Genomic DNA, 144179 nt, shown 5'->3' with positions numbered 1-144179 from the left:
AGTGACTAGTAAGGACAAAAACATAACAATATTTTGTTCCGTTTTTGTATTGACAAAACTTGTTTTCGTTTTTGAGTTTTAGAATATCTTTAAAAAATTTCAGATGTTCTTTGCAATTTGCTACAATTTTATTACTGCTAACTGAAAGTGGACAATATGATACTAGAGCATCATTTGTCACTTTAAACACATTTGTATAATAAGTTTAGCTTCTTTTTGTTCAAATAATTATAACTTGCACATATTTCTACGAGTCACTGGCTTTCACATACTAAGGTTTATGCGTATTTAATGGTGGTCAATCAAGAAAAGATATAAACACGAAATCAGTATTTAAACATTGTTGATTTCTCTTTAGATATTGAACAGGAATTATTTTCCCTAATTCCTTAAATTTCCCATCGATGTCTTGAACTCATCAATATTCTTGTGGGGGTTTGCAAATAATGAGAGCAAATGAGACTATATAAAAAACAAGTAATATCACACGAATACCAACCGTCGATGGAAATTCAAAAACGGACAGTCCCTATCCAAATGGCAAAACAGATAAACAAATTTACAGACAGGTTTAATTGTTTAGATCCTCATAAAAGCAAAAACATAAAAATATGAACCACATAAGACTCGGATTTGAAAATAGTTCATATTTGTATCATTCATTACAGGCATGATAACAAATACTATTTGCGCAATAATTATGAACAATTATAGTGATGATGGTCTAGTTTATTAAAAAACAACAATAACATGTTCTCGTTCAGTTAAATTAGTTTAGTTGTTGTAACAGGTTTTCTTTTACTTGGTCAAGGCATTCGTCATAAATCGAAGTGACTCTTAATTTCTTAATCCAAACTTACACTAAAGTTGAAAAAAAACCTCTTTAATGTTGTTAATAAAGTCTTTTTTTTTTAAACGTACAACATTTATGATCACAATCAAAACGTTGCAGTATAAAAATAAAATTGAGAAAGGAAATGGTGAATATGTCAAAGCGACAACCACCCGACCATAGAGCAAACAACAGCCGAAGGCAACCAATGGGTCTTCAATGTAGCGAGAATTCCCGCACCCGTAGGTGTCCTTCAGCTGGCCCCTAAAATATGCATAATAGTACAGTGATAATGGACGTCATACTAAACTCCGAATTATACACAAGAAACTAAAATTTAAAATCATACAAGACTAACAAAGGCCAAAGGCTCCTGACTTGGGACAGGCGCAAAATTGCGGCGGGGTTAAACATGTTTATGAGATCTCAACCCTCCCCCTATACCTCTAGCCAATGTAGAAAAGTAAAGGAATAACAATACGCACATTAACATTCAGTTCAAGAGAAGTCCGAGTCCGATGTCAAAAGATTAACAAAAGAAAATAAATAAAATGACAATAATACATAAATAACAACAGACTACTAGCAGTTAACTGACATGCCAGCTCCAGACCTCAATTAAACTGATTGAAAGAGTATGTCTTCATCATATGAATATCAGATACAATCCCTTCCGTTAGAGGTTTAGTATCATACTATCATAAAATATATGAGAAGAACATAACCCGTGTCATGCCAACAACTGTTTTTTTAGAAATAAATGTGTTTAGTTCCGATGCAAAGACCCTATTAGTGAATCAATGTTAAAGCCAAAATATGCAATCTTTAATGACCTGACAACAGTATCGTAACTATATCCCCTTTTAATAAGTCTATTTAAAGGTTTTGTTAGTTTCTGAGGAGAATACTGACATTTTTGTGCTTTATAAAGAATATTTCCATAAAATTTTGGATGTGAAATACCTGAACGTATAAGATGTCTGCATGTTGAGTTATATTTACGAATTATTTCCTTATACCGGTGATAAAATTTAGTAAATGTTTTGACCAGTTTGTGATATCGAAAACCCTGGTGTAATAATTTTTCAGTAATACATAAATTTCTCTCGCTAAAATCTAATACGTTGTTACATACACGAGCGAATCGTACAAGTTGAGATATATAAACACCATAAGATGGTGACAAGGGAACGTCACCATCTAAAAATGGATAATTAACAATAGGAAATGAAAAATCATCTCTTTTATCATAAATTTTTGTATTTAGCTTCCCGTTTATGATATAGATATCAAGATCGAGGAAAGGGCAGTGGTTATTGTTATCATTAGCTTTATTTAAAGTAAGTTCTACAGGATAAATGTCTTTAGTATACATACTGAAGTCGTCATTATTGAGAGCCAATATATCATCCAAATATCTAAAAGTATTGTTAAATTTTTGTATCAAAGGCAGTATGTTTGTTTTGGAAAACCTTTTTCAGATATTAAGTATTAAAAGTACCTTTTCTTTCATGATTACAGATTGTATGTTTTTTTTCTGCTATTTGGACTGGTAGCGTGCATCTTTACTCCAGACGACCAACAAGAAAGAACAGAATTATTTGCAAATGACGATAGATTACAGTCTTCTTCATTTAGTAAGTGTTTTTTTTATAAATTGTTAGCGTCATATTAAATTAATACTCAAACACAGCAAACCAGTTGATAACAACTGTTATATTTCTGACTTGGTACAGGCACTTTCTTTAAATGGTGGTCTCATTCTGGTTTAATAACTAAACCTCGCACTTGTACAACAGTCGTATACAATTTCATTTTATTGACAACGTTTACAATGTGTAAACAAAACAAACAGACATTTTATGTAAAAAATGATAACAATTGAAGTACATATTAAGTCATTATTATGTTATAATCTTAATTATAATAAAAACATCTAAATATGTATCTAGGAAAAACATAAAGGCATAGAGACAAAACACATTGGTAAAAATGAAAAACAAGAAAACAAAAAGTTGCCATAGCAAATGTATTATAAATTTGATAAAAGGTTACAATACACATAATCGCTATTCCGGCTGACCCAGGAATCTGTACCGCTTGATCTATTAATGTTATACAACAGTCATGTTTCCATTGTGGCGTCAGATATTGTGTATTATGACGTCAACATATTACGGAAACCTATGTGACGTCCAGTAATTGCGGACAAAAAGCGATATTATGTTAGTGCAGTTTATTGTTCCATTGGAACACTTTATAATCGGGAATGAAAAGCTCATATGCATTTCTTTTTTCAAAGGCAAAAATTGTGGGCTGTGTGGAATTTTTCAACATGTAAATGTTCCGAATTTTATAGAGTGTAAACTAATACTAAAATTATCTTCAATCCCTTCTTTCACTTTTTGGTCTTCCACAAATGTCAGATTGGTTGCTATTTATGTGTATTTTTACTGGTGACGTCCTAAGGTTTTATTCTCTAAAAGAAGAATCATAGAGATCATGTCTAGGAAACAGTATAAAAAAGAAAAATTCTATTTATATCTCATGAAAAGGATGCTGTTTGTGAAATAGCCGAATTTTCAAAGGGCAACCTTAACACCAGAACATTTGTTCTTTCAAAAATTATGAAAACACCTAAGATTTTACGATAATTGATATACATAAAGTTTCTTCTTTCATTTTGAATTTTGAATTACCATAAAACAATAGGTCAAAACAATTCATGTGTAAGAATTTCCATTTAAATTATATTTTTTAAGTTTTTCATTAATTAACACCAACCTTTAGTTTTGTTTTCATAAAGTTTATTTTTTTTTGTTTTAGTAAAATTAGTCCATGTTTTCTTTAGTATATTAAAAGTGTTATTTGTTTAAAACTAATTGAATGACATTAAATAGCCCTAAAATGGTAAATATTGATTGTCATCAAACATAAGGTACTTGCAAATAGCCATAGCGAAAAACAAAGTGCACACTGTCAGATGATTTGTTTCTGAAAGTCATTTCAACACAAAAATCAAGTAAAGAAAAATGTTTATTTTCTAGAAATAATGGGCTACTCTTAAGTATAACTAACCTAAATTTATATTTGCATGACTGTAAAAAGTATCTACCTGTTTAATTATCATCAACCGTTTTTTATTAAGCATTCCTTCTTTTTGCTTTTTCATCGCATCTCGTATAGGTCAATTCGACAGAGTTGACGTCGCTAATAGTATAGTTACTTTTAACGACGTGAATTTTGTCTGATGACCACAAGAAGATGTGGTGACAAAATTTAAATATTATGAATGTATTTCAAATATGAAATGACATTAATGCGTATAAACTGATTACATATCGTATGACCTTGATGCTGACGTTTATAGAAATAAGAACATTTTTGAACATATATAAACACAACATGCTCAATGTCAAGAATCTTTTGAGCTAAATCCTAATGTAGAGAAAATATTTAAACCAATTATGGATGATGACAAAACGTATACTGATAATGATGATGGATAAAGAAACTAAATACATGTAACAATTGGTAATAGTTAAAGCATTAATTTTGTTTCTCGATAGACCCGTTCTTCGGAGAACTAGTGTCCAGTGTGACTATGATTGAAACGCTAACATTGGCTGCTGTTGCAGGTAAACATGATTACTTTACGATTTAAGTATTCATATAAACCAAAAAAAAATATCCTTTTAAACACAACCGAAACAATCAAATTCATAGAATAAAAACAAAAATGATTGTTTACAATATTTGACCTTCTGAAACACTGCGGTAGGCAGAGTTCAATTCAGACATATCATGACTATGAAACCTCCATTTTGTTTTAAATACAAAATATCATAACACAGTGCGATTGTGTACAAAGTCCATTTTATGTAACTTTACTTGACCCCACAAGAAGCTTTCTTGAGATGGAAATATTTATGGGTTTTCTAATTTGCATGCTATGTTCGTAACAAATGTAAGCTGCATTGTTGATCTATTTCAAATTAATTTCAGTCGAAAGATCAACATTGTCTTTATTAACCAGGAAACTACCGTGTAGCTTTTGGCCATATGTCACACTGCCTTTAGTCATCTGAAGCCTACAAAATCACAAAATCATTATTTAGAGTCTACGTTTGTAAAACTTGTATGCTTTTTGATGTTTCTTGTGTATATTTTGGAGTATAGTATAACGTCCGTTATCACTGAATTTGTATACATTTTTGTTGAGGGGGCCATCTTAAGCAAGCCTCTCGGTGCGGGAATTTCTCTCTGCATTGCAGACCCATTGGTGGCCTCCGGCTGTTATCTGCTTTTTGGTCGCTTTTTTGTCTCTCTGACACATTCTCCAATTCAATTCTCAATTTTATAACATGTCTAAGGTCAAAATATTTCCAAAGAATTATGTCGTCTAGATTCAAGAATTATATTGTCTTCTCATTATATTATTGACGTGTTGTTAAATGTACATGTATCATGTGATGCAGTAACGCTCATTAAAGTATGAATTAACGTTTAAAAAGCATGACAAAATACATATGATTTAATAATCTTTAATTTTTCAATAATCACACGCCTGCCTATTATTAGTATAAACATATTAATGAGCAGTGTAAAAATATGCAGTTTGAGGACGAGTTTCATTTTTGAATAGAATGCGCTGGAAATAAAAAAAAAAGAATAAGATTTTATTCCTTATGTAGCAGTCATTCAATGTAAATACCTCCCTTATATAACAAAGTATGAACAATGTATTTGGCTGATGTCGTATGAATCTAAAAACGTTAACACGTCAGTGTCAAGATTAATAAGTACTCGTTTTGAAATAAGAGAAAATCTACATTCCAAAAACTCAATATACATGGTGGTGATATAGTATATTTTTAATTTTGATTTTGTTTGTGTATAATATAATTATAGAGACTGAATATTCTTTTTTTAAATTCATTTATTTTCAAACACCATCATGTAGTATGGATTATAGTTAATTAATCAGTTATGATTAATGTAATATATCTGCAAAATGACTGTCAAACAAAAATAACCACGATCGCATTTTACATCGTTATCGGTAGTCAAAGCTAAAAAATAACGTACGGCAAACCGATACGTTGTCACGTTGAAATTGATTTCTTTTTAGTAAAACGTTAGCATGTTAGCATACGTATCGAATATTATATTCTTATGACATTGTTTCTGTAAACAAGGATTCAAAATCTATACATAGAATGATTTCAATTTTGCGATAAAATTCTATAAAAACCTTTTAATTTCTTGTTTTAGAAATAAACGGTATATTTTTTCTGCCTTTTGTTAAAAGTAAAAAAAAAATATATTCATATATATATATATATATAGGCGTAAAAAATAATTTTCACATGTGCAGATATATATATTCATGAAATAAAATAGTAAAATACATAAATACATCAGTTATCCTGTAGAGTCCCAATGGAAGGATGAAATCGATAGAATGGAACTGTTAACTGTTTACTTATTTTACTATTTAATGAACATATATGCAACTCGTCTAAACATCAATCCAACAACGTTAGATCTGTAAATTTGCTTTCACTAATTTTTTGTTCCTCCCTCGCCGAGATTCGAACCCATGCTTATATGTAATGAAATGTTATGTGAAACTTTTTCTATAGAACTGGACAGGATAAAATTTTACTCATGCCAAGTATTTCTTTATTTGAAACAAAGATAAATTCTGCACAATTTTTTGAAAAGTGCAAATTTAACAAAGACTAATAGGGGAAAATCAATGGTGGTATTACACCTATATATATATGGCCTTCCAAATACCTTTTCGATCCCTAACATCACTGAAGAGACATTTATTTTCGAAATCCGGATCTGGTGTACTAAAAACATATTGACACCGTATGTTTGTAGCATAACATTGTCGCCACAAGTTAATAATTATCTGTTTAGTATTAAATTGATATCAAGATCCATTTTGTTACATCTTGTAATCAATTTTATTTGGCAATCGCCAATGGCAGCAGCAGGGTTAAAGAACATCTGTTGTTCGACCTGTTAGTCAAATGCGTTTTGTTTAAATATATTTTTTCACTTTTTTGGTCCTTTGGAAAATGTTGTTTGTGCTGTTTTTAGACTCCCTACAACGAAATTTGTTTTACATGCACACGTATAAAAATTGCGGTTTTTATCCAACGCAATCATAGGTTTGAACGTAGTTTTCAATTTAGACTCGTTTATATATAGATATATACATATATACTGTATGTTTGTGGCATAACATCGTCGCCACAAGTTAAAAAAAATATCTGTTTAGTATTAAATTTATATTAAGATCAATTTTGTTACATCTTGTGATCAATTTTATTTGACAATTGCCAATGGCAGGCAGTAGGGTTAAAGAACATCAGTTGTTCGACCTGTAAGTCAAAAGCGTTTTGTTTAAATATACTTTTTCACTTTTTTGTCTTTTGGAAAATGTTGTTTGTGCTGTTTTTAGACCCTTCTGCAACGAAATTTGTTTTACATGCAGACGTATAAAAATCGCGGTTTTTATCCAACGCAATCATAGGTTTGAATGTAGTTTTCAATTTAGACTCGTTTCTATTATATTTTTTTTGGTTTGGGCTTGTATCATATTTTCCCTCCGGTTTATATGATCCGTTCATCCTATATTGACTCTTAAAATTCAGGTGTTTATCTAAAAATGAGGGTACTTTTTCTAAAAATATGGGTACTTTTCTAAAAATGAGGGTACTTTTTATATGGCCTTCCAAATACCGTTTCGATACCTAACATCACTGAAGAGACATTTATTGTAGAAATCCGGATTAAGTGTACTAAAAACATATTGACACCGTATGTTTGTAGCATAACATCGTCGCCATAAGTTAACAAAAAATCTGTTTTGTATTAAATTCATATAAAAATCCATTTTGTTTCATCTTGTGATCAATTTTGCTTGGCAATCGCCAATGGCAGTCAGAAGGGTTAAATAACATCAGTTGTTCGACCTGTTAGTCAAATGCGTTTTGTTTAAATATTCTTTTTCACTTTTTTGGTCTTTTGAAAAATGTTGTTTGTGCTGTTTCTAGACCCTTCTACAACGACATTTGTTTTACATGCACACGTATAATAATTGCGGTTTTTATCCAACGCAATTATAGGTTTGAACGTAGTTTTCAATTTAGTCTCGTTTATATTATATCGAAAAACTGATGCTCTTTAACCCTGCTGACTGCAATTGGCGATTGCCATATACATGTATATATATATATATACAACTCGTCTTAACATCAACCCGACAATGTTAGATCTGTAAATGTATATATATATATATATTATGTGTTTAAACAAATTGTATCAATCGAATGTACACAGTCATATATCACCATCGCCATAAGATAGGACATTTTGTTTTGTTATTATCTTTTAAAACAACAAAGCTGAAAAAACTTTTTTTTATTTCATGATTAGGAGTTATTTATTGACAGGGAAGTCTCTGATTAAGTAATCACCAATCAATCGCTAGTTGTTCATTCAATAAGGCATTATTAAGTTTTTTATTAACCAATCTGAAACAACATGTTTTTTAGCGAGAAAAAAATATTGAAACTTTAGGGTACATTGATAAAGAAAATATTTAAAGAGATTTAAAAGAAAATCATACTGGACAGTTTAGATATATGTACACTACATGCCTTAATATCAGAATATTCAGAATTAAGTGGATTCTCTAGTTTCGTTGGTACCAATTTTCGTTGATTGAGAAGAACTTGCATTTTCTTGTAATTTGATTTCGTGGTTTTGTAAAAATTCTGCATATATTCCAAAATTTCCGGGCATCGAACGAATAATAATGAATCCACAATATATGTTTTGTCCTTCCAGCATTAACAATAGTCGCAGTTGCAACGTTGATTAACACTGCATCCATGACAACAACAAGGACAGCGTCAACAACCACAACAATAACGACAACAACCCCTGCAACCACGGCACCAGCGATTACAGCGAATGTCCTTATAAAAACTACGACAAGTACTAAATTAAGTCTGAATGTAGTTTCAACACTATCGTTTTTTTGCTACTTTTTCAAAATTATATAATCTTATATATAAACATCTTAACTGGTTTTCCTTAAAGAAAGCAAACGGAAAAAGTCTGGCAACATTTCAAGGGATTTTCACTGTACCGAAAAACTGAAGCAGGCGTACCTTCAGTTTCCCTGACAATTGTGTGTAGATATGTTTAATTTTTTTTCACATTTTCTGCTCTAATTAATATTGTCTTTTGCGTAAGCAAAGTTCGAAAAATATGCTTAAAAAGGGGGAGAGTATGGCTCTAAATAATTTATGTTATAAAGAACCAAAAGAAAAAAAAAGAAAAAAAGAAGACAATATCACGAACAATAAAAGTAAGTGTTGCCACAGATATACATACATATATCTAACCATGGTTATACATGTAGAAATATTCTCGTTTATAACTTTTTCAATTCCTACGGTATAAAGTTACAAGGATTAAAATTTAATATGCCAGACGCGCGTTTCGTCTACATAAAACTCATCAGTGACGCTCAGATGAAAAAAAATTATAAAGCCAAACAAGTACAAAGTTGAAGAGCATTGAGGACCCAAAATTTCAAAATCTTGTGCCAAATACGGCTAAGGTAATCTATTTTTGGGATCAGAAAATCCTTAGTTTTTCGAAAATTCAAAGTCTTGTAAACAGGAAACTTGTTAAAATGACCATATCATTGATATTCAGGTCAACACCAAAGTGCTGACTACTGGGTGATACTCTCGGGGACGAAATGTCCACCAGCAGTGGCATCGACACAGTGGTGTAAAACGTTATCAGAGATACCGGATTATAATTGAATACGTCAGACGCGCGTCTATATAACACTAATCAGTGACGCTCAGACCATAAAAGTTATTAAGCCAAATAAGTAGAAAATTGTTTCAGGCTTTTGCCTCCTTTATGAGAAGGGTTCTTAAAAACATCCATACATACTGAAAACCCAATAGCACCAATTGAATACCGCCAAAAAAACAAACACATAGAAATATGAAGACTAAGTGATCACAGGTGCTATGGAACTGTGACCAGACCCAGATTTACTCATGTTTATTGTGTGCTATAAACGTCAACATGGGTAAGATACCAAACAACAAAGCTATAATTAATTTTTAATTTCAGATCCATGTGCATCAGATCCTTGTCTGAATGCCGGTATTTGCCAACCAATGGGAGAAGATTTCATGTGCATCTGTCAACAAAGATTTGATGGTATCAGGTGCGAAATAGATTTAGGTAGGAAATATAAGACTGCTAAATTTAGAAAAAAAATCAGGCGAATTTGATTGATTGATTTAGGTGGGGTACGTTGGATTGTTGATATTTATATATATATCATGTATACCATAGATCAGATATTGGTGTTTGTGGGGTTTTAATTCTCAATAGTGTATTTATGTGTGTTTTCGAATTACAGTGTGTTGCCCTTTTTTATATTTTTTTGTTATAATTATTTTGAAATATGACATAGAAAAATAGAAAATATTATGTTTATCTATGTGTTTCATTTAATCATATATTCTTTTTTTAGTCTAAGCCTTGGTAATTGTTTTTGTTTGTTAGAGACGATGAAGTTTTCTATAATTTTGATATAATTTGTCCCAAAAGTATTTTAACACACTGTAAAAATTTCATTGAGAAAGCGCAGATGGGATTTTTTTTATTGTCATTTATGTTCTAAAAGAAATGCACTACGAATTTATTGTGGTCTCGGACCTAAGAGGTGAAGTCTGTAAATATAGGATCTGTACTTTGGCAACTTCCCTAAATGATTTGGTGGTGTCAATTTGTCGAATAGCAGGAAACTAAAGGATTTAAAATTTTATTTTATAGAATTTCTGCAAAAATGACTAATTTTGGCATTTTATGGTCAAAATAGGCATTTTAAGGCTTTTTCAATATTGATGCATACATGACATCCTGACTTTCTATTTGACAGGTTTTCATGTGTCAATACTCGTGTTTCTATGCCTTTGTCTAGTTCTTTTACTTGTTTATGAACTCAGAATCTACAGAAAAGAAGATGATCTCAGACAATATGTGCAAATGTGTTGTATAAATGACCCTTGTCTAACGCCCTGTTTGAATGAAGTCAAAAGTAGGGTTCTTGGTACATAACATTTGAAGTCCACAATTAAGACCTCACTAAAGGAGTATGGCCACGAAGTGCCGATATTGGCCCTGTGAGGTGACAAAAAATAAAAGTCAAATTAGGTGGATCCTTTATAGCTAAAAAATATCTATGAATATTGTTATTTTTTATTATAATTTGAAATCACATTTTTGTGACGTCATTAACGTGACGTAATACCCGGAATCGAACCGGAACGCTCAAAATGTCCATTTTTTTATGAATTTCACACTTCTTGGTTGAAATTCGCATTGGCCACAGGCCTCGACCAAAGTAATTTTTCACTCATTTTAATTGTTTGACATTTTGACGCAGTTTGCCAGAATATTTAGCGCGGTCGAGGCCTGTGGCCACATCGAAAATCTTACTTTTGCTAACAATCAAAACCTTATTCAACGCCGCCATTTCCGAGGTACGATACATTCTCTGACGAAACTGTACCAAATAACTTGTATAATATTGCTATCCGTAAACGTGATACATAAAAAAAAATCTAATTGGTTAATATAGATATATCTAAATATAATTGGGAATTTGTTAATTATTTTAACGACCATTTTCACGTTATTTGAAATAACTAGCCCTATACTATGCATAGTTGAAACAAAAAAAGTACAGTTTTAAATTAGAGCAGTATTTTCCCCCCGTAACATTCTACAGTCAGCAGATCGATATGGTGCACATTAGAATTTAATTCAAATAATAATCTTTTTTATAGATAGATCAAACACAATTAGAAAAATATTATTTTATAAAGTCGAAATCGTTGAAATATAAACTTCATGGAATGTTATCTCATGTTGACGTTTTGAAGAAGTGCCTTCTTTCACGTCCGCATTTTTTATCGAGTATGGCATGCCAAGTTAACATTTTTTTTAATACATACTACGAAAGGTGGAAACAAATACCACACAACATCATGTACAAGAATATACATTGAAAATCGTAGGACAAAATACGTTAGAAAATACGTGAGAGTTTTTTTTATCATATTGTGCAGTGGTTGAAATTTTTTTCATAAAAATAAAAAAAATAATAAACGACGCCTTATTTAGAGGAGGGCATGGTGTAAACTATCCGTGATATTCAGCAAGAATAATATTTGTTTAATATTGAAAACTGAAATACAGATGAAATGAAAGTATGATATAGCTTGTGTAACATCAAAGACAGATCTGACAGTCACGCAGGATAGCACGTATATAAATGGTCAAAATACATATACAAAGATAACTTTTTTATTTTGGTCCCTTTTTGGAGGTCTCTTTTAAATTTGGGTGAGACTGCTTCAAGTGACAAACAAAAATAGCTGCTGACTATATATCTTTATATATCCGGTTTTTGTGGAGGCCCAAGCTTCTTGCTGAATATGTAGTTACCTGTTTTTATCTTATAATTTGTTACTGTTGTTTTTCCCTTTTGTCGCTTCTATATGTTCATGTTGTTTTATGATTTTATTGGTCTTATTATGCTTTATTTCGCCCCCTCCTTTTCTCTTATTATCAATGATAACACATTCAATTTCTTGTTTCCTGCGTGAAATAAATTCTCTAACTGATTGGTCTCCGTCATAAATATGCATGAAGTATTTGCTACTAGACTTTCGCAAAACAACTATGAATCATATATCAGCTGAATCTAAAAGCACTAAAATGAATTAAGTATAATAAAATAAATAATTCACTGTTTTGGGTAAAAAAATAAAGGAATATTGAATATCAAAGAAAACAACCATTTTATTAAAATATATTGTTTGTTTCATGATTATGGATGACTATTTAACGTCCAGCGCAAGTTAAATGCATATTCTGGAAGAGAACAAAAGTCATATTAATTTGCGCACATTGGCTATTTTGTATACTCTAGAATTAAGGGAATACAGGACATAATCTGGACATCACACACGGAGCACAACATTAAGGAGCTTCTCTTGACGATGCAGCATACCGTAGACAAAAGTGAAAAATGGCACGAGTGTATTGAAGAATACTACATGTATATTAATTTTATCATTGTTAGGTTACTGTCACATTGGCGTGTATCTGAGAAATAGTTCACAGTATTTTAATTATAGTTATAGATAATGTATTACTTGAATGAACGCAACTTAGTTACATACACTTATGTTGTTACAATCAACGCCAAATAAAAAAAATACTCTGATATTCGTGGATTTCTATTAGTTTTTAAATAATTTAATGCATGTCATATGGTATCTTGTCAGTGAAAGTTGTCTTTTTTGCAATAATATCACTTCTTCTAATTTTCATACGGATTGAGGCTTGAATTTGTTGAATTTAACCAAATGATATTAGGAATAATTATAACAAACTACATTCGAACTTTTTCGAAATAAGAAATATAGTTGCATGTGAAATACTGGAATATTTTCATCACGAGTAAAACGAGTAAGGATTACAAGATAAGAACTAAGTAAGAATGAATTGACAATGTTGAAAATCTTGAATCAGTATTTCAGTCTGAAGCTTAAAGGGGTCATTAGCTGTCGATCATGCTCACCGATTTGACTCAAATTCTCATATTCGACTTAAACATATATACTAAAAAGTACATCCAAATTAAAAAAAAAAACATCAATTGCATCAGCCTGTCTATGTGTCCACTCGTCTGTCTCGTCAGTTTTTTTTAAATAGTCCTCTAGTCGGTTTACATTCTCAAAAGGATATGTGTTCTATTTCTAAAAGTCCGTTTACATTTTCATCAGTCTGTCTGTGTGTCTACTTGTCTGTCTGCATGTTTAACAGTCTTGAGTACATATTCACCGGTCATTCTATGTCTACTATAATGTCTACAGGACCACCCATCTGTCTTCGTGTTGACTAATCTATCTACATGTTTACAAGTCAGTGTAAGTTTGCACACAAGTTCTACATTTACATGTATTCTTTTTACCTGGCAACTTACAACTTACTTTTATTATTTTAATTTTTCACAAGGTGTATACTCCATACTAATACCATAATCCTTTGAACTGTCAGAAAGTTTCCATGCCACATCTTCTTATATCTGTTACATGTATCATTCACGGGGAGATGAGTTGGGGGTGAGGGAGGGGTAGGAAGGGTCCTGATTCAGAAAACCCTGGCTTAAAAACACGAAATTCCGCGTTCCCGAATTTAAAAAAAAAAGCATCCTGACACCCCGAAATTCGAAAAAGAAAATTCCCGGATCCCGAAAGGGTTAATCCTGAAAACACGAGCTTAAGAACACCCGGAATATATATCAAATAAATATTGATATGGTGAAGGTTTGGTAAACTAATAAAAACAGTTACTTTTCTTTTTTTTTGTTGATAAATATTTATAAAATAACGTTATATTTCAAGGGAGAGAAAATTAGCTTCTCGTCCTATAAGGGGGAAAAACTGGCCTGATCCTGGTTTTCCTGCAATCTCACTGAGGGGGGAAGTTGGATCATGCCAATTTTTTTTTTCCGGAGGGGGTGAAATTGGCACGGGGAAAGCATGGCTATAGGACACCAGTACTTTGTAAAGAGAGTGAATGTTAACTTTGGAAAAATACTACGAACATATGCATTGTCATAAAAGAATTTTTTTTTTTCGACATTTAGTTGAAGAAGATAAGTGTAACAATATTTGAGATACATATAATCGTGTAAATACATTTATGAGTCCAAGTGAAAGTAAAAATATGTAAAAAAAATAAAGGAATAAAAATAAAAACTATTGTCGATCTATTTATAGGGATGAACTTATATAAAAAAATGTATATGAAATTATTTTGAAAATCATTCTAATGATTCATGTATGTGCATAAGAATAAAATATCAAAACTATGCTGAAAAAACGAATAAAGATAAAATTCTTAGAGCATACAGATTTGGAATAATAGCCACTGCCTTTGAATTATTACTTTGTCTAGCAAAAACTTTTGCCGGAAAATGTTAAAAAGGGATTCGTTGAACCATTTGAATGAACTAATTTAATTTTCACAGGTGACTATATATTTCATGCACTTTAGGTACAAATAACACAGAAATTAACAACTACAGATCACCGTACGGCCTTCAACAGTGAGTAAAGTCTATACCGCAGAGTCGGCTATGAAAAGCCACGAAATGAAAACTGCAAAACAATTCAAACGAGGAAAATAACGGTCTAATTCATGTATAAAACTATGAATGAAAAGCAAATACGCAACACAGCAATCATGTCTTATAGATCTTCCGGAATGAAAATGATATTTATGAGTGCATGTTTGGTTCTTGTGTCTGATGACTTTAATACAAATATAATGTGTTCTATGATTATGAAGCACATGTTTTTATACACATTGTTTGTTCTTTATTGTATTTTTATCTTTTACTTCTTTAATAGGAAATGCATTTTTTTCTGTGTAAGTAAATCACTGGTTTTCTTTCCATATAAAATAAGATGATGTATTGATCAACTATCCTCATACATCTTTTCGACTGCACATTGCTCGCCAAGATATTTTACAGCTTTCAATCTTAATTCCTTCTGACCAAAAAAATTATGTATAACTATACTATAGAATTATGTTTGTTTACGTAGTCTGTCGATTTATATTTTGTGAATATCAATGCAGAAAACGAGAACACTTATAAATGAAGCGCTTATGTGCAGCTTAACTCTTAATATAAGTAAGTTTCTGTTATAAAAGTTGAAAAACAAAACAATAGATATGGACGAGATGCAAGGACTATTTTGTAAAAAAAAATCTTGTGAAATTAGTTTAAAATTGCTAGAACGTTAACGTTATAGAAAACAATTTTAACGTTACGTGCAAATGGCTAAAATACCATTGTACCTTAGTCTTTTCTGACGCCCTGGAAAATCCTACAAGCAGAGTTATAAGTCTAATGGTTATCATTCTATGAACTACACTAGTAAGGGATAATTATACAGTAATATCGTAAATTTCTGAGACAGGGCCATTTTTAACCCTTCGTGGCCATACTCCTTTGTATCAAAAGCACTTTACAATGTCTATTGTACCTGTTCCATTTTCACATTATATCTTTCTTTTCTTCTGAAGGATAGCAAGTGGTTTAAATATAAGCCTGTTGACACTAAAAAGGCAAAAATATTTGTATCAGACCATATTGTCTGCAAGAAAAGTTAATTGCAAGAGTCTTTTTGTGCTCAGATTTGTTGCATCAGGTCACATGAGTGTACAAGTGATAAAAAAGACACAATTTTTTTTATTTCTTATAGTCTCAATATGCATTTTTTATTGTGAATATGTGGCACGGCGTAATTGACCCTTGCTTTTTTCCAGTCTAACCTGGCCTAAGACCCTTTTAAACTAAAATGAAATGTTATTTGTAACTTTTCCGTCCATTTAAAGTACATTCAATACATATGTACGGATTATCTATAACCAAAAAGCTTCACACATTTAAAATTGCTGGAAAATATTACATCTTCATGTAAGGCCCTCTTTCATTGAAACACCTCAATTGTTAAGCCCAGGCTGATATGAATTTGACTTTTGAAAAATTATGCTCAGTCTGATAAATCAAATGAGTACTCTTATGCTTTCAGTACATAATGAATGATATATCAAGGCATTCAACAATTATTGTTTTGCAATATTTGAATTTTTAAAGCCCAAAATGTTGATAGTTGAAATTTTTCAATGTTAACGTCAAAACTTTACACGCAAAGATGATTATAGAATTTAACATATTGTCTATAATATATATCCTATAGTTATGAAACTTTGCAAGCTGTCTTATAATTTATACAGCTTTGGTCATACCAAGTTTGTTTAAGATTTGTCAACTCTTTCTATCCTATTAGGTCCGAGACCACAGTTGTTACGAATATAGTCCCCTGTGTTAACAGTGGGTTACTTGCTATTAATTTTTATAACCCTTCCAAATTTATTTCTCCATGTTTAATGCCTCAAATTGTAAGTAGGGGATGAAATTACACTGTACAAAAATTTGGGTCCAGGAAAGTAGTGATTTGGTCCAGCTGAAAAAAGGTTAAAAATTAGCACTTCGGAAGCTGTCAAAAGATTTTAAGACACCCTAAACACAAATTTGTCCATATTTTGAGTTAGAGACAATGAAGTTTTCTATAATTTTGATATAATTTGTACCAAAAGTAGTTAAACACACTGTAAAAATTTCATTCAGAAAGCGCAGGTGGGAATTTTATAATTTTCATTTATGTTCCAAAAGAAATGCACTACGAATTAATTGTGATATCGGACCACCTGGCGTAATATAAATGTAATGAATAAAGAAATGCATGCATCATATTGTGTTATAGTCATACACTATAGTAATAACCTAACGATAATGTGACGTTGATTTTTAGACAAATCTTAACAGGTATATGTGATAACATTAAACAAACTGACTCTGATAAAATAAATAAATAATGTCAAAATGTTCATGTGTAATTGAATGAAAGCATACCATTTGGTACGTCTTACACTGTAAGAACCATATAATATTTAACAATCGTATTGTCATAATGTGCTAACATGTTAATCATGAAATATAAACGTCAAAATACCAGACAACGTAAACTACAATTTATTTGTAATTTCAGAGCCATGTGCATCCGATCCTTGTCTGAATGGCGGTACTTGCCGAGCGATGGATGGGGGTTTCAAGCGTGACTGTTGGTCAAGATATACTGGTGTCAGATGCAAAACAGATACATGTAAGAAATATGCAATAACCAAATCACTCAAAAGACAGGCGAATTTGATTGATTGATTTAGGTTAGGCACATTGGATTGTTGATATATATGTTCCAGACCGTATGAGTATTTGGGCCGTACACGTACGGTCTGGACCGTATGCGTACTTTTGCAAAATACTTATACGGTCGGAATAATGTCATACAGAAGTTGCTTAAGTTTATAGCTTACAAATGCATGTAACATATCAATATATCTTAACTCTCAAATTAATATGGATAAGTTCATTTGTAATTGAAATAAAAACTTTATTTTTTAACTACATGTATTTAAATAAATCACGCTAATTAAATCTGTTAATATCTTGTTTTTATCATGTCGATCAGTAAAATTAAAAACATTAATTGAAATACATGAAATACGATCATTGAAATTGACTATATCGGAAGAAAACATAACGTGGGAGGACAATTGTTCAGAATATTTGAAACTTTACAAAAAACTACAAATGCAAAGTAACATGAATGAATAGCAAACATTTAAATGTACAAAAATATAGCATAACTTGTGGTAGCAAGTTTTAACTTTGGCGAGAGTACCAAAATAGAATTCAGATAAACAATTAAACAAATATTTAATTTCAATTGTTCATGTGTTCATTTTATCCATCCAATTATAATAATTACAATTTATAAAAATATAGAAAAAGATTGTAATAAATGTTTGTTTAAATATAACCCATATGATCCAATAACATGTATGGTATTCTCGTACTGGAACATACGCGTATGCGCATACGGTCCGGCCAAACGCGTACGGTCGGACCGTACGATTATACGTATACGGTCCGGACCGTTCGCGTACGGTCCAAAAACTCATACGGTCTGGAACATATATAAACCATGTATGCCATAAATCGTTAATGGTGTGCATGGTGGCAGTCTTTATTTTAGATTTGATTTCATTTTTGGTCAACACGACTATCAATTAAACGTTTTTTTTTATCTTACTATATTGTATTATTAAATAAGTTTTGAAATGCAGATCTTTTTTACTGATATTGGTGCGGGGTTTTATTTTTTCACTAGTAAATGTTATGTGTTGTTTCGAATTAAAGTTTGTTGCTCTTCTTTTATACATATTTTTTTAAATCATTTTACATTGTTACCTGTAAAATATAAAATATTGTGTTTATTTAGATTTTTCATTCAGTCATATATTATTTAGGCTAGGCCTTGGTAACGGTTTTCGTTGACCACGTGTTACAGACAAATGTAATGAAAAAAGAAATGTATTCATCAAATTGAGTTATAGTCATACACTATAGTATTAACCTAAAGATATTGTGACGTTCATTTTTAGACGAATCTTAACTGGAATATTTGAGAACATTAAAACACAGACTCTGATAAAATCAGATAAATCATGTCAAAATGTTCAGGTGTCATTTGATAAAGCATACCATCTTGTATGTCTTACACTGTAAGAGCCATCAAATATTTAACAACTTTATTGTTATAATGTGTTAACATATTGATTTTGAGTTATAAACGTCAAAATGCAAGACAACATAACAACAATTGATTTTTAATTTCAGCTGCTTGTGTATCATATCCTTGTCAGAATGGTGGTACTTGCGTACCGTCGGGTCAGGCTTTTTTTTGCAAATGTCGACAAGGATTTACTGGTTTCTTGTGCGAATCAGAATTAGGTAATTTGCAATAACATAAGCAACACGACAGGTCCCACATGTGGAGCAGGATCTATTTTTACTTTCGAAGCACCTGATATCATCTAAATAGTTTTCTATGCTGTGTTTTCTGTACTATTTTTTGTCTGTATGTCTTTTTATTTTAAGCCATGGCGATGTCAGTATTTTCAATCTATGAATGTAACAACCGCATTGTAATAATGTATTTAAATGTTTTAAAATTATGAGCTATAAACGTCAAGAATTTGGTGAATTTTCCCCATGGCAAGTAGTTTTAATAAGATTTCAAAGGAATATTCTTTACCGTGGTTTATCATTCATTAGCTGCCATTAATCTATAGATTTCGAACTGTGGATTATATTGATAATTACGGATTTTCATTGAAGCTGGCACACGAAAGTTGAATGAATTAATTCGTTAAATGTGTCATTTGTACGCAAGAGTGACATCCTGATATAAATGTTCCAATTTCAAACAAGTCTATTGAATCAATATCTGTATCGTCTCCCTTGAAGGTTGCACTTTGTAAATACAGCTGTTTCTCAAAACACGCCTCTTTTGGGGAGTAATTGAATATTCATAGAAAATAAATTTTGTTTACATACTGGTTCCCAGTTATGCTCTCTGTGTTCCATATCGCAGAGACAGAACTTGGGAATGTTACCAGTAAATAAACACGTGCATATTGTTTACATTGAAATCTGTGGTAACCTTTCATTCGAGGTAGGGGTAGTTAAGAAAATTAGTGTAAGTTTAAACTCTGAGAAGTTCAAGGCATATAAACGTTGAAAATATGCCGCACAGCCCTATATTTTGACCTTTGAAAAAAATGTGGTGCATATGAACTTTCAATTCTAGGATAAGATTTTTTTCAAAACTTCATAGTAAAGGGGGTACAGTTTTAGCCGTAAAAGGAGTTCCTATGGGAAATTGCATTGTCAATATTTACAGAAATGCAACCTATATAGGGTGAAAAAGGGGAACATTCAGAATTTAACCAAATTTGCTTAATTTCACAGATTTTAAAGAAATTAACTCAAATAAAAAGTTTTATAAACATTTAATGAAGATTGATAGAATCCTGGGCCTTAAATATGATGACTCAGCATAAATTAACAGTTTACAGTATGCATAGTTTACTTAAAGTCCTGGATACAAAATTAAATCATAATATTTGCATATTTGTAAGTTAAATTGTTAAGAAGTGCCTATATTTACTCTTCGCAGTCAATGAAACTCATAGATCCTTCCAGGGATATGTCAAAGAACGTCTCGTCCTTTTTCTAAAAAAGTTCATCGGAAGATACCCAGAACTTGTTGATAAATATTCCGTATCAACTTCACAAATAATACAAGATGGTCTTGAAGTATAGATTTTGCGTACTGAAGTTTGTTATCATCTTAATTACGTATTATAGTATTCTTTTATATGTCTTTTTTAGATATTCATTTGAAGTGACTCTGTGGTTATGTAAAACCATATACTTTGAACGGCAAAATTATTTCATTTATTGATATTACTTTTACTTAAGGATCTTGACATACTATGAATGACAAAACTATTTTATTCAATAAGACTACTTTTTCTGTTTAGTCTGTTTTTTATGATATACATTTGACGTGAAACTGTACTTATGTATCCCGTCATACTTTGAACCACACCATTGTTTTATTTATTAATATTACTTTTACTGTTAAATCTGGTTTTTGTTATATCTACTTTACGTGAGTCTGCATTTATGTATGCCGTCATACGACAAAATTATTTTTATGTCTACCTGTGCGAATTTCAAACGCGCAATTTTACACCAGTAATGAAAACCTTCTATCATTTATGGGAAGACTTTACATAGATAAATTCAGCCGTATTTGACGTGAAACTGTACTTATGTATCCCGTCATACTTTGAACCACACCATTGTTTTATTTATTAATATTACTTTTACTGTTAAATCTGGTTTTTGTTATATCTACTTTACGTGAGTCTGCATTTATGTATGCCGTCATACGACAAAATTATTTTTATGTCTACCTGTGCGAATTTCAAACGCGCAATTTTACACCAGTAATGAAAACCTTCTTTCATTTATGGGTAGACTTTACATAGATAAATTCAGCCGTATAGGAAAAGCAAATTGAGAATGTTGAATTTGATGTATGCCTTTCTGTGCTACTTTGTTACATTTGTTGTTTATGTAGTGATATTAAGATGATAACACAATATTGACTGTTGTACCCCTATTTTTGACATTTTTACTCTTTGAGTATGTTTGTTTTGTTCATGCATCGTTGACAATGTAATGGAATTTGATGCGACTGTCATACAAGTGAGAGGTTTAGCTAGCTATAAAACCAGGTTCAATCCACCATTTTCTACATTAGAAAATGCCTGTACCAAGTCAGGAATATGACAGTTGTTATCCATTCGTTTGATGTGCTTGGACTTTTGATTTTGCCTTTTGATTTTTGATTTTCCTTTTTGAATTTTCCTCGGAGTTCAGTATTTTTGTGTTTTTACTTTTTATTTATGGGGTATTCGTGTCCTTTCGATAACCCAAAAGTAAGCCGCAACACCTAAATCTGCTTTTTTGTCACCACGGCATAATAAATACAAGCTAGAAAAACAAAAATATCTCAAGAAAACTTACAATAGTGTGTTCTATCCTGAATATGTACTAAATATTCAAAATTGCTAGAAACAGCAGAATGATTTAGGAAATTTGAGGCCCCAGGGGCAAAAAACATAGAAAATTGCCTACCCCCTTGGTCATAAAACAAATAATTTAACTTGTAAATGCTATGATTTTATGATTTTAAAGTTCTTGATATAGAAAACAATAACTATGCTTAGAAGTTATGCAAAAATCAGATGTTAGCAGTCATCTCGACAACATTTTAAGTGAATTTATATCTCAGACTGGTATCTGCATACATACAACTATTGCAAATATGGCTTTCTTTGAACACTTCTAGTATATATAGTAGCTAAATTGTGTCAGATATATGGTTACAGATGATACTGTTGTGACAAGAATTCTAAATTGACCATTTGAGGCAGAAAATGTGTTCTTTAATTGACAAATAGGCATACATTAAGATGTGGACTGGAGATAGAGGCTGGATTGGATACTTTATATAATCTTGAATGTTGTAATGCTTGACTGCTAAACATTACATTTATGATATTCTGATATGCTTTCAATATGTTATCAAAACAGTTTTTAACAGGTTCTAGGCATTTTTTATCAGAAAATATGCAAATATGGTAAGCTAGCAATAATTAAAGTCTTGTTTTCAAATTCTTTAAAAAATTGAAACAGGGGAGGGGGTATAAAATGTATAGTAAAGAAAAAATTAGAGCATACACAGTGATTTCTTTAAGACTTTAATTCTGATAAATGAGTATTGATGTGAGAAAAACTGATTTTAGAGAGTTTTCTATTTGAATAAATGTCTGTATAGGTTGCACTTTGTAAATACAGCTGTTTCTCAAAACACGCCTCTTTTGGGGAGTAATTGAATATTCATAGAAAATAAATTTTGTTTACATACTGGTTCCCAGTTATGCTCTCTGTGTTCCATATCGCAGAGACAGAACTTGGGAATGTTACCAGTAAATAAACACGTGCATATTGTTTACATTGAAATCTGTGGTAACCTTTCATTCGAGGTAGGGGTAGTTAAGAAAATTAGTGTAAGTTTAAACTCTGAGAAGTTCAAGGCATATAAACGTTGAAAATATGCCGCACAGCCCTATATTTTGACCTTTGAAAAAAATTGTGGTGCATATGAACTTTCAATTCTAGGATAAGATTTTTTTCAAAACTTCATAGTAAAAGTGGTACAGTTTTAGCCGTAAAAGGAGTTTCTATGGGAAATTGCATTGTCAATATTTACAGAAAGGCAACCTGAACGGGTTCACAATTTCATCTTCACATAAAGTTATTTGACTTAATTTCAAATAATTACAACATTTGTAATAGATAGGGCTGACAATGCTTTATTAAAGACATTGAATACACCTATATTTTCATTTATTTGCTATGAAACCTTTTTAAATTTTCATATTCCAAAATAAAAATTCTTCCTCCAAAATACTAAACTAGTTGACGCAATTTACGTGCAAGGACTGTATAGCGAGTCAAGTTCTTTAAAAACTTCCATTATCATCACTAAGACTAGATATAGTGCATCTTTTCGAATAGGGTGAATATAATAATGTCATAATCTAAATAAAGAATGAAACAACTCAACATTCAATTCACCTTAGCATGCTTAGGTCAAAGGACGATCTCTAACACAGAGCATATGCTCACACCAAAAAGCAATCTATAAAGGTCACCAAAAATTACAAGGTAGGTGTAAAACCATTCAAACAGAAAAATCAACGGTCAAATCTGTATGAAAAAAACACCCTGAAACAAACACTTAGGAACCACATCAACACAAAACAACCACTGAACGTCAGGTTCCTGACTTAGAACAGGTGCTAACAAATACAGCAGGTTTTAACTTTTTGATAGCAACCATCCTTACTTGAAACAAAGGTGTAAAATCATAACATAGAAAGACACCCTACAAAATATCAATTGAAAGGAAATCAAAAAGCCCTATCTATTAAATTCTTTGACGTCTGAAAATAATGTTCAACTTCTCAATACATCAAAGTGTATTGTTTGCACAAAATTATCTCATAAAAACGTATTGATATTACATACTTATGCATCAATAATGCAGTTTATCATGCGGCATGTTTGATCACATACTTAGAATATAGACCAACATTTGCTAATACATCTGCGTATGATTTTGCATGTGAAAGAGGAGTTAAGGCTAAAGGAAAAGATATTATTCTTAACAAAAAATAATTTTGTGATGTCATTAGTTTTGACAATGTACCAGTCCTTTTTATCAGTTAAAATCAGCGAAAAGTAAAATCACAAAAATACTGAATTCAGAAGAAAATCTAATCGGAAAGTCCATAATCACATGGCAAAATTAAACGACAAAACACATCAAAACTAATAAACAAGAACTGTCATATTCCTGATTTGATACCGGCATTTTCAAATGTAGACAATGGTGGATTAAGCCTGGTTTTATAGCGCCAAACCTCTCACTTTGTTGACAGTCTCAACAGATTCTGTTATATTAACAATGATGCTTGAACTAAACAGACATAGTAAATAAAATAGTCAAAAAAAGAGGGAAGAAAGATACCAAAGGGACAGTCAAACTCGTAAATCTAAAACAAACTGACAACGCCATGGCTAAAAATGAAAGACAAACAGAAAAACAATAGTACACATGACACAACATAGAAAACTAAAGAATAAACAACACGAACCCCACCAAAAACTAGGGGTGATCTCAGGTGCTCCGGAAGGGTAAGCAGATCCTGCTCCACATGCGGCACCCGTCGTGTTGTGATTACAAATTCGGTAAATATTCTAATTCGGTAGGTCAAATTCATGAAAGGGAAGGGGATTGTGATACGACGTAAGGAACATATCCTATATCATTTGTGAAACGGTTATTCCATAACGGTCAACCAACTCGTGATGGCGTCCGTAAAATTTACGGTAAAAATCAGTATTAAAACTCTTCAGGACAAAACCGAGCCGCTCCATAAATCTTGTAGCGTTAACACAGATTGATTTTGAAAAGTGCTGTAGTTGCTGCTAAGCTTACGCTACTGGTATCATCTGAGAAATGTTCATGTACTATATATCTGTCCTGAATGTTCTTGCATTTAATTGTACCTTATTTCTGTCATGTAATGTTGTCATTTTTGGGATAAATGTAACATTGACATCAATGTGCTAGGTTTGGCTAGCCACAAAACCAGGTTGAACCTACAATGTTTTTCTTAAATGTCCTGTACCAAGTCAGGAAATTGGCAGTTGTTGTTAAATAGTTTGTTTTTGTGTGTGTTAAATTGTCGTTCGTTTTTCTGTTGCACTTCAGTTTTTCTTTTGGTTAAGTTGTTTTTCTCTTATAGTTGATGTGTTTCCCTCATTTTTAGTTTGTTACCTGGATTTGTTTTCTCTCAATCGATTTATGACTTTTGAACAGCGGTATACTACTGTTGCCTTTATTTATTGAGACAGTAAAAAAATAAAAGGCTTTGTCGATGTGTTGTTATTCAAATTATGGACTACCTGTTTACTGTTTTCAAACCAATATCTGTTATCTATTCTTTTAAAATGTTCGATGATTGTAACTGTTTTATATGAAATTGGATTTTTGCTATCTTTTACTTGACACCTTTTATCAAATGCTACAACCTGACAGTTGTTTGAAGTGAGTTTGAAAAAATCCAATTACCACCCTCTACATGGTCCTTAAGAAGAACTGTACCTAAAAGTGTTCACAGTTTTTTTCTTAATTTATCTCTGCTTACTGTTATTTACAAGAAGGTTCAAGATTCACACTATTCGCATTACTTTCTGTTAATCTCTTTCTTAACAGTGCCCCCTCTAAGCATATATGACAATGCCATTAAAGATCTTATCGAAACGGTAACAAAATGTCAAAGAAATAACAAACCAACCATACAGTAGAAAACAGCTAACAAACAAAGGAGTCTCAAAACAGTGAGAAAATGACGCATCTAAAGGCGGGTTTCAGCAGACTCGTAAGGGAGCAACAATTTAACTTCAAGGTAAGGGAGTCTATGTGTATGTTTCTGCTTTTAGTTGTTGATCCTATCAATCAAATATTTGTTTTATATTAGGTATGGGGAAAATCTGGATTTATAAGTTTTTGTCATCCACTTGACCACAATATTTTTTTTTTATCAAATTGGGTATCAGAATATTTTTATAAGGGAAACTGAAAACTAGACATGTACCCCCAGTCTTTGAGGTGAAATGGTCCTTCCCGACAACAAAAATTATAGTGTACTAAAATTCATATAAAATGAATGTCACATTAACCTCCGAAAAATATAGTTGGACTGAAATGTAATGCCCAGAGGTTCTTGACTTTGGACAGCCGAAACAAATACAGCGGGGTAAAAAAAATAAAGGGCCCGAAATGACAAATGTAAACCAATTCGAACGAGGAAAATAACGGCCTTATTTATGTACAAAAATCAACTGAAAAACAAAAATGTTACACATCAAAAAACAACAAACACTAAAGAACAGGCTCCGAACTTTGGACGGTCACATACATACAACATGTTTACGGACACCCTATTGTCGCATCCATCATACGTTTGCATTCAATTGTTATCTCTCCTTCAAATCATTGGGTTTTGAATTACAAATGTATGCACTAATCTACGTAAATTGAGCAAATTGTGATAATTTGAGTTTTTTTGTTGTTGCGTTTAAAGGCCTTATACATCATTAGCTTTCAATTGCAATAATACTTACATAATCAAAGACCACGACTAAGGGGACATATATAATCAATATGTACGATAAGACAACTACATTCCAGATATGACAAACCAACCAATAGTAGTTCTTTTTAAACCGTCATAGGCAGAATTTCTTTTTTTTTACATTTGAATACGGATAAGTTTCATCATCTGGCGCAAATTTATATTTCAATCCTGGTATATGAGATGAGTTTATTTTTCACAGTTAAAAGACTATATTTCAGTTGTAGGACCAACTTCTCTGCATAGTACGTGTCAACCATAATACAACTCCATGAAATATAGTATTAACCTTCCGCTAGTGGTGTATTGTAAAATGACATAGTCACAAGTTAAAACATTGATGAAAGTGTGGCTGCAAATACCATATAATACATATGATTGTTTGGCAGTGATTAAGATTATGCATAATGTTAACTGCTGACATCTATTTTTGACATTATACCTATAATGTATGTTTTTTTTTTGTTCACATATAATTGTCAAACAAGTAAAATATTTTTCTAGCTATTAACACCAGGTTAAATCCATCATTTTCTACATAGAAAATGCTTGTGTCAAGTGACTTGATGACAGTTGTTATTCATTAGTTTGATATGCAATTTGCTAACTTTTTAAAATTTCCGTTTAGAATTTTCCTCGGAGTTTGGTGTTTTTTTTTTAATGTTTTTTTAACTTATATCCATCAAACTTGAAATGCCTTCTACATATGTATTGTGGTATGATAGTTGTTTTACTATTTCAATGTCAAATGGAAAATTGATTAAGAAAGCATTGATATAATCAATTGATAATTGTCAAAATAAAACTAAACAAATATTCAAATTTTACATCCATTTGGATATTTTTTTTTGTTTGCATGAAAATAATGTATACATGGTAAAGGTATATAGACAGATATACAAGGGCTTTCTTACATATCTTGATTTATCATATAAAACATCTGTGTTAACAACTATTTGTGGTTTTGATTATTTTCAACTTTTAACACAATCATGACAATGTCATGCATGATTTTACAGAAATCTACTTCCTTTTAAAGGTTACAATATCATTGCTTATGTTTTCACAAGCCTCAACCAAATGATACATTAATTTTGATAAAAACTATCATGTCTAACGTTATCTTCTATATAATCATCCACAATAGAAAGTTGACTTCGAATTTTATTAAGTTTGTATAGTAAGTCAGGGGTTCTACTGATACAATTGATTTCAGGATCACTTTTTGTTATTTTCTACCTTTCAAAACATTATTTTTTTTTCACAAATATTGACATTCTGTAGGGTCGGGAAAAACAAAACAGAACATATCTAAGCTTCCTCTTAACATGTATAGGTCCCGGTTACAATATTCGAGACTTTTGCAAAAACATAGCTATGTAATAAAGCGGAAACATGTATAATAAGGGTAAACTTGGTTTGGGATCAGTTGTTTAGTCAGGGCAACCCCTAGTCAAACATTGATAATGAACTTTATATTATTATTGCAAGAAATCTTACTAACAAAAGTTATATATACAAAAAATTAAAAATATTGTCATATGACCGGGACGTCATCAACGTTTTTTTATGTTTTTCTACGGTTTAAAATACAATTTAGAATTAAATTAAAATTAATGTATGTAAAATTAGCTTTGGTTATTCGAAATATCATCCAACATGTTGTGCACACTGTTAACGTACACGTTACGCTGGTTATGCAGTGTGCACCTTATTGTTTTTCAGTTGTTTTACGAAACTCTTTTTTAAATACAAAGGTAAAACACATTGTTATGGAATCGACAGAGAAGTGTTGATACATACAAAACCACAATCGTATTGTTAACAAATATATTTATTTGCTATTAAATATAAGAAAACATTTCGATATTAATCCGCAAATAGTAGAGTTTAGGCTGAAAAATACACGTGGTATCGTTAACAACTGTTTTTAAAATACAATTGAAAACTTTATTCGGTTTATTTACACAAATATACCATACTTAGAAATTGACAAAAAATGATCTACAAAAGGAAATTAGAAAGAGATCACACAGATAAGTCGTCGATGGCATGTCTTATGCATAAGGTGTTATTATCATTCGATATAATGTAAGGTACTCGATTCGCACGCATTGATATAATGGTCAGTTCCTTTTTATATTTTCAAAGGTGAAGTTCCGGTAAACACTTATTATTTCGGCTTAACATTCGATATTTGATGAAATATTTTTGCCATTTTATTAACACTCCTACCTTATTTGATTCAAATGGCAATTCTTGACGATTTTGACTGACATTGAGCATTTAACGCGGATAGATTGAAGCTCTAAATCAGAAAAATATTTAAAGATGGAAGTTAACGGCATTTTCCCGATGATTTTAGTCTTAAATTGTTATTGCCGTATTAGTGTTAATTCTCAACATGTATAGGTATTATGCTTTCTAATGTACTACAGCATACATTTACCGATTAAGAATGACTACGTGCAGCACTACCACTTTAGACAAAACCTTTTTTTAAATTAGCACAAACGTTAAAACTATGAAGATATATTGTTTTTAAATGAAATAAAAAATGTTTAAAACTGATGCATGTCCATTGTATCTTAAAAAATAAGCACTTGTTTATGTAATAAAAGTAAAGTACTTTAAAAAATAACTAAAATAATATTGGGGCTAATGGAGGTAACCGGGGCTATTCCATTGATTAACTCAGTATAAAGGATTTGATACACTAACTTTTTATAACATTACTACAATAATCTTTGTTACATATATAGTCATCACAGCATGCTTCACAAATGACTTTGTCTCCGTTGTCTCCTCTCTTGCCAATGGTTATAGTGTGAGTACTTTTGTAATCCTTTAGGATGAGGTCGCAGGTCTAAAACATATCACAAACTGATAGAATGTTTTTTTTTCTCTTTGTCATAAAATAGATCATTTTTACATAAATTATACCGTTAGTTTTCTCCTTTGAATATTTTAAATTACGTTGTTTTTGTTTTTTTAGTTAACACTTAATACGAATGATCCACATACAAAAACCAGTGTTGTCAAATGAAATCTGGAACAAATGTTGATAACAATGAAGGAAATGTCAATACAGTTCGAAATCTATAACCTTAGTTCTTCATCAACTCTATTATGTCTCATATAGTACGACCAATAGCGATTACAAACGTTACGCACAAACACAGTTAAAACTCAACATGATCAATTCAATCAAACGAAAGGCAGATAAAAATGAGAAACGATGTATATTTTTCATATGTCGTTTTAAAGGACAAAGTTATTTTGAATATATTGCTACCACCGTAAAGTTAATTGTCTTGCTATCTTCAAGGTTTCAAAAATATATACTATAGCGTCGACCAGAAATCGCAAATTAATAATAAACAGCTGCGCCATGAGCGCAGGATACGCCCGACGTCTTGTGTGGCAGTTTTATGCAATAATCATCAATAGTTTCGGAGAAAGTTTTAAGCAATAACCATATATTGTTTTTGAGACACGGCGGGACATGTGAAACCCCCAACCCTGGTTTTTTTTTTACAAAAAACTAAATATCACTAAAATAAAATTTCGAATCAAAACCAGAAAGTATACAGATCTTAAGATTAATATAACAAAGAAGTGTGTAAAGTTTTAAGCAATAATCATAAATTATTTTTGAGATACGGCGCGACATGTAAAACAAACCTCCCCTATTTAAAAAAATACTCAATAACTCCAAAATAAAGTTTTGAATCATCACCAAAAAGTATACAGATCTTTAGATTATTATAACAAAGTGTGTAAAGTTTTAAGCAATAATCATAAATTGTTTTTGAGATACGGCACAACATGTAAAAAAAACCTCCCCCTTTTTTACAAAATAATCAATAACTCTGAAATGAAATTTTGAATCATCACCAAAAAGTATGCAGATCTTAAGATTATTATAACAAAGAAGTGTGTAAAGTTTTAAGCAATAATCATAAATTATTTTTGAGATACGGCGCGACATGTAAAAAAAACCTCCCCTGTTTAACAAAATACTCAATATCACTAAAATAAAATTTCGAATCAAAACCAAACAAGTATACATATCTTGAGATTAATATAACAAAGAAGTGTGTAAAGTTTTAAGCCATAATCATAAATTATTTTTGAGATACGGCGCGACATGTAAAAAAAACTTCCCCTGTTTAATAAAATACTCAATAACTCCAAAATAAAGTTTTGAATCATCACCAAAAAGTATACAGATCTTTAGATTAATATAACAAAGTGTGTAAAGTTTTAAGCAATAATCATAAATTGTTTTTGAGATACGGCACAACATGTAAAAAAACCCTCCCCCTTTTTTACAAAATAATCAATAACTCTGAAATGAAATTTTGAATCATCACCAAAAAGTATGCAGATCTTAAGATTATTATAACAAAGAAGTGTGTAAAGTTTTAAGCAATAATCATAAATTATTTTTGAGATACGGCGCGACATGTAAAAAAAACCTCCCCTGTTTAACAAAATACTCAATATCACTAAAATAAAATTTCGAATCAAAACCAAACAAGTATACATATCTTGAGATTAATATAACAAAGAAGTGTGTAAAGTTTTAAGCCATAATCATAAATTATTTTTGAGATACGGCGCGACATGTAAAAAAAACTTCCCCTGTTTAATAAAATACTCAATAACTCCAAAATAAAGTTTTGAATCATCACCAAAAAGTATACAGATCTTTAGATTAATATAACAAAGTGTGTAAAGTTTTAAGCAATAATCATATTTTTTTTTGAGATACGGCACAACATGTAAAAAAACCCTCCCCCTTTTTTACAAAATACTCAATAACTCTGAAATGATTTTTTTTTTTTTTAATTTTTTTTAATTTATCATATTTTATTGAAATCTGTACATTTGTTAGTTTTCAAACATCAAGTACCGGTACCTCATCCCGGCCTCGTTAACATTAGTAAATAACATATATATACAACTGTTAGTTTTTGTTAGTATTATACATATAATTTTCCATATTTGAAAATATTATATACCATATCAGTAATATCAAAAAATGAAGTTTACCATTAAGATAATCAACCAGAATTATCTAATATAACAAATGCACAGGTTATGAAAAAAATATATAATGTGAGTAGTTGAAGTAATAAAAAATGAATATATATAAGCTATATATTTTTAGGTATGTCTAGATTATTTTGAATTCAAAATTATGAAGAAAAATAAAAAGAAAGTTTAAATAAAAAAAATAAAAAAAAAAAATAAGTAAATAGATAATTGAAAGATAAAATTCAATTTCAAGGAAATTATAAGTTTTTTGTTTGTTTTCAGTTATTTGCAGAGATGAATAATGTAGTTCTTTCTCATGTTAGAAACAATATATCATATGACAATTCTATTTCTACTAATTTATGTACACATACAATGTAAAACAAAATATCTGATCATTCATCAAAAAGAATGGCAAAAGCATTCCAACTTTTGTCAAAAATTTCTACTCTTTTATTATTAACAGCAATTAATTTTTCAGTGTTGTATAAAGATTTTATTTTACTTTGCACTGCCTGCATTGATAGAGATTTCTTAAAATATTTGCAGTTGAAAATATATTGTTTTATCTGCATATAAATCAAATTTGCAGCATTCCCCCTAAATGATTTTGTAGTATCCCCAAATAAAAAATATTTTAAGGTAAATGGAACGCTTATACCATTTGACAATAACCATGAGTCAATTTCATCAATGAATGTTTGAACAATCTCACAATTCCAAAATAAATGTATAATAGTTTCTACTTCTTCTTGGCAAAAAGTACAATTTGGGTTGTCAGTGACCTTAATTTTATTCAAAAATTTATTTGTACCTAAAATATGTTGATTTATTCTGTATTGTAACCACTGCAGTTTGGTATTTTTTGTTACTTTAAAAGGTAACTTGAAAATTAATTTCCATTCCTCTTCATCTACCTTCACAATTTGATCCCATTTTTTCTGGCCTGTTGAAACTATATTATTTTTAATTAATAGTGAATACATGTCTTTAGTTCCCCTTGAGCTTTTAAAAAAAATCTTGGCAAATGAAGGAATAAAAGGTGTGACTAGTTTATAATTATCAAAAACATATCCTTTTCTTGCATTCTTTACAGCAGCAATTATGCTGTTATATTTCATAACATTTCTATCAACTTTAAATGTTTCTACTAAATGTTCTAAACTGAAAAAATTTCCAGCATCTGATACAATGTCATTAATGAAAAATATACCTTTATTAAACCAGTTTTTATAAAATACAGGTTTATTTTCTATTTTTATACAATTATTCATCCACAGTGGACTTGACAAAAAATATTCCCACATATTCTTTTCTTCTTTATCAACAATACTGTCCCATGAATGGAATACATCCTGCCAACATTTATTTTTCATCTTTACTTTAATGTTTGACAGATAACCATTTCCAAACTTAAATAATTTTTCTTGATTTATTATGGAAAATAAAATATTTTTCCATTTATTGTTATATTGAAAAAGTTTTCTAACCCATGTGGATTTGAGTGCTATGATGAAGGAATTAAGATTGATCATTTTCAATCCACCTTCACTGTAATCCTTTTGTAACAGATCTTTCTTGACTCTATGAACAGGTGAATTCCAAATAAATGTAAAAATAAGCTCGTTAATCTTTTTCACAAGTTCTTGATTTGGGTTTGGCAATGTAATTATAAGGTGATTAAGGACAGGTAAAATCAGAGTTTTCACAACTGTAATTTTACCAATTACTGTAAGATTTCTTTTAGACCATATTTTGATTAGATTTTTTATTTGCAAAACTCTCTCACTATAATTGATGTTAATATTTTTATCAAGATCTACGTCAAAATTAATACCCAATAACTTAAAAGATGTTGCACCCCAGGATAAATTTCTGTTTGGACAAAGTTTGTCACTACAGTATCTTTTACTCCCAATCCAAACTACCTGTGTTTTAGAAAAGTTTATATTTAGCCCTGAGAGATTTGCATACCAATCTAATTCATTTAAAGTTTGATTTAAGGAGTGTTCACTTCCATCTAAAATAAGTGAAGTATCATCTGCAAACTGTGATAACTTATGTTCTATCCTAGCCACAGTTATGCCAGTAATATTTTTATTCCCTCGTATTCTAATTGCCAAAATTTCTGCACAAAGTATAAAAAGGTAGGGTGATAAGGGATCCCCTTGTCTACAGCCACGTCCTATTTGAAAGAAGTCTGAAAGATTTCCTCCCTGAATGACTGCAGATGAGATATTATTATAAAATACTTTAACCCAGTTAATAATAGATTCACCAAAATTAAATAATTGCAACACTGACAACAAAAAGTCCCAAGATAAAGAATCAAATGCTTTTTCAAAATCAATTAAAAGCAATAAACCTGGAATATCATGTTCTTCTGTATATTGTAAAAGATCATAAATCAATCTGATGTTATCCCCAATAAAACGCCCACTTATAAAGCCAGTTTGATCTAAATCAATCAGTTTGTCTAAAACTTTTTAAAATCTACTAGCAATAACCCCTGAACCAATTTTGTATACAGTATTAAGTAAGGAGATTGGTCTTCAATTTTTGAGTAAATGCCTTGGTTTATTGTCTTTTGGTAAGCATGTAATGATTCCCTGCCTTTGAGTCACTGATAAATGTCCCAAGTTTGACCCATAATTTAAAGATTTCACAACAAAAGCTTTCAAATCCTTCCAGAAAAACTTAAAAAAATCTGTTGAAAAACCATCTGACCCTGGTGATTTATTATTATTCATTTTCTGTAAAGTAGTGCTAGCTTCATTAATAGTTATCTCCCCTTCTAAATCCAACTGTTCATCCACAGATAATTTATTAAAATTTAAATCTTTCAAATCTCTTTCTAAATCACTCAGTTTACACCCATTGCCAATAGTATCCTTATTTTTGTATAAATTTTCATAAAAGTATTTTGTCTCCTTTAAAATATCAAATTGGTTTGTAATAATTTTCCCATCATCCTTTTCGACTTTGGGAATTATTTTGCTTGTAAAATTTTTTGATTCAAGACCACAAAAATACTTTGTAGGTTTTTCACCTTCTTCAATCCACTGCACTCTAGAGCGTATAAATTTACCCCTAATCTTTTCCTTTCTTATACTTTCTAATTCTTGTTTTTTGATTTCTAAGCTATGTAATAAATTGTCTTCCAGTTTAGCTTCTAATATTTCAATATCACATAATAAATCTTTTTCCTTTTTATCCCTTTGTTTTTTCTTATAGCTTGAATAAGATATGGTTTTACCTCTAATTTCTAACAACAAAGTTTCAAGAAACAACTGACTATTTACTGTAAAATGGAGATCATCGTTACTAATCTCATGTATATTATCAAAATTATAAACCAATGCACCATACTGCTTTTTAACATCTAAAATCTCATCTTTAACTACATTTATGTATTCAATATCATAAAGTAATGAATTATTGAATTTCCATAGACCTTTACCTCGAACAAAAGGATTAAATTCAAATTCCAACACTACCATGGAATGATCTGAACGATAACTAAGTTCAATTTTACAGTTTCTTAAATTGATCAACATACAGTCTGGAATAAGAAAAAAATCAAGACGTGCTTGTTTGAATGGTGATTTTTTTCTCCAAGTGTATCTGTGTAGATCAGGAAAGAGTTCTCTGAAGGGGTCTACAAGGGACCAGTGATCTATAATTTCTAAAACTTTATCTCTGGCATTGGGATTGTTAACATGTAAATAATTACAGTAATCAATACATGGATCCAATACTAAATTAAAGTCACCACAAAGTGTGTAACTTTCATTTCCAAAATCTTCAATAACATTCATAATCTGCTCATAAAAACCAGGACTGTCTACATTAGGTCCATATAATGACACAAGTGTAAGTTTCTGTTTATCTATTATAACATCTAATGCTAAGTAATTGCCATTCAAGTCTTTTTTTTTCTTTAAGCACTTTAAATTCAAAATTATTATTAAACATGATTGATACTCCTCGTGAATTCGAGGAAAAAGAAGAGAAAAAACAGTCAAAACCCCACATGGATCTGACAGCATTCTCAATTTCAGTAGTAAAATGCGTATCTTGTAAGCAGTAAATATTATAATTTTTTGTTTTCAGTAAATTAAACACATCTTTTCTTTTTGCACTATCTCGCAAACCCTGGCAATTTACTGTTAAAAGTTTCAGAGATCCCATAATGAGGTAAATACATTTACACTATACATGTACATACATATATCGATATTCACATAATATTGAGAACACATATTCATCAGGCAAACAAACAAATGTTTTTGAAAACTATTTCTATAAGTAATTGTTGAAATACTGAATAAAAACATAAATATAAAATTAAGATAACTTGCATCGTTTTAAACTTGAAGTATAGTACAATTTTTGCAAATTCTCGAGTTCTTATTTCCTTTTTTTGTTAAATTTATACATGTATAAAAAGATTTCTAAATAATGAAACTTTTTTTCAAATTTTTTCCCAAATTTACAACTTCAGAAATATTTTTTCCACAAATGTTAACGCCCAGACCTAAATTGTCTGAGTCTAAAGTTAATGTCATCATACATCCCAAACTTTATCTGTTCTCCACATTCTGTTCTACCATACACACCACAATTAAAATACCAAACCTGTTCAAAATGATTGCTCTTCTCCAGCCTATGAATTAGCTCCATATTTCTTTGTGTGACATCATCAACAAATTTCACTTTCCCATTCAATTGCTTCCTAACACGCATGACACTTCTCTTCACATCACTATTAAAGAAGCGCACAATAAGTGGACTTGGCTCATGTACAGCTGGTAACCTATGTATTGCCACAACATCCCTTTCTTCTAAACTAACATTCAGATCCTTTTTTACTATTTCAATGAAATCCTTGCGAAGGTTTTGTCTATCTCTCCTTGGGAAGTTAAACACTTTGATATTATTTTTCCTGGAATATTGTTCGTTATAGTTGCTGCTTAAATTGGCTATCTTGGCAACTTTAGCTGTTTCTGCCAGGTCTGTCTTAATAGGTGTTATATGAGAGGACATTGCATCAAGTCGTTTTTTCAGGTTCTCATTTTCAATAGATAACGCCTCTGCTTTCTCTTCCATCTCTTTTTCAATTTTAGTAATTTTGTCATTTAACTTTTTTTCCAGTGATGACTCAAACTTACTGAACAATTTCTTTACAATTCCAGTAACAAGATTTTCTAAGTCTGAAGTCTTGACAAGGTCTTTTGTAACGTCAATCAAATGCTCTTTTGTGGTTACATCCCTCAAGCTAAATTTTATTTCATCAAGGTCTTTTTGAAAGTTAATAAGTCCTGATAAATCCAGACTAGTGTTTGAGTCATTAGAAACTTCAGAGTGAGTTCTTTTTGCCTTAGGTTCTTTTTCATCTTTGTTGTCCTTTTTAGCTGCCAATAAAGTCTGAACACTCCTTACAGTTTTACTATGTGAAGGTTTAGTAGAAGTTTTATTTAAAGTATTACTGCCTCCAGGCAAAATGACCAATAGGTGTGAGTATTAATCTAAAGTTGAAACTATTTTCCTTATATTTATATATAATAAAGTCTTTAAGGAAAAAGTCATTAATTTCACAATTTTCACATGAATAAATCCATTTTCAGGTAAATCATTCCAATATGAAATGAAATTTTTAATCACCACCAAAAAGTATACAGATCTTAAGATTAATATAACAAAGACATGTTGGAAGTTTAAAGCAATAATCATAAAAAGTTTTTGAGATATGGTGCGACATGTAAAAAAACCCTCCATCTTTTTTACAAAATACTCAATAACTCAAAAATAAAATTTTGAATCATCACCAAAACGTATACAGATATTAAGATTAATATAACTAAAAAGTGTTTAAAGCTTTAAGCCATAATCAAGAATCGTTTTTGAGATACGGTGCGACATGTGAACCCCCCCGTTTTAGTTACTAAGTGCCGTAACTCAAAAAGTTTAAATCTTATTTTCACCAAAAAGTGTACAGATCATTTGATCATCATAAGAAACAACTATGTAAAGTTTCATGAAATTTGGATAAGTCGTTTTCAAGTTACGGTGCGACATGTTTACGCCGGAAAGACAGACGGACAGACAGACAGACGGACAGACAGACGAACGAACGGACGGACGGATGGACACCGGACATTTGTACACTATAATACCTCCCGTCAAAAATTTGACGGGCGTATAAAATCAGGCTCGTTGCATTGAAGACCTGTTTTGTAGTTCACTTACGTGTGTTACAAATTCATTGTAAAGCATAGATATATGGGTTCTTTGATGTACTTTCACGATGTTTTTTTTTAATTCATGGTTTCATGAACTAAGCCATGCCAGTGTCTGTAGTGAAGTTTTGGAAATCGATGATGGTTTTTAGGTATAACTTTTACATGAATTTCATAACTTCAAATTATTTAAAATGTTACTCTATTCTTCCAAAAAAACAAAGGTTTGGTTTAGTACTTTTGCTGTAACTTTACACACTCTTTTTTTTAAAGGATAGTGCAACAGAGATTTTGTATACAGTACCCAGAAACTGAGATACGATCAAAGTAAACTTATTGATCCTTTAAAAAAAAACTAAATATCCAGTGTTATTTTTCAATAAAATATAAAGAGATCTTTGAACCTTGTTTATTGGTATACTTGAAATTAAAAATGTTGTTATAAGAAAAATAAAATCTAAATGTTTTTATTGTTAAGGTGTATTACCTGTACTTCCAAATCATGCTACATCGCATCCGGTTGTATACGAAAATAGGTAAAAGCAAATATTCCTTTGAATTTGATAGTTTTAGGTAAAAAGTAAAATCACAAAAATATCGAACTCTGAGGAAAGTTCAATCGGAAAGTCCCTTATCAAATGGCAAAGTCAAATAACAAAATACATCAAACGAATTGACATCAACTGTCATATCCTTGACTTAGAACAGGCATTTTCAAAATTAGAAAATGGTGGATTAAAACTTGTTTTACAGCGCTAAATCTCTCACTTGTACAACCATCTCATCAAATCAGTTATATCTACAACGATGTGAACAAAACATACATTATAAATAAATTAGTCAAAATAACACACCAGTCATCACCGTGTTACAATCTTAAAAAAAAAAAAAAAATGTGTATTTTTTTTCTTATTGATGGTATTAAACCTGATATGAGAAGCTGTACTTTGACCTTATAAGTACTCTCGTGTGTTTAAATTTCTTGCTTTTTAAGTGAACTATTACAGAAAATGAAATATTTTGAGTGGATTGAGTCTCCAAAACTAATTTTATTAGACAATTGTTTTGAAATAGGACTTTTCCATGAATATTCAGTTGACAGAATATGCCATACTTAGTGTTTTTAGGGAGATTTTTATCCTTATTTCTTATATTCCGCTATGATAGAATATTTTCCTGAGAAATACTTAATATATATAATTAATATATAGTAATAAGCAAATGAGTTTTTAAATGCTGTAACAACAAATTATTCACTAAAAGAAAAGCTTGTTATGTCCCTCTCTGGAACGCGGCGTAAATTTAATTTTTACTTAAGGACTTAATGAAACCTCCTTGGAGATAGTAAACTTCGAAAACTGGTAAAAAAAAACTGAGTAAAAATGTAAACGTAATCATTGTCTTGATGTACATTCAATTCATTGTCCTTTAAATTATGGATTTTTGATTTGTCTGATCGGGATAACATTCAAAACATTGTCACCCGCTCAGCCATGTGATAAAATAAATTGACACCCACGTATCAGCCAATCAAAATATGTCATTTTAACGTGAATTGTAAAATATCAGTTGTTATTTGTCAACCTCTAAATGTAATGAGGAAAATCCAATCATTTTAAAATAATAAAAAATACATCTGTAAAATAAACATAGCAGACATACAAACAAGTCAGAGAATTTTAAAAGAAATGTGTAAATAGCCTATGCAGCATCAGTTTTCTATAGTGGTTAACTAACTTTTTGAGGAGATTGCACGAACCTAACAATACATATAGGTTTATCATTTTGTTATATTCACTAAATAAAATGAGACATTTCAAAATTTATTTTTATACATAGATCTATCAAATTCTATGTATTTAACGGTCAAAGTATCTCAAAATAACAGAAACAGTTTATAAAAATAAAGTATGACTCTTATACATATTTTTTTAAATACAATGGTTTCTATTTGTATTCACAATAAATAATAATAGATCAAAACAATACATTTTCCGGACATTTTGCTATTTTAAATTCAACATGAACATTGCAAACCAAAGTCTACATATTGACTACAGACAGGATGTTAATTTCAATAGCTGAATGACCTAATATATTGTTTAACTTTTTTCATAGTGGGGTTACTTTATGCCCATCTACAAAACGTTAGTGTCGAAGGAAAATTTACATAATTAAAACAACACATTACATAGTTTAATGCCTCCGATAAGCTTTTTGTGATTTATCTAAGTAGTCAGGAAAGTTTAGAACTGAATAATTGAAAGTCAGACACAAAGTTAAACTACCAGCGGATGAACTTTAGAAGTCATATTCTTCTTAATTGATACTATAATACAATTAAACAATGTAAACGTTGTAGTTCAAAATAAATTCCTTCATATATTCTCTAATAAAGTAAGTCGAAATATCTGCACCGAATTTATATGCAAAGTTGTTTGACAAATGTTTAGTTTCTTACTATCAACATTGTTAATGGTATGAAAACTCTTCCACCATTAACAGTAATTCAATTGTATCTAAATACAACATTTTTTGTTGTTTTTTATTTCGTTAGTAATTGAAAATCAGAATGGAATTGTTGTGATAACAAAAAAGGCAGTTTTCTCAGAATATGTATAGCTGATGTTAAATAGATAAAGGCAACAGTAGTATACCGCTGTTCAAACCCCGTAAATCTATGGACAAAAAACAAAATCGGGGTAACAAACTAAAACTGAGGGAAACGCATTAAATAAAAGAGGAGAACAACGACACAACATTAAAATGTAACACACACAGACACGGACTAAGCATTAGACAAAATCCGATGAGAATAACAAATACAACATTAAAACCAAGTACTTGAATTTGTGATAGAAAAATACCGTGACACTGTCTTCACACTCAAATATAAGAGAAAATAAACGACACAACGGAAACACAACGTTACAATGTAACACACAAAGAAACGAACTATAATATAACAATGGCCATATTCCTGACTTGGAACATGACATTTTTAAAGAAAAATGGTCGGTTGATACTGTTTTTTTCGCATGCCAAACCTCGCACTTTAATGACAATGTTAAAATAACATTAAAATGACAACATAATATTATAGGACTACAAAATAAATAAATAGGATAACATATTAGACAAAGAAACACATGAATAATAGCTAACAGAAGGAATCAGGTTTGTAATTCAATACGCCAGAAACGCGCCTCGTCCATAAAAGACTCACCAGTGACGCCCAGATATAAAAGTTCGAAAGTCAAAAAAGATAAAATGTTTGGTTCAAATTTTTTAAAATTTTTATATTATTGTCAAAGGTTCAAAGTAAATATTTTGTCAAAATTTTATGAAAATTAAACGAGCCAAATTTATTTAAGTGGAGGTGTTGGGTACCACCTTAAGATATTCAATGGACTTACAATAACAAAATGACAATAATTATGATGCCCGAACAATTGTTCATGTTGACAAAAGAAAACTAATATGCAATAAACGTTAATTCAACTCGTAAAACCATTACGTTATATGACATATTGAATAACACAAGTGTTTCACTCAAGAAAGTTTGAAGTATATTTTGTTTTTTATACTTCAAATATACGGCAGTACGTTTTGATCGAACTTTCGTGAATGACGTTTTTAAGTTGTACACATACTTTTTGTATCTGTCAACAGATTTGTGTGTTTGATCGTAAAACCTATTTATACATATATAGAGTGTTTTTTTTTCTCTCATTATTGTATCGGAACAAGGTATGTTTCACTGATTATGATGTCCGTTTAGAATAAACATGCATTTTAATTTATTAATTGAGATATGTAAGCGTCAAAAGATATAACAGGGTGTATAGTATTGCTTAGCGATAAACAAGTTCACTATTAGAAAGTTGAAATTATTAAGTATGTCAGAGATTCTAGAATAAAGTTGTTCCTATCTGTTGATATTGACGAACAATACATTGTTTGAATGTCGCCTTTGAGGTTTTGCAGCGTTCTTTACACTACAAACCATTAAAGTCTGAAATGGCCTATATCTGTACTCGACTGTACTGATTTTTACTCGACCAGTCTGAATTGGTCTGACTTTTACTTGACATTACTCAACCCCAGTCTGAACCGTACTTGACTGTACTGAATCGTACTTGACCCTTATCGTTGCCGTTGAAAATAGTCTGAACTATTACTCGACCAGTCTGAAACAGTCTGAACCCATTCTCGACATGTACTCGACCTATTTTTCCAGTCTCAAACCATACTTAACCAAAGGTCTGAACAATACTCGACCATTCTGAACCATACTAGACCAAAAAACCTCTACTTTTTTAACTGTTAAAATAAATTACTTTTTAACTGACATATATAACAACAGCCAACAAAATTTATAAAAAATTTAACCTTATAAAATAAATATATCTCTGATTATATTTAGGATAAAAAAAATATATTATATATAAGTTCTATCAAAAAGGGATAACATTAAATAAATGAATAAAATTGTTTTTCTGATAAGTGGTGAAATATAAAGTATAACCTCTGCTTGGGGGCAAACTCATAAATAAGATCACACCTGGTCAGAAGTATTAAATTCTAAATAACATTGATTCAAAATTGCAACATCCTGTTTAAATTAAATAACAAGGCCTTTCGAATGTACATGTATGTACTAGATAAGTAATACATGAATTTAAGAAAATCGGGCTTTATTTTTACCTGTAAAACACACATGTACTGAGGTAATTAGAATATATTAAAGTGCTTTATGTATGCCATGTTAATTTGACAAAAAAGTACTTAAATTAATTGAATTTTTTTTTACTGTTACTTTGGAAAACATTTCCTTTTTTAAAAAGGTTATCAAGGATTGCTATGGAAATTATATTATCATGATTATATTAAATTCTTGGTTTAATAAAACAAAACAATTAAGCTCTCATTTTTTTTTAAATTTATTAAGTTGTTTTATATACTATTTTATATATATTTTAATAAAAAAAACATTCACTCCATTATTACCTGAACTCAACTGACACCATAAATCTATACTAGGCTTAAGTTAATGGTGAAAATAATCCATAAAATACTGATGAAATATTCATAACATTTTGAATAATATTGAAAATATGAGTCACAATTATTTTTTTTAAATTATTTGATCAGCTTGTTTTATTTATATTTTAAAAGTTGATATATACTATTATGTAATTGTTGATTAATATTGAGTTGAAGATTATTGTGAAGTTTTAATTTCAATACTGTATTGAATACATTTTTAATTTCAAGTTGTTGTTCAAATTTCATTTTTATTAAAAAAAATCCTAAATTGATAAAATTCAGTTGATAGATACAAAGAATAGGTCTAGGTTGGTTAAGACTTGGTCGAGTATGGTTCAGACTGGGTTGAGTACGGTTCAGACTAGGTCGAGTACTGTTCAGACTGGGTCGAGTACGGTTCAGACTCGTATAAAATGGTTAAGTACTGGTCAAGTACACATTCAGACTGTTAAGTATGGTTCAGACTACAGTCGAGTATTATCAAGTAAATCTCAGACGAATTAAGACTGGTCGAGTAAAAATCAGTACGGTCGAGTACATATATAGGCCATTTCAGACTTTTAATTGTTTGTAGTGTTATGAAAAGTCGATTATGATTTAATCACTCATTGAATGGTAGGTGTGATCTGATATTGGTATTCTAGATCCAAACCTTTGCAAGATGTTTTCTTCTGCTGTTTAAACAAACATTTTTTTTAAGAATTTACCAATAACACATTGCAGTTTTTCCAGACGGATTTCTGTCAGAGGTAGGAGAACCATGTCATCCGTGTCCGCAAGATACGTTTGGGCGAAAATGTGGAGATATTTGTAGTAGTCAACAATTACATGTACAAAGGTACATTAACGTCACGTTTCATCAATATTGGTAATATACAATTACATTTTAATAAATAGAAAATTAAAGCTAAAGTTAAAGAATTAAAGCAGATTATACATACATATTAAAATAATGAACTATGTGGATAAATATTATAACACATCATCAATCAAAACGAAGACTTACTCCGTTGTTGCAACATGTCTTTTTTGTATGCATCACTCACAAAGCATGGCACATTACATGATACAAACGGTTGAGCCTGAATTACAAGGACATACACATCGCTGTTCAATATATATCGTCCAGTATAAACAAACAGTTATACCAAAATTAACCACTTGACCAAGAATAGAATATCAAAGAAATTTAAAACTATAGTATTGTCAAGATATTCACATAATCCTACATCAATTACAGGAAGTGTGGGTTGTAACCAAACATTAATTTGAAAAAAACACATAAAGTGATAAAAAGCTTTAACCAAAATGCATAGTTATCCAGCCTTTCAACTACTAGTATATAGTTTGTGGATTTACTAAGAATGTAATAATATTTTGCATTTACAAATTAAGTAATTTTAAAGACTTCCATACAGGATAAAGGAACAAAATAGTTTCGTAATATCCCTGTAACCAAATCTGGAACGCAGTTATATTTGTACTATGGTTGCTAGTTATGAATTGAAAATAAAACACAGACCAATACATGCAGTTCGTAGTAAAAAATACTGGCAATCCTTGTCAAGTGGGATTATTGGAGAAACGACTTTGAATGAGAGGGATTTGATTAGTAGTGTCAATAGCTTATAGTGTTAATAGCAAGATATCAATATAGATTCAATTTAAACCACTCGACCACTCAAACATCAAGAATCCGTTTGTTATAATCTTAAAAGACTAAAGTTAATAAACAAAATTACATTAACCTCCTTTTAAATAAATTTTAATTGTTTTCCCGACTTATTCTTTTTTTGAAGAAGATCTTAAGTGAAACCGCACTACCATAAACAAAGTAATCAAATTGAGATTAAGAGAACACTGACATATGACTTATGGTCTTTATGAATCATATACACTTCTAAAATATAAACAATGCAATTGTCCCAATGGGACTCCTTTTTACGTCTAAAACTGAGCCAGTTTCACTATAAAGTTTCTTATAAGATTACATCCTGGAATGAAAATCTCATATGCACTACTATTTTTCTTATAAAGATCAAAATATATAGCAGTGCGGCAAATATTCAACATAAATATCCCGAGATTCAAAGAGTTAAAACGTATACGTTTAGTCCGTTTTACACCTTTACAAAAAGGTTATATCTGAGAAAAAAATACCCATTAACATATACTAGTCACAAAAAAAACGATACCCAGATTTTATCAAAAATATCTGTTTTAAATTTTCAAAATAACATAAAAGTTTACAAACTTAACAAAGATAAAATATAACAGCCTGTTTGAAGATGTCGTTGTCGAAAACAAAAGTCACAGAGTCAATATTGCGTTTAACCACCACGTGCATATATTACAGCAGCCAATCTATAATGCATTTTTTAAAATTATTAACACAGTTCATAAATATTCATCTGTTACATCAACCCTGAGCTACCCAGGGAGGCAATTACGGAGCCCCCGATGTTTACATGCTCATTTAATTGGGAAAAACAAATGAGAAAAACAACCTGCAATTTAAAATAATCGTGCAACATCTATCTTTATAAATAGCATCTATCTTGTCACACCTGTATCTTTTCAAAGGCAGTTTAAATTTGTAAAAACCTAGAAACAGTTCTTTTGTTATGTTTATTTATATTTACATTAAATTACTGGTGTAGTGATTTATTCCCACGTGCTTTTCATTAAAAAACACTTAAAGGATATGTGTAATTCTCTCATTTTTGTTTATAAACAAACATGTCAAAATAATAGTAGACATATTAGCACATTTTGGACCATTAATTTGTAAGAAATTAGAAAATTAGCGATTGTTTAGGAAAAATGTATAGTGACATCGATATATTTGGATAACACTGCGTGTAAATTGGTCAGTCAAAGGGTAATGGCCTTCAACAAATAATTGCGCTTAAATGGAAAGTACCTTTGTTTCCATCTTACCGTGTTTATAAATCCAAATTTGTTAGATATGCCAGTGACTGCAGTTATGTTTAGGATTTCTATGAACGTTATCTTAGTAATATTAAAACAAGGATAATTGATACCACAAATAACTTGAACACTTTAATAACTTGTTTCGTAGATAAAAATATTCGGTCTGGATGTTAATCGATCCAAAGCAGGAGAATAAATCCTTATTTTACGATAATGGTTTACCTCGGCAAAAATATTAAATGAATCGGTATACTTTATGTTTAAAAGAAATTATTCTTAATAGTTACTACTTGCACTAAATATAAGACAATTTGATAATCTTTATCACTATGAATAGATATTTTTTTTTATCAATACTAGTGTAGAGTAAGGTCAAATAGATATCAAATAAAATACACTGAGCAGTTAAAGTAATATTCAAAAATACAAATAAAAGAATGCTACCAAATAGTTTAAAATGATGAACAACGACAGTACCCAGCCTCTACTTTTCAAGTCGATCGTGTATTATTTGTGAAGTTGATACGGAATGGTTCTCACTGTCAAGGGCTTGGTGTCCAAAGGATATTTTTTTTACAAAATTGTCGAGGCGTTCTTTAACAAACCCCTGGTTCATCACTTTTCTGTTTATTCACTGGTGATTTTTACCAAGTCAGGGTAGCAGCTGCAAGCTCTTGAATACCGAATAATTTTGGAAATTAATAACCCATATGCAGATGATGACGGTATTTATATATTGCAACTACTAATGTGGTAGAGATTTATAATTATAAAAATAAAAATCTATTTCGTGATAGATTCTTGTACAAAGATGACCGTGTATGTCAAATTTGATGTATTGGTATAAAATGAGGCCGTGTCTGGAGCTGACATGTCATTAACTGCTTGTATTTTGATGTTATTTATATATTATTGTCATTTTGTTTATTTTCTTTTGTTATCTCTTCTGATATAGGACTCGCACTTCTCTTCAACTGAATTTTACTATGCGTATTGTTATGCGTTTACTTTTCTACATTGGCTAGAGGTACAGAAGGAGTATTGAGATCTCAAAAATACACGTTTAACCCCGCTGTTCTTTTGCGCCTGTTTCAAACCAGGAGCCTTTTTTAATTTTAGTTTCTTGTGTATAATTTGGAGTTTAGTATTACGTCCATTATCACTGAACTAGTATATGAATTATATTTGTTTAGGGGCTAACTGAAAGAGGCCTCCGGGTGCGAGAGTTTCTTGCTGCATTACAGACCTATTGGTGACCTTCTGCTGTTGTCTGTTCTATGGTTGGTTTGTTGTTTTTTTGACGAATTCCCCATTTTCATTCTCAATTTTATACTTTAATTATAGATATATAAATGGAACCCAAAGTGTGGATTGTTAAAGAAAAGAACATCATCAATATGTACACCTGGGAAACTATATTGCAACACTTCCACTGAAAAATTTCATGACAATGACATATTGTAGAATGTATATCATTTGGGTTTTACCAAATACTTTTAATCCTATCATGGTTTAAAATTGAATTCAAGGTATTAACCGACTGTTCATCTAATATAAAGGATGCGTCTCTCTAGTCTTAAGTTTGCCTGAAATGTAAGTTGATAACATACATTAAATTTTAAACCATAAACGGATTAATAGTTCATATATTTAATTCCAAATTGTACTCATTTTACAATCATATCAATTTACATTGTTTTCAATATAGTTGTATATTTGAATGTGGGAATTAAATTACCTGACTTCTTTGTTCGACTTGTTTTGACAAATGTCTGAAGAAACGCCACTCATATGACAATAAATAGATGTCGACAAGCAGGGACGCACAGTTTGTTCTAATAGAATTGCCAACAATTTGTTTAAGAAACTAATTATACCTCCAAATTCAACAAATTATGTGGTAATACGAAACTCCGACATACTGATCAAGCATGCCGTAGGGTACTAATATCCCAAAGTAATATAGCGTATGCTACCATTTGTATGTTGAAAGCATTGATGATTATTTCTTTTGGTCGATATTTTCAGTCTATCACGGGAAATGGTGGTATTTAGAGTTGAAAAATCTAATATTTTCTGAAATAAATTTCATTACAGTGAGTTGCTTATAGGTGTTACTGTAAAACTTTACCTATAGCTCAACCTGTTTTTAAAATTGACAACACAATAGGGACATTTAAATTGACCAGTTGGTATTGTTAGATTTAAATCTACCTTGATGCTACCTGTAAAGATTTTTATTCACCTAGCCCAAAGTTTCAGCATGCCTTTTTCCTGAACTTTTTCTTACCTAGGATTATTCTATTAAACAATTGATAGGGAAGAAAATAGTTTTGGTTTTCATTGTTTTAAATCCCTGATATATATAATTTATCTATTTTTTACCTAAAATTCTAAATCAGCAAAAGATAAAATTAAATATGTATTACTATGTTTGAAAATTAAACTGTTTTTACACACTAAATGCTTCTTTACAATTCTAACCCTTATATATAGTATTGTCCAGCTGCCAGTGAAACAAGAAATAGCTGTTCAGGTGTTTACAGTTTAAATTTTCAGATGGATATGTTGTTCATTTCTTCACATGTCCCTTCAAGATTCTCATTTTGGATTATTATTTGCAATGTTTGAAATCTTTTGGTGTCATTGTGCATACAATATTGGATTTATTTTATTTGAATTCACTTCTTAGATTTTTTATAGCAATTTTGCTTCTTCAAATGTGATGTGTTTTTTTCAAGATTTTATTGTCCTGAAGGACATCAAGGAGGAAATAATTCATTCAAACTGTTTTGTGGGGCTTACATATGATGTTGTACATGTAAAATTCGAAAATAAGTTTGGAGTATACCTTGCTGTGTTTTTTCTTTGAAATCTATTATAATATTAGTGGGACTTTAGTGCATAAAATGCTGTGTTTGCTCAAGGAAATTCAAATTTTCATACGATGGGATTTAGTTATGTTAAAGATTAAAAAATTTCAAAACTGGAATTCAAGTAGGAGATATAGTGTGAGTTCATCCAACATGTTTCTGTGGCTTTAAATGTGATTTTAAAAACATTCATTATTAATTTGGGATCTATTACAAACTTAAGATGATTTACCATTTAAATGGGATCTTGGAGATGAAATAAAATGTTGAATTAATGCAGTGGATATAGTATAATCTAGTGATAAAGTGAAAAATGAAAGTAAAATATTCTAAAATATTCCTAACGTGGGGAAATGTTTTAAGTGAATGTGAAATTGGAAATAGTCATTATAAAATTCTGGATCAAATATTGTTTGATTTGGAAATTTATAATAGGAAATGAAATAAAATGTTTACTGTGGATATAGAAAAATCAAGTGATATATAGTAAAAATATAAATAAAATATTACAAAATATTTGTATAGTGAAGATAACTATTTGGAATATAGTAATGGAAATGATAAAAAAAAATTACAAGATTCTGAATTATGTATAGATTCTGCACCTGTTAAATTAGGATGTATATCATGGGAAGTTAATCAGAATTTATACTATGGATTTAGAAAAAAAATCTAGTGAAGTAGTGAAAAATGAATAAAATTGGGAATTATTTAAAAACTTTGGAATTCTGGATGAGATGTCAAATATCAGTGTAAAAAAATAAATGAAATTGTTTATTCAAATTATGATTTTGATGTTTCATAAAGTGAGTGAAATATTACGACTGGATTATTAAGGGTATTAAACACTGCTAGTAGTGGCTATGCAAACATTAAGATGAAATGTAGTGCGTTTTAGGCCATGCAATTTTAAATAAACTGCAAGAAAATAACATATATGATATAGTCATTCTTGTTTGGCTTGATAACTCCTAATATTTTGAATGACAGTAAAATAAAAATATCTCAATAGAATAATCCTAGGTAAGAAAAAGTTCAGGAAAAAAGCATGCTGAAACTTTGGGTTAGGTGAATAAAATTTTTTACAGGTAGCATCAAGGTAGATTTAAATCTAACAATACCAACTGGTCAATTTAAATGTCCCTATTGTGTTGTCAATTTTAAAAACAGGTTGAGCTATAGGTAAAGTTTTACAGTAACACCTATAAGCAACTCACTGTAAAAAAACCCATTACGGACAAAGATTTAAAATTATCCAGACGATCGACATTCTGGGTTATTCTAAATTTCCTTTTTTTTTTAAATTTAGAATCCAAATATGGTTAATACCACTACAGGAGCAAACAGTTTAACAGTAAATTTGTTATCTATGATAAGTTTATTTACAACCACTAAGTCGATGCCACTGCTGGTGGAGATTTATTTCCCCGAGAGCATCACCAGCCCAGTAGTCAGCACTTCAGTATTGTCTTGAGTTATCATTGATATGTTCATGATACTAAATTTACTGTTAACAAAACTTGATTTTTTATAAAACAAAGGCTTTTTTACCTTAGCTGGTTTTGGCAAAACGTTTAGAAATAGTGGTTTTCAATGCTCTGCAACGTCGTAATTAGTTGGCCTTTGAAACATTTGTTGATTCGAAGGTCTCTGGTGAGTCTTTTGTAGATAATCCTGGTATCTATGATCAGTTTATTTAAAGACCCTCTTTCAATGCGGATATAATTTCTGTCAATCTCATAGACAAGTAAAATGTATTAAGTCGATAACGCAGATGAGCTGGTAATGTTGCGTTGTTTGTATGGAGATGTATGTATCTTGGATATCAAATATATAAAAGTCCTTGTGATCAGAACGTTGTTGTTGTTGATTGGATCAATTCATCTATATGAAAACTGAACATAAAGGAATTTTCTCTTTTCCTTATGTAAAGGTTCAGATTTAACTAGTTTGGGTATTTTTACAATCCGACAACAAAAAAAGACAACAAATGTGGAGATGAATCTTTTTCACATTTCAGTTTGACGGCGTAAATTATAAAATTTTACACACAAAACAAAAACTTCCAGGTGAACAATTAAGTGCTTTGTAAATTATTGTAAACATCATATATAATCGTTGCTATGGTCAAATTGTACATCGGCTTTACATATGATTGTCATCAATGACTTCATGCACTGTGAAACGAGAAAAACAAAAAAAAAAATAGATGAAAGGCAACAACTTTAAGAGACTTCCATTTTGTATTATTTGCAATAATCAATTAATATTTCTGACATCCTTTTGATTGTTATGCAGTTATGCCATTATATGTACAAATTTGTGAAGTCAGAAATTCTACAGCAAATTAACTTGTTAACAAGCTATTTGTCATCAGTTCTGGACGTCACTGACAGGTACTATACACATATTAAAGTAAACAATAAAAGCAAATTATGTTTTAAGACGGTTTTATTGACTGCCAACAAAATTAATCGAGGACAGGTATACATAAAATCTAAGCACAGCAAGGAAACATCAAAAAGAAAGTAAAGTCACAAAATACCGAAGGAAATAGCTTTTAGGTTTGACTTAATTGAGAAATATTATAGTAGCATTTAGTTCGTAATATTGTATAAATTTTCTCCCTCCTGAAAAGAAAAATGTTTAGATCAATATTGTACATGTCTATGTGAGATACATCTCATTAGACCAATGATTTCTGTAAAAAAATATATAGAAAACATTGATGGGTCCCACTATATTATAAATACAGTCATTTTTAATATTCCTGTGGTAGATAGTAATTTTCTTTTAATCTTTAGGAATTATTTAATTTGTTTTTATGTTAAAAAAAATACCTACATAATTTTGATGAAAAAATCCCTTTTAATTCATGTTTTCTTTAATCAAAAAGCTGATTTTCATTTTCATCTATCAATAAACTTTTTAAATAGTTATGGCATTGTCGGTCAACTGATAAGTTGTTAATCTAATTACAGGTAAAGCATTTATTTTTTCTTTGACAGTTACGTGTACCCTGGAATGTGGAATACCTTAGTCTAATGGGGAACATCCTGTTCACGTGTAATACGTAACATATATTCCAACAGATGACATAACAAACATTTCCTTCTGTTAAATCAAGGATTTGTATAGTAGGACTATACAAATCCTTGAGAAAATTAAAATACCATCATTTGCTATTTATATAAACCACATTTTGGTACACTTACTATTTACCATATTAACATTGAAAATAATGAATATAGAATGAAATATGTCTACAGTATGATTGGTTCAAATCAATTAATATAATAATTGAAAATCAGAATTTAAAAACCCTTATTTAAATTGTTTTAAAACAACATACCCACATTTGTATTGTTGATACTTAGATTTAAAAGCCAAATTTGTATTTGTTAAAAAAAATTATATACCCAAGTATTTGACATCACTCAACTTTTATTTTTGTTGTAAGAAGTGTTACTTGAAACAACAGTACATTAAATAAAGAGAAATACACATTAAAGTTATATCGTGAATATTACTCATGATTTGCAAACTAAGAACTGTCAAGTAAATTAAGGACACAATTCAAAATGTTCAGAATATGTCAAGCAATACTGAGAAAAATAAGAATGTCGAGAATATGTGGAAAAATTTGAAGACAGTATTCAAATGTCAAGAATTTGTAAAGAAATTTTGAAACTAAATTCAGAATGTCGAGAATATGTCAAGTAGATTTCATATAAGTTTAATATAAATGAGAATTTGTCTTGAAAAAGTGTAGACTTGTAGTGTATATAGATTATCAAATAAACTGTTTTTGTGTATGTTTACCTGTTTAACTGTTCACCCCAAAACGATCCAGAAACATATTTCTTGCATTACAGTATCGACAAATGTATTTACGCATATCGAAACATTTTGCTGATTGTTGAAGGCCGTACAGTGACATATAGTTGTTAATTTCTATGTCATTTTTGTAACTTGGGAAGAGTTGTCTCATTTGCAAGGATACAACATTTTCTTGTTTTACATATACCACTACATTAATAAACAAATAAACATTTATTTAGATGTATTGGTAGGATATGAGCGTCACTGATGAGTATTATGTAAACGAAACGCGCGTCTGGCGTACTAAATTATAACCCTGGTACTTAATTATAATCCTGGTACTTTTGATAACTATATATCAAAGGGCCCATACAACATAAAAACTTTCAATATCCCGATCAATTCATTGGATAAAAAGAAACAAAATATACACATATGATGATCTTTTTGCTTTTTCTAGATTGAAATAAATCGTATTTAAGGTTGTATTGAATAAAATCAGCTTCCGGTCATATCTGTTTAGTATACACACATATCTTCTGGTTATACTACTGTTAAACATGTTAAAATGCATTGTTCCTTGAACACAATCAAACTGATAAGGTCACGTCTATTATCAAAATAAATGTTTGGTTGTGGTCGGTTTAAAGATTTCATTTGGAGTCAAACGAAGTGAGAAGAAATTTCTCAATTGCCGACAATGAGTGTTGAGCAATACTTTCTTACATGTGTTTACTGGGGGTGTATATCAACTAGTTATGGTCTTTCATGAAATTGACCATTATTGTTTATGGTCAGTATCAATTGTCATTTTTCTTTGTTAAACAATTATTATGTGTATGGAAAATTAAAAACACAAAAAGGATACTATATTTTGTGATAAATCACTTTATCTTAAAAAAAACAGCTAAAAAACAGATAAAAAACTTTACAAAATAATCGTTAAATTGTCGACGTCGCATCATTTTTCTCGTTTTACTTGATAGCTAGCGACCTGGTCGAGAGTGCATTTATCTTGTACACAGGAGTCGAATGTAAGCTTGTTTGTGTACAGGCCAGCCGAACCAGTGGACTGAACAATCTACTGGCCCAGCTCCAAATTTACTGGTCCTGCAAAATGACATTAATATGACAAGCACTAAATGTAAATGATAGATGTTTACTTTTATTTTCAAGTTTTGACACATGTTAGACAAGAAAAAGGAAAGTCTTGATCCTGATTTTGATAAATGGTTTGATAATCTAAAAGGTTTTCTTTTTTTAATGTCACTTATTTTTTTTTTGTCCGGCGCAAAACTTTTCACATGTTGTCGTGAAGGACGCACATCCCGGATATTGATTAACTTGATCAATTGTAATAATTAGTACCAAAAGTACCAAGTTATAAATTTCGCAGGTAAGTTGTTATGTAAACAAACTGAGATGGCGATGCAATCAGTGATTTTATAGCCAAATTTCTACTGGTCCACCGGACCATCAGCTAACAAGATGTGCTGGTCTGAGGCAAATTCTACTGGTTTCGGACCACCAAACCAGAACTTATTCTGACCCCTGCTTGTACCTGTGGAAATAGATTCATAATTCAGTTTACAATATTCATTAATGGAAAAAGCAAATTTCAGAATATGTTTAAATGTCTAATCCATTAATTTAATGTTTTCGAGTTTTTCATTTTGTCATTTAATTAGGGACATTTCTTTTTGAATGTTCCTTGGTGTTCATTTTATTTTTGTGATTTACTTTGTTAAATTTAATTATATATGCAAAAATCAAATTGTCTTCAAATAACAAAAAAAAAAGAAAAAAAAAGAACTTATACATTAGTTTTAAAATTACAAAATTATAATAGTTTTTATTATGAGTCACAATAAATGTTAAAATACCAAAATAAAAAAGAATCACATGATAGATTCCCGGACATTATGTTATACAAACGTTCAATCTATGAACATCGGAAACCATAGTCCAAAAGTTGTTCTATGAAAGGTATGTAAATATAAATCTGGTTTGTTTGAAAAATAATTTCCCGGTTCAATGTTTAAGGGTTATTACAACCAAATTTTATCTTATTATTTCAATTACGTATGAAGGGGGATAGTCGTTCTGATAATATGAACATATTTCTTTTAATAATCCATCTTTGCCTTATATTTTATTCCTTCATTGAATCAAAAGAACAGAAATGCCTCCGAACACTTAGGTGAGTATTGTTTTTAGTATAACAATATTTGAAATTCCTTAACAAAAAGAAAATGTATAATAACGGTTTTGTTTTTCTGAATATAGGCTTACCCTTTTTTGAAACTGGTTGAAACAGTTTATCTGTAAAAAAAAACCTCGGAATTTGTTTTCGATGATGTTAAACGATGCCCATAAAAAACGAAATTGTTTAAAGAAAATTCACAGAAGGAGAACAACATATAGCCGGACACTTAGTATTAACTACCAGTGGATGAGTTTAAATCCTAAATTATGAAAACATCTTAATAACCAACAAATAGACTTTGAATGTAAAGATCAGCGATCTAATTGCACCGAATGTGTATACAAAGAAGTTTAATTAATTTTCATTTGTTTTTACTTTCCACATTGTTGGAGGTATGAATGTACCAAACTATATATTTTACCTTAATTCAAATGTGCGTAAATTCAAAAGGATGTGTTTTATTCCTCTAGTAATGGGGAATCAGAATGGCATTGCTGTGATAACAAAGAAGACAGAAACGGCATTTGCATTGGTGAGGCTTTTCTCATAATATGTCGACTTGATATTTAAACATACAACCAGCTAAATAATGATAATATCTAAATGGCTCGATTATTGTTCTGCTTGATATATGACATATTTGACTATGGAATGAGTTTTTATCAATTCTTAAAATATTTATGGTATCCAATACATTAAGAAATGACCCCTAGAAAACCGTATAATATGTTTTGTGATACATTTCTGCGTGACCGTAAGAATAACAAATACATATAAGGGTCGGTCTATATCATAACTCTATTGAAACCAGAATTTGTTATGTTTTTACATGTATCCCTAACAACGAAGCACGATAAAAATAAACATCAATCGTAGTGTGTTAGTTGAGATATGTAAACGCCAAAACAATCAAACAGGGAGTATATTATTGATGAGCAATACGAAGATTACCGTTGGAAAGTTGAAACCATTAAGTGAGTCAATGATTCTGTAATTGGGACAATACCCCTAATGCGCCTTGAAATGAGGAACATAAAAGTCACGTGTAAACAAAAAATCTCTGTGTAGTGATATTTGACACATTTCTATGATAAACAAATGACTGAGCTGAACCATTAGTGTTAATTTAGAAAGTAGGTGAACACAGAATAAATGTGTAAAAACCATGGAGCTATTAAATGTGTTCAAAGTATTAAAATTTCAAAGAACTTATTGTGTTAAAAATGGGATTTTTTACCATGAGGAGCCACATCGCAAAAGGATTCTCGGGGTTTGCTAAATTACGGAAAAATGAATCACACTTCGTACCCCGAAAATTTAACCACATATGTAAAAATGTCTCAGCTTCGAAACAAGCCATCATACATATACAAGTTTACGATATGGGCTGAGCAACAGAAGAAAACGTTACCATTACGGCCTATGGAGAAACAATTGCGCATATTGCCCCATCTTCTAAGACAAAATCCAGAGATATCTTAAGATAATTTCACCTTGTACACCACAGAAAATTGTGAAAATGATTGTTAGTAGTTTTTTATTTATACCTAGTTATCATAAATGATTTAAGATAAATATTATTGATAAAGAACAGCAAAAATTCAATGAATTTTTCGCTTTTAAAATCGTAACTGGCACGGGGCTGAACACTTTTTTTAGGCACAATCATAACTTTGTTTACCCCGAGAGATCCGAAAGGAATTGTTTATTCAATTGAAAAAGGCAGGAAAACTTACATGTAATATGAATTAATTGTAAGTAAACATGACACAATATAGTCTTTGTTATGTAATTATCACTCTGGTCTGCAGGAATAGCTGATAATCAAGGGAGATAACACACTTCACACGAGTAAAGTGAGATACATCATCACATGCTTTTATACAATGATTTGACCCTGGTCAGTAGATATCATATGCAAATAAACAGAAAAAAAAACCTTGTACATGTATTAAGAAAATCATGTATTACTATTGTTAATGCACACGAGCAAACACAAGATATTGTCATTTCTCAGTGAAAAGGGGGAGGGCCAACCCTCTTGAAAACAATATTGCTATTCAACTACATGTATTAAGCTAGTTAGCTACTACCCATTGCTTCTAATATAAACAGTTTAAATGAAGGTGGCTAAGCCACAAGGGAGAGGCATTTTTCTTTCTTTGTGATAAAACTTTCAAGAATTAGATTTTTCTCTCTCGATAATACTTATGTACTTAAATTAAATGATAACACAGCCTGAGTAAAATTTTTTGTCTTATTTCAGTTCCAGACATATCATTACTATTAAACATGAGATGGCAAACTAAAGGTTTTAAAAAGTCCTGAATAACTGGTAAGCATTTTGATTTATTAGGTAAGCTCTAAATTATTTATTTATGTTATTTGTGCAAATGAAATTACAGTCGGTATGTTATAAATATGCTTATATGAAAACTGTTGCTATGGTCTTGCTATTAAATGAAAAGGCGTGGTTACTGATCTTTTCGACTCAACATTTCGAGTTAAATCTTGCGGCAACTGATTCTCATGTAACACTGCAAACTCTATTTAGCACTATTTTGATCTGCCGTTATTTAATGACGCCATAATACGTGTGATGTCACAATGTTTCCTATAATACCTCATGTGGATTTCTCACTGAGAAAGGGTTTTCACTAAAATACATGTAAAAAGCCTTTTTTTCTCAAATAGAATTATGTGAATGGACAAGTTTTGAAAATTTGCACTTCATTGCACTCTAATTACATAATAAGAATGACTTTCCCAGTAGTTTTGAGGGGTTTTCATAGTATTATATACCAGATGTCTACTAGTAAGAATAGTTATTTTGGTGGTTTTTTTTTTTATGAAATCTACATTTTTGCATATTAATTTCTCTGTCAAAATGCACTTTAAGACACAGGAAAATGTTATGGAATGCTTTAACAGGGTCTGTATATTGTAATTTAAGGTTATCATCAGAAGTTTTGTCCTTGTTTTGACTAGTAAAGGTATACTGGAAGAAATTAATTATACATACACGTTGTATTAAAAATAAATGAATATAGCGATAAAAGTGTCATTGCCATATAGTGCTGAAACGACTTTATTTTTTTTCAGAAATGGACAAAAATACACAGATTTATTCAGAATGTCATACCGATGAAGATCACCTAAAAATATTTGTAAAAATCAGAACTATGGATTTCAATATGGGACAGTACCCCTAATGCGCCTTGAAATGAGGAACATAAAAGTCACGTGTAAACAAAAAATCTCTGTGTAGTGATATTTGACACATTTCTATGATAAACAAATGACTGAGCTGAACCATTAGTGTTAATTTAGAAAGTAGGGGAACACAGAATAAATGTGTAAAAACCATGGAGCTATTAAATGTGTTCAAAGTATTAAAATTTCAAAGAACTTATTGTGTTAAAAATGGGATTTTTTACCATGAGGAGCCACATCGCAAAAGGATTCTCGGGGTTTGCTAAATTACGGAAAAATGAATCACACTTCGTACCCCGAAAATTTAACCACATATGTATAAAATGTCTCAGCTTCGAAACAAGCCATCATACATATACAAGTTTACGATATTGGCTGAGCAACAGAAGAAAACGTTACCATTACGGCCTATGGAGAAACAATTGCGCATATTGCCCCAATTAAGTAGTCTATATATGTTGATATCGAAAAATACAAAAAGCTTCGAAGTTCACCTTCGAGTATGCCTGTGACATCTATATTAAGTTTTGTGGGATGCAATGACTAACTGAATCGTAGGTTGTATTTGAATTTGATATTCCAGACCTTTACAAGATGTTTTGTCATCTATTTCTTGTGAACATATTGTTGAACTGAATTTACTAATAATACATTGCAGTTTGTCCAGACGGGTTTCTGTCGGAAGATGGAGAACCATGCCATCCATGTCCAAAAAATACTTTTGGGAGAAAATGTGGAGGTATTTGTAGTTGTCCAACATTACAAAGGTATATAAACGTCACATTTGAATAGTGTCAATACGTCATTCTAAAAATACATACGTTGAACACAATCCTTCAGCAAAGTGCATAGTTAAACGTCGGTGGGTGTACTTTAGATTGAATGCATGCAGCTACGTAAAGCATGAAAAAAGATGGAACAATATTTTTCAATGAAAAATTCAGGAATTTTGAAGACTTTTATACAGGAAAAAGGAAGACTATAGTGTCGTAATATTCCTTTAATCAAATCTGATGATAAACAATTTAATAAAGTTATGTGTCCATGACAGTTTATTTTTATTCCCCAAATAAGCAAAGTACATATTTCAAAATGTGAACATAATAATTATTGTAACTATATTGTTAACCACATAGCAAACGAAAAGCTTTTTATCTGCAAATCTTTAACTGTGTTTTCCGAACGTCTCAGTTTCAACTTTTTGTTCATAATAATAGCAAGTTGACGAATTGCTAAACCAATTTCTATTGAAATAAAGTATTTTACTTTTATTGTTCAATCAATGCTACCAAGAACACAACATGCACAATGTTGCTGTGATTACCAACCTGATGAAATATTGTTCTATTTATTAAAATTCCAATATAAACGTACAACAATAATTAAAAAAGTTTTGGAATTGAAATTGTCAACATTTGTACCAAAAAAACCAACGACTACCTTCAGGGGACTTCAACGTAGAAAAACAAGCAAAAAAATTCTTTATTAGTCAAATGCAGATTTCCCTATACATGATTGTTCGCGTAAAGATTCATTGTAAACGATTTATCATTATAACAAACATTCTCTACTCTACAGAACGGTTTAAGTATCGGCGAATACATTCATTAAGCTATTACTTTTCAGATGCGATAATATCCAAGGATGTCTTAATCACTCTGTAAACGAAATCCCTTCGACAATGGCATCAGGTAAAAACTTCATTTTTGTTATTTTGATATTTTTCTTAGAATATATGAATTTTTAAAAGCTGAGTAATGTCTAGTTTGAATTTCCAATGCATTTATGAGACCAAATACGCAATTCTTAGTTGTTTCGAAACAGTGTAGTGTTCTACTGTTTTTCACACATTCCAATTGTTTTGATTTGCATGGTTAAATGCTTGGTATCGTTTTGTTTTTAAACGCCGCTATATTTGTTCTATAGAAACTAGTGATAAAAAGAACAACAGACTTAACGTAAAAAATACTATCAACCCATGTCAACTAAGATTGGAGGAGACCGTACTTTGCAGAGAGGGTTTTAAGATGACAATGGCATACGAGTTTCGATAGTTGATTACTATTGATAACTTTTGAACCACCTGACAACTTGAACATGATAAACCATCTTTTAACTTTCATTATTTTTACTTTTGTTGTCCAACAAACCATTTTAGTTGAAACCGAAATGCATTAAACAAACATCGTATATGATTCAAAAACGAACAGGCTCTATGTACACATGGAGGACATTGCTTCTAATATATGTACAGCAATAAACGAGCATTTATCATGTGATTTATTTATACAGATTCAAGTACAATTTGGAAAGCGTATGACTCTGAAACAACATCTGAACAAGGTAATTGTCCTTTCATTACTGTAAAATAGTTTCATCGTTTATATTTTCGATTTCAAACCGTTTATTGAATATTTAAACTGCTAAGCCTCAGTACACAACGATGCTATAAACAATTATTTTTCTTGACACTGATGGGTGAATAAAAATCAATATAAAGAATTATAACGATAACCATCCTTGTCACACATTTCGTCAACAACAGTATGCAATTTAGAATATAAGCTCCGCCAGATCAGTCAAACTAACTTTGGTAATATGTTCAGGATTTAACGATCTTATTTAAAAAAACACAAGAGTTGTTGATATCTTCGTTTATCAATATTGAGCCATTAATTATATTTTGAGCATTGTGCGTTCGACGCGCTTTTTTCATTTACCTTCAACTGTAGAGCTCAGAGTAACTGTTAAAAGATATAGCACAAACATGTCAGTATTCAACTCAAAAGCTTACAAAACCTTTAAACAGACTTATTAAGAAGGGATATAGTTACGATACTGTTGTCAGGTCATTAAAGATTGCATATTTTGGCTTTAATATTGATTCACTTATAAGTTCTTTGCATCGGACCTCAACACATGTATTTAAAAAAGCAGTTGTTGGCATGACACGGGTTATGTTCTTCTCATATATTTTATGATAGTATGATACTAAACCCATAACGGGAGGTATTGTGCCTGATATTAATATGATGAAGACATAATCTTTCAATCATTTTAATCGAGGTCTGGAGCTGGCATGTCAGTTAACTGCTAGTAGTCTGTTGTTATCTATGCATTATTGTCATTTTTTTTATTTTCTTTTGTTGCATCTTCTGACATCAGACTCGGACTTCTCTTTAACTGAATTTTGGTGTGCGTATAGTTATGCGTTTACTTTTCTACATTGGCATAGGTATTGGGGAGGTTGAGATCTCATAAACATGTTTAACCCAGCCCCAATTTTACGCCTGTCCCAAGTCAGGAGCCTCTGGCCTTTGTTAGTCTTGTATGATTTCTAATTTTAGTTTCTTGTGTATAATTCGGAGTTTAGTATGACGTCCATTATCACTGAACTAGTATACATATTTTTATGAGGCCAGCTGAAGGACGCTTCCGGGTACGGGAGTTTCTCGCTACATTGAAGACCCATTGGTTGCCTTCGGTTGTTGTCTGCTCTATGGTCGAGTTGTTGTGGTTTTGACACATTCTCCATTTTTTATCCAATATTATAGTATGAGTAAAGTGCATTACGTAAAACTTTGATCTTTCATACAGACGAGAATATCATGTTTCCTTCAATTGTAATAAAAGTATATTTTTTTTTACTATTTCACGATAATGAGATATAAGTTTTAAAAGAACATGTGAATAAAGATTTAGACTTGTGATCGGCGTTCATCTCGCGCTGCATTATATCACAAAATAGAATACTGTAAAATAATTCAGAATTAATTGCGTGCATTTATTATTGTGATATATTTTACAGTTTTCTAGTCAAACTATAATGTATCTTCTCTTTTCATGCACTATCAAGACGTGAAAGAGCTTGAACAACCAAAAACAAAGTTTTACAATCTAATTTATTGTGTATTATATATTTATTTTCAGGAATTCTTCAGCCAGAAATTATATCTCTCATATGTACCAGCTTTCTTACTCTTATTGTTGTCATAAGTATGCTTTGGTTTCGACACTTTATAAAGAAAAAGCACAAACGAGATGTACGTGTATCGTATAGTAGAAAGACAGAGTTGGAAATCAATAAAGTTAAGGATGCAGATACTATACCGGATAAACAGATAGATCATTATCATTATATACGCGATTCTCAAATTGGCCGTACTATAGTTCCTAGAACCAAACCCATTTATCATATTACTATAGCTGAAAAAGAAAATCGAAGTTCGCTGAATTCTGAAGTTGATATTGAGCACACTGCATCATCGCTTAGTGATGGTTATCTAAATCCGTATCAACCAATGGTTTCGTTTCAGGAAAGCCATGAATATTCTGGACAAGCCATTGAATCTGTCTGTCAATATAACAAACAAGAGGACATCACAACCACAGACGTTGAAAACACAAACAATGAAATTATCCGCCGAATATCTTCTTCTCCGGAAAATGTATATAATGAGGCAATGCCAGTACCGTCCAACAAGAATTTCGACATATCTGACAATACTAATATGCAAGAACCAAGAATATAAAAACACAAGATGATATGAAGTTAGACTATCATAATGCAAGTCTTAGTTGTATTGAGAAACAAAAACAATATGTCAAAATTATAGTTACTAATACAAACTTGTATGTTTGTCAAATTAACATGAACAGAAATTTAAAAGTAGGTTGCTCTTTTTGGAAATGTCATTTTTTTTTAAATTAAACTGCGTGTAGGTTGGTGCGTCATGGAACAATAGCTTAGAATAAAATAATTGTTTTAAATGTGCCTTCGTACCGATCACACGCTGTCTTACCTTGCCCGTAAATTAAGATATGATACGGGTTACTTTAACGATCATTTAAATAAACTCACTCTTAAATGTTACTTCTTCAACTTTAATGAAATATTGTGTTATATGTTTTGTCGGTATGAATATCGACTTTGTTATTAATCAATTAGAACCCCACTTAATTCAATCGCAATACACATATTGCAATGCACATTACTCCATTGTGCCGTGATCCATATTTCTATTGCACATGTTGCACAAGGTTATATTTTGTATTACTGCTAATGACGTCCTTTCACTAAATTCATCAGCCTTTGAATTACACTGTGTTATAATTGAAATCAATGTGTTTGTTCTTATTCATAGTTTTTTATTTCGAACTTTCTATCATTTTCTACGAGTTTTCCCAGGTTTGCATTTTGTATCTTTTATGTAGTTGGTTGATTAGTTGTTTGTGTAATGTATAGTGATTCAATGGGTAAAGTCCGTTTCATCTGTTTTGATAGTTTGTAGTTTCGCTGAGCTGAACCGACTGTTATTATTCTCGTGGGATTTTGTCTATGTGTGTTACATTTTAGTGTTATGTCGTTGTTCTCCTCTTATATTTAATGCGTTTCCCTCGGTTTTAGTTTGTTATCCCGATTTTGTTTTTTGTCCATGGATTTATGAGTTTTGAACAGCGGTATACTACTGTTGCCTTATTTATAGGTAAGACGAAGTTGTGTGACCGCAGACATTCTTAACACCGAAACATTATATACACGGGTGTCATTCAGTTTAACGAGAGAAATGATCGTGAAGGAATATCTAACGGTGGTCAAGTAATGCGAGACGATCATGAAAGCTCTGGTACCGGATCTTTAAAGAAATTTAATCGAGAAGACATATGAAAGGTCAATAAATAATCTTATTCAATCAATTTCACGGACAAATTAACAACAAAATAAAACTGTCTGTCAAAATGGTTCAACATTATGATCAGCATGTGAGAAAATCCAGTTTTAAAAGTACATAGTTTCTACAAAACAACAAAAGGCAGATGGCTTCACGACATTTCAATGACACAAAAAATGTAAACAAACATGATTTTTTCCACAAATTCGATTAAAATAAACTACTTATTCAAAATGAGGGCATTCTTTTTGAATGAAGCAAATGGTTCTTATAGTTATTTTGTATAAACATAATTTGAAACTTGGTTAAAAAAGAAATATTTACACAACATTGATTTTTCGGATCGTGAAAGATCACGTACCGCTTTTTTGAAGATCGTGAAAAGGATCGTGAAAGATCTGATTCTACGAATACGTTCAAATTATTCTTAAATTAAATAATAACTTATATTTGTTATTAGTATTGAGAACAAGTTTCTTTCTTTAAAAAAAGAAAAGCAATACGTGACCCAAAGACCGCTGATTGGTCACCAAAAAAGATGTTGCTGAAATTTCAACTACCTTCATATTATCAACTAGTTTTTGAATTTGTCTGTACTGAAGGTAGTTTTTGTATATATAAATTTTCCATGTGAAGTGACACCCTGGGGTATGCAACTTTTAAGACTGTTTCGTATATACTTTTTGAGAATAACACAACAGATTCATTTGGACCTATTATATAGAGACTTATTTTGGTCTCATAAAACATCTCAAATTTTAAGGTGTTCCTGATTTTCTTAAATAAATCCAAATACTCTACAGGGAAACTTGGTTTCGAAGAATATCTTATTTTCAGAAGTTTTATGGATACATACAAATTACTCAAAAGAACCAATTAATATAAAAAAAAGAGAAGTAGATATGAAAAGATACCAGGATAAACATGTTGTACGCCAGACGTGAGTTAAGTCTACAAAAAATCATCAGTGACGCTCGAATGAAAATAGTTAAAATTAAAAAAGCGTTGTGTTGTAGAAGAAAATACTTGTATTTATATGAACCATCTGATGTACTTTTCATAGCACAACAGACAACTTCGAAATTAGGTCATGAATATGACTAAACATTTCAAAATTTGAAAATGACCGATTTGTGTAGTGATTAAAAACGACCGTTATTTTCAATGCTTTTAAATGACTGAAAATGTTCAGTACAGTAAATGACCAAAATGCTCAGTTTTGAAAATGACTAAAATATAAAGTACTGAAAACAACTTGTTTCTCAATATCACTGAAAATATTGGTAATAATAAACTGATTGGTTATTTTCTATCAGTACTATGTATGTATTGTCATTTAAGGTAAACGTGAACACTAGGTAAATTCGTGGTAGTTAATTATTTTATACAATCTTCCTTAAAATATTCACATATGATGAAAACGTTCATAATAATGTGAGTTTGAGAAATGGGACATATGTTGCTTTGTTTCAGTCATCCTTTTGTGTATATATGAAATGCAAGAGCTTCTGCTGAATAAGCTTAAAGTAACTATCTATTTATTTATTGTTAGAGAATGAAGACATATAAAATTCATTTTCATGTATCAAATCCCAACAGCTACTTTTCTCCGGATATTCATAAGAAGCAAGAACCTCCCCTAACATAGCATCCTTCATATATATGAATTTGCATGGCCATTTCTGTGAACATATCATGACTGTTTTGTCTTCTAGACGAATTATTTTCCATTCCTTTTTCGGTCCTTCCTTTGAATTTCGACCTCTTAATGAAGCTGCTTGTTTCATCCACACAAACCAATTAGGCCATTTAACTGATGTGATAGAAAATATATTGTCGGTCTTCGAAATTGATTTAAACGTGAAGAGCAAACTTTCCTTATCAAAAGGTGATTTAGTACTCCAAATTGTGCCCCAGGGATTTGAAGACATCGCTACCGAGTAACCTGGCCATTTTTGGGATTCCATTGCAAAAACTTCATCGTTTAACGTTGTGTTGAGATTTTGAAGAGTAACTCCGTATTCTGCAAGGTATTCAGTGATGAATTGGTACTCAGATGGATTGAATAGAGCAAAAAAAGCCACGTTTTCATACTTTGGTTGACCGAACACTTTAAGAAACATCTTTTGAGCTTCTTTAATGTTCTCCAATTCATCATACAAGAGAGTAGATTTTTCTTCAGAATATGATGCATTGTCGCAATAAAACTGTATGCAATAAACAGATCTCAGGAACTGAACATCCATGTAAATGTTAATCAATAGTTTAGATTTATGTTTGACTCTATTAACTTCGAATTCTGAGCGTATGCGTTTGCTGTGTATTAAATCATGTATGTCTTTCTGTAAATTCTCAACATATTTAGCTATCTCACAGGCAATTTCTAAATAGTATGTGTATGTTTTTTCTCTTTTAAGTTCATCATCCAGCTTCTTGAATAGGTTTCTCGCGTTTTTAATCACCTCATTTACATCAGTTGGTAACATATCGTCACCAATTATTGTTTTCTCCCGGATTATTCCTATGCATTTCAAAAACTCTGCTGGTATTTTCATGCAATCAAACAGTTGCTCACTGATACAAACAGAGGTATCTGCTATAATTCGTAATAGACTGATACCTTCCAAAATATTAATTTCATGTTTATGGTCATTTGTTCGGAAAGTTGACAAAACATATAAGAGAAATGTCTGCACTTTCTCACATTTATAATCTTTTGACTTAATAATTTGAAAAACGGATCCCTCTTGTTGTCCCCATTCGTATGAATGTCGCTCCTCTAGCATATCAATGAGTCTTCGAGTTTCGTTTGAAATACTCTATCAATTTAAAAGAAACATCATTGTAAACTGTTATCATTAACGTAATATTGGTTTACAAAAACATATTGCAAACTATTTTAGATGTGGTGGCCATCTTGGTTGGTTGGCCGGGTCACGCCACACATATTTTAAACTAGATACCCCAATGATAATTGTGGCAAAGTTTGGTTTAATTTGGTCCTGTAGTTTAAGAGGAGAAGATTTTTGTAAAAACTAACGACGACGGACGACGACGATTGACGACGGACGCCAAGTGATGAGAAAAGCTCACTTGGCCCTTTGGGCAAGGTGAGCTAAAAAGGATTTTTTTTAATTAGGGTTGCAGTAGGTTATTATATATCTTCATAAAATAAATCATTCAGTATTTTGACAGAAAAAGTGAAATCGTGTTAAACTGTGTGATACGAACCTGCCCACTATTCATTATGCTCTTTCATACTCAATATTCAATCAAACTTGATTAAACTGTTATTTTTTTCTATGGTGGGGTTGTTGTCTCTTTGACACATTCCCCATTTCCATTTTCAATTTTATTGAATACAAATTAATTCAGATAATGAGATGTGGTATTATTGTCAATGCGACAACTATCCAGCAAGGTTCAGTTGAACGGAATGTAATCAATTATTGAAAAGTCAATTGTTTATGAACAATTGAAAGGTCTTCACCTTTTCTTTTATTGATAGCCTTCTTAGTTCAAAAATATATGGTTGTAAAGGACTTTTATGTTCATAACAAGTAGTTGCTTAGGACAAAAACATTCCTAAGGATAAAATATTACTTCAAGTATCAAAATGTACTTTATATAGTCTTTAAAGTGAAAAAAAAATAAGTAATTGGTTAAGACTTATATCATCATGATCATATGAGACCAGATGTGACATTCATTTCACCTGAAGTACAAATGTAGCATATTATCTCCCTTATATCACTCAAAAAGATAATTAAACCATCGTTTATCTCATCAGTATGAAGAAACTACCCTTCTTATCAACATTTCTTTGTTGTGGAAAGACTTTCAATTGTTCTATGAACAATTGGTTTTTAATTATTATTATCATGATTATTATTATTTTTGCATAGCAATAATCAGATGAAGAAATACAGAAAAATCGTTCCTTATAGAGATCGAAAAGAGCTTTATAAGCAACCATATGGCTTTCTTTAATTTGAAAAAAGTCAAGTCGACCAATAAAGGTCCCGGCATGACAAAATAAGGAACAAACCAATGGAGTAAACTACGGTCCAATTTAAAACAAAAACCATTGCGAACAACTTATACGACAGACATGAACCAACTATAACCACTGATAACATATTCCTGACACAAACTCAGTCGTGTAATAGAACAACATAAGAACAAATTAAAAAATCGGACGAAAATTGCTTAACTTAATCGATACAAAGGAGAAAAAACACAACCGAACTTGGCAGGGTATTTATCCATACCTCATCCCCAACAACAAAAGAAACACAGACCTGTTAGTAGTCCAAGTTATTGACAGCTATTTCAAAGCCAATAACAACTAAGAAAAACATAATGTATTTACGACTAAAATAACAATTAGTATGCATCCCAATGGATCGCGTGAAAAGACATCATTCACGGATAAAACGTTACCATGTCCAATGCCAAAATATAAGTACGACATATTGTAGTACTGTGGAAGTACATATCGTCGCTGGGCTTCTAAAATGTTGTAAACTACAAATTTTTCAAGAAAAAAATATCTCACAAACAGGCTTTGAAAATTTTGGCAAAATGCATGCTTCCAAGATGTCGTATGTGAACTTGAACATTTTTGTAAATAGCTGTGAAATAAAAACTTTGACATTTCTGGATTATCCAAGAACTTACATCATTTCCACAGAAATAAAGAAATGTGCAATTATTTTTTCCCAAAGCCATTCTACAATGATTTTCAAGTTTTCATGCAACATTTTAAAAGCAAACTTTACAAACAACTGACATTGGCAATTTTGTAATATGTCTTATTTCACACATTTTGATTGGTCTAACTGTATACTTTTTTGTAATACCAGAGATTTCCTCCCTCCCAGACCATTGGTGTCAAAAAGTATTTTTAGCCAAAAAAGTCGTATACGACATTTTAGAAGCCCAGCGACGATATGTGAATCTGCTTCATATCTTGAGTAACATACCGAAGTTAATACTAAGGGTCGGTCTAGATAAAACTCTGCGACAAAAGTGAACGTTCTATTTCTATATATTCTCACAAGTGCAGACCTATTGGTGGCCTTCGGCGGTGTTCTGCTCTTTGGTCGGGTGGTGGTATCTTCCAAATTTACACTCTTCATTGTATTTAAGATTTCTTGCCTGGACAAGGGGTATATATATATATATATATATATATATACATCTCTAAACGGTATTCGTGGATCTGCCGTTCCTATCATGATGTCTTTGATATTACGGTGTTTCTTACAATAAAACTGATAACACAAGGGTAGTCAACGAGAGAAGACAGATACCAGAGGGACATTCAAACCCACGAGTCGTTTAGGTAGTGTTCAAGATTTAAGATTTATCTTCTACTGATTTTACTGAAAGAGTAAAGGAAAGTCATTTTACAAATTTTTTCGATGTAGAATATGATTTTTTTTATTTGAAGATTTGATATATATTTAAAAAGAGAAAATAATTAACATACATCTTCGTCCTGATCAGAAATGTCTTTCTCATCACCATTGTCTCTTTCATACTCTATAAGTGCCTGTAACAAAATATATAAAGAAAAAAATCGATTAATTTGAAATTATACGCTTTTTTTTATTATGCTCTGTGATACAAAGTAGTATGCTAGTCTAAGGTATATCAATGATGCATTCGATTGTTCAATCCTCAATCAAACTGCATGTCTGTTTATAATACAACAATTTATATCTTGAATGAGATTATATCATCAAGCGTTTTGATAAGTCAATTGGTCTTAATAATTGACATAATAATCTTTCATATGAGTGATTAAAAAATATATCTATATTCTACAAAAGAACTGTCAAAATGGGTTATTTGTTTCTGGTGCAACATGATTTTTTAAATACTACTTATATATTGAAAGTATGTTCTCACGAGATACATCAGTATACATATATGAAAATGGAAAATGAATATCAAGTAGATGATAATTCATTGCTCATATAAGGTTGTATGAAACAATCCGATTCAAACAAATTGCTAAGGTCATATATAAGAATTGCAGATTGGTAAGCTGTGGTAGAGGACCTACCTCGACGGTTAAAAAATGGTAACCTCTGAATATAATACGATAGAAACTTATCATATACAATTTTTAGCTGTTGACGAGCAAATTTATATAATCACGTACATAACAAAGTTACGGGTATTAGAAAAAAAAAAAACCCAAAATTTAAGCAAGATAATTTATTAGGTCTTTCCACTTTTCTGTGGAAAGACCTATTGTTTTTCTTCTGATTATTTTTTTTTTTTTTTTTTCTTCCGCCTAATTTTGTTCTTGCGATAAACATTTATTTCGCAATATGTCGCTTAGATATTTGGTATATGATATCGAACAGTTTATGCACTTTTGAAATTTACCCTGCGTAAACGAATACTTTTCTTTGTAGGAGTTATCTCCCCAAACACTGTTTTCCTTGTTAGCGCATCTCCTTCGCAACCGTAAAAGATTATGACAAATTTATTTTACAAAATTGCTCGTTATATCCTTCGCATGATTTGTCCTATTTTGACCGAAGCGATATGACCGCTCCATATGAGAGTTATTTCCCCTGATGCATCTGATATAAGTGATATGAATTTCTATCTTATAAATCATAAGTGATAGAGACCTAGGATCTTTTGATTTGAGGTCCTTGGTCCCAAAAAATGGAAATTAGGTCAAGGTCAAAGGTCAAGGTCATATTCTAATATTTGAATTTGGCTTATTTTCACTTATATCCAAAGACTGTATAAGATATCAACAAATTATTTTTACTAAATTGTTAGTTGCGACATGTCGTAAGATGTAAATTTTGATTGCAAGCGTACGTTGAATGTAAAAGGGAGTTTTCTCCCCTCTTGTATTTAAAAATACGCGTTTGGTGATATAACTCATTAACTAAATATAATAAAGACCTATGGTCTTTTGATTTGAGGTCCTTGGTTTATGACCTTGAAACTGATCTCAAGGTCATAGCTTAATTTGACGTTCTAGATTTTGACCTTTGCTTTTATTCTATATGTATACATGATAAAGATATACAACTTTTAGAAAAAGATATCAAACCATTTAACCTTGTAAAAAACAACCGGAAGTGACCTTTTGTAAACCAGAAATAGCTATTTTTTTGTACTTTTTAATATAAAAGTATATAGAACCAGATATTTTTGGAATCAGTGTCAAGTAAATATTCAAATATAATCGGAAGTAACATTTTTCAAACCGGAAGTAACAAATTATCTCCCTTATTTAAAAAAAATGTATGGAAACAATATATTTTTGGAATCAGCTTACTAGGAGCTATCATTTGACGATTGAAATGACATTTTAAACTTAGTTTCACAACTTTTCATATCAAAATACATTGTTTTGATGGAAAGACCTTCAATTGTTCTCTGAACAATTGGTTTTTATTTTTTTATTTTTTTTATTTTTTCTTCCGCCTAATTTTGTTCTTGCGATAAACATTTGTTTCGCAATATGTCGCTTAGATATTTGGTATATGATATCGAACAGTTTATGCACTTTTGAAATTTACCCTGCGTAAACGAATACTTTTCTTTGTAGGAGTTATCTCCCCAAACACTGTTTTCTTGTTAGCGCATCTCCTTCGCAACCGTCAAAGATTATGACAAATTTATTTTACAAAATTGCTCGTTATATCCTTCGCATGATTTGTCCTATTTTGACCGAAGCGATATGACCGCTCCATATGAGAGTTATTTCCCCTGATGCATCTGATATAAGTGATATGAATTTCTATCTTATAAATCATAAGTGATAGAGACCTAGGATCTTTTGATTTGAGGTCCTTGGTCCCAAAAAATGAAAATTAGGTCAAGGTCAAAGGTCAAGGTCATATTCTAATATTTGAATTTGGCTTATTTTCACTTATATCCAAAGACTGTATAAGATATCAACAAATTATTTTTACTAAATTGTTAGTTGCGACATGTCGTAAGATGTAAATTTTGATTGCAAGCGTACGTTGAATGTAAAAGGGAGTTTTCTCCCCTCTTGTATTTAAAAATACGCGTTTGGTGATATAACTCATTAACTAAATATAATAATTTGATTTGAGGTCCTTGGTTTATGACCTTGAAACTGATCTCAAGGTCATAGCTTAATTTGACGTTCTAGATTTTGACCTTTGCTTTTATTCTATATGTATACATGATAAAGATATACAACTTTTAGAAAAAAGATATCAAACCATTTAACCTTGTAAAAAACAACCGGAAGTGACCTTTTGTAAACCGGAAATAGCTATTTTTTTGTACTTTTTAATATAAAAGTATATAGAACCAGATATTTTTGGAATCAGTGTCAAGTAAATATTCAAATATAATCGGAAGTAACATTTTTCAAACCGGAAGTAACAAATTATCTCCCTTATTTAAAAAAAAAATGTATGGAAACAATATATTTTTGGAATCAGCTTACTAGGAGCTATCATTTGACGATTGAAATGACATTTTAAACTTAGTTTCACAACTTTTCATATCAAAATACATTGTTTTGATGGAAAGACCTTCAATTGTTCTCTGAACAATTGGTTTTTAATTTTTCTTATTTTTCTTATTTTGACAGTCAAATGATAAAATCGGAGCAAAGGCGCAGAACTTAAGCATTAATATTGTATTTAATTACTTGATGTAAATTCAATTAACTGTCATTTGAATAGTCGATTTTTGATTGGTCAGGAGAGGGTAACATTAAAAAAAATTGTCATCCTCTCGACCATGTAATAAAGTCAATTAACACCCTCGTATTAGTCAATCAAAACATTGCATTTTAACGTGAAGTATAATAATATGTATTATCAAATGATCGCGAATGTTATAGTATGTAATATCCCTGATAAATTTTAGGAAAAGTAAATAACTTACAGATTTGACATGTTTGAACCAAGTATTCTCTATTTCATCTGTTTTATGACGATCCGTATGTTCTTTACACAGGTACAATTTTTCTTTACCTAAGTTTTCAAAATCCTCATAGCTAATGGCATCAGAGGATTTAGAATGGTCGCCATCGGGGCATTTTACCTTTATAACAAAAGATAGGTTTTGTCTCAACTTTTTATTTAGCTGTTTAATAACATCGCATAGATCCACTAAAATAGTTTGATATGTATCATCTCCAACTTCTTCCCATTTCCATATTTGTAAGGATACAGTATTCTTTGAAAAGCATACGATTAACTTTGAGAATTGATTTTTTTCTATATAGAAAACTGCTTTCCCTCTATAAATGGCTTTGCTGTCATTGTGAGGACATGTACAAACAGTATAATTTCGAATGTAATACACAAGAATGTGATTGAAATATGCAAGAGGAAGGAATACAAATTCAACTATTAACCAAGGTGATTTACTAAACTTTTGATTTTTTGGAACTCCAAATTTGTCCTCAATATCACCTAAAGAAGTCGGGTCTGTTTTAATCATGCATGGGATAAAGTACGAATTGGATTCACGGATTGTGCCACTTCTGTGATCTTTTACTTTTGGCTTTACTATAACGTCAAATTTTTCCATAACTTTAAGTAAAAAGTCTTGTTTTTGAGGCTCTAATATAGACTCCTTTTTAAACATCGTATAGATAATTTCTGTAGATATCTCTCCAGTGCTTGTCAACTTGTACCAGTCTGCCGTTGATGGAACGTGTTTTTTCTTTTTATGATCATCATTGAATACAAGGCACCTAAAGCATTTAACTAACCACTCTGGCTTTATTATGATATAATCTCTAATATTCTTGAAAAAAATTATGTTCCCAATCTTATGCTGGTAAATCAAAAAGTCAATGAGTTTGTTTTCGGGAGTTGTACTAGCTAAATTTTTCATCTGTTTCCATGACACTGTAAATTCATTCTTATCCCTTAAAATAGCTAGAACAAATTCTAGAAGAATCCACCCCGTAGGAAGTGTCGCAAAAAAATAGTCGCTCTGTTTTGCAATCTCTACAATGTGTTTTTGTAAATTTTTTATGTCTACTTGAAAATTATGTGTGTTAGAAACGAAGTGGATACCCCTACTGTGATAACCCTTGTTTTGACTTCCAATGATTTTAGTAAAATCCTCGTCATATTTTATTTTGTTCACTTCAACCTGAAAGAGAAGAAAAAAATTAGTTAGGCTCTCGTTTTGTTGAGGTCTCATTCTGTCATTGTGATTTCTATGTGATATATAAAACTGTTATCCTGCTATAAAATATATAATGAAACATTGTTTCTGGTATAATTGAAACAAAGTGTTTCTTATAAAACTTTAACATAGCTATTCTGATATAATTAAAACAAATGTATCTTCTTAGTAGTCATTTATTTCAATTTATTGTAATAAATTTCATTATAAAAGTGTGGACATAAACACTTTCTATTTAAATGTTATTGTGTCGTCACTCGGAAATGACAACAAAGGCTAATAAAATTATAGTGGTGTGCAAAAGGCCTCCCGATGGGGAGACATAATTAATATATGTACACATGTCCATTTATAAAATAAAAGTTGTTTCATGTAAATTTATAAGGATTTATGTTGAATATATTTTTTTTTACATGTTATACTAATTAGAAAACAGTTTGTTTTGAAAGAATAAGTATATTCAGAGCTGAGATCAACGATTAATCGAGAGAAAAAAAGACTGAATCCATTTTATTCCTTTTTATAATCTGTTTCAATGTTTACCGTGAAGAAACACATGTTTTTCACAATATTCCATGTTTTATTCTTATAATCATGATAATTGATAAAATTTACATTTATTGTTCTGGAAATTTTCAAAAATATATGAAAGTTTGAAAATATTTGTAGTAAAGATGTATGTGACAACTAATTATTCGGGAGATGTCCCGAAATCATTCTCAACATTATTATTTATCACATATATGTTGGCAGAGCATTTTAACAAACAGATCTGAAACACATTTCGGGAAATATCCCGACAAAAATAAACTAAGTACAAAATGTATAATACAAATGTCTTCAAATATTTCGGGATTTATCCCGAAAAATCAAATGTATATGTTAGACCTCATGACTAATAATTTCTATTCACATTTCGGGAAAAATCCCGAAAATATAAATCTAATATCAGACACAGACTTGTTACATAGATTATTTTTACCCATTTCGGAAAAATCCCGAAATAAAATCTACATGATCTACAAGCAAAAATTAATTATGCTTTTTAATTTTTGAAACATATTGGGAAAAATCACGAAAAAAACAAAATCATTCAGATTTTACAACACAGAATTTTGATACATTAAAAAAAGTTTTTACATAAATTTGTTTCCAACATTTGTTAAAATTTTGATTCATTAAAAATATGTTGATAACTGAAAAAATATGTATTTTGTTTATAACCATACTTTTCATTTCTTTAAAAAAAAAGTATTTTCTTAGAATTATTAAGGTTGCTCTCTACTGCATCCTTTTTTCCTTTTTTCATGCTTCAATAATTCCCTAAATATAATATCAACCAAATTTGTCCCACAAAAAGCGGGGCCTAGGCCTCCTCTAAATCATATTTATAAGTGGTCGATTTTAAACTGGCCTAAGCATAAACTTTAACATGTTAAATGCAAAAGATTGTAAGTTATAAAACCATGATTAAGGGTTCAAAATTCTTAAAATCCCTAAGCACATATATAGCCCAAAAGCTTATTCAACTGCATATAAATTATCCCTGACCTACTTTTAGTGGTTCTCCCTTAATTGGACTTATCACAAATATTTCAGTGCAAGCTAAGAAAATTTTCAAAGTCAATATGCCATTACTGAGAGGCTGGTGAGATTTCCATGTTCAGCAACTTATTTGTAATTGTTTAAAAAAACGCTGACTTCATAATGAAGACTTGAAAGTACAAATTTTCAAGTTTAGTTGGCCATTACATCATAGTAAATAAACTCATCATAGATACCAGGACTAAATATTGTATATACGCCAGACGCGCGTTTCGTCTACAAAAGACTCAAACTAAAAGTAAACTGTTGTACACAAAACCTTAACCTACTCTACTGTTGCATATCTTGAAAACAAAATAATTGATAAAAACTAGTTTCAACTCATAACTTCAAATGCCAATGAAATTTAAAAAATAGGAATGAAAAACTCAAACTAAAAAATATTCAATAATGTAGCCTCATTTAATTTTTCCTATTTTCCACATTTTTTTTGTCACAGAAAACATAGAAGAAACTATCTTTAATTATGTTTTTCTAAATTTCTTTGATATTCTCCACAGCAAAATATAAAAATTTAAATACTGTTCTAAAGTAAAATATATGTACTTTATAAGATAACAAATACATACAATAAAATATAACTACAAATCATCATAGACATGTGAATAAATCCTCATAACATGTGTAATGTTTGTTATATTAGATGGACTTGTTACATATTAATATAAATTGATCTGTTTCTTTACTGATGCCTAGTTTTCTCTTCACTCCTGCCTATAAGAGTAAAGTAAATCAACATTTAATAAGATATCACAAAACATTATATTCTGCTGAACATGCTAAAAGTAAATATTAACTGTGAAATCAACAATTTTAATTATGTTGATAGGTTGAAACTATAACCATTTGACATTTATAACAAAACTTCTGTCCCCCCTCTGACCACTTTGATTGCCTTGTGTGAGGTTTCACACAAGCAACATAATCATAATGTACATAACGTTTCTGAAATTTTTATCAATAAAGATAGTATAGCCAATAAGTTTTCAAAATTATTTAACGTAGAGTTGTGTTCTTCTCCCTTCCTCCAATTGAATGTTCCTGGCAACCTGCATTCTTTTATGTTGCTTTTTTCTTTTTACAAACACTGACAGAGATTTAAAAGGGGAGCAATATTGAGTTTGCATATGGCTTTTCCAAGTCAAGACCGTTCCTTTCACCTAAAGTTGTATCTTAAGGAGACTCGAGGGTATACAAATTCAGCATCAATTTAAACATTTTTTTTATTACAAATTTCATTTCGTACACTATCAGAAGTTAATATATGATATGGTACAAAAATCAACCAAACATATCAATTTGTTTGACCCCAACAAATGTAAGTGTTTAACGACCTTGTTGGCTAAACAGCCCTTGCACTGTCGGTTTTGGCCTCGGATGACTTTTGAAATGTATATTTCATTGAAAAAGCTCTAAATTATCTCCCTTTCATGAAAAAATGCCATTGTTTTGCATTAAAATTTAAATATCTTTTTTTCAATAAGCTGTACTAAAACTATTTAAACTATTCTAAAATTTAAGCAATTTCTGTAATTTAGATCTTTTTATTTTGACATTACATTTTTTTCCTCCTACATTTTGTTCTATTACATGATTTAGTTCTACAGAAAAAAAGTAGCTTAGTCAAAAATACATGCTTCTTTCGAAGGCAGATTGTGAGCTTAAATGAAAGGTGACCCTATACTATTATTTTTCTAGAAAAAAATAGCAAAATTCTATGTTTAAAAACAAAAATTGGTTTATACCTGGGATTTCCTTAAAGCTTTTGTTTTGGGGAATTTGGTGTTTACAGTAGATGTTTGTGTGTTTTTGGTTATTCAATTGACAATAGAGATGCTTATTCAATTCTACAATCTCTTGTTGATCATTTCAAGACAGTTGACCTATAAAAATATGATGAAACCTTTTCAACTGAATTTTATAGTTTGTTTTTATATTGTGGTGTAACACCACTGTCCCAGGTTAGGGGAGGTTTGAGCAACCACAGACTTGTTTAACCTACCACATTCTGTGTGTGCCTGTCCCAAGTCAGGAGCCAGTAATTCTATGGAAGTTGTTGGTTTACTTATGTTATATATTTGAATTTCGCTACTTGTTTTGTTATAAATTACACAAATTAGGCCGTTAGTTTTCTCAAATAATTTTGTTCATATTTTTTCTCATCGGGACATTTTATAGCATACTATACAGTATACCAATAACTGCTTATATCAACTTTCTTCAAACGTTTGTGGATAGTTGTCTCAATCATCGTTATTTTTATATAAATAAATACGAAAAAAATATTATTTACAACACAACCTCTAGGTTATCTACGTGCATAAATAAACGTATTGGTAATGCCACTACAGCCGGACTTTTTAACAAAAATGCACGTGGATATCCACAAATTTTCCCGTGCAATGCAAAAAAATGACTAACCTGTTTTAGGTTAACTTCTCAAAATACTATAAGGTCAACAGTGAACTGGAGAACATTTTTGCTCTCCTTTTCCTGTGATATTACTGAAAAACTCAAAACCTAATATATGTGGTAACTTGAACCCAACCTAAGTGTGGTATTCAATATGTGGGACAGACGGGACGAGAGTATTACAGAAGAAATCAAGAACATCTCTACCGCTTTCGTAGACCCAAAAAAATCAAAAGTTTAGTATATCAGCATTTAAATAAGCATAATCATAATCTAAAATATATAAAATCCCAACCCCTCGAAACCGTTCAGTAACAACCAAGAGAATTGCACAAGCAATTTGAAAAAACACGCGAAGTTTGCGAATTGTTTTGGATAAAAAGACTTCAAACAGCTTATCCTCTCGGTCTAAATGATAAAATATTAGGGCAAGGGAACATATCTAAAACTTCTATAGATGTCATTGATATTTTTGATAAACGACTTAGAAATAATAGGTCTCATGGTAAACGCAAAACCGTAATCAACGTATTAAACATCGTATAAATTATACACTTGCTGATCTGTTATCTATTTCCTAGAATTGATAAACCTGAAAATCATAAACGACATTTTCTTAAATTAAAATATATAAATAGAGGTATTGATTTTATTAATTTGTCTAGCATATTCAATTACTGTTCTGTCTATAGCTTAATACATCCATATTTTATAATATAGGACAACCCATTATTTCGTATTCTTATAAAAAAACGAGCAGAAATTTGATTTTTAATTATAAGTCAATTACAACAGACGTCAACATAGAACAATAATGTGCCTTCCACTTGAGACTGCGAAACATCTAGTTTTAAATATGTTCCCTATGTTCATGTTATTACAGGAGACCTCAACATCGTCGAAGACCGTGAGGTCATAACTTTTCTAAAGAAAGGACCGAAATACCGTCCTCTATCTATAATAGATTGGAAACAGTGTCGTCAGGTCATTAAAACGCTCTGTCTGCCTACTGTAAAAATTGGTGCAAACGTGAAAAATCTGAAAAAAATCTTTAGACAGTTATTTGAATAAAATTATGAAAAAAGTTAATATTCGAATATCTCATTTAGAAAACAATTCTGAAATTAATAATAGGAACCATGATATTTCCATTTCTAGAATAAAAATAAACTCAAGGTGCTCGCAAAGCGGTTTGTGTTGGTACCGGCAGACAAGGCAGCCAATGATGTAGTGGTGTTGTGACGCATATACGAAACGGAAGTTCTGCAAAACGAAATGATCAATTCCTCTACATTCAGGTCAGTGCGCAGCACAGAGAGTCTATTCGTTAACAAGTATACCACTGCCACTACCCAGCTTAAAGCATCTTCCGAACATTAGAAAGTCCCTACCATGGTTACCGAAATTACACAATTTTAGTTGATTTTAGTCTCTGATACATGATTTTTTTTATTATTAATTGTTTTTGGCTTTTAACTAGCTGTCAGTAACTGCAAGTATTCTCAAATCGTATTTTCTTGTTAATTCGACCTGTTGATACTGTTTATAATGCTTTTTTGTTATTTTATATTAATATGGAACTTGTCTATATACACGCTTTGATTATTTGGAATAATTTTTTTTTCAAAAGTTATAATTTTCGACGTGTTAAATATTTCGCAGTGGTGTCTTGCCATGGCTTTGTTTGGAATTGTTTGTTTACGTTTTGGCCTTGAATGCTTGTCCCTAATATTTTATTAACTGTGCATTTGCATTCAGATTTCGCAGATCAAATTTATTCGTTCATAGTGTATTAATCTACGTTTTTTGATTGAGTGAAGCCTGCCAATTGATATTTTATCGTATGTTTTTCTATGTTGTGATGTTATGCTATGGTTTGGTACCATTAAAACGTTTAATCCCGCTGCAAATATTTGGACCTGTCCTAAGTCAGGAATCTGATGTACCGTAGTTGTCGTTTGTTTATGTAATTTATACGTGTTTCTCGTTTCTCGTTTTTTTTATATAGATTAGACCGTTGGTTTTCCCGTTTGAATGGTTTTACACTAGTAATTTTGGGGCCCTTTATAGCTTGTTGTTCGGTGTGAGCCAAGGCTACGTGTTGAAGGCCGTATATTGACCTATAATGATTTACTTTTTTAAATTGTTATTTGGATGGAGAGTTGTCTCAATGGCACTCACACCACATCTTTCTATATATATGATATAGGTCAAAACTGCATCTATGCTGTTTAGTTATTGTATGTGTAGTTGAGTTGCGTTTCATCTGTAATAAACGGATCAAAATTCTTGAAACAATATGTTTTATCTATATGAACATCATGGATTATTTATTCCTTTCAAAATTTCTGAATAAATAAATGAGGAATGGGTCCATGGGACACAGATTATGCCCCCGCTTGCATATAACATTTTAAAGGGTCATAAATCAAGAATGGTAAAAGTGGCACACAGTACCAAAATGAGGTCTTGATCTGCGTTTTGTGGTAATAAGCATTGTTTATAAGTTTCAGTACATTTAGTTAAGCAAACTTAAGTTATAAGTTAACTAAAACAAATAAACAGTTGCGCAATGTGAACATGAACTCCGTCGGTTTATCAAAGAATAAAGTTCAATAACTTCCTAATAAAATTGAGAATGGAATTGGAGGGAATAGTCAACAACCTGACCAAAGTGCAGACAACAACCGAAGTCCACCAATGGGTCTTCAACACAGTGAGAAAATCATGCACTATAAGTGTTTCTCTTTTCTCTTTTTTTTTTATATAGATTAGAATTTTGGTGTTCACATTTGACAGCTGGTTTCACACTAGTAATTTTTTGGGTCCTTAATTTAGTAATAGCTTACTGTTTGGTGTTATCTAAGGCTCTGTGTTTAAGACTGTACTTTGACCTATATGGGTTTTTCTTTTACAAATTGTGACTTGGATGGAAAGTTGTCTCATTGGAAGTCATATCACATCTTCTTATATATAATATTATGTTAAAACATACAAGGATAAAACTTAATGACCCCTCCGCTACGACGGGGCATAACAAAAAGCATATAAATATAGAGCAGCAGGACTCTTATCAAGACTGATTATGACAGTACCTTATTCTGCATTCTTTCATCTTATCCCCTGATTGCTGACATGAATGGTTCTTTATTACTTTTACTTCCATGGTTTGTCCAGGGCGTATTTTGATAAAAAGGATAAATGTTGACTGCATCTTTTGGTGTCTCTCTTGTAAAACAATAATGCAGAGCCTCTGTTACACATCAAATTTTACAAATCAAAGGATTTAACCAGTTACATAAATTGTATTATAATTTCATTTCTGAAATAATCCTGACCGGTGACTGTACAGTTTCAGCATATTTTCCTTTGTTCTTAATTTTTCTGATGTTTAGCTGAAAGAATGATCAATGTGAATCTTCATGTGTGTGGACAACAAGTACTTACGACCAGATAAGAGAACCTGAAAAAAATGATCTGTTGAGTTCTTGACTAGTATCATTTATTTATCCATTTAAGAGATAGAGCTTTGTTAGAATTTTGAAAGGTGGAAGTAGTATAATTACTTTATACACTAAAATATGTAATAAATAAAACAAGAATGTTTCCATTGGACACAAATGTCCCTGCTTGTAAATACATCTCTAATTTATCCTTTTTCCTATTAAAAAAGTAACATATTCTTGATAATATGAGTATGAAGAAAGTGACTTGATCGGTGTTTGGTGTTAACAAGCATTGTGTAAATATTTCACAACAATTAATAATGGTTGAGGCAAAGTAAAGTTAAAGTGCAGTTTGGGTTTTGAACTAGTTTTCAATTACTTCAAGTACAGATGGGTGCGGTCCTAACCTTGACAAAAGTTAACTTAGGGTTAACTTGTTGACTGCTTTCTAAGTTAACTTGAGAATTTTTAAGCAGTCAAGCAAGTTAACTTCGTCGTTGGTGGACCAGACCTACGGTCTGCTTTTTTAGGACTGCTGCAGACCTATCGACAAGTCTGCTCCAGACCAGACCTGTGGACAAGTCTGCTTTTGACCAGTCCTGAGGACAGGTCTGCCCCAGACCAGACCTGTGGACAAGTCTGCTTTTGACCAGTCCTGAGGACAGGTCTGCCTCAGACCAGACCTGTGGACAGGTCTGCTCCTGACCAGACCTGTGGACAGGTCTGCTCCTGACCAGACCTGAGGACAGGTCTGCTTTTGACCAGACCTGTGGACAAGTCTGCTATTGACCAGACCTGAGGACAGGTCTGCTTATGACAGATTATCGTTATAAGAGTTTTCCTATCAGCCTTGAGCTTTCCGCATGATTAAAATATGTAAACAACATTCGCATTGTTTTTCCACAGATATTATTTATTATTTACTCGCTAGACTCTACTAGATATTATACAAATGCTCTCTTTTATTTGATATACTTGTATTCTTATATAAATAAAAAATGGCTATACGATCACCATGATCACACAGAGTTTGTTTTATTAGAAGGCGGATAGAAAGGTTATCCAACGCATTGGAACAATATTCTTATATCACGGGATATCGGCAACATTGTCTACGTTACTTCGTTCCCCGTTGTTTACCTGTCCCTTCCTAAATTTTACTTTATGCATAAATTTATACTTGCATGGATATTTCATTGATATTCAACTTGTTTGCATTGGATTTACTATTCTATTTCCCGCAAAATATTCTAACAGAAATTGTACAGTGTCCGTAAGCATACGGTGTGGTAAAACTATCAACAATCTCGTCAAATTTGTCAGATTTATCGAGAGATTTGTCATTGCCGATATTTATATGGGACATCCTAAAATTATACTCAATGCGCACTCTAATGAAATAGTTGCCACTTGACGTTTAACTATAAACAAAATCAATCAACCGACATAATAGATTCCAAGAAGAGAACCTCGTATACTTTTTTTTATTAAATCATTGTAAATAGTAAAAATGAATTCAGACATGTCAGTGTTGGTACTTTGATGATGTGGCATAATAGTTTTGTTTTACACGTACACCATCATGAACTCCTATATATGATCTGACTGTTATAATGAATAAATAGATGAAATTCTGACATTCTCAATTTAATCAGAATATTTTTTGCATTAATAGTTTTCCAATATTATTGATTACGTGTACATTTACGGTCCTACTAAAATGTGAACAGGAGGGCCAGGAGAAGACATGAAGGCGCTCGGTACAATGGTATGCGGGTATATAGATTTGTAAATAAAAGTGCACATATGATCAGTTTTGGTCAACTAGTTTTGTTTTCCAAGTCAGCATGAGGTATTAAAACTACTGAAATTTTGTTACGTATCAATATTTTTAATAAAAGGAGGACACGCCGGTATCCTAAATTTATGCGAACAAAAATTTGTTGTTATTAAATTGCAATATTGCTGTCCATTGTCATGATTATATTATACATTGATTCCTGACATAAAAAATATGGCTGATTAATACTATGGGCGTACGTCATGGTGTATATAGATTTACAAATTAAATACACATATGGTCAGTTTTGGTAATGCGGTCAAATAATTTTGTTGTACAAGTCAGCTGGAGGTATCAAAACTACTGAAATTTTGTTACGTATCAATATTTTGAATAAAATGAGGACATGCTGGTATCCTAAATTTATGCAAACAAAAATTTGTTGTTATTATATTGCAATATTGCTGTCCATTGTCATGATTGTATTATACATTGAATCCTGACATAAAAAATAAGGCTGATTAACTATGCGGGTATATAGATTTACAATTTAAAGAGCACATATGGTCAGTTTTGGTGGATGCGGTCAAATAATTTTGTTGTGCAAGTCAGCTGGAGGTATCAAAGCTACTGAAATTTTGTTACATATCAATATTTTGAATAAAATGAGGACATGCTGGTATTCTAAATTGATGCGAACCAAAATTTTTTGTTATTATATTGCAATATTGCTGTCCCTTGTCATGATTGTATTATACATTAAATCCTGACATAAAAAAAATGGCTGATTTACTATGCAGGTATATAGATTTTCAAATTAAAGTGAACATATGGTCATTTTTGATGGATGCAGTCAAATAATTATGTTGTACAAGTCAGCAGGAGGTATCAAAACTTCTGAAATTTTGTTACTTATCAATATTTTGAATAAAATGAGGACATGCTGGAATTCTAAACTGATGTGAACAAAAATTTGTTGTTATTATATTGCAATATTGCTGTCCATTGTCATGATTGTATTATACATTGAATCCCGACATAAAAAATATGGCTGATTTACTATGCGGGTATATAAATTTCCAATAAAAGTTCACATATGGTCAGTTTTGGTGGATGTGGTCAAACAATTTTGTTGTACAAGTCAGCTGGAGGTATCAAAACTACTGAAATTTTGTTACGTATCAATATTTTGAATAAAATGAGGACATGCTGGTATCTTAAATTTATGCAAACCAAAATTTTTTGTTATTATATTGCAATTTTGCTGTCCATTGTCATGATTGTATTATACATTGAATCCTGACATAAAAAATATGGCTGATTTACTATGCGGGTATATAGATTTACAAATTAAAGTGCATATATGGTCAGTTTTGGTGGATGCGGTCAAATAATTTTGTTGTACAAGTCAGCTGGAGGTATCAAAACTACTGAAATTTTGTTACGTATCAATATTTTGAATAAAATGAGGACATGCTGGTATCTTAAATTTATGCGAACCAAAATTTGTTGTTATTATATTGCAATATTGCTGTCCATTGTCATGATTGTATTATACATTGAATCCCGACATAAAAAATATGGCTGATTTACTATGCGGGTATATAAATTTCCAATAAAAGTTCACATATGGTCAGTTTTGGTGGATGTGATCAAACAATTTTGTTGTACAAGTCAGCTGGAGGTATCAAACTACTGAAATTTTGTTACTTATCAATATTTTGAATAAAATGAGGACATGCTGGTATCCTAAATTTATGTGAACAAAAATTTGTTGTTATTATATTGCAATATTGCTGTCCATTGTCATGATTGTATTATACATTGATTCTGGCATAAAAAATATGGCTGATTAACTATGCGAGTATATAGATTTACAAATTAAAGTGCACATATGGTCAGTTTTGGTGGATGCGGTCAAATAATTTTGTTGTACAAGTCAACTGGAGGTATCAAATCTACTGAAATTTTGTTACGTATCAATATTTTGAATAAAATGAGGACATGCTGGTATCCTAAATTGATGTGAACAAAAATTTGTTGTTATTATATTGCAATATTGCTGTCCATTGTCATGATTGTATTATACATTGAATCCTGACATAAAAAATATGGCTGATTTACTATGCGGGTATATAGATTTACAAATTAAAGTGCATATATGGTCAGTTTTGGTAATGCGGTCAAATCATTTTGTTGTACAAGTCAGCTGGAGGTATCAAAACTACTGAAATTTTGTTACGTATCAATATTTTGAATAAAATGAGGACATGCTGGTATCTTAAATTTATGCGAACCAAAATTTTTTGTTATTATATTGCAATTTTGCTGTCCATTGTCATGATTGTATTATACATTGAATCCTGACATAAAAAATATGGCTGATTTACTATGCGGGTATATAGATTTACAAATTAAAGTGCATATATGGTCAGTTTTGGTAATGCGGTCAAATAGTTTTGTTGTACAAGTCAGCTGGAGGTATCAAATCTACTGAAATTTTGTTACGTATCAATATTTTGAATAAAATGAGGACATGCTGGTATCCTAAATTGATGTGAACAAAAATTTGTTGTTATTATATTGCAATATTGCTGTCCATTGTCATGATTGTATTATACATTGAATCCTGACATAAAAATTATGGCTGATTTACTATGCGGGTATATAGATTTACAAATTAAAGTGCATATATGGTCAGTTTTGGTAATGCGGTCAAATAATTTTGTTGTACAAGTCAGCTGGAGGTATCAAAACTACTGAAATTTTGTTACGTATCAATATTTTGAATAAAATGAGGACATGCTGGTATCTTAAATTTATGCGAACCAAAATTTTTTGTTATTATATTGCAATTTTGCTGTCCATTGTCATGATTGTATTATACATTGAATCCTGACATAAAAAATATGGCTGATTTACTATGCGGGTATATAGATTTACAAATTAAAGTGCATATATGGTCAGTTTTGGTAATGCGGTCAAATCATTTTGTTGTACAAGTCAGCTGGAGGTATCAAAACTACTGAAATTTTGTTACGTATCAATATTTTGAATAAAATGAGGACATGCTGGTATCTTAAATTTATGCGAACCAAAATTTTTTGTTATTATATTGCAATTTTGCTGTCCATTGTCATGATTGTATTATACATTGAATCCTGACATAAAAAATATGGCTGATTTACTATGTGGGTATATAGATTTACAAATTAAAGTGCATATATGGTCAGTTTTGGTAATGCGGTCAAATAATTTTGTTGTACAAGTCAGCTGGAGGTATCAAAATTACTGAAATTTTGTTACGTATCAATATTTTGAATAAAATGAGGACATGCTGGTATCTTAAATTGATGCGAACCAAAATTTTTTGTTATTAAATTGCAATTTTGCTGTCCATTGTCATGATTGTATTATACATTGAATCCTGACATAAAAAATATGGCTGATTTACTATGCGGGTATATAGATTTACAAATTAAAGTGCATATATGGTCAGTTTTGGTGGATGCAGTCAAATAATTTTGTTATACAAGTCAACTAGAGGCATCAAAACTACTGAAATTTTGTAACCTATCAGTATTTTGAGTAAAAAGAAGACATGCTTGCACCCTTAATTTAGGCGAACAAAAATTTGTAGTCATTATTTAAATGAATTAAACTATTGCTGATTGTGGCTGCATAGTTCAAGGATGTATAACTAACAAGGACGTATACACCTAACATCAAATATACTTCTTTTCAAAAATATACATAATATGATTGAATTTGATCTCGGAATATATATATATATATTCAGTGCCTGTTATCATTGTAACCGAGATCGTTTTTATAATAGATAGATTGTCAGATCACAGATAAATTTGTGTTACGTTCTGTGCGTACTTATTTTCAAAAAATTGTATTTAATCCTGTTCATAAAACGGAAGTATTAATTTTCAAATTACTTTATTTTCGATGTTTATACTACGAAACAAAGATATTAAAAATATTTTTTGTTAAATCAACGAAGAGCGGTCCTGGTTACAAGTTAACTTAGTGTTGAGCAGACCAGTCAAAAGTTAACTTGGGAACAGGTCTGGTTTTGATCGGATTTGTCCAAGCAGAAGTTAACTTTGTGGCAGGACCGGTTTACAAGTTAACTTATGTTAACTTTATGACAGGACTGGTTCCGAAGTTAACTTATGTTAACTTTATGACAGGACTGGTTCGAAGTTAACTTATATCAATAGCGGACCTGTTTCCAAGTTAACTTTTTGGCAGACAAAAAAACAGTCCTAGGACCAAGTCCGCTTTTCAAGTTAACTAGATTTTGGTCCTAGGACTAGTCAGAGCAGTCCTATATTCGGTCACAGGTTAACTTTGACCAGTCCAAATGACTGGTTATCAAGTTAACTTGCTGTACAGGTTAGGAGTGCACCCATCTGTACCCTCATATTGATTAATATTTTTTGTGTATAGAAGGACAATGTACAATAATAATCTGATGGTTAAAGAGAGCACAACAGCACGACAACAACATGTGTATTAAAATATCATTTTCATTTTGTTCTTTCTTAATATTATAAAACCACAGAATAAAATCAATATCTTGCCCTGTTAATGAGTTGAAATAAAAATTATTCATCAAATACACAGGAATTGTGGGTAGTGCTCTGAGGTTAAATAATTGACATATTTTCATAGGTTGATGACCCCTGACCAGCTTTAACAATAATGGCTCTAGAAAGTAGAGGCTCCAAGGGGCCTTTATTGCTCATCTGATATTCTCATTTACAATTGATGCATGAAATAATGCAACTGTTATACTTTTGCTTTAGTTTCAGAGATATAATTAAACACTGCATTTTCCCCCTATTTTCTATTTTTAGCCATGTCTGCCATGTGGGTTGGCAGTGTTATCAAACACACTTTAATCTATATTCATACCCTAATGATGATTGTGAACAAATTCTGGAAGATTTGTCTCAGTTGTTTTAGGAGACGACTTTTCTAAAAGATTAAACAAAAATATGTCATTTGGTCTCTTGTGGAGAGATGTCTCATTGACAATCATACCACATCTTCTTTATATAAGCATAAATCAAATAAAGTTTAGTACAACATTTAAAAGTGTTGACAATGGTTGATGTTAATTACATTTCTGATATATCAGATTTTCTTGAGGAGAATATCTAAAATATACGATTTTATGAGGGCTTGGATCCCGCTAACATGTAAAACCCTGCTTTCTTCTGTGCCTGTCCTGGACAATCAGTGGTTGTTGTTTGTTGCTGAGTTGCATATTTGTTTTAAGTTATTTTATTTGTATATTAGTATTAAGGTCATTAGTTTTGAATTATTTTACAATTGTAATATAAGTTTTAAAATTATCCATCATGTCCTCACATCTATTTATAAAATATGATTAAATTGATCATTGAAATGTGTATCAGAGTGAGAACTTCTCAATGTTCATTTTTTGGGGGAATATTTATTACCCTAATTTAATATTTTTATTGTCTTTAATTAACTAACTGAGACAGTACTGGGGATAAAGTGTTCATATCTCTTCATTTATATACACAAATTTTAATGATGTTTCACATCCTGAGGGATTAAAACCCATGCAAATGAAAACTTTCACACATAATTGACTAAAAGTAGTAATCGGAAATGTAAACATGTAATAATGTTTTCCCAGTAGGCAGTTTAACCAAACTTAAGATAGACAAGACATTATAAATGTGGTATATTATATACACAGCATGCACATGACATGTGTTCCAATCATAATGATGAACTAAGTCAATACTGTCCCTTTAACATGTTTAACAAATAATGCAAAGTTATTTTTTTTATTTAGATTCTGTGATTTTTAAAAATTGAAAACATTCTTATAGTTTGCTTAAAAAAGATATAAGTTATATACTTAATCATCTGTAGAATTTTTTTATTAATGAAAAAAAGAATTAGCTTAACTGATTAATCAATATTTAGGTCACAAGGCTTTTTTACTCTGATGATCGAAGCTTGTTTGGAATTTGTTTCAGATTACTTTTAAGTAAATAGAACAGTTTTGAACATTAAAAAAGTCCCAAGTACATGTAAATATTAATGACACACATTTTTTAAAGACCACCAATGTATGAAGAAATTTTTTTAAAGAACATAAAAATAAAAAAAAAAAACACAAAAAATCATATTATAAATCGAACATTGTTTCTGTAGGTGCTTTCACTGCATCTCTTACAGTTCATCAGACATAATTGTTACTAGTAACAACTTGTGATGTTACCTAATAGTAACGTCATGTGGTAGTTTGTATATATCACGGAATCTTATTCACGAACCGAATTTCACTTCCTATTTAATGTCGGCTTATACTGTTAAATAAAATAGCGTTCTTTGGCTGGTTCAAGTGGAATTTTATCTTCGGTCCACATCTGAAACTAGAGGCTCTAAAGAGCCTATGTCGCTCACCTTTGTCTATGTGCATATCATAAAAGAATGAGTCACAGATGGATTCATGACAAAATTGTGTTTTGATGCTGGTGATGTGTTTGTAGATCTTACTTTACTGAATATTCTTACTGCTTACAATTATCTCCACCCATAATGAACATATGAACCTATGAATCTAGCGATCCAAGTAGTTAAAAGATTTGGTAAAATTTTACAAGATTTACAAAATTTATGAAAATTGTTAAAAATTGAGTATAAAGGGCAATCACTCCTTAAGGGATCAATTGACCATTTTCATCCTGTTGACTTATTTGTAGGTCTTACTCAGTTCTACAATATTGCTGTTTACAGTTTATCTCTATTTATAATAGTATTCAAGATATTACCAAATAAAACTTATATGTAACCTTAAATATTATAATTGTAAAAATCAATTTGTCAGTGATAAAACATTATTTTCTATAATATGTAACCCTTTTCAGGTGGTAATGTAGGGGTACATGTATGTTAAATCCTGACTATTGAAAAACAAATAAAAGATAAAAAAAAAAAGATATTAACCAAAAGCTGCATTGTTTTTAAATTACCAATTCAGTGGCAGCAACCCAACAACATTTTGTCTGTTTGTTACGGAAATTTCAGGGCATATAAACCTAGACCTATCGAAACAAATTTAACTGCGTCAGATTTACTTTAAATGATTTGGTTTCTGAGATTTAAGCAAAAAACTGCATTTTACCCTAGTTACAATTTTTAGCCATGTTGGCAAACTTGGTTTGCCGGATGGCATCATTTGACACATTTTTTAAACAAGATACCCTAATGATAATTGTGGACAAGTTTGGTTAAATTTGTCTTAGTAGTGTCAGAGAAGATTTTTGTAAAACAAAAATGGACAAAAATTGACTATAAAGGGCAATAACTCATTTGGTCATGTTGACTTTTTTGTAGATAATTACCAAAAACGGCAAAATTTCCTTAAAATTTCCAATTCAGGGGCAGCAAGACGACGGACGACGGACGCCAAGTGATAAGAAAAGCTCACCTGACCTGAAAGGGATATAGTTTAAATTTTCCCTTTCCACATTGGTCAAAGTGTTCAGAACCTGGAGAGTTTCTAATTGAAGGGACCTTTAAATGTATGTGGTGTTTGTGAACTCTGCCTCTATCAAATGGTTTTGCCTATGTAGTTTTGATTACAGGTGGGACAGGTTGCACAATAAATAATATTTTTCGATTTACAGTTCATGCTTTTATTCGGTTTAATTACTGTGCCTGATTTCAGAGTTTTAGATCTAGCATTTAGCACGTTCCACATCTGGGATCCCCGCATTTTTGTAGTTTTGCCCCCTTCTGTGTACTGAATTTTGCTCGTGTAAGAAGTTTCTGCAGATTTGGTGCTTGACGACTCCCAATAAGTCGTGATTCATCGACTAGATCTTTCATTTTATTTGCTTGTTGTAGAACAGGTAAACAAAACCTTAGCAGAATTAATGATCAGTGACTTTTTTATTATCTCCCTTTTACAAATGTTTCACTGTGAAAAAGTCCTCTTATTGAAAATCAACTTTGTAGGTCAGAATTTAACATAATATCTGCTTGTTATCTAAACAGACATTTATTCAAATAGAAAACTCTCTAAAATCAGTTTTTCCCACATTAATACTCATTCATCAGAATCATAGTCTTAAAGAAATCACTGTGTATACTTTTAGTTTTTCTTTACTATACATTTTATACCCCCTCCCCTGTTTTAAGTTTTTAAAGAATTTAAAAACAAGACTTTAATCATTGCCAGCTTACCCTATCTGCATATTTTCTAATAAAAAATGCCTAGAACCTATTTAAAACTGTTTTGATAACATATTGAAAGCATATCAGAACACTATAAATGTAATGTTTAGCAGTCAATCATTACAACATTCAAGATAATATAAAGTATCCAATCCTGCCTCAGTCTCCAGTCCACATCTTACTGTATGCCTTTTTGTCAATGAAAGAACACATTTTCAGCCTCAAATGGTCAATTTGGAATTCTAGTCACAACAGTATCATCTGTAACCATATATCTGACACAATTAAGCTAATATATATACTAGAAGTGTTCAAACAAAGCCATATTTGCAATAGGTGTATGTATGCAGATACCAGTCTGAGATATAAATTCACTTAAAATATTGAAGAGATGACTTCTAACATCTGATTTTTGCAGAAAAAACATTCTTATATTTACATACTAAATAGTGTGTTAAAATTACATTGTTATGCAATCTCTCTCTCTCTTTCTCTCTCTCTCTCTCTCTCTCTCTCTCTCTATATATATATATATATATATATATACAAAAAAAAGTTTCTTTTCAAGCAGTGTACAGAATTATATACCAAAATATATTTTAATGTATATATATATATATATCAACTTGTCTAAACATCAACCCAACAATGTAAGATCTGTTAATTTGCTTTCCCGGAATTGTTTTTTTTATCAGCTCTCAGAGGGATTCGAACTCATGCTACTGAGATATTGTGACACCAAATCGCCTGCACTTTATCAGACGCGCTAGACCACTTGACCACCTGGGCTTCATAAAAATAAAGCTTTCGGTGGCCGGTTCCCCGTGTTACCTTTCCTCCTCAGTTTTTATTTAACGTTGTAATACGGTACATGATATATAAGGCATAAATAGCTATATATATACGACATATTAGTCAAATGTGTTTTGTTAAAATAGACTTTTTTGGTCTTTTGGAAAACGTTGTTTGTGCTGTATTTAGACCCTTCTACAACGAAAATTGTTTTACATGCACACGTATGAATTGCAGTTTTAATCCAACGCAATCATAGGTTTGAATGTTGTTTTCAATTTAGATTTGTATATACATGTATATATATATATGTCAAAATATTCACTTCAAACTATCCTGAGTCAGTTATTTCAAGACATATTAAATACATCTGTATATAGTCATAATATGCATTAATTTGGGAATGATGTGTTACTGTTAAAATTCAAACCCAATGTTGTTGAACTTTTAAAGAAATATTCGATACACAATTGTTGACATTATCTTTTTATATTATATTACTGTATCTTAACTTCAAAGTGAAATTAATTAACTTGCCATTTTCTTCTTTGAACTGTTTTCCTTCACTGCATGGTTCTTCACAAAATCACCACAAAAACAAAATTGTAATAAATTGAAGATAGTTATAAGATGTGTATTATTGATGAATTTCAACATTTTTTTTTTTGCTCTTCACATTTTATGATATCCAAGTAACGAGGTCATGACATTAATATGAATCCATATAGTAAACAATGAGATAAAAGAGAAATTCATTTTATATCTTTCTAGATCTTTGGATAAAAACAGGTCACATTTTCTTGTACATATTGCATGTATTGTACTTAACTATAAAAACACCAGTAAATGATATACATATATATCATGTATATACTCTCAACATATTCAGTGTCATTGATTCAATGGACTTAATTAAGTATAACGGGAATATGTCTAATAGGCCGTGTTCACACCAAACGACATGTACAGTAAACTTGTTTACAATTAGTTTAATGTACTAGCCATTGGTTTCACATTAAATTTGTTCACATCCATACACCTTGTTTAATTACCTGTACATAAGATTTGTTCACACTTGTAAACACTATGTCATTTAAATGTTCATTACGTAGAACCTAATGCAAAGTTTATGGACAGCTTTTCTAGCAGTATGGGAACGACCATTTGACTTCAAATCGGGGGTGGGGGGGGAGGGGGTTATCGATGGAAATATTCCGAACCCCAATTGGATAAAAAAAAAAAGGTCCTACAGATGATACAAAAATATTCTAAATCAAGAGTTTCCTCATACATTATAGTGTTAAATGTTGAAAAAAACCCAGAATAAAACGTTTGAGCGGAAAAATTTCTGGCTCAGATAAATTAACAAAATACCCCCCCTTTTTTTTTAAGTTGAGTTGTTGCTTCTTTATGAAAGTCATTTTGATGATTTGCAGTAGTTTAAAAATAATAAAGATGTCACGATTAAGCATTCTAATGCAACAACGTTTGTAACGTTCATTTTGCTTGGATAACGCCATTTATTTACATGGCATCAATTGACAATTGATGCTATGGGACGTACGCGCAAGCGCAGACGGCATATGACAGATTTTAAATACATGTTTTAATGTTGTTTTCTGTCAGTTTCATTAGAATGGAGATAACAATATTGTATTTTAAGCTCCGACGGCATCAATTGGGGATTTGATGGTCGCAAATACCCGTTGACTGTCTCCGCTGATGCTTCGCCAGTAAACTTAATTTGCGACCATCAAATCCCCAAGTGATGCCGTCGGAGCTTAAAATACAATACAGTTATCTCCTAATTAGAAAACGTAGGCTGCAGCAGCGTGCTTACAGGCGAAGAATATATATTTTTATTCTCATAAACCCAATGCATTACATCGGTACAGAGATTGAAGGAGAAGAAGGAATGATATATTAGGGATCACTATATTCCTATCTTTTCTGTTTGTTTCAAATGTTATTTCTTTTCCAAGGAGCATTTGGCAAAAGGGGGGGGGGGGGGTGGTAATGTTTTTTCTTTTAGTTCTAAGGGTAATTTAACGGATCCGAGATACATGTACTAGACAAACAATACATTTACCTCACGGTTTTTAAGTAATGCATTTATGAGTGAATTGTTGTTTGAGTAAAGACCAGTGGCAAACACTTCTGTACAAGTCAAGTCGATTCGGAAATACCTTAATTTTCAAATGAATTATGTGTTCGGCATTGATGCTGCTTTAAGTCTTGATAAGGGCTTAATAAAGCTTCGTTAAGTTTAACAAAAATAAAAAAATACATCAAGTTTAGACAAATATTTTTGTAAAGAACTTTATTAATAATTGTTATAAATATCAATGTTATTCAAAAATTGTTTCTTCCTTAAATATACACGGTGAAACTAATGTTTTAAATGCCTAGTTTTGTGTACACTTAATCTACACAAGGCCAACATCGAGTATCGACTGCATGTAGATAAAACATGTTTTACACTACATGTAAACAATGAATGTTATCAATGGGAACGTAATTTTGTTTAGTTTACGTGTGAGTTACACTTACACAACACCGAGTTTAGGTCAATGTGAACACGGCCTAAGTGTTAATAAAAGTGAAATAATTAGAAGTATTGTATATGTTCATTCAGGTATAGAATTTTGAAAACAAGTATTGTAAGTAATAATTTCATACTTAATGCCAATAATTGTTTATTTTTTTTGTTTTGTGTATGGTCTTCTTAAAGTTTTATTTTGAGGAGGATTTAGGGGGTTGGGCTAAGGGGCTCGGGCACCCCTTTTTGATAAAATTGTGTTTGATTAATTTATTTAGGGATGAAATCTGCACTAAAGAATGATTTGTACGGGTCCCTTTTTAAAAAAGTTCTGAATTTGGCACAGACATACATAAATTAAGGATGTTTCATAATTTTTAAGAAATTCTAATTTGCATATCAATTAAAAATATTTATATTCATATATATGTATTAGTGATAAATTTAATAATCTGTCACCTCAGGATATTTTCCTATAGATGTTTTATGTCCCACCTTTGGGCAGTATGCTTTTTGATGAGTCATGAGTTTGAGTCTGTTCCTCCATCTGTCTGTCCGGCTTCAAGTTTAAGTTTTTTATGAAGTTGAAGACCAATCAACTTGAAACTAAGTACATTTTCCCCATGATATGTTCTTTCTTATTTTATTATCCAATTATAGTTTTGCCCTCAATTTCATGGTCCTCTGAACATATAAAAATGACAGTGCTAGTGGGTCATCTATTCACTATGGTCACATATTGTATAATTGGTTTAAATGCAAAGTATTAAGAATTACTTTCTGAATTTCACCAGTTGATAATTCCCTACAATTTAAAATTCAAGAATTTTGTACAAGTATGCCACTTGAAAGTATATTTGACATGGATGAGAGTTTAGATGGGCTTTGCAAAATAGAGAATAACAGCCAAAATGTACAGAAAAAACGTAAAAACAATAATAGGGAAAAGAAGGAAAATTAAAACTAAATAAAGATCAGAGAATAACAGGGTGCTGAAATGAAATATAATGATAGAGATTAAAAGAAAAACAATTTAATATACATGTATTAAAGATTAAAGATACATGTATACAGAACCCTCATATAGGCCGTACACTGACCTATAATGGTTTACTTTTTTAAATAGTTATTTGGATGGTGAGTTGTCTCATTGGCCCTCACACCACATCTTTCTATATCTACTTAATAAATCAAGCCATATAAACACATATATGACAAATACTTTGATAATGGTAATTAGGTCAGACAGGAGTTTGTCTGCAAAAGACTCATAAGTAATTCTCCAATAAAAAAAATGAAAGGCCAAATAATTTACAAAATTAAAAACTTTGATAATCAAGAGAAAAACTGAGAAAGACTGAGAAAGACATGATTCATACATAAAATACAAAAATTAGAACCTTAAATTGAAAAATTATAAACAGTCAGCGGCGTTAGTTAAACAAGTAGATTTTTCACGTTACTTATATGTATAAGTAATTTTTGTTTTTAAAAATAATAAGATTACTTAACCATGTTAATAGAGTTATTTTAAATTGTAATGGAAGCATAGATTAAATGTAGTTTGAATGAGTTTTTATATCATTTTATATCATAAAATTAAGAATTTATTAGATTTGAGAGGAGTATGGAGATAAAGGTTTAAATTAAAAATAATGACAAAAATATTACTTGAATAAGTTATTTCATATATTTAAAAAAAATTTAGTAATAACAATTATTTAAGAAACACATGTGGTTGATTTGGGTTAGCAGTTATAAATAACTTGAAATCTTAATTAATTCACAAGTATGTTTCTATTTATACCAGACTACCTTCAAGATTTTGGAGGAAAATGATAATCTAATAGTCACAAGAGACAAATCTAAAATTGACCCAGAAGCATCCGTATGAAAGATAAGTGATAAGTGCATCAGTAAGTTAATTACTTTTTCATTATATTCAATGGGAAAAATAACCTGATGACTGTTAAAATTTGTTAAAGCTAGTAAAATCTGCATTATTGGACACCTATTAAAATAATATTTAGAAATATATTTAGTTACCTATATACTAGTAGGTAATATTTAAAATATTCTTGTTTTTAACATAACTTATTTAGGTAGTTTTAAATGTTACTTGTTTAAATAATGCCTCTGACTTATGATTTTTTTTTCTGTTTGTCAAAAGTTTTATTTTCTATTTAGTTCACCTGACCTAAGAGGCCATGTGAGCTTTTGCCATCCCTAAGCATTAATTTTTAAATAATCCATTGTCTGGTGTACATTTTTTCATAGATCTTCTCTTCTGAAACTATTGAATTAATGAATTTTAACCAAACTTAGTCTAAATGATCCTTAGGGTATCTTGTATATGTTTTGTAATTTTTAGCTCACTGGGGCCTGAAAGGCCCTATGTTCATTTACGCCATCACTTGGCGTCCGATGCCGTCTGTAGTTGTAAACTATTTAAACAATCGTCTTCTCTGAAACTACTGGGCCAAATACCTTCAACCTTTAACTAAATGTTCCTAAGGGTATCTAGTTTATAAATTATATCAGAAGTTTTGATCCATTGACACCCATGGCCGCCATGGCTAAAAAAAGAACATAAGGGTTAAATGCAGTTTTTGGCTTATATTTTAAAAAACTAAAGCTTTTAGAGCAAATCTGACATAAGGTAAACAATGTTCAATTGGTCTAGAACTTTTGGCCCTGAAATTATCAGACGAATCTAACACCACATTGTTGGGTTGCTGCCAACGAATTGGTAGTTTTAACAAAATTTTGCAGGTTTTTGTTATTATCTTGAATATTATTATAGATAGATATAAACTGTAAGCAGCAATAATGTTTGGCAAAGTATGATCTACAAAAAAGTTAGTATGACCAAAATTGTAAATTGGCCCCTTAAGGTAGCACAATACAAAGATTTTTTTACTTCCAATCACTATGCTTTAAAATGTTGTAACTTTCTTATGAATGCATAGAACATAATAAAAGAGGTATATATAGATAGATAAAAGATTAATCTTTTTTAAAGGGTTGCAATATTGTTATTATGCAATTATTATGTAATCAATTATTATATATAATTAGTGGCAAAATCTGGGTCAGTTCATTTGAATAAATTTAGCTCTATCATCTCTTTAACTATACAAAAAAAATTTAACAAAATCTAAAACAACACATCATTGGCTTCGAAAGTGTGTCTCAAATTGTCCTCATGGTATTCCATTCTCTCATAAATCTGTAATTAGTGTAAACATCTTAACCACATAAAAGAAGAAAATGTTTGATTAGGTGTAAAATTAGTTCTATACATTCTATCTGAAATCTGAGACACCCTTTTGTAAATAATGGCCATAGGAACAACATATAATAAAATCAACCCTCTAGGAATACCCTTGCAGAAGCTTATTTCATTTGTAAGTGGAAATTTGGTGAACAAATATTTTAGACACAGTTAACATTATAATTGGTTACATAATTGTTGCAAAATACTAACATGGCATTAATTTGAAAGAGTAATCTGTTAGCTATCCAAAACTACCACTTTTATAAATTTTCAAGCATGATTAAGAAAGTTACAGCATTTTAAAACTTGGGAGTTGGAGTCATAAAATCTTTGTATTGTGCTACCTTAAGGAGCTATTGGCCATTAAAGTCTATTTTACACAATTTGTTGATCAAGTTTTTCTTACATTTAAAAATCTTCTTCCCTGAAACACAGGTGAGTGATTCAGGCTCTTGAGAGCCTCTTGTTATCTTGTTATTTAATTAAAAACACTGCATAGTATGGTAAAAAACAATAACTCTAATATTTAAAGTAGCATTTTAAGATAAATCTGCCTTTAAAATTAAGACCAATCTGGACCACCCTTGGCTTTTTGAAGTTATTGCTCCTGAAAAAGTTCCCACAATTTATACATGTTATATATGTTCTTGTTAATAATGATTGTCATATTGAAAACAATTAAAGATATCATAAAGATAAATTTAAAACAGCAAAATAGTAGTGTGGATCCTTATATGAGTTATTGCCCTTGAAAGACAAAATTTTAGCAGAATTTAAAATTCATGCAGAAAATATGATAGATGTAGAGACACTTTATTTATGTTCAGCTCAGTTAAAGATCTGCGAATAAGCTAATTTACATCATGACCAAAATAGTTGATTGATCCTTTTATAGGAGTGTTTGTCATTAAGAAATTATTTTACCAAAAGTTTTTTTTTTTTTTTTTGCAGATAATAATAGAAAGAATGAATTTAATTTTTTCTTTAAGTGATAAATATGTTCAGCAAAGTAAGATCTGGGGATAGGACTTGCATTATTTAAATTGCCAATTGATCCTTTAAAGCTGTTATTGCCCTTGAAAGAATATGTTACCAAATAATATTTAGTTATTTTATTTTTGAATTATTTTTTTCATGGACGTATTATATTTCATTTTACTTCCATGGTTGAATATAGAAAAGCAGACATTTAAGTACCCCACATAAAAGTATAGGGCCCATTGGCGATTGGGCCCCTGCTAATTTCAAACCTTGTAATTAAGTTTTTCATAGTAAGGAAGTGTCTTCATCAGAATTATACAGTTTACATGTGTTGTTTACATTAATGTCATTAATTAGTTCTGCAGAGTTAAATTTTATAAGGAACTCTTTAGTTCGCATAAATTATTCTATAGCTGTTTGAAAAATATTCACCAATGTTTCTATTTCTTTTGAACCGTATTGAAAGGTTTTTATTGAATTTGTCACCTATTGTAGAATCTATTTTGATAAGATTCCAGTATTTCCTGAATACTGTTTGAAGTTTTCTGCTTAAGAATTCGATTGATTATTCGAAATGAATGATATATTATATCTATTTTCAACTTTGTTATTTTTCTAGACATAAATTCATAGAAATTGATCCAATATCCACCTATTTAAGAGAAAATCATAACTCTGTCCTGATTTCATTGACAGAATTTCATAGAAATCAATCTAATATCTATTTATCCATTAGTGCATATATCACAATTTTAAATTAAATAAATGTGCCTTCAAGTAGTTCATGTGTTAAAAAACAATGCTAAGGATTATACTGTAGATGCATTAAGTTTCGTGGTCACATGTATAATTTTTCGTGGATTAAAGACATTTTGTATATTTCTAGGATATTTGTTTGTTTTTTGGTTTTGTCAAAGTCTGTATACAACCCGATGGCAAATTCATGATTCGTTTAACATTTAAATTCGTGGTTCAGCTGTTTCAATGAAAACCATGAAAATTGGTATCCCATGAATAATAATAGATCCACAGTGAACATTTTCAGCATGAACATGATGAATGATGAAGATTTATGCCATTCTGTTCTTATTTCAGATTTACATATCCATAGGATATGCAGTTAGCCTAGACAAATAGGAAGAGACAGGTCTCTGATTCAGTTCTCTGTGAAGTTCAAGGTCTTTTTTGGTCTAAATTATAATGGGAAGATGTGAAAGGTAAGTTTGAAAGTTTGTGTGTGTGCAAAAATATGTTATTTCTAAAAAAATGTGCTGTTTCACAAATAAATTACTCTGTCTCTTAGACATTTATGTAGCAATAAGGCCACTATATTGGTATATGCCATGATTGTAAGTTGTATTTGCCTGACCGGTTAAACTGACCATGCTTTCATTTTCATGGATCATTTATTGATCAAGTTTATGTGATATTATTAAAAAAAAGCGTCAAATTTTCAATCATAAGTAAAGCAGTCTTATTTGTTAATTTCTGTGTCATTTGGGCTCTTGTGGAGAGTTGTCTCATTGGCAATAATAAATTATGCCACATCTTTTTATATGACATTTGAAAGTTGCATTTTCTCTCTCTATATATATATATATATACGTATTGCAATCACACATTAGCTGGCCAAATGTTTGTTAGCATCCATGTTCACAAATAAGTACTATATATACCATGGTCCTTACGAGTTAACATATGTAAACAAACGAATCTGAAGGATGAGTTTGTTTAAATATGTTAATGAGTAAGACACATGGTACATAAATTTGTAATACAAATAAAATGATTGACAGCTTCCAAACCTTGAACTAATATTGGAAATTGATCACGTTACAGTTTTATCCAATGAAATGGAAGCTCGCGCAAATCATGTTTGGGCCTTGTGTATGATCTTCTGTGAAGTTCATGTAACGGAATCCTAGAATTTGCAGAAAGTATATAAAATGTCGGATTTTCCTGATTTTTTTAGTTTTGCGTCCCGTGTATGATTGTATGCGCAGGTAATTTCATAATGTCATCAGAAAGTAAACAATAATGTCGGATTCCAGCGACAAGGATTAAATAATTTTTCTAATGACGGTAAGAATTGATTTGGGTTTTTTTTGTTGGTTTTCAAGGTATCACGCAAATTCACTTGTTTTCTATCCATGGCAAGATCAAATATATAGGGATATTAGATCTTGACATGGATAGAAAACAACTGCCTGAGCAAATTAATCATATTTTACAGGTTGTTCATCAAATTGAAAAATGCATATGTTTTCGTACAAACTACTTTTCTTCCGTTAGTTTATTAATTCGATTTTTAGATTATTTATTAAAACACTATTTTAATAATAAAACACTATTGAAACAGTGGCGAATCCAGGGAGCGTAGATAGTGTACGACCCCTAATTGATCGCAAAGAAATATTATGTTTTTTAACAGATTTTTGTAGTCGATATTTTTTTCCTTTTTCTATAGTTACCCCCTTTTTGAATCGTAATTGAATTTGCCCAAAATAAATGATAGTATTACATTTTATTTTTTTTTAAACTGAAAGAAGAAACATTAAGTACTTTTTTTCCAAAATCAAGGGAACTCGTTACAATCCTATATAGTTTGGAAAAGGTTTCTTAAGACGTGGTAGTAAAATTTATTGCTTTTTTGTTATAAAATGAAAACAAATGAAGATCTTGACCTTTTAGTACATTTTTCAGTTTCCTAAATATTTCAGAGGCCGATACCTTTCCAAAACTAGAGGCTCTTAAGAGCCTGTGTCGCTCACCTTGGTCTATGTGCATATTAAACAAAGGACACAGATGGTGATGTGTTTGTAGATCTAACTTTACTGAACATTGTTGCTTCTTACAATTATCTCAATTTATAATGAACTTGGCCCATTAGTTACAGAGGAAAATATTTTGTTAAAATTAAAAATTTACAAAATTTACAAAATTATTAAAAATTGACTATGAAGGGCAATAGCTCCTTAAGGGGTTAACTGACCTTTTTGGTCATTTGACTTATTTGTTGACCTTACTTTGCTGAACATTTTTGCTGTTTACAGTTTATATCTATCTATAATTATATTCAAGATAATAACAAAAAACAGCAAAATTTCCTTAAAAATTTCCAATTCAGGGGCAGCAAACCAACAACCAGTTGTCCGATTCATCTGAAAATTTCAGGGCAGATAGATCTTGAATTGCAAAACAATTTAACCCCCATGTCTGAATTGCTCTTAATGCTTTGGTATCAGAGTTACAAGCCAAAATCTACATGTCACCCCTATGTTCTATTTTTAGCCATGGCGGCCGTCTTGGTTGGTTGCCAGGGTCATCGCACACATTTTGTAAACTAGATACCTCAATGATGATTATGGCTAAGTATGGTTGAATTTGGACTAGGAGTTTTAGAGGAGAAGATTTTTGTAAAAGATAAGTAAAAATTAGGAAAAATTGGTAAAAGATTACTATAAAGGGCAATAACTCCTTAAGGGATCAACTGACCATTTTAGTCATATAACTTATTTGGAGATCTTACTTTGATGAACATAATTGCTGTTTACAGTTTATCTCTATCTATAATAGTATTCAAGATAATAGCCATAAAACGGTATATTTTCCTTAAAATTGCAATTCAGAGGCAGCAACCCAAAAACTGGCTGTCCGATTTGTCTGAAAATTTCAGGGCAGATAGATCTTTACCTGATAAACATTTTTTACCCATGTCAGATTTGCTGCTTTGGTTTCAGAGTTATAAGCCAAAATCTACATTTTACCCCTATGTTCTATTTTTAGCCATGGCGGCCATCTTGGTTGGTTGGCCGGGTCACGTCACACATTTTTTAAACAAGATACCCTAATGATGATTGTGGCCAAGTTTGGTTTAATTTGGCCCAGTAGTTACAGAGAAGAAGATTTTTGTAAAAGCTAACGACGGACGACGCCGGACGCCGGACGCAAAGTGATGAGAAAAGCTCACTTGGCCCTTCGGGCCAGGTGAGCTAAAAAGGTGGAGTTTAAGCCATGGAATAACATGAAAATGAATATGTTGTATCATAGCTGAGCTCCGCCTTGTTTCCTTCGGATTCTAGTTGAGTTGCATTTGTGCAATTAAGGGACATGCTGAGAAAGACCTTGTTTATGGCACGCAGTTGTTTTACCCTTGACATTCTGTATGTACGTCATTCCATACCTCCTAAATTTGGTTACTGTTCTCTGACTTCAGTGTGCCTCAACCAAATTTTATGAAACTGATACTTTATTACCACAAAACACAGATCAAGTTTGAATTTTGGTGGCGCCATTTACTTTAACTGTTCTAGAGTTATGCTCCTTTTTAAACGAACAAAAATGCTGAATTTTTGTTTCCATATTCTAACTTTAGTTTGCCTCTGAACCAACTGCTATGAAATTAATACACAGCAATGCTTATAAACACAAAATACAGATCAAGTATGCATTAAGGGGGTGGGGTCACTAAGCTGTTCTGCAGTTATGCCCCTTAACAAACAAAAAAAGATGCTTATATTTATAGTTTCCGTTCTCTAACTTTGATTTGCTTCAACTATTTGCAATGAAACTTATACACAATGCTTGTTAGCACAAGTATGAAGTTTGAATTTTAATGGGGTCACTTTAACCGTTCTAGAATTATGCCCCTTCACAAATTGAATGATTGCTGAAATTTTCATTTCCATTCACTAACTTTAATTAGCTTACCTCAACCAAGTGCTATGACATGTATGATATTGTACACAATATTTTTTACCAAAAATACAGACCACGTTTGACTTTTGAGGTTGTCAATAAATTTTCTAGAGTTATGTCACTTTGAAAATGGAAAAATTGCTGGATTTTTGTTTCCGTTCTCTAAATTAAATTTGCCTAAACCAAATTTTACGAAACTTATACACAATACCAATTACCACTAAATCAGATCAAGTGTTTTTTGTAGAGTCACTTTTACTGTTCTTCAGTTATGTCCTTTTATAACTTTATATAATATGCAAAATAAAAGCAACAGTAGTATACCGCTGTTCAAAACTCATAAATCCATGGACAAAAAACAAAATCGGGTTAACAAACTGAAACAGAGGAAAACGCATTAAATATAAGAGGAGAAATAAAGGCAACAGTAGTATACCGCTGTTCAAAACAACGACACAACATTAAAATGTAACACACACAGATACGGACTAAGCATTAGAAAAAATCCTATGAGAATAACAAATATAACATCAAAACCAAAAACATGAATTTGATATAGATAAGTACCGTGACACGTCTTATAGTAATGTGAATTCACACTAAAAAATAACAGAAAACAAACGACTTAACGGAAACACAACGTTAAAATGTAACACACACAGAAACGAACTATAATATAACAATGGCCATATTTCTGACTTGATACAGGACATTTTTAATTGAAAAAATGGTGGGTTAAACCTGGTTTTGTGGCATGCCAAACCTCTCTCCCAAGCGTGAGCATCATCTGAGATCCATTGATACATTCCCCATTTAATTATTGTTAAATATCTATTTTTTATTTTTTTTTGTGTCGGAGCCGATAAATGCCCCATTTGTTTGTAGGTAAGAATTGGTAAAGTAACACACACACACACACACACACATATATATATATATATATATACAACTCGTCTAAACATCAACCCAACAATGTTAGATCTGTAAATTTGCTTTCGCAAATTTTTGGTTCTTCCCTCGCCGGGATTCGAACCCATGCTACTGTGATATCGTGACACCAAATCGCCTGCACTGCAGCCGTCCCGCTAGACCACACAACCACCTGGGCTCAATAAAAACACCAGATTAGAAAAAAAAACATGCAGTATGATTGCTAAGGAAACAAATTCTATAATAAGAACAAAATTTAACCATCATCAGAGTGGTAAGGGTTCAATTATTGAACACAACAAATGACATACAGTAATCTATGATAGGACCTATGATAACAAATTCATCTAGTATAATTATGATTTTAAGATAAAATATGTCGGGAAAAAAAACATGAATAATATGCCTGAAGGACTTTAAAATATTGAACGTGAATTGACTTTTCTTTGTAGGATACATAGAAATCCTGAAGAAAAAATTGGCCCGAGTCTTAAAAGACAAAAATTTGACGATAAACGAGAGAGAAGGAATGACAAACATAGTTTAAAGGACTGCAGACTTCCTCATATCTTTCAATCTGTTCTTTTTTTATAAATATAATAATGCAATATCATCTTATTTGTATAGGTATACAGCCTGTAAATCTTGTTGGTGCCTTTTAGCTCCTTAATATATATGCAATCTTAGTCTTTTTAATTCAGAAATAATTTCTAAAACAAGTTATTCTAATCATACTAATGGTATTTTATTTTCTATTTTTAACCTGCTATATGCACTTTATCAAATACAACAAGTTGCAATTGTAATTTACTGTTAAAAATTGATAGAAATTATTATAATTTAAGGAATGTATCTCCCCCATGCAAAGCTCTGATTCCTTTAACGGATTTGGCTATACTTTTTGGACCTTTTGGATTATAGCTCTTCATCTTTTATATAAGCTTTGGATTTCAAATATTTTGGCCACGAGCATCACTGAAGAGACATGTATTGTCGAAATGCGCATCTGGTGCAAGAAAATTGGTACTTTTAATTGTATTGCAAATGTGATGCAATAGAGAGCAACCTTTATATATCTTGGAAAATACTTTTTCTGAACTGTAATGAAAAGTATGGTTATACATAATGTTGGAAACAAGTTTACCTAAAAACTTTCTTATGTATAAAATTCTGTGTTGTAAAATCTTAAAGATTTTGTTTTTTTGGGGGGATTTTTCCCAATATGTTTAAGAAATCAAAATGCATAATTTTTGCTTGTAGATTTTATTTCGAGATTTTACCGACATGGGTAAAGAAAATCTATGCACCAAGTGTGTGCCTGATATAAGATTTATATTTTTGGGATTTTTCCCGAAATGTGAAAAGAAATTTTTAGTCATAAGATCTAGCATATACATTTGATTTTTCGGGATAAATCCTGAAAATATTTGAAGACATCTGTGCTAAGCTGGATCACACATTCACGACTTTTACTGCCATCCTTGACAGGACCATTCCCAATTAAAATATGTCAAAAGTCTGATCAAAATCCTGTGAATCGTGGATGGAATTTTCAAACTTTAATTGAAATTAGTAAAAAAAAAAAATTTAATCACGACAACAATCAGATATTGTTCAGGAAGCGTCGATATTCAACCATTTACAAGCGAATTTGTCCCGATAATCCCGTTCTCAATCCGATTCTAATCCGATTTGGAGCTTTCGCATGGTAAAATTTGACCGAGTCAGTCACGACTGCGTCCCGATTCTACCGAATGTTATCCGACAGAGATCAGACAGTAACCAGACAGTGAACCGACGCTGACGGAAGTTATCCGTTTGAAAACTGGCATATTCGCTATGATGATCAGGTACTGTCGGAACGCAATCCTATCACGGTCCGCTTTATCGTATTGCAAACGGCTTTGTCTGGTCTCAGTCGTATTGTATTCTGTAATTGTCGGGACTCTGACATGGATGTCATTGACGAATTTCGTATTAATAACGGGACTGTTCCGCAACGGTTTCGGCAACAACGGTTCGCAATCGACAAGATCTGAATGCAATCTACTCAATCGGAAGAAAAGAAAGCAATGACAAATTTCTCCATATCATTCCCGTTTCACAGGATACCGTCCAGAATATACAGAACATTGTTAGGATTTTGATCCGATACAGCAGAATCTGTCACGACTAAGTCACGCTTGTAATCCGAATAGACAAAATCGGCTGAGTTTCCCCTAATGTTACGGGACGCATATAACTGTCGGGTTGCTTTGCAGAACTATTCGGACCATTTCCGACCTGTACGAATATGTTAAGAAATTAAACGACTGCGTTCAGACAATGATAGGACATTCCAGATAATTGAGGATAATAATCAGACTTTCACCTTTCGTGTCTTATCGCTGTCTGATTTCAAACGGGAGAAATAATCGGCAATGTGTGAACCCCGCATTATACATTTTGTAATTAGTTTATTTTTGTCGGGATATTTCCCGAAATGTATTTCAGATCTGTTTGTTCAAACGCTTTGCCAACATGTATGTCATAAAATTTAATGTTGAAAATGAGTTCGGGACATTTCCCGAATAAATAGTTGTCATATATACATTTTTTCCACAAATATTTTAAAACTTTCATATATTTTGGGAAATTTCCCGAACATTTAATGTAAGTTTTATCAATTATAAGAATAAACTCATGGAATATGTTTACCAGCGCAAATCATTATCTTATAGAGGTATACGTAACTAGGATGGGTATTTTTGTTAAAGTCAAGGGTTCGTATTACTAATAAAAAGTTAACACCAAAATAATTGTAGATTTCTCTTATGTTCAACTCGTATGAATATATGTTATCGTGTTTTTAATGAGTCACAGAACTAAAGAAAAAAGTTACTTGATGCTCCAATCTCGGAATAGAATCTTTGATATTAATTGTATTCATGTATTTATGTTAATATATAACTCATATTAAAACCAAATTCATATAGACTTCAAACAAACACTTTTAATTCTAAAAATGGAAATGTGAACGATAGTAAGTATAGGCATTTCCATTGAGATGCATCTAAACATACAGTAAATGAGTGAAAAACGGTCTGTTTTACACACGATAACATTGAAATACGAGATGTCTATATTTACGCTGTAAGATGATTCATTATATTGATTATTGTAAAAAGAACATATTTAGCATTTTTTTGTCGATTCACAATGTCGTAAAAGGATTGATTTAATAAATAGAAAGGTCCATAAACAAATCCCAGCAATATATACTAAAACTCTAGTCCATAGGTGAACCATATAATGTGTTTGTATGAATTTTTTGAAAAGACTTTCAAAGTCTTACCTTGTAATATGTATTATATAATGTTTGTTCGGATATCATTTAGGTTATTGTTTATCAAAGCAGTCAATCCCATTTCGATACCCTTGTTTCGTATAGGTATAAGTAATTTAAAATTAAAACTCGATCAGTGATAATATAGCAAATGTAGTAGGTTATGTTTTGGAGATAACACCCAGTGAATCTGCAATGGCCTTATAATTGTTATGTTCTTAAGCGCCCTTTAATAATACATTTGATAATGAAGGGTCTAAGTATATATTGTTTGGATTGTTTGTGGACACCGCTATTGGTACTACGCAACACTTACTGCTAAAATGGTAATCTTGTATAGTAAAATAAAAACACTTTATCGTTAAGTATAGTTGTATAATACGAGTCTTTTTATGTTTTGTCATGGTCAACCTTTCACCTCAAACCAGTCTGAACCATACTCGACCTAGGCTGAACCATACTCGACCAAGTCTTAACCAAACTAGACATATTTGTTTGTACCTATCTATTATTTTTCGTCAATTTCGGAACTGCTTGTAACAACAGCTATTGCCCATGACTAGAACATTAAGAAATTTGAGCAAAAATTTGAAATTACAAATGAATTTTAGATAGCATTGAAATTGAATTGTTACAATAAACATAAAATTACTTCTACACCATATTCATCAACACTGACATATAATAATAATATATAATATATGTATGTAACCATATTCAACTCGTCTAAACATCAACCCAACAATGTTAGATCTGTAAAATTTGCTTAAGCAAATTATTTGTTCTTCCCTCGCCAGGATTCGAACCCATGCTACTGAGATATCGTGACACCAAATCGCCTGCACTGTATCCGGTGCGCTGGACCACACGACTACCTTGGCTTCACTATAATGAAACTTTTAGTGCCGGGTGTTACCTTTCCTCGTCAGTTTTAATCTAGCGTCGTAATACAGTACATGATATACAGCTAGTTTCCCGTTTTTCCGTTTTCGCTTCGTTTTTCATTCGTTCCGTTTGCGTGTTTCGTTCATTCCGTTTGCGTGTCATTCATTCCATTCATTTCGTTCATTTCGTTTAAGTTCATTCCGTGTTCCATTCCGTGTTCCATTCCGTTTATACACGACATAGCATGATAACAAGTGTTTTGTTCGGTAAATTGTGAAGCTAATCATTTCGTTTTAGAACGTTTACAGTGTGTGTGAACGATTATATCATTCTTAAACGAAAGGTAATTTGGTTCGTTTCACAGATAAATTTCGTATTTTATAATCACATCATCACATGTATTTTTCTTTATTAAAAAAACCCGACAATCACCACATGATGGTCACTGCTTCAGGTCTGAATAGACCGTCTTTTTTAATTAAATGATGTGAAATTTTGTTAAAACTTTTTTGTACGCAGCATGGTCATTAAAAACTTGTTGAGACATGGAAATATTATATTCTACTTTCATATTGAGATTAGATGTATTCACAGGTTCATTATTTATTTTTTGTAAAAAGGATTTTTAAAAATATTCCTATATTAAAGTGTACTCTACACATGGCTTACTGGATATGCCGAGTTGCAGATATGGTTGTCTAACTAATTTACAATAACACAAATGTAGAAAATTGTAGTATGGTAGTTTGTAAATAGTCTTCTTTCTATTTTAAATAATTAAAAGTAAATTCTGAATAAAATGTATCTACGATTGCTTAAAACATAGGGACAATATTTCAGTAAGTCTGTGTTTCATTTAATTAAACAAGCTAGATTTATATATTTTTTAATACAGTTACTGTAAGTCTTAGTGTTATAGAAAAACATTTTTTTATTTGCATATCATAAATATCATGCATATGAAGCATGTATATGCAGCCTTGTGTTTAAGTTTAGTGGACTATTGACAATAATATATTTCTGTAAATTTAAAAAGACATTTTATTGGAACAGATGTGTATTAATTAAAGTGGTGACAACGTTTTCGAGGTTTTTATACATTGTTTAATCAATCCAAATAGCCAGCGGACGTACTCTGCAGGACATCTTTTGAAAACTTGCCAGACATTTCACACTTAATTGTTTAACAGATAATTATTCTACTGCCAATCATCAAATGGAACTTTTATTTTAGTTATTTTTAGCAAATAAGACTGATAAAGATATTTATATATTTACATTGATCTTGAATTTTTTTGATGTTTAAAATTTGTTCAGAAATATGATTCAGTATTTTTATTTCCTTTATTTGAAATGTTTAAGCTTTCAGCTAATCTGACAATAACAGTGTAATTATGACGTGATACCTGTTAAGAGAATGGTAAACGAAAAAAAAGTCACAGGAAAAAAGTCCCTGGAAAAAAGTCCCTGGAAAAAAGTCACAAAGTCCCTAGAAAATAGTCACCGGAAAAAAAGCCACAAGAATAAAAATCACAAGAAAATAATCACAGGAAGCTGACAATGCGGTAGTGCTTTTCTCACTGTCGAAGGCCGTACGGTGACCTTTATATATAAATTTGTTAAAATTTCTGTGTCATTTGATCTCTTGTGGAGAGTTATCTCATTGCAATCATACCACATCTTCTTTTTTATATATGTGTTGTGCAAAAAAAAAAAAAAACACAAAACCATTACAAGTTGTCGATTTATTCACTGACAGTGGCTTTTTCAGTTAGTTTGAAACCGTTAATAAAAACTGTCACGTACTTTGACGTTTAAAATTAATTTGAATAAGCATAGTATACCTATAGATACATGTATGTAAGGGCTGTATAGCCAGGCAAGGTCTTTAAAAACTTCCATCATCAATGGCTTTTTTTTTGGGGGGGGGGGAAATTATAGATTATGATGATGTTTCTAAAAACTTGTGATCTTTTAACAAATTTCCATAAACTAGAAATTAATATTCAGCCCTTAACGTTGCAGATGAAAGTAAAACCATAATTAATATAGTGTAGATATTTCAGCTTTGTCTTAAAATTTGCAATAAAAAGTACCTACAAATATTGAATCAAAACTCTTTTGAAACAAAGAAATTTGTCCAGATATATATAAAGAATATTTTTTTCCGTGTTCTATTCCGTTTATACACGACATAGAATTTTCCTTTCCTAATCAATGGTACTCATGACATAAAGAAATGTGAAATTTTACAACAAATCATCTAAAAAATTGTACTTTAGTGTCAGTAAGGACAAAAAGTTATAATAAGTGTTAAGTGCAAAGTCCCAAAAATGTTGTTAGAGTTATGAATTTTCGTTAATTCATATATATCACATTTTATAAGAAATATTAATATTAAACCGGGATAAACAAAAATCTCAATTATACTAAGAAAAGAATATTTAATGAATATTATACAATATGCTTCGTCGCAAATTCGTGTAAAACCTTAGACAAATAGTACAGTTACATTTTATCGACTGGTCAGTGTTCGGAACTTATGATAACAAATAGTTAAAGCGTATTAAGGACGAGAAAACGAATAAAAAGCTATAATGTTTCGCAAGAAACAAATATCCACCAGAGATAAAATGACTTATAGTTGTTAAACTGGTCCGCCGTTCCATCTATACATGTAGCTTGGCACTTCGAGGTGAACACAACAGGGGTCCAGTTTGTATATATGTGAATTATTAAAGGTCACCGTCTCGAAATCCTATGCACGTTTGAGTTTAAATCCCGCGATGATTACAAGGGTACCTCAAAATGACATATAATTAATATTCGTTAATTTTATATACTCTGAACGAATAGTTTGATCGTTTATACAGAGAATAACACATAAGTTTAAAATAAAAGATATGTGGTATGATTGCAAACTAGACAACTATTAACCAGAGTAAATGACAGATGAAAGCAACCATAAGTCATCATACAGAAAATCCACACCGAATAGTAAGCTCTAAGAAGGTTCCGAAACAAAACAATTCAAACCAGGAAATAAGTAACCCTGTTGCTGTAAAGACTTCAAAACAGTTGTGTTTATGAATGAAATGGTTTAAAGAAAGCATCAATCTGTCGATTGCTTTCTTTTGCTTACTGCGCTACATCGATGAGTGTCAATTTAATTTTTTCGCGAAAAGAGAAATATTTTGTTAAAAAGAAAACAACCTAAACATCAGAGATACCTTTAATTTCAGTTATGTTCCTGTATCAATTCGCAGTTTTTCTTAAATATTTTTTTACATTTTTTTCTTATATGCAAAGGGATTCCGTGCCTCAGTTAGGTTTAGTATCATATAACCGAAGTTTTAATTATCTTTAAGCCAAAACAGGTAACTGTTATGGTGACTTTTGCATGAAGTTTTATAGGTACAAAGACACGTTATCGGCACTACTTGATAATAGAAATTTTCACTAATGGTAGTATGGAAATTGATAGAAATTTTCGTTATATCCTTTGTCAAAGATGTAGTTTATATTATGATATGTTAAAAATGAAACACAATGATACATGTAGGTCACCGAGTTTGTTTTCAAGCTACAGACTGTGAAAATATGAAACAGCTTGTATGGATTATGCACAGAAAGGGTATCATTATATGAATATTTGAAGTTAAAATGAATGATAGAATTTCAAATAAAAATATAAGAAGATAGCTCTTATAAAATGCATTCAGAATACCAACAGGAAAATGGAGGCACAATGCGTTTTATCCTGTTAAACGTACATGACATATAAAATAATGAACATTTTCCGGTTAATTGTAGTAGACATAGTTCTGTCTGCGTGTTGCAGAGCGTAATTTGACTTGACCTGTAATTGTTAATTCTTAATACATTGTTAGTTGGATGGAGAGTTGTGTCACTGGAACTTATACCACATCTTCTTATTTGTTTGTACATTTATCTCTGATTCAGTGATGTTTTAGACGGTCCGAAAATAATGAAGTGAGATACAATGCATTTTAAAATACGTATCAGAAATACAGATTTATCTTCAATTTTCAAATACCAGACTAAAATACAATCTTTTAATACCATTTTAAATTCCAGCGGCTATGTCAAAGATCGACTTCGTCTAAGCAGAGGTTCAGTATGGGCCACAGGCAAGATAAATTTTCTACATATTTTTAACTTTTGTCATTTTTCATATCATGAAAAAAATGTAATCGAATATCCTGTAATTACATGTACCACGTAGAAAAGTAATATACTAGAAGAAACTAATAAAAAATTCGGTCCAAGGCCTGATTGATGAAAGGGAATTATCGACAACACAAAATGCAGGAAATAATTGTGTACAAGAATTGAATAAATTAATCAAATGGTCGCCCATTTACAATAACTGTAAGAAGAAAAGGGTATAAATTTGCATCTGCACGGTTAGTAAAATTGTACAAGTAAAAAGTAAAACGAGTATTCCACATGGCTAAGGTGTTTTAATTGACTTCTTAATTTATGACTTAATAGTATTATATTATGTAAACGAATTGAGAATCTAATTTATTCTTCCCGTAAAGTGGACAACCTTAGCGTGAATACAAGTACTTCTTCGTGACAATTACAGCTAATTTCTTTATTCATGCAGGGTAAGACTTTGGTAAGTTTGATTGCTTTGTTTGTATATTGAAAATTGGAATTGGGATAACTTTCAATCAAATTTTAATATAACATACTTGTTTTTATAATGTCTGTCTATATTGTTTGCAGAAGTCAATCTTTATGATAGTGCTTGAGCTAACGTTAATACAAACAAAACAAGCAAGCCAACTAAAGTTTTACTCTACAAGCATTAGAAAATTAGCTGTAATGGTATAATTAAAGCCAGGAGCATTTGAGATCGTAAATAAATTACTGCAACCCAAAACACAGCCGTCATTGTAAATAATGTTGTCTTTTCAATATAATTTTTTATTTCTTTTATTTAAATGATTCTCATATTGCTTGTACATGTGAACGCAAAGTTAATCGGGTGAGTGTGTGTCCATGTCCGCATGGTCACTGCTTATCAATCGTAAGCCTCAACAATTTGATGAACTTTCGGGAATTATCGCGTGATTTAATAGCTCGGATTTTTAGATTAGATATGCGCCGTTAAATGTGAAACTGATCTTACTAGGATAATTTTTAGAATAAAAGTCCCTTAACCTTTGTTAAGTTATCGCATGCACGTAACTTACTTAAAAAGTACATGATTTCGTCTTCGCCGTTTTACTAAACATACAGCCTTTCAGTAATTACTGCCAAACATCACTATACTGCATATAAGATATATAACCCCCCCCCCCCCTGAAAAAAAGAAAAAAAAAACCCAACAACCAACCAGTACATCATTAGCTAGAACCTCAAATTATTCATCGTGGAAAAATTGCGCTAAAAAAGAGGGGCAAAAGATAACAGATATCAGAGGGACATTCAAACTCATAAATCGAAAATAAACTCGCCATGGATAAAAAAGAAATAAATAAACAGACAAAAAATAGTTCACAGAACACAACATAGGAAACAAGGACTGGGCAACACAAAACCCACCAAAAACTTGGGTGATCTCAAGTGTTCCGGAAGGGTTAGCATATCCTGTTCCACATGTGGCACCCGTTGTGTTCTAATATTACCCATAATACCAATTTGGTTTAATAGCTTTGTTTTAATTTGTGTTTCAGACGCGAATTATTCAGTTTTTGGTTAAAAGGCACACCATTGATTTTTTTTTTACAAAAATGTTTTTGAGGAGAATAAAATTATGAACCCGTATGCATAAATTCTTAAAACATAGGAAACATATAGACAATAACTGTTTAGTGTCTTTAAATATCAGCTGTATGTGTACGAGGCTAAGACACAGGTGTAATGCGAGCTTTAGCGAGCTAATACTCCTGTTTCGAGCCGAGTAGAAATACAGCTTAATATTTAATGACACTAAACAGTTAATTACAACAGCCCGACTAAATAGTCGAAAACAGCCGAAAGCCACCAATGGGTCTTCAACACATAGAAAAAATCCCGCACCCGGAGACGTGCTTTAGTTTGCCTCTAAACAAAAATATGTACTTGTCTAGTTCAGTGACCTTGGACATCAAGCTAAATCCGAAAATTATAAATAAACATATTAAAATTTAGGCAATTAATAAGTTTGTTATAACAATTTTGCCAACGATTAAATCTATCTGAAACAAGTGTACAACAATTATCATTTTTTTTTATTATTACAATTTAAACTAAATCGTTAATTATCGATGATAAACGTGATTAAACTGTTACATTATCACGATTTTATTTTGACTGTTCAAACGACAGAAAAGTTCACAATTGTGAAATAGATAACGACTTGTTATTTTTCTCCCCAGATGTGAAACTTCAAAGAGTGAAGTTGTGATAGACGGATGCTAAATATCAACATGTAAATTATATGGACGAGAAATAAAAAAAGGTGTTACATGTATGAAGTTATTCTGGAAACTGTTATCAATTAGCGAGATTCCGATCAAAGCTTTGTATTTGCAGTCTTCGAAGAACGCAAAAAAGAGGCACAAATAAAGAGTTATGGTATAAATGTAAAAGTTCATAAAGTTTATTTTAACATATTTTCTATTTCCAAGCCAATGGTCACTTACTCGCATTTAAAATTAAAACAAATATATTTGGTCTTTATTCTACTGTCCAAGACATTTGCAATATTTGCATATACAAGTATGTATATTATTTTTTTTTAGATATTCAAGGCAGTTTTATTTCTTTTTCAATAACTTTTAGAATGACTCCCTTCTCTTATTTCTAGTTAATTTTCTGTATTTTATAAAGTTAACGTCTTTTTTTATGTGCGTTAGATATATTTTCTAATTAAATCAACCGTTTAATTGTGTTGAGTCATTTAGATTAACAGAAAACACAATATAATAAATGATTATTTTCTTCACTGAATATTCTTGCTACATTATGTAAGTATATCAGTGAGCGTAATTCGTCCTGAACATGCATGATATATGTGCCACTGGACTTCAAGAAACGAACAAACAATCATTACTAGCCAGTGTTTGCACTTGAATAAAAAATAAAAACAAATACACTGTACTGTACATGCATATATAATAGCGGACTATGCCTGCACTTGCAGATAAATTGACAGACTTCGGAAGTACTAGGTTATTTTATAAAAGGTTCATACGCTAATGTAAAAGACGGGAAATAATTACACTAAAGTCATCGAAAAAAATGTTTTTCCTCCGTGAAACGAAATAAGAAGATTTTTTAATCTATTTTTTGGAAAAACTTAATGGGCGTTAGTTTAATAATTTACAAACACGAATCGGGTCATTCATTTCTTTAATAGTGAAAAAACTATGCAAATCGTTTGACGTGGATAACGAAAAAGATTGACACACAAATGTTTTGAAAGCATAATATAATATATTCTATTTATTTTAACCAGGGATAGCATAGCGACTGCCACTAAATTATGTTTCTGAGATACTCCTTAAATTTTTTCACGACTTTTACGATGTACATCTCACTAACTAAATGAAAATAAATAGAAAAAAATGACAACTTTAATAATTAATATGAATAATGAAATAAAGAATGTTCGCGTCCTATTTTTTTTACAAGTAATATATATTTTTTAAGAAAAGAAGGTATTTTGATATTTAAATTTATCTTGTTAGCCTTTCATAATTTAAATATTTGTTTTATGTTACTATTTATCTATTCATTCCAGAGTTATCATTTTTATTTTAAATGCAATAACGAAATAATGTAATGAATTCTATTCATAAATAAATAATGAGAAGTATAATATACCGATTAACTTTAAAATTAGTATATTTATTCGTTTCATTTGGAAATTTGAAAACTAGCATAATCGCCAAACAACCAATCAGGTGAAATAGTATCGTTCCTGAACGAAATGTGTTTGTTTACACGGAATATATTGATCGTTTCGTTCGTTTCGTTCACACACGACTTTGAGCTGAAAAAACACGAGTTGACTTTAATAAACGAAATGAGTGGAGATACACGATTCTGACTGATTTAACTCGTTCGTTCTCATTTCATTCCATTCGCGTGTTCGTTCCGTGTTCGTTCCGTGTTCGTTCCGTGTAAGAGGGAACGTTGAGTGGTTTAGTAGCTGTATAAGGCATGGAGATGTTATTGTTACAGATCAGCTCAATTATCTATAGTAAAGGATCCTACAAATTAATGCAAGATACAGTCACAGAAAATAATTATATTTATAAGTACCTCTGAGTCAGTGACAACTCCATATATATTTATCACCTTGTTGTATTAAATTTTAAAAATGACACCTTTGTTTTGTAAAACTAAACATTTAAAATTATCACGATAATTAAACTTCCATAGTGATCCTTGATAACCTTTAAACAAAAATGCCTTCCAAAGTTGCAGTTAAAATCAAATTTAAAATGATTTAAATAACGTTTGTCAAAATTGAAGACATGTCATACAAGAAGTCACTTAATAGGGTGGAATAACGTCAGTACATGTGTGTTTTACTGATTAAAGAAAACCCTATTTTTTCGTAAAATTGTGTATTACTTATCTTGTGGATTCAAAATCGCATGTCATTCAAGTTATACATGATATTGTTATTTTAAATGAATGTTATTTGGAATTTAATACCTACTGACAAGCTGTGATTTTTTTAATTAGTTACACCTATGCAACAGTTATTACTATATACTTTGCCACTAACCAGAAAAACAACTTTATTCATTTCTTGAATTTCTGTATCCCTTTTCAATGTATATCATATACAATAAATTCCAATTCAACATTTAAGAAAAGGTACATTTCAATTATTTTGTTGGTTGATGTTACCTCATTAAAAGAAAATTATATACATATTGTATATAACTATGAATCCAAGAAAAAGTAAAAACATCTTTTTTTAACAAAACTCTGCCAATATCAATAAACAATCAATATTTTTAAATCATTATATAATATAAGTTGATTTAACTATCTCTATTTGATAAATCTGAGAATCATGTAAGGGTGAAACAAATATGTTTATATATATATATATCTTAATTTCATTTTGGCTGTTGTCATGTCAGTTAAAAAGAGATTTTTTTCAGTTAAGATTAAAAAAGGAGAGATAATTTGGTCAAATATGATTCAGACTAATCGAGTATTGTTCAGAACTTTGGTCGAGTATTATCTAAACTTAACAAAATAGTAGAGTACATGTAGAGGGTGGGATAAAACTGTTTCAAATTGGTCGAGTAACAGTTCAGACTATTTGCAATGGGAGAGACAAGTGTCAAATACAAATCAGTTTAGTTGAGTAAAGTTAAGACTGGGGTCGAGTAAATTTAGACTGCTCGGGTGAATATCAATACAGTCGAGTTTGAATAAAGGCAATTTCAGACTTTTACTGGTTTCTTCCGAAAATAACATGCCTCCGTCACATTAGTTATACCTACACACTTGTCTGTATGAGTCGCAATCATAAGTATTGGTGGATTTTTCATATTTTCATCTGTTAAATTATCTTCACAAAAACAGTGAACACTGTCAAACCAAAAGTCGATATAACCTGCAAGAAATAAACATCCATATGTCATATGTGACTATTTTTAAACATATTAAAAAGAATATATTGAATTCAAAGAGTAAAATAACGAATTAATCGAACTCCAAGGAATTTTAGAAACGGAAAGTCCCGTTTCATACTTACTAAATGGCTAATAAAAGAGCAAACAAATGAAAAACAATTGTCATATTCCTAATTTTGTTCAGGCCTTTCTGTATGTAAAAAAGGTAGATAAATAGATATAGGTAGATGTGGTATGAGTGCCAATGAGACAAATCTCCATCCAAGTAACAATTTATAAAAGTAAAACATTATAAGTCAAGGTACCTGGTTTTATAGCAAGGTTAGCTTATAACATGTAAGACGATCTCTTAAATTCCATTATTTTTACAAAAATGTTTAAGCAAACCAATAACACGTTATAGGTTAAAATTTAGGAGACAGCCCACACCATCGTTTTAATATCTTAAACACTATACAACAACAGATGATGTCGACAAAAACTGACCAATGTACAATGGCGGGATGTTTATATACCGAGCCACGTCACAAGGATATTACAAAGAAAGGACTAAACTGTAAATGTTTAAATTATACTTAGACAAATAAATAGAACACTATAAAAGAGGGACGAAAGATACCAAAGGGACAGTCAAACTCATAAATCTAAAACAAACTGACAACGCCATGGCTAAAAATAAAAAAGACAAACAGAAAAGCAATAGTACACACGACACAACATAGAAAACTAAAGAATAAACAACACGAACCCCACCAAAAACTAGGGGTGATCTCATGTGCTCCGGAAGGGTAAGCAGATCCTGCTCCACATGTGGCACCCGTCGTGTTGCTTAAGTGATTACACATCCGGTAAATAGTCTAATTCGGTAGGTCATATTCATGAAAGGGAAGGGGATTGTAGTTACGACGTAAGGAACATATCCGATATCATTTGTGAAACGGTTATTCCATAACGGTCAACCAACTCGTGAGAGAGACAAGTGTCAAATACAAATCAGTTTAGTTGAGTAAAGTTAAGACTGGGGTCGAGTAAATTTAGACTGCTCGGGTGAATATCAATACAGTCGAGTTTGAATAAAGGCAATTTCAGACTTTTACTGGTTTCTTCCGAAAATAACATGCCTCCGTCACACTCTTATGACGATAAACACCGTCAGTTCTTAAATACAAGACCACTATGTACTATTTGTGAAGTTGATACTGACTTTTTATCCCCAAGCCGTGAAGGTTTGTATCTTCCAATGAACTATTTAAGTAAACAGACAAGATATTTTCTAATATAATTCTGGTTCATTCATATGCAAACTGGTGATGTTTTAAAATTCTGCGTAGCAGCTGTAATCACTTGAATACCAAATGAGTTGGGTGAAGTTTGTATTTTGCTGCTAAAGTCGGGGAAATTAATAATGTCTAAATGAATTCTTCTGGATTGTCTTTGATTCCAGTTCTGCTATGACTACTTATTTCAAATGAGACGGAGGAAACTTTTTCTGATTCTCTTTAATTTGTAGTTCTGGAAGAAATATATAAATGGAAACCAAACAGATAAGTTTAGATTGTTAGTGGAAAGACCATCATCAATATACCAAAAATTGAAATTAAAACATCAGGTGTGTGTATGTTCTTGTTTTGAAGGAAGCCCTCAGATTCATATAAACATACGAAGTAGTCGGAAAATACAGGCGCACATTTCATTCATAAAGGAATGCCAACATTTTATTGAAAAAAGTCTACCTTAAATTTCCCCAAATACGTTATAAACATGTACCTTCAGTATACTTACCACTTATTTCGCGGTGGAGCATGTTTAACCTATTTGTTTACTGTTAACTGGTATCCCGAACCAATATATATTAAGCGTATGCCACCATTTTTATGTATGAAAAAGCATTGTGAATGATTACTTTTAAGGATGTTTGCTTGTCATGTTTTGGAATTTTTGTCAGATTTTCGAAATCCTTTGGTTTTATCCATTTGAATGCCTTAAAATATTTCGCCCATGGACCCCAATTTTTCTTTTAATAAATCTTTTACATGTATGATAATAAGCCATTTGTAAAAGTCTTATAAAATCTTATTTATTTTTTAATTTTTGTTTTGAGAACTTTTACTGGTCAATGATAACGCTATGAAAATTCGAGAGAACATTTTCCCGCCATATGTCCAATGGCTAATATCTCGAAAACAAGCACATCGACTCCTATATTTTTTTTGTTTTTTTGATTTCTCAAACAATCCCCCCCCCCCCCCTAATTAATATATATTGGTTTTAAGGAAAGTTATTTATTTTGAAACTGAACAGCAAACTTCCTTTAGTGACTTTTCAATTTGACATTGGAAATGGTAGTACAAAGGGTTGAAGATCAAATGTTTTGAAGTAATTGATTCCCGAGAAAGATCGGGATTTACAATTTTCCGTTTTTAAAATCCCCATATCATTAATCACTACGCGAGTAAACAGTTTCACAGTATTTCTAAAGACAATCATATTTCACTGCAGACATATATTTTGTGAACATAATGAACAATTTTTAAGTAGAATATGCAGATTAGCCGTCAATGTACCGTTGTTTGTACGTATTAAATGTTTAAGCTCATGTTTACAGTTGAATGTAATGTTTATTGAAACTGTATCCTAGTCATATGACATATTTGTATATATAGAAATAATGAAGTACTCATTAATTCTTAATTCTTTAAAAGACACTACGCTTTGGTAAATTATTTACACCAAGTTTTTGGTTTCTACATTTGATAGCGTTCAGCCATTCTGACAAACTGTCCAGTTCACATTCTTTTCTGTATGCCCTTGCTCTGGCGTAGTCCTTCATGGGATTCAAAACTTATATCAGTTACGGTTCCAATGGATGGATTCGAATATGAAATATTTATGTTGAATTTTGTTCAAATTTCCAGTAATGACATGACTAGAGGGGATTACATATACATGTAAGATGAATTCGAACAATCACAAATCTGAGGGTGTTATTTTTTTCTCAAAATCAAGGTCCTGCAATGTTTGCTTACAGTCAAATACCAAAGGTGCAATGGTGTTGATGCAACTGTAGGATACAAAAGGACCAGATTATTTTGTATTATTAAAATTGATACACTTGTTTGCCAAACTAGTAAATTTGATAACTGTGATTGACTGTCACGAGTGTACTATATATATGACAGAAACATTCATTTGCAAGTAATGCAATATATATTCTAAATTATTTGATTAAGAATGTGAATGTTTCTTCTTTATATTTATAATAGTATAATACTAGGCTGACATTGAAAGTCAAAAGACATTTGAATTATGTATTGATAATCGTAAAGCCTTTTCAATGCTTACAGACGCAATTATAATTTGCGACGATTTGACATTTATTGTATAGGTGAGGGTAGATATGCTGAAAAAACCCAAACACATAAATTCAATCCACGTTCTACTCTATTTTTACATAAATAAATGAAACTCATCCCTCATTGTGTACTTGCAGTAAGAAACAAAACTGGTTTTACAAGCAGTCAATGAGCACTTAAGTCGACTTTAGTTTTGAATGTGTTTTTCTGTTGCATTTTGCTTTTGTCTTTATTTACTACGAAGTGTGTTCTTCTTATTGTTTATACATTTGAAAGCGTCTGCTGTTCACCTTTTTATTAATGTTATTAAACAAACACTTTTTATTTTTCTTATTTATTTGTTAAATCAATTGTATCGCATTTGTTTTTGACTGTGTTTACATTCTTACCTCCAATAGAATCAAAGTATTTTTCCTCTTCAATCATGTCTAAAGTTTTTATATCTTTGTTTACATCTGCAACTATAAGATAAATTGCATCGGGCGATAAAAATGTCTGGTGTTGTTTGTACGTATTAAATGTTTAAGCTCATGTTTACAGTTGAATGTAATGTTTATTGAAACTGTATCCTAGTCATATGACATATTTGTATATATAGAAATAATGAAGTACTCATTAATTCTTAATTCTTTAAAAGACACTACGCTTTGGTAAATTATTTACACCAAGTTTTTGGTTTCTACATTTGATAGCGTTCAGCCATTCTGACAAACTGTCCAGTTCACATTCTTTTCTGTATGCCCTTGCTCTGGCGTAGTCCTTCATGGGATTCAAAACTAATATAAGTTACGGTTCCAATGGATGGATTCGGATATGAAATATTTATGTTGAATTTTGTTCAAATTCCCAGTAATGACATGACTAGAGGGGGTTACATATACATGTAAGATGGATTCGAACAATCAACAACCTGAGGGTGTTATTTTTTTTCTCAAAATCAAGGTCCTGCAATGTTTGCTTACAGTCAAATACCAAAGGTGCAATGGTGTTGATGCAACTGTAGGATACAAAAGGACCAGATTATTTTGTATTATTAAAATTGATACACTTGTGGGCCAAACTAGTAAATTTGATAACTGTGATTGACTGTCACGAGTGTACTATATATATGACAGAAACATTCATTTGCAAGTAATGCAATATATATTCTAAATTATTTGATTAAGAATGTGAAAGTTTCTTCTTTATATTTATAATTGTATAATACTAGGCTGACATTGAAAATCAAAAGACATTTGAATTATGTATTGATAATCGTAAAGCCTTTTGAATGCTTACAGACGCAATTATAGTTGGGTCGACGATTTGAAATGTATTGTATAGGTGAGGGTAGACATGCTGAAATTGCCCAAACACATAAATTCAATCCACGTTCTACTCGATTGTTACATAAATAAATGAAACTCATCCCTCATTGTGTACTTGCAGTAAGAAACAAAACTGGTTTTACAAGCAGTCAATGCGCACTTAAGTCGACTTTAGTTTTGAATGTGTTTTTCTGTTGCATTTTGCTTTTGTCTTAATTTACTACGAAGTGTGTTCTTCTTATTGTTTATACATTTGAAAGCGTCTGCTGTTCACCTTTTTATTAATGTTATTAAACAAACACTTTTTATTTTCCTTATTTATTTGTTAAATCAATTGTATTGCATTTGTTTTTGACTGTGTTTACATACTTACCTCCAATAGAATCAAAGTATTTTTCCTCTTCAATCATGTCTTTGTTTACATCTGCTACTATAAGATAAATTGCATCGGGCGTTAAAAATGTCTGGTGTGTGACATAATAATCCTTTTCGCCGGCAAAATCCCATATACCACATTGTATCAAACCTTCAGATATCATGCTTGCTTTCATGTTCTTAGCTCTTAAAAGAATTGCGTCGATTTCTATATCACTTTCATTTGCTGTATCCATATTGTTTAAGGTTTGATCGGTCCGAGGCGGGGCATGATATTGTAGTCTTTCGTCAGGTTTCTCATCATATGATATATTTGTATCTGTATTTCGTATTTCTTCATATGTGTTACCAGTTATTATGTGGTCGTCTTGGTCTGTATTTGCATCCGTCTGTTCTGATTTGTCGTCAGATGGTTTCGATGTAATTGGTTCTTGACCATTTGAATTCCTCACGCTAGGATTGAGATATTCTTCAATTGAACCTGGTTTTTTAGTCGATGCAAATTCTTCTGGATTCCTTTCTGTTGTCTGTCGTATTCTTTTTGTAATGCTCTCAAATTCTGTTTCAGCTGTAATAAAGTACTATATAATGACGAAATTTTGTCCAGAATACATTTCATTATTCGTTGTAGCAGACTATGCGATACAACAGGAGCCAATGTCAAGAAATCCTCAAAAAAAAAACATATTGTAAAACTTTTCTATCATAACATTATTTCTTTAATCTGTACATGGTTTTAGTCTAAGATCAGTATTATATCAAATTATTATTTTATTTTCCATTGTTATTTTTTCTAATTTGCAAACTTTTAATTCTTTTTTCAGTTTTTACATTAGCCAATATCCTTTATTCTGCAACCCTTTTTTGGATCTTGTTATGTGTGACAATACATTATTGTGCTTCTCTCTCTGAGTTTCGCTTTCTCTCGATACGATGTCTTTGTAGTACAGTGTATTTTAAAGGTGATACATCGTGTAAACAATTTACAAGAAAACTAAACATACGGAGGTTGAGACATGACATAAAAACAGATTTACATATTTATGTTTAATATGCCTACCAGAATAAATTCCCCTAACACACAAACAAAATAATGGCTTAGACACGACAGGAAGTTGTGTGTTTTGTTATAGTTCATCTGCACAAATGCATATCATCATCGATGTCTTTTCCTTTTGATTTCCATTTTGTTGTATGCCTGGTGTTGTTGTCTGGTTGTTTACTTATTGAAGTACTGACTACGTACGAGATTTTCATTTTACTTTAGGTTAGGTACTAAAAGTATGTGTGTATATTTTTTAGTAGATATATAGTAGTGGTGTGATATAATATAGTATAATATGATGGAATCTCGTTCTCGACCTTCAAGTTTTGTGTGAAATAGAGTTGAAAACATTTTTTTTTCTATATTGAAGTTGCGATGCTACTTTCAGGGTACATGTCTATTTTTTATTCGGTTAATGTTTACCTATATAGGCTATATATTACAATTCTTTCTTTGAGGAGACAAACATTTGAATCAATACTAAGAAAATTGAATGTTCTTTTATATGGAGAATATTCCATGTTTAACTCTTCAAACACTATACTATTTATACATGTATCTTTTTAAAGATTTGTTTTCTTTGTTTAACTTTGAAACTTTCCACAAAATTTGCGGACGTGAAAGAAAACACTATTACAAAAAAAACAATAACGTTAGAATGCGAAACGTGGGTTACATTTGATGACTTTCACTGTAATTCTTCCCTTGATTGAAATAAACGTGAATATTATTGCAAGTATTCGGATGATATGTATTCAAAGCTTTTACCATCTTTGTCTACCATTTATGAAAATAGTTCAAACATTCCCTATATTTTCATTAAATTTGGAAAACCCAAAAGTTTGCAATTACAAACTGTTTTCAACCTTCTAATCATCTGCATTTTAACACACTTTAACGTGTACCTTTATTAAAAATCCATTGGCCGTCGCTTTGTCGTATTTGGAATTTGTTATTCATTTCAATTCCATCGGTACTGTCTATATCACCAATGTCCTGTCCAAGCAATCGGCGCACAAGAGTTGTTTTTCCAGCGCCATTCTCACCAATTACAATAATTCTTACATAACGCCTGACCTCATATCCTAACTGTATTGCTTTCATGTACCGATTTTTTTCTGAAGTTTCCATACCTTGCAATTCTACAAAAACAATTTTTAGAAGACATTTTAGAAATGATTATAATGCAAGTGCATTTTCTAAATAAATGATTAATTTCTGTTTTCAAACATTAGTGTAAAATCATATCTTTCTTGTCAAATGTAACCTTCATGTATAGTGCATAAAACCTATGTTTAACCGGACAAACAGACCAAAAACGACATTCGTTAGGGTTATTCCTGAATGCCAGAAAGGACTTTGCTTCTAATATTCCAGAATTTTCCTGATGAAGGAATAACTATAGACAAAGTGTCATAAACAATGGATAAGATAATGTAAGTTTAAGTTATTGCAATGGCTTGAGAGTATATTTTTTTTTATGAAACAAAGTATGCGGTGATCTGCCTATACGTTAATATCTAACATTGTACGATTATAATAAATGTGTTTCTGTGGTAAAAAAATGTGGAGCGATCTGACCTCAATATCGACTCTTTTCACATGACAGTTTATAATAATGGATTCATAGCTTTAATATAACAAATTTAGTCATCATAAACCTTACTTTTTCATATAATTCAATCAAAAAGGACAATTTCCTGTGGGTTTTTCTTAGGGAAAGAAACACATAGCGCATGCGTCAACACAGGTTAATTTGAAGATTACGTTTTCTTATGATAAGTGATCTTACTGACTGGACAAAATTGTCTGTAGAATCATGTTCTCTTAAGCATACGTGAGGTTGCTGTTAGGGTAGCAAGTAATTTCGTACCATTACCATTTCGTACCGAAAATTATCATTACGTATCCAACATTTACCATTTCGTACCTCATGTACTAAATACATGTTTACTATTTTGTATCGTATATTTAATTTTTTTTTTTTTGTAAAATATATCATTATAAAACGTTTGCCAATGTATTTACACTTGCACAAGATAATCTATGTTTGCTTTCTCACGTGTATATACACTGAAAACATTTTGTTAATTCTAAAAACATTATATATCAAACAAGAAGCCTACTGCATCAATTTATATGAGCGGCTAAGTAACAGGATTTGCAACTACCTAAGTAAGGAAGCTACTTTTGTTCGACCCGCTTTACAAAACAATCAGCATTCCTAGCTTTGAAAACCAAATGTCCTCTAGCCGACTTTGTTCAGATACTATACTCATATGCAAAGATGTGGTATGAGTGCCAGTTAGACCAACACATTTAACCTACTAAATTTAAAATGAGGATATCAAATACATTATTTAGTTATTCTTCATACTTTATTTTTAAGGGGGGTCGTGGGTCTAAACCAATTTTTTTTTATATGAGCGTCACTGATGCGTCTTATGTAGCTATAGACGAAACGCGCGTCTGGCGTACTAAATTATAATCCTGGTATCTTTGATAACTATTCACACCACTGGGTCAATGCCACTGCTGGTGGACGTTTCGTCCCCGAGGGTATCACCAGCCCAGTAGTCAACACTTCGGTGTTGATATGAATATCAATAATGTGGTCATTTTTATAAATTTCCAGTTTACAAAAGTTTGAATTTTTCGAAAAACTAAGGATTTTCTTATCCCAGGCATAGATTACCTTAGTCGTATTTGGCACCACTTTTTGGAATTTTTAATCCACAATGCTCTTGAACTTTGTACTTGTTTGGCTTTATAAATATTTTTATAAGAACGCCACTGATGAGTCTTATGTAGACGAAACGCGCGTTTGGCGTACTAAATTATAATCCTGGTACCTTTGATAACTATTTTTATTTCATATATGATTTCGCTACAAATTTTCTATAAATGAAGTTGATATTATACTTAATAAAAAAAAATGAAATAAAAAAATGGGGTCACCGTTCATTTACGCTCACAATATGCCTTTGAAAGAAGCATACATTTTTGTTAATGTCCTTTTTTTTCTGTTGAACTGAATAGTAGAAATAGCGGTAATATCGAAATAAAATAAGAACTTAATAACAGAAATCGCTTAAATTTTACATTTAATTTGTTCATGTACAGCTTATTCGAAAACAACGATAAAAAATATAGGTCAACGATAAGTTAAAAAATTTTCGTTCCAAAAAATGGCATGTTTGCACAAAAGGGAGATAATTTGGAGCTTATTCAATGATATCTACATTTTGAAAATCACCTGGGGCCAACAAGTTTTGATTTTTTGGAATGATTTTTGTACCATATAATGAAGTAACAAATACTAAAGGTAATTAATAAAAGTTGTAATGAAAAATAAATGTTAAATTTTTTTCTGAAAATCTTATACCCGCGAGCCTCCTTAAGCATCGATAGTCAGTTTAGCATTTGACTTTACGTAAATGATGGATTAGTCGATTCTGAATGTTCCTTCATGTAGCATCTACACAAAGAGTATTATAAATTCAGAAATAATTCCATTGTTTTATCAATTAAAATAATGGATAAACCGTCTACAGTTTGTGTACATGCATTGCAATAAAATAAAACATATATTGATAGCTGATAGATTTATTTGTTTGCAGTTTTTCTTGATATGAAGTTATATAATTTAGTTATCTTTTTCTAACATGGAATGGGCCAGCCCTAAACATATAACGCGTAAAGATTTATTTTTAAAGTAGCACAGCGTTCTTACAATTATGATTCGAGCTCTTGGCAATACTCTCTATATAAGGCTCAGTCTCGAACTTCTCTTGAACTGAATTTTAATGTGCGTATTTTTATGCGTTTACTTTTCTGCATTGGCTAGAGGTATAAGGGGGGGGTTGAGATCTCACAAACATGTTTAATCCCGCCGCATTGTTGCGCCTGTCCTAAGTCAGGTGCCTCTGGCCTTTGTTAGTTTTGTATTTTTTTAACTTTTAGTTTCTTGTGTACAATTTGGAGTTTAGTATGGCGTTCATTATCACTGAACTAGTATATATTGTTTAGGGGCCAGCTAAAGGACGCCTCCGAGTGCGGGAATTTCTCGTTGCATTGAAGACCTGTTGGTGACCTTCTGCTGTTTTCTGCTCTATGGTCGGTTTGTTGTCTCTTTAGCACATTCCCCATTTCCATTCTCAATTTTATCAATTTGATATTAAGTAAAATGTTTGAGATTTTAGCTAATAGACTCTTGATCATGTTCATAGTACAACTGTCTCATATCAATCACTCACTCCAGCAGTAAATTTTGATATTGGATCAGACAGACTGATTGTATAAGACTGTGTTGTGAAAGGGTACTTTACACGACCAACATCGTATGCAATGCACTGCTTTTAAGGTGCACAAATATTTTTTGGATCTCGCATATTATACCATTCAAAGCTACCTTGGCTGATAATTGTACTGTACTGGATTTCATCTTTTGTCAATTCTGTGTTTTTTTTGTGTTTTGTGATATTTTTTTTTATTATTTTACAATATGAAGCCGTCGTAGATTCACAGCCAATCCAACGTCTCGACCGACCGAATACTTTAAAATAAATTATCATTGGTAATTTTTTCCCAATGCATCGTCAAATTATAACGTTATAACTCATACGATGGCCTGCTTCAGTTTTAAAATGTCTACATTTTAAATTCATATATATGTACAACTTGGCGTTGTTTCTTAAAGATTCCATTCTGAATCCTATTTGTACTCTGTTGCTTCAAAAGTGTTCAAAGATGTCGAAATTTATTAACATGTCGGCCATTCAAATATTGAATATTAAATTTCGTTCTAAGGAAAATAACTTGAAATGGTCATGATAGTGTACATTATAGCGGGTCTTTCTTAAATAGGAAGGTCAATATGCATGGCGCTTATCGTTTTCTTAAAATTGGTTGATATCACACCCCATAGCAAACACTGCATACAAAGATAGTGTACTTTTATCAAAACACATACAAAGATAAACAAAGCATGCTGAATGTAACATCATTACTTATATTTTATTTTACATTTGTATCTATTGTGTTTTTTCCTGTAAATAGTGTTATGTCATTTTTAATTTATTGGATTTTTTCGATTGGGTTGTCAATTTGGTATTTTAATTGGAATTACAACATCAGTTATTCTGGATCTGTTTTCATGGAAGGTTTGATTAATTGCTTGGAGATGATTCTTATGTCATGTTATTCTATACAGTCATAAATCAGCTGTGAGAAGGTCATCAACTTATAATATATTTGTTCAAAGTAACATGGCACATCAATTATGTTTGAGACATTATATGATCATGTATATTGAAACAGCAGTCATATAAGATAATTTGATAAAAAGCTGAGCTGTTCGATTGAAAAGATATGAGTTCGTTGGATTGATATTCAAGTGAACAATCAGTTTTGCAAAGTGTAACAAATAGACATATCACTGGTCGACTTTTTATTTACTTATATGAAGCTCTTATCAAAAAGTTACAGGATCTTGCATAATAGTTTGATATATTGATAACATTTCTACTGTGAAAAGTATATGTATATATCCTGTAAAAGTCCTTAATGAAAAGTCAAGATTAACCTCATATATACTCGTTCCATTAGCTAAGTACACATAGTCTACTTAATTGACTCTAGTTTTTAAACTACATTTATCTTGCTTTTTTATACGTAAGAGACAACTAATTATCATTCAGAGCAAAACAAAACAGTCTCACTTACCTTGGTTGTTTATCATTACTGAAATAAGGAATACAAACATTTTTGTTTTCATTTTACGATGCAACATAATCCATTTAAATTATACTTGTTTTTGTTCGGCTTATTTTTTCATGTATTATTAATTTTGCGTTTTTTCATGTACGACTTATGTAACTGGTTTTATATCTACACATTTGACGTGATCGGTTATTATATAATTCAGTTATATGCATGTGTTTTTCTTCTGAAAAAAAGTTGACTTTTGAATATCTTAAAATTTCTTTTGAAGAAACAGTAAATGTATGTCAATCAATATGAAAATATTTTGAAAATATTCATGCCAGCCACATATTTATTACGGTTTTGTTTTACATTCCTCAAATAGTGGGTATCATTGAACAAGATCACTCATGGTATACCCAACATTGCTTCAGTGTTAATAACTGTATTTGATATATTAGAATCGAAATAATTTATGGAAGCAATATACTGGTTGTTAATTTACGCATGGCCTGAGACACGATATTCGTTAATTTTATTCTGAGCCAATGCTAAAAAAAAATGTTGATCCCGTTTTAATACCGTTTATATATTTATCTAAAATTGTAAAATTTAGATACTTCTAAATGTATTCAAACACTGTAATTAAATTCCTGACGCAAAATAACGACAGAAAATCAAAGCTTATACATGCACAAGTTAAGTGTAACACTTAACAGTGCAATTTACCTATTGAATGAGTAAAAACTTACTTTTTGTAATGGATAATCATGATCTATCAGTATAGCATTAGATGTATGAAATAAACATATGGAACTTTATCAAAAGAAAATTTACTTTTGTGAATAAATGGATATGTATACTGTTTCACATTAATGTCATACATAAAATCCTCCTCATACATGCTCAACTAATCCCCTAGATCAATACTCTGATTTGATTATCTACCTTCTGTGGGTTTACATTTTTTTTATCAAAAAAACAAAAGGCTCGTGGCATGCCCAAGCATACAGTTCCTAAATATTAAATATTCCTTACAAAAATTGTGACTCAGGTCATGTGTAAATTACAACCACTCTTTAGGCTCACTTTAGTGATCACTAGAGGTAACAATCAGCGATAATCTGAGTTGTATTGTGATCATTTTATTTCTATGGGAATAATTCATCAGTAATAAATCATTTATAGCAAAAAAACGTAATTTACAATTAGAGCAAAACAGTGTCTCGCATATTTTACTGTAGTTGGTCAGAACCTGTGAATCATAACAGTACCGAACCGAGTATGCTATTACATTGGCAGCATTATTAAATGAAGCTTTTGATATGATAATCACAACAAAACCGTAAAACAATGGCATACACTTACCGTATAGTAGAACACTTATACAGATGCTAGTTAATAATATCGTTGTCAAACATATCCATTGAATCGGGTCATTTCTTCCTGCAGTAAAAACATTTAATTTTTAATTTTGTTAAACAATCACCCGTAGGCTTTGTGTTGTTAAAGTATAAAATAAAACGAGTAATGTTAAAGATGTTTCAAATTAAAATGCATTGTTCTAGGCTGAGTGGTCTAAATACTTACTTCTTAGTAAGTTTTGCCAGTCAACACTGAGGTTGTAAGTTCTAATCACGGGTGCGTGTGTACTCGAATTCAACCTTAATTGACTAAGTTTGTTAGTTTTCTTACGAATGTCGTTCACTCTGGCTGCCTCCGCCAATAGAAACTGACTTCTTGACTCTTATACGAAATGTCAGAGATTACCGAGGTGTTTAATCGACTTGATATCCTAAAACTAACAATCAAATTATACTACATTATCATTTCGTATAACCTCTATCGAGGCATTATTGCCTATGAGAGAACAATAAATCAAAGTTCAAATAAAAGTAGACGTAAGCAATTATAGGTAACAAAATGGCCTTCAACAATGAGAAAACCAATACCGTATAATCGGCTATAAAAGACCTAACATAAGAAATATGAAAACAGTTCAATTGAAAAAAAAAAAAATAACATCCTAATTAATAACAAAATAAACCAAACGAAAAACAAATAATACAGACATAAACCAACGTCAATCACTGAATTACACACCTTTGAATTTGCCAAGGCACATAAATCATGTTTTAAACATGTTGTGTGCACTCAATCCTCCTCTGAACCTGGGATAATGGTGTAGCAGCACAACATAAGCAGAAGCTATACCAATCAATTGAAATAGGTTTACTTCATAAGATAAATATCAAGGAGAAAAAAATCATCAGCATAGACCGGACATAGTAAAGTTTGTATAGATTCGTCGCAGTTCCTGACAGCTAGGTAAAATCAATTAATAAAATTGAGAATGGAAATAGGGAATGTGTCAAAGAGACAACAACCCGACCGTAGAAAAAAATAACAGCAGAAGGTCACAACAGGTCTTCAATGTAGCGAGAAATTCCTGCACCCGGAGGCGTCCTTCAGCTGGCCCCTAAACAAATATATACTAGTTCAGTGATAATGAACGCCATACTAATTTCCAAATTGTACACAAGAAACTAAAATTAAGACTGATTAAGATAATATGTATCTAAGACTAATATATTAATCATCACACCTCCAGCATCCAATATGGAGACGTCACTATCAGTGAAAGAATAACATTACCTTGTGCAATTGCAAAACAAGGGATAGACCGATTCTAGTACAGTTCAAGTCTATATGTGTAACAAAAAACTATATGAATTATTTGAATTTACTGATAACAAAATCAATAGTTAAACCAATAAATTCAATATCAAGATATTATTACAGTGCTAAATTAGTAACCTTTTAAAATAAGTTTATTGAATTGATTGACAAGTTTACCCGGATCGTAAATAAAGTTTTGGGCTCCATAAACAAAGTATGGGTTATTGCAATGGTAACAGGTATAGCTAAACCGGCCAACCAAGTTTTTGTATCTATTGAAGAATTTAGTAAATTATTTAAGTCATTGGTGATAAAGAACTACCGGAATTAATATTTTGCAATTTATACATAGAGTACGCTCATTGAAATCCAAAAAGTCACTATAGACACCATAATAACGAAAAGCTTGGGATGTGTAGACACCATAAGATGGTGCACTTGGGGTCACTATCTAACGCCCGGTAAATTAAAAAAAGGGAAAGAAAAAACATCTTTTTCTATAATTTTTTTAAGAGAGTTTCTTGTGTAAAACTGAAATATATAATTATATGAAAAGAAATGTATTGCTGTCCATATTTGATTTATTTAAAGGAAGTTGCTCGTGATTTATATCGGTAGCTATATTTACAAGTTTCATGATCATTTAACGAAAAATTATTGTGAAGCTAACGGTAAGTGTTGTTGAATTAATCAGTTAATTTAAATACTATTGAATATTTACTGATATTAGTCATATACAGTGATTTATAACAGTACAGGAACAAATCTGCTATTTAAGTGGCACAATTGATGCCCATAGGAATACCTACGAAATCTTTCAATACACTTTATTAACGTACATTGATGTTGTTAAGGAGAAAACTATGTACATGATGAATGTGATCATCGATATCTCATTACATCCCAGTAAGAATATCTAGCACATTTATCTTTTTCGTTTGAGAAATAAAAAAACTTTATATGAGTTGCATTAAATAATTTTGCCATTAGGTTCATTGAACGACCATTGAATTAAATAGAACTACTTTTGTTTCAGAAGAATGTGTGGAGGTACATACAATGTATAGTGTAAAAAGTGGAATAGTCAAACAAAAAGACAACAGTAGTATACCGTTGTTCGAAAGTCATAAATCGATTGAGAGAAAACAATTCTGAGTTACAAACTAAAACTGATGGAGACTATAATCTATTTAAAACATCAGACGAACTTTGTTGGTTAATTCTACTTTCTTCACATGTTTTATTACATAAGGTTAATGGTCTATTCTCTGACAAGAGATAATGAACTCGTTAAAAGCACTGATATTCAAGTAGAGGAACATTTCTAGAGGCCGAGATGGCTCGCTTATTAAGGGGTTTATTTTCTTGTTTGTTTTTTATAGGTAACCAACACAAAGTGGGAATCTTCAAATGTTCAAAAGAGGTCGTCCGCTGAGCTATGGTTGTGGCATGATTTTTTTAACACAAAGCGCTTTGAGAGTACTTTAAATTTATTTTTGATCTAAGCAATGGACGTACTACGTAATTCCTTTATTTATTTCTTGTTTGTTTTAAAAAATTACAAAATGTGATATGCGAACATCAACATTATAGTGACATTTAGTCAAATAGGTAACAAGTGACTTTTTGTCAGATTTCTCCTGTTTAAAACATGTTTTACAATATGATGAGCGTGCATCTTAAATACCTTGACGACTCTCTTTCTAATTTATATTCGACGGCGGACAATTTTTTTGTCATTCATAAATCGGGAGGCCGGATGAAAAAATACAACGTCTATTTTAGTCTAAATATGTTTTCGAAAACAAATATGTGTATTCATTATAGAATCTTTACATTTTTCTGTCTAAGTAAGTGCCCAAAAGGAACAGTCTCAGTTAACGTTAGTATGTCTTTTTTTTATAGAAAATTATGTTTTGAAAAACAAAAGTAACTTTCCTATATACCTACAATATTCAAAATTGGACCAAAGACTAGCAAAAACCATTTCGGACCTGAACAAATAACAGTTTGTTTGTCAATTGTTGTCAGGGTTTATGCAGTTATTCGACATGACTGTTTTGTAGGTATGTGTTACTTACCTTTGTTTTCATAATATGGCCCCATTTGTTTGCCTTGTAATCTGTCTAATTCCATAGGTGTAGACATTATGTGCTCGTGTGAACTAAGTAAAAAAACAGCGAGAAAGAGATTTAACAAAATAATTACATTGGATAAACAATGCTATCAATTCAGTAAATGCGGAAAAAACAAAATCACTAGCCAACACAAATTGACACATACATTTTGACAAGGTTAAACTGTAAAGATAACTAAAGTTTATTCCAACGTTCTGGAATAATACATATTTCCTACTTCTATAGTTACATCATTTGTGAATAACAAGGTGGTAACAAAAACAAATTGCATTAAAATAAAAACTAAAGGCTCTAAAGAGCCTGTGTCGCTTACCTTAGTATATACATGTATGAGTATTTAAGAAAGGAAGCAGATGAATTCATGACAAAATTGTGTTTTGGTGATGGTGATGTGTTTGTACATCTTACTTTACTGAACATTTATCTCTACCTATAATGAACTTGGCCCAGTAGTTTCAGTGGAAAATGTTAGTAAATTTTTTATGAAAATTATTAAAAATTTACTATAAAGGACAATAACTCCTTAGGTGGTCAATTGACCATTTCGGTCATGTTGACCTATTTGTAACTCTTACGTTGCTGAACATTATTGCTGTTACAGTTTATCTATATCTATAATAATATTCAAGATAATAACCAAAAAACAGCAAAGTTTCCTTAAAATTACCAATGCAGGGGCAGATAGATCTTGACCTGATAAACAATTAAACCCTTTAACATATTTGATCTAAATGATTTGGTTTTGGAATTATAAGCTAAAAACTGCAATTTACCCCTATGTTCTATTTTTAGCCGTGGCAGCCATCTTTGTTGGATGTCCGAGTCACGTGACACATTTTATAAAATAGATACCCCAAAGATGATTGTTGCCAAGTTTTAATTAATTTAGCCTAGTAGTTTCTGAGGAGAGGATTTTGGTAAAAAAAATACAAAGATTTACCAAAAATGGTTAAAAATTGACTATAAAGGGCAATTACTCCGAAAGGGGTCAACTGATCATTTTGGTCATGTTGACTTATTTGTAAATCTTACTTTGCTGAACATTATTGCTGTTTACAGTTTCTCTCTATCTATAACAATATTCTAAATGCCAAACACTGCATTTTACCCCTATGTTTTAATTTTAGCTGTGGCAGCCATCATGGTTGGATGGCGGGGTCACCGGACACATTTTTGGAACTTAATACCCCTATGATGATTGTTGCCAAGTTTGGATTAATTTATCCCAGTAGTTTCAGAGGAAAAGATTTTTGTAAAAGATTACTAAGATTTACGTAAAATGGTTAAAAATGTACTATAAAGGGCAATAACTCCTAAAGGGGTCAACTGACCAATTCGGTCATGTAGACTTATTTGTAAATCTTACTTTGCTGAACAATATTGCTGTTTACAGTTTATCTCTGTCTATAATAATATTCAAGATAATATCCAAAAACAGTAAAATTTCCTTAAAATTACAAATTTAGGGACAGCAACCCAACAACGGGTTGTCCGATTCATCTGAAAATTTCAGGGCAGATAGATCTTGACCTAATAAACAATTTAACTTTGTCAGATTTTCTCTAAATGCTTTGGGTTTTGAGTTATAAGCCAAAAACTGCATTTTACCCCTATGTTCTATTTTTAGCCATGGCGGCCATATTGGTTGGTTGGCGGGCTTACCGGACACATTTTTCAAACTAGATACCCCAATGATGATTGTGGCCAGGTTTGGTTTAATTTGGCCAAGTAGTTTCAGAGGAGAAGATTTTTGTAAAAGCTAACGACGGACAACGACGACGACGACGGACAACGACGACGACGGACGACGACGACGACGACGGACGACGGACGCCAAGTGATGAGAAAAGCTCACTTGGCCCTTTGGGCCAGGTTAGCTAAAAATACACCACCATGGTAACACAAACAACAACCGAAAACGCAAAATTATACACAAAGCACATCTCACGACACATGACAAGAGTGATAAAATCGTGGAAAAGCTAAACCAATGGAAACACTCACTAGGATATTTTGAATACAAATCAGCTTCATTTGATACAAATATAAAATTGACCAATTTTATCGACACTTTCTTACATCATGATACACAAATGAATGCCAATAGTATTGTGGCTACGTTGAACGGCACATATCGTTTACACTTTGGCAGTGATGATACATATATTCCCTCTACTAATATAAGCTTCTCACAACGTTAAGAGCCAGCCGTAAAATAATCTAACTTTCACATTGATAAGCATGACCACAGGGAAGTTTCAACACATAAAAATTGTTCAAAATAAGACACATACGTCATTTCGTCTGTTGAACAATTTAGTTCTTAACCCATTGTACCTTTCAGTAAATTTAGAAGGGCGCTTCAGTTCTATCATTTGTTTCGTTTCTAAGTTCGTTGCAATTGGATACATTTTTTAATTGTTTATTGTTTGTAACTTCCAAAAGAAATGAAAGTCAATCACAAAACACTAAACTACGAGATAAATTGAAAAATAAAGTCCCTAATCAAATGGCAAAATCAAAAACTAAAACACATCAAACGAATGGATAACAACTGTCCTATTTCTGACTAAGAACATGCATTTTCGTATGTAGAAAATGGTGGATTTAATCTGGCTTTATAGCAAGCTTCAGCTTTCACTTGTATGACAATTTCATACAATTCAATTATATTGAAAGGATGTGGAAACAAAATAAACAGACATAATAGGAATAAAAGTAAAAAAAAGGGGTACAGCAGTTAACATTGTGTTATGATCTTAATCACTATAACACAAACAAATTTATAAACACACATTAACCATGGCAAAATAACAAAATGACGGGATGTATAAGTACAGACCCACGTCATATGTAAAGTCAAATTTTAAGCATGTTCTTAAGAATAACACAACATTTTTGTAAATATTCGCGAAAGGAAGTTTTCAAAAACATGTTCGTTTTAGATACAGGACGAACAAGGACTGTGTTATCGGCTAATTTGATATAATTTATATTTTCAATACTTAACTAAGTGAAGTAATTCAATCAAAAGACTCAAAGTCACGTGGTGCGAATCATTTGAAAAAAGTACCTTTGATGTTGACATATGATGAACATCAAAATACAAAATCTTTGAATATATTTCTCCCCATGAACGGTTTCTAGTTTGGCATAACACCGCATTACCAAACTTTGCATTTCCAATCCAAATAACTTGTGTCCAGAAAGAAAAACAATTGTATATATTTTGAAACCAATCTAGTCCATTTAATACTTCATTCAAAGTTCCTTCTTTACCAACTAGAAAAAGAGATGTGCCATCAATCATCAAAATAAGAAAATTCCGACTGACTTAAGTTACTCTGATGCCATTTATTTCATCATGATGTTTTAGTCTAAGTGATAGTATCTCAGCACAGAGAATAACAACACAAGGAGACATATTCATGATAGTGTCATCTTGTCCACAGCCTCGTTGCGAAGGAGAAAATCTGATTGATGTCCCCCCTAATTAACAGCTAAGTTATAACAAACTTTAATCCAATTGATTATTGGTTAGACAATTAAAACAAATCAGTACACTCGTTAGAAGATCCCAAGAATTAAATAACATGCCTTTTCAAAATCAATGAGCAATAAGACGCAAAGAATATCTTCTTCAGTGAATTGCACAATATCATATCTTTAACGAGGATTTTGTCCCACTAATAAATAGAGTTTGATCAAAATCAGCCAGATTATCTAAAACTGTTTTACAGGATTTTGCTATTATTACGATATTGTAAATGTAATGTTTATCCATCTTCGTCTTACTTGTTTTGCGTGACCTTATAATATTCATAACTTGGGGGCTTACTATTTCTAGTTGTTTACAAAACAATGTTATAATTGTGCATTTTATTAATCACTGGAAAAAATCAATTATATATACTGATGGACTGATTGGATATTTCTGTTTGGCATACATTGTAATAATTCCGGAAGGATGATTACATGGGTAATATACGATGCGGAATTTAAACTTCTACAGTATTCTAGAAATTGTCCTTTTACAGTTTGCCCTTGCATTGTGTTAGAATTTCCTTGACATCTACATATACAGTAACTCAAATTAGACAAGCAGACAGTATTTTATCGGTATTCTCAGAGGATATCGTGTTTTATTAGATCGGCACTTGTATTTACAACATAATACAGTTACTAGATTATAAATTAATTGAACATATACATTACCTTTGATTCCGTACAGTTAAGAGAAGAATTACAGATAAAGAAAAAGACAATGGATCGGACATTCATCATGTATATTTTAGTTGCAACTGTCGTAATATAATCAACATACTTTGAATTATTCAATGTTTGGACAGTGATACATGTACACTTTGTAGATTGTGAATAAAATAACATATCTTTAATGATACTTATAGTATTGTATCAGCATGTTGACAATGCAACAGTAAGGTTGCAAAAGTTATGTAGCATATTTCATGCACTTTGAAAGGGGTAATTGAATTTTCGAAACCAATATCAACAAATAACTAACACTACTGTCAATTGAAGAGTTTTACTTACAATTTGGTAATTATCTCTGGACAAGTTAAATTTAAATGTGCTGCATCGTCATGATGACATTGATTTTCTGTAAACAAAAAGTAAGTTTAATTCTCTTTAAGATATAATTGTAATACTTTTCTGTCTATGATGATGAAGAAATAACATAAACAATGTAGGGTATACTGAATAACCCCAGGTAGATCTATTGTTTTGTCTGTCTTACCTCATCCAAGGTATACTGACTTGTACCTATGTGGCATTGATTGATATTATCATGATTATTATTATGTTTCGTTCATTTTTTTAATTTTCAAATGAAACATTATTAATCATCCATAAACCTATATTGATTACTTTGAAGACTTTCTCTTAATTCCTACTACAGTCGCTGATGCATGATTTGTAATTATGAATTGTTGTTGGCTTTTAACTAGCTTTTGGTAACTGTGAGTACTCTTAAGTCTTACTTTCGTATTAATTTGACCTGTTGATATGATGTTTAATATTTTTTTCTTCTTAATTCTTTGATTACTTATGAGGTTGATATATCGTCTCTCTATTTGGGATATATACCAGCTTTGATAAGTGTTTGGTATGACTATGAATGTTCGCTTTTCTTTTATGTGCTATGAACAAAAACATTATTTTATTTATTGGAACATATTTCTGTTGTCCATTTATACTGTATACCTTACAACAAAGTTATTGTCGTAGAATATAATAGATTATGAAAGCACTTTGCAATGCACGACATCATTAATCCTGAGTTTAAAAAAAATGATCTAGTATACGCATCTTAATAGTTTTTATACATTAGTGCAAATAGGATTTTATTTTGTTCTTACTGTGATATTTGGTCTAAAACTGTTACAATTGAGTTATTTCTACAGCTATCAAAACCAATGTACCCTACTATGTTCATACTTTTAAGAACAGGTTGTCTTGACGATCAGTTTTACTTTATAAGTGTTAGTTAATAACATACTTTAATACAAACATATATAAACATGATACATGTAAATCATCTAAATTGGTATTTACTGAATTTTAGTTCCAACTAAACATTTATTATTGTTATCTCCATTTTAATAAAACTGACAGAAAATAAGGTAAAACATACATTTAAAATATGTGAAACGTCGTTTGTGCTTGCATGTACTTTTTATAGCAACAATTGTGAATTGTGTTGCATTAAAATATACAATGTACACGAGCGGTAGAACCAAAATATTTGTCTAAGTGTTTAAATTGCATTGAAGACAATGTTTGCGTACTGTATTATGTTTGTTTAAACACTCTTTTTCAAACAATGAAGCGCAGTCATGCTAACAGGGTAATTTGTAGAAAACAAAGCAGTCAAGGTCTGGTTTAACTGGAGTTATCCAAATGAAAGTTGGCTTATTTCAGGATTACGTCGCGCACCTTTTCCCTCAGTCAGAAACCAGGTCTACGACCAAGCCTTTTTATGTTAACTTAATGTAAGTCAACTGATAAGTGGGAGTAAATATAGTTTTATAACCTTTAGCTGGTTAACTTTGACCAGTCAAAATGACTGGTAACAAAGAAGCAAACTAACTTGTATTTCAGTATTGGACTGCTCCCATCTGTAAACATTGATAAAAATATGCTTTAAAAAATAATAGGAATTCTACGCGTTATGTTATTAACATAAACTCATGTCTATTTATGAAGACCCTCAACCATGTCGAAATGTTAAAATGACGATAACGTTATCAAGTCCATGGTTTGATAACATAAATTCTATTGTACCTTTTATCTGATCTTATTAAGCCGCTTACTTAAAATGTATGTTGTCAATATATTTTCTATTTAGTTAACAAAGGAAGATTTTAAATAAATTATATAAATCCGTTTTTCAATTATGGCACCCCTAACGGAGTTATTCTACGTTTCTTAACTTCCTTTTTTTAATCTTTTCTCACAGATTTTGTCTGCGCCCGTTCTCAAAAAAAATTGACCAATGTTAATGGAACTATACTATACTGTTGACAACCATGTGAGTGATGCACTTTACCTTGGCATGTGCAAGATGGCTGCAGTTATCATGGAAACTATAAAAATGTTAAAAACAAATAAAAATTCTAAATCCTTTAATCTAATGAAATTTTATGGAAATAGTACCTGGTATGCATAGATACGTACACAGGCAGTATTTAGAAGTCCCGCAATGGCTTCTATTGTCATGGAAACAGGGCGAAAGTTTAACATTGACCATATCGGAAAATACGTTAAATATTTTTTTTTCTCAAAGAATTTTAGATCAAATCCAATAAAACTTTATGAATATGTAGCATGGCATGTGTCAATCTCTCCTCTGTATCTGAAATTTTGGAAACGGACACTGTTTTTATGAAAACAGCAAACAAGAAGAACAACCTTCCAAATCCTTAAAACTAACCATGGTTATTCGCATGTGTAGAATCAAAGATACACTGGCGATTCTGGGACGAGGGTGCCATCTGGTATTGCTAGCAATGTATGTTTGCTTTGAATGATAATGATGAAGGTTAATCTAGAAAAACTGTTTCACCAAGTCAAATTTATAGAGTGGTATTTTCATTCAATTTAGTGTTTATACAGTCCCATTAGAAAAGGGAATGTGAGTAATGATAAGAAAATTAATGAAACTTGGTAGTTTTTTTTTGGCATGTCACTCTTTTACTCATGTTACTTAAATGATTTACGCATGTGAATTAATTCACCAAAAATGAAAACGAAAATTGAACAAATTGAAAAAAACGACATGGAAATAAGTTAGTGTGCTTGAGACGTTAAATGAAGTTTCTAACGTATACAATACCAGGTAAAAAAAAAACAATAAATAAACCACAGGAGAGAGCAATTATATCTCAAATAGTCATTCATTAAATTGCTTCATACAATGAAAGTGAACTGCGAGTCGACTTTGTGTTTGTATAACAGTAAATAATACATCAATATAAGTAACATGTTTTAAACGTAATGGTTAACTTTTACCTTTAACATTGCAAGACACTTTGTAACATGAACAGTCTTCTTCTGATGGTATACAGTAGCATGTGTGTCTTGGCTTTGTTATAAATGTGTACCCATTTGAAAAGTTGCATCCGCATGTTGTGTCATTTTTGGAAATTCCTTTATGAAAAACAAATTGTCCGTCTCCATTACAAACCGACTTTTGATACACACAGTTACTACTTCCATTAGTCGAGAATGGAAAAGGCTGATATCGTTTGTTACTGCATTCTGCTTTGTTGAAAAAAGGTTCGAATATAAGTTTACTGCCTAAAATGTAAATTAGATTAAATTAAAAAAAACACATATTTTTTAAATTAAGAAACCATTGCAATTAATAACACTTTACTAGCCAATATGTTATATTTTTAGCCATTGCGTTGTCAGTTTCTTTTCAATTTATGAGTTTTACTGTCCCTCTGGATTTATGAGTTTTGAACAGCGGTAAACTACTGTTGCCTTTATGTATATTTAATCCGTCTCCTATCCCCTATACTGCGTACCTCTGTTAAAATGATGTCTCAGCAACACTTTGTGAACACATCTGATATAAGGTAGGATTAGTTACTATATTTAGAAATGTCAAATTAACCTAAAAATGACACGTCTTTGGTCCGTCAGTTTCAATACAGTTATGGAACGTCATGAAAATAGTGTAAATATTTGATGTGTTTTTGCTTTGTCTTCACTGCCTGTCATTTCTTCTTTGCAATGCAATTCTGTAGTATGTCAAATTAATAATCTGTTTTCACAAACAATTGTATGTTTAAAATATAAAATATAAAATCCCACAGCATCATAATCAGGCATACTTATACTTTCATTAACTTGTATACTAGTATTTAATTTATTAAATGTAGGTTTTAAAGTTGACAGTCTCGTATGACAAACGGCATAATCATCGAACACACTGACTTCTTAATATGTCTAAGGCAACTACAATATGATCATTTATTTGTTCTACTTTGCTGTTGGTGCAAATTTTAGGATTCTGTTAAGAAACCCTTTCTATAAGCCGTTTAGTCATCTGAAAAGTTTGTACACAATTATCGGTTTGTGTGTACACAGTAACGTCGCTTTGTGATATTCCACTAGTTATTGGTATAAATGTGATGGCAAGTGAACTCAGCATAGATACAGGGCCTCTCTTTTCCATACTATCTACATGGGAAAATATATGAAATGCATAACATTTGAAAATAAAAACAGATAATTCACTTCGACCGAAAACCTGAGTTCGAAATATTTGAACTGCTACTTATATATTTTGTTTTAAATATTTACTTCACTGTCATGGTTCAAATAACTGCAAATAATGCAAAATCTTACACCACTTAATAAATAACTGTGGTCTATTAGACTTGTAATTTTGTTTTAATCTCTATTCGAGGCAACAATATTTAAACTGAAAGGATATGTTCTATGATCTTCTCGATGCTACAGTATATACACCGAGAGTTGCACTTCTATAAATATAGACAAAAC

At 31.0% G+C, this 144179-nt stretch overlaps 1 protein-coding gene and 1 long non-coding RNA gene across 2 annotated transcripts; one reads left to right on the top strand and one right to left on the bottom strand.

The window, feature by feature from the left end:
- Positions 1–56536: 56536 nt before the first annotated feature.
- Positions 56537–58464, top strand: LOC139486412 (uncharacterized). Its single transcript, XR_011655577.1, has 2 exons — positions 56537–57292; positions 58060–58464. It is a non-coding gene; the product is annotated as an uncharacterized lncRNA (long non-coding RNA).
- A 6916-nt stretch (positions 58465–65380) lies between these two features.
- On the bottom strand, positions 65381–135153 carry LOC139484434 (uncharacterized). Its single transcript, XM_071268167.1, has 7 exons — positions 135087–135153; positions 125529–125765; positions 123577–124146; positions 122286–122357; positions 118412–118524; positions 69337–69399; positions 65381–66661 (listed from the first exon to the last, which is right to left on the bottom strand). The coding sequence occupies exons 1-7, from the start codon at positions 135151–135153 to the stop codon at positions 65381–65383; spliced, it is 2403 nt and encodes an 800-aa protein (XP_071124268.1).
- Between the last annotated feature and the right edge of the window lie 9026 nt (positions 135154–144179).

Source organism: Mytilus edulis, chromosome 8 (genome assembly GCF_963676685.1).
Source record: "Mytilus edulis chromosome 8, xbMytEdul2.2, whole genome shotgun sequence".
Classification (NCBI taxonomy): Eukaryota; Metazoa; Mollusca; class Bivalvia; order Mytilida; family Mytilidae; genus Mytilus; species Mytilus edulis.
Note: the sequence above shows the minus strand (reverse complement) of the source record. Positions and strands in the feature narration are given on the sequence as shown.

What these genes read in the sequence shown, in the direction of transcription:
- LOC139484434 (XM_071268167.1), bottom strand. Translation starts at nt 135,153, where the DNA reads ATGTCTACACCTATGGAATTAGACAGATTACAAGGCAAACAAATGGGG. An exon ending in ATACTTTGATTCTATTGGAG is followed by an intron (nt 122,358 to 123,576) that starts GTAAGTATGTAA and finishes TTTATCTTATAG; the next exon opens with TTGCAGATGTAAACAAAGAT. An exon ending in CGACTCATACAGACAAGTGT is followed by an intron (nt 69,400 to 118,411) that starts GTAGGTATAACT and finishes ATTTTGTTACAG; the next exon opens with GCACTTATAGAGTATGAAAG.